Here is a 144,179-nt window from a genome sequence, read left to right as displayed (position 1 = left end):
AAAATAATCACACAGAAACTGTATTAATAAAATCGCTACTTAACCCATTAGCTCTAGCTTCTTATTGGCTAACTATTACATCTTAATTTAATCTCTATTAATCTGTGTATCACCACGTGGCATGCCTACCAGTTAAAGTTCCATCTGGCTCCGGCACGGCTACCTGGTTTCTCTCTGACTCTGCCTCCTTTCTCCTAGCATTCAGTTTAGTTTTTCCCACCTATCTCCATTCCCCTATAGTTCTGCTATAGCCCAAAGCAGTTCCTTTATTAACCAATGATGTTCTCAGCATACAGAGGGGAATCCCACATCACTGTCCAGTATACCACAGCACACTCTACCTTCAAAGCTCAATATTTCCTGAACTACCTGTCAAAGAAATGGTCATTTGTTGATTAAAACTTCTCTATAATGTATTAAATCTCCGGCCAGAACAGCACATTAGAGATTTAGACCTCTTCTATGACAGAACCACCAGGTAAACTCATTTTCCAATAGAGCTATTAGCATGCTGGGAAAAACTGTCATCCTGATCCAGGACTAGATTTTGTTAGCTTGATATGCTGTGTTATGGGTCAAGTTGAATTAAATGATTAACATGATTCATTTACTAACTGTCCATGTAGAATATAGTAAGTTGGTAGTATTTTGAAGTTGTAAAGGAGAGAAGGCTCTTTGATCTACCACTTACACATTGCTGGTTGGCAGAACAAAGAGTTCTTTCAACCATGAATACCTGAAACAAAACAGCTTTGATAGAATGGTCTTACCCTGCATTTATGTTACCAGATTGCTATTTTACTTGATGAGATGTATAAGAATCAAGCTATACATGAGGAACCCTCAGACTGGCAATGTGGCTGCACAGATATATCTGCACACACAGCATGGAAATACATGCTCAGACCTGACACAGAGGCTCTACTTTTCTTCTGCAGAGAACATTGTTGAATTGCTTGAATTGGCACCTTTGCTAGGATTTTGAGCAGTTAATATCACTTTCCAGGAAGACATACGAATTCAGATTAGGGTCTTTGCCCTTTCAAACAGACTGACTTGCCTCAGATTTTTTTTACTAATCCTAAGGTCATGTGTGGTCCTCACCTCTGATCAAGGTGGCCTGATTGATCTCAAAACAGAGTTGTACTTGCCTGTGCTGGTCCTCTTCCTAGATTGATCATAAATGAACCCAAATATATTCATCAAAGGAGTTCTTCCTGTAGATCTTCTTAAATCGCTTGCTTTAGAAGCTTAGTATTGTCATTTTTATTCGTCCCTCGAGATTCAGTTTCTCTTTTTAAAAACTTTCACACCTGTTTTATAACCCAGAACTTCTTTACAAAGACATGTAAGTCAGCAACTCCACATTTAACAATTTAGAAAAATAGATTTCTGCCTCTTCATCTTTTTTGAAAGTTAGGGATCTGACTTCTGTGAACAGGTTACTAAAGTTGTAAAACTACTTCTTATCATGATGTAAGACAGAGTTCAGCTTTCATTTGGCAAAGGTCAATTTAAAAACACAAATGGCCTAGAAATTCTTCCCCCCCAACTTTTAAACAGTTTCCCCTTGCTACAGAAAATTGATACAAAATACTCTGTTTCTTCCTTTTGCTTTAATCCCATCCGATACAGTACTTCTTACTTTAAATCTTTTCAATTGTGTAATAGATGTTAGTGAGATAACCAAATATCATACAAGTGTTGGATTGTAAGAAAAGGACAAATATGATTGACAACTCTCCAGACATCATTTCAAAGATAAAGAATAAACCTAACCATCCAAACTGAATAGAGCACCATCAGATATCAAAGAAGCCATACTGGAGACTTGTCAGTACAAGTGGTTTCATTACCCAACCTACCTTTTCATTATGAGGAACAGTATTTCCTTTCTAGGAATAACAAAGTCAGACTTCATTTTAGTGAGTAAAGTCAGGGGACATCAAAACTAACATTTTAGGTTAAGATTCAACAAGAAATTGTCTTCAAAAAGAATCATTTAACTTGTTTTTTACAACTTTTGAGAGTGACATCTTTCACATAATTGAACATTGAACAAAAACAATTGGTAATTAAAACTATGATGAAATTGAACAAATAAATTCTTGAGTAAAATACATTTGAAGTAACACCCATGTGCATTTCTACACACACACACACACACACACACACACACACACAGTACACAATATGTCAAAATTTATCTTCCTGTTGCTCTGATAAACTATCCTGCAAAGCAGCTGCTTAAGGGATAAAAGGTAATTTCTCAATGATATTCACAAAATTTACTACTGCAGACCTACTATCTATTGACCTTACAACTCTTTCACAAACATATTGTTCATCAACAAAAAATGAAACCATTGTAAGATCATATTTATAAATCTCATTCACTTGATCCAGATCCCAAATGCATAAGTAAAATTAGTGGAACACTTATTTTTTAAGTATATTGTTTTTTAATTGGCTTCCTAGATCAGCCAACAGACAAACATAAAAATTAACAAGAAAGTTAGAAGGATTTTTCTCTATCTCTCTCCTTTTTTCTATCCCTCCCTCCCTTCTCCCCTCTCACTATAATATAAACTAATTATTTTTGTGGTGGTAGAGGATTGATTCCACTTTCGAGATTCAAGAATCAAAGCACAAAAATAGTTGATTCAAGCTGGCACAATAGAGGTAACTGCACCATTTCGACATTACTTTATATTCCTATTAACATTCTACTCAAGAGTAACATGAGGTATCAGAAGTTGCTTGCTTACAGACTCAGCAAGTTCATTTAAATAAAGCAGTGGGAGTTAGGTATCATTGGGATATTTGCCTGAAAGCAGGAATTTGTCAAAAGAGAGATGGGTCTAATTTTGAGAATTTCTTTTGGGTCTTTTACATTTCTGTGTGACCTCAAAACAGGATGCATTATACAATCTGCAGTATATTTGCATAGCAAACAAAGATAATATCTTCATCAGAAGCAACAATTGAGGATGCTTCCTTTCAAATGTGATCAGAAGGGGAATGAAATCGGAAGATGTGCTTGGAGTCACTGAATGGGAGTTTTGGGTTCCCAGGCTCATAACTCAATTTCGTTACACATCTCACTGGTGTGCTAGTATTGTCCATGCCTAGTGTCATCACCCTATGGGAGCAGCCTTGAAGAATTAGTATTAATGTTATGAGTGGTAAGCTGTCACCTCTGACCTAGGAACCAGGTGTTTTCTGTCAGCAAACTTTAAACAAGGACAGCCTAATTTAATAGCCTACAAATGTAATTAAAAGACACACACTTCACATTGCTTAAAAGTGAAGGTTAAATAAATCAACCCATTTAAAACTACTTCATGTCTGTATTGAAATAATTAATTTTCAAGGCAGAATATTTTAAAGAAAACATTTACTACTCAATATTATTGTCATTTTCTGGCCTTGAAAATTGCACTTCTGGGGATCTGACACGTGTTAAGAAAAGTACTATTATACTGAACTTTATTCCTGACCCTCTTTTCAATTTTTTTAAAAATTTGAAACAAGATCCTGTTAAATTGCCCACGCCCTACTTGAACTTATAGTCATCCTGCTACCGACTCCCAAGGAGCAATGATTAGAGGCCTGTGGCGACATGCTTGGCTGTTTTGTGTTTCTCACCTTTGGTTTGCTTGCTTTAACCCTGTATCCTTGACTGGCCTGAAACGCACAGAGAGCTACCAGCTTCGCCATCCCAAATGTTTGCCACCCCTCTAGCTTCAGTACTTTTTTTTAAAAAAATCACAAATATGCTATTTTTTTTATTACCCAATCCTAATTATCTAAAACACACATTGCAAACATACAAATATCTATTCTCTCCACATGTCAGCGCCCATTTACCATGGTTTTGGAAATGGGGAGAATAGATTCCCCTTAAATTGCAAGTCAGTAGGTGTTTCTTTACAGTTAACTTTAGCAAAATTCATACAAAATAGTAATTAACAATGATCTTCTTTACTTGTTAACTCACAAGGAAACACCTTCAAAACTGCGTATTTTTTGTTAAAGTTTCTGTACTAAAATGTGGAAAAACTGAACTACACAAATATCGAAAAGTTAAAAATTCCTTAATTTTTTATTCCTGGTACCACTACCACAATTTACAGGACAATATACCTGATGTAATGAAAAGAAAAAGAAAGACAAATCTACAACAGAAAAAAAGACCTCAGGAATGGGCATCTAATTGACACTACATTGCATTAATCAATAGCTGCACTTTTTGCAAACTGTGGCTCTGACAGTCCTGAACAAGAAGGGCCTCCTGTTTCAGCTGCAGTAACTTTTCTGACTATGGATCATTGCTCCTTCTGTGGCAGATTCTTACAGTTCCTCTAATGCATTTAGGACGACTGTCTCAAAGGAACCTGCAGCTTTCCTGACAACTCCTCGCTCTCTCTCCTGCTAAGAACCGCAGCCCTTTTCTGCTGTTTCTTTAAAACCTTCTGCTACCATATCCACCACTTCCACCACCTGATCCATAGCCACCACCATAGGGACTGCCTGGGCTTCTTCCACCAAAACTGCCCCCTTTCATAGGTCCATAATTTGATTGCTGTTGTCCACTATAATTTCCAGAGTCATTATAGTTCCCACCACCGTAGCTACCTCCACCAAAATTTCCTCCTCCATTGATTGTAACCGTCATATCCCCCCCCCCCCACCATATCCACCACCTTGGTTTCCACAGCCTGGTCCACCACTACCATAGCCTCCTCTCCTGCTGTAACCAGGACCACCACAGTCGCCACCATCACCTCCAAATCCATTACCTCCACCATCACCACCTCCAGAACTACCTCTGCTGCCACCACCTCCACCACTATAGCCTCCTCTTCCACCAGAGTTTCCACCATGACCAAAATTACCTCCATCACCTCCAAAGTTCCCTCCACGACCCATAAAATTGCCAGATCCACCTCCACGGCCTCTCTGTGATCCAGCAGACTGCATCTCTTGTATAGAAAGGGCCTTTTTCACTTCACAGTTATGCCCATTAATAGTGTGGTATTTCCAAACAACAATTTTATCATCTGTGTCATGGTCATCAAAAGTCACAAAAGCAAATCCTCTCTTTTTCCCACTCTGCCTGTCTTCCAGAACTTCTATGGTTTCAATCTTGCCATACTTTTCAAAGTAGTCTCCCAGGTTATACTCTTCTGTATCCTCTTTAATACCACCAACAAAGATTTTCTTCACTGTTAAATGGGCACCAGGCTTTACAGAATCCTCTCTAGAAACGGCTCTCTTTGGTTCCACCACACGCCCATCAACTTCGTGTGGCCGAGCACACACTGCAGCATCCACCTCTTCAACACAAGAGTAGGTCACAAAACCAAAGCCCCTGGAACGTTTTGTTTGGGGATCTCTCATTACCACACAGTCTGTAAGTGTGCCCCATTTCTCAAAATGTTCTCTTAAGCCATCATCTGTTGTTTCAAAGCTCAGACCACCAATAAACAGTTTCCTCAACTGTTCTGGTTCCTTTGTATCATGGCCCTCCATTTTGAGACCGGACTCACCTCTTCCAACTCGAATTCAATATGGGACCGAGAGGAGCTTCAGTACTTTTTAATTGAAAATTTGTATTGGCTTATAGAGATATATCAAGGGAAACCAAGTATTCAATTTTTAGCAATTAATACATCATTTAAATATTTATTATTCTATTATTTATGTATTTACTTGTCTGTTTATTATAATTTTGTGGAATAATCTTCTTGTGCACTGTAATTGCCACTCAAACTGGTTTAATAGAACACTGGCCAGTAGCCAGGCATAAAGAATAGGTGGGGTGAACCAACTAAGTATGATGGGAAGGAGAAGGGTGGAGTCAGGAAATTCCAGCTAGCCACTGAGAGAACAGGGCATGTAGAAATAAGGTAATAAGCCATGAGCCATGTGATAATACATAGATTAATAGAAATGGGTTAGTTAAATGTAAGAGTTAGCTAGTAACAATCCTGATCTATCAGCTAAACATTTATCAGTAATATTAAACATCTGAGTGATTATTTGAGAGTGACTGCAGGATATAGGAAAACTTCCGATTACGCACATAAACTATATAGAATATGCAATTAGTCAAATACTTATTCAATACTTTTATTTTTGTTTTTCATAATTATTTATTATTTTATTATTTATGCAATTTACTTGTCTTACTAAAACCTAAGTCACAACTTATAATCCACTGTTGTCTTCTATGATATGGCATTGCTTAGAAGACATATTTATTATTTTTGTTCAGCTTTCATTATTTGTCCTTTAGACTGATTCTGCTCTGTCTTGTGGTTATTTCAGTAATCCTTGACATGCCTTTTTCAGGCACCATTATTCTATAGTGCACCATAAGTTTTTATAAGTCCAATTGAACTATTTGATGAGTTTAAAGTGAACTTCCCCATCCTGTAAGCTCTATGTTATTTTACTCTGTTAACATATAGCAGTAGGCAAAAAGTTATATGACAATGGTAAGGTGTGTGTGTGTGTGTGTGTGTGTGTGTATGTATGTATGTATGTATATATTAAGAAGCCACTTGCTTGTTCCCAGTTGCTCAGCCCAAAAAAACTCACACAGAAACTTTATTAATTAAATCATTGCTTGACATATTAGCTCTAGCTTCTTATTGGCTAGCTCTTAATTTAACCGATTTCTATTAATTTGTGTATAATTTAACTGATTTTTATTAATCTGTGTATTGTATATGGCTGTGGCTTACCAGCAAGGTTTCAGTGCGTCTGTCCATTGCAAAAGCTACATGGCTTCTCTAGACTCTGCCTTCATCCTTCCATAATTCAGTTTAGTTTTCCATGCCTAGCTCTCTTCTGGCCTGCTATAGATCCAAAGCAGTTTTTTATTAATCTTTGGTAATCAAAGCATACAGAAGGGAATCCCACATCATCTCCTTTTTTTCTGTTTAAATGAAAAGGAAGGTTTTAATTTTAATGCAGCACGGTTACATACAATAAAACAGCTATCAAGCTAGAATTATAGTTACAATATTTATATCTACTTTATTTTTTATCAGAACTCAGAAAAACTATAATTGTAACTATCTATTTTTCAACTTCATCAGAGAGTCCATAATAATAAAATATTACCAAAGTAAATAGAAAGTGAATTGTAAGCAACTTCCAAAACTCTAGAATTGGCAGAGACATCTCGCTGCCTGCATAGTTGCCCAAAGTTCTTTTTTACCATTGGGACATCTTTAGCCTACAGGCCCATAGTATCTAGCAGACTTTTCCATGAAGCAGGAAATTTCAGAGGGGAATCCCACATCATGAATGTGTGTGTGTGTGTGTGTGTGTGTGTGTGTGTATGTGTGTGTGTCTGCATACATACACTCATACACGACTTGGTGATCCCATTTCTGTTGTTTCAGTCCATAGGGATTCAGGGCTGACCACTTTGCACTGAACAACCACAAAGAGTATTCATCCCTAGTAGAGTTTAATACTTTTTTTCCTGCAGAAGTCAATAGTTATCTGTAGGGATTTTTTTTTTGCGTATTACAAGACCGCCCAAAGTTTCTCTCATCATGGTATTCAATTTTATTTGAAAACAATTTTCGAGAGAGAATTATATATTTCAAAATAGTATTGAAACATCATTTCACTATATTTTAGCATGGGTGATAATTGCCAAATTAAGAGCAGACATCTATAGAGGCAATGAATGCTCAAACCTGGATATTTCTAAATTGGTCAGCTTAACTGCAGTGTTAACTCTGTGACATACTATAGCCAAATGACAAACGATAGTTGAAGGTAATGGCAAAAATTACTGGCTTAATCAATATTTAAATTCTCATTTAATTGAATCTGCTTTAGCCAATTTTGTTTTGCTGACAGTTAAAATCACACCATGGAGAGATCCAGTGGAATTTGAAGTGAGTTTATGAACTTCTGGTCCTGTCTTTCTGTCTTTGTATACTGGCTGAAAGCAACTAAGTGCACTTGGATATTCATAAAACAGCAACCTCACACTACTCTGAGTATCTTAAAGAAAACATGAAATGGGTATGTGGTATAGAAAGTCCTTCTGTATGTGTGCTATTTTTATTGGTTAATAAATAACGTCATTTCAGCCAGTTGCTTGGCAGAATAGAGAAAGGCAGGAATTCCAAGCAGATAGAGGAGGAAAGAAGGTGGAGTCAGAGAGATGCTATTTAGCTGCCTAGAGGAGACAGATGTCTGGAGCCTTACTGGTAAACCACAAGCCTCATGTAAATGATTTTAAATTAAAAGATATTACAAATCTCTCTAATTTTAGTGTCATACTGCTTTCTATGCACATCTGGTGTACAGTCCTTACCTAGTGACAGTCTAGGTAACTGTCAGCTGTCCTTGTTTTTCACCATATTTTGCTTCTCACTTTCCTTATTTATCTTGACTAACACAAAGACCAGAAGGACAATAGTACCACAGGTTAAACCAGAGTGTGAGATACAACCGAATCACTGAAATAATTTTTTATAATGTACATAACAAAACATGTTACTCTATTAGGAGCTACACATCATTTTAGACTAATTTTAAAATGTAGAAGACATAGAAAAACACAAATACCACATTGCAGTCCTTTTTAGCTCATCAATTTTTTTTTTAAATTGAAAAGAAACCTAATCCCTCCATGCAAATTTTCTTCTTTCCCTTCACTTTCATCTTCGCTTGCACCAGTCAACAGTTTCAGGTTCACTGACCTCGGAAGAGAAATGTCATGTTTAATTCACTAGTATTTTTTAAAGAAAATAAAAAGCAATTGCTTTTGAGCACAGATCCATTGCACTTGCTTAAGTGGTTGCTTTTGTGACCTATGCAATAGTGCTAAGTTGAATAAATGTATTGAAATGGGATTTTTTTGTATAATTGTAAATTTCTCTGACGCAGTTTGTTCCCTTCTCCCAGTGGATGTAATATTCTATTGAAGATGAAAATCATAAAGCACTGAAAAAAGAAATTGAACATCACAAAACAGACAGGAAGACTTTCATCTTCATGGATCAACAGAGTTAGTAGTATGAATATGGCTCTGACTGCAAGCAAATTGCAGATCCAATAAGCTGTTACTAAAATTGTAGTTAAATTATCCTTATAAGTTGGAAAGAATACAAATGTAGAATTCATATGAAAGCCCAAACAACTGTGGAAAGCCACAGACTCCCAATGCAAAACAACAATACTTTAATTATCACAATACCTGACTCCAAGTTATATGACAAAGCTACAGTAACATAAGCTACATGGTACTGACACAGAAATGGATATACTGAAAACAGAATGGAATAGGGGACCCAGAAATCAGCTCATAAAACTATAGGCATTTGGTTCTCAACATGAGGCCTAAAACATAAGGCAAAAAAAAATAAAGTTTTCAATAAATATATTGTCTGGGAAAAAAAAGCATCCACTTCCAAAAAACTACTGAGCAATGCTGGTGCTTTATATATTTGTATAGTGATTCGTGTCTGTTAGCCACTGTCGTGATCACAGACTTTTAAATGTTTTGTTTTCATCAGTTTGACTATACTTAATTTAGTTTATAATGTTCTGTGGAAATTCTAATGAGCCTGGCTTCAGGAGAAAATATATTAAAAAGCCCCTGACTGTAAGTAATGTATTTCCCACCATATGTGGCTGATAACACAATCAACGTCTCTTCCCCAGATGTTCTTCCATGGTGTGTCAGGCTGCTGAGCTCACAATCACAGTTCTCTGTATTCCAGGTCACTTAACGAAGCCCTGATGATCTGTTGAACACATCCTCAAGTATGTTGCTATAACACTGCCTTTGTTTTCCTATGGCTTTACTGGTATCTATAGCTTATGCTGGAAAACTAAGGTTTTCAGGGCAACAGTTCATTGTACCATAAATTTAATCACATACATGGCCATCACGGACAGGTGGCAGGGCATCAATAAATATAACAGCTCTGGCACCATCAAGCAGCTTCTGTATGATGTTTGGTCTTTGCCTCTTTTTGCTTACCAAACTGTCAGTCATAAAGTTGTTTCTAATAGGAATAATGAATACAGATGCCCATTTGCAAATATCAATTTATTTAACAGAATTTCCCTTTCTCATTTTTAAAAATAATTTGATTTCTAGAGCCTTCAAATTGCTTTTATTTTGAAATTTCATTTTATCCATTAAGAAACATGTATAGAATAGTTAGTTCTATTGTTCAATAGTACAGGCAGTGCATGCATAAAACACTAGCTGGCTCAACTAAGCATCTTGTGATTTCCAAACTCAAGACAAAGCAGTGAGTTAATGTGAGAATCTGACACTAACAAACACAATATGATCCTAATTAAATCTCAAATGTCATTTTCTCAGTAATGCATTATGCTAATATGAGAACTGCTGATGTTCTGTCATGTAGAAAATGAAGAAGCTAAAATCTCCATCTCATCCTTCAGAAAGTGGTAAAGAAATAATAATAGTTATTCTTAGCACAGTTAAATCAAGAAATTTAGAATTCCCAATAGAATATAATGCAGATCATAAAACAGTTTTCTCATCTAGCTACAACTGAGGTAACAAACCATTTGGCAAACAGTGGCCAATTATAACAAATAGAGTGTCAGGACCATTTTCTATTGTCCTAATACAATGATGATTTTCCTTATGAATACTATCAGTTTCCTTAGCTTAACAATAGTTTCATGAATCTATGTGCTTGTTGGTTTATGTAATGAATTAAAACTATACATTACTTACAGTTATTGTTTGTCTTAAAATGACAATGTTTTCAAATTGCTAAGAACATGTTGGAAAGGCCAGTTTTGTGGAGTACAGCACCTTACTTGGCTTCTAAGATTTATGAGAACTCCATTGTTTAATGGTCTTTTCTCTGGTATAATCTGTGTCAGGTACAAAGAGACAATATCACATGAGCTTGTCAATGCTTGTGTCCTCAACAAAGTTTATGTATAAAAGATTTTTGCCTTGAGTTATGTTACCAAAAATGGTATGTTTGAGAATAACTAGTCAATGGGAAATACTATTAGTACATTATTATTAAAAAAGAAAAGAAGAAGAAGAAGAAGAAGAAGAAGAAGAAGAAGAAGAAGAAGAAGAAGAAGAAAAACAACAACAACAACAACAACTCAGGAGATTTATTTCTTACCTCTTACCTTTTGGCATATGAGAATAAAGTAAAAAAGTGTAAAATGTGCTCCCCAATAGCCATAGATTGGAAATTTATCTAATACACTCTCAAGACTTAGGACCATCAGAGGGATTGGAACCTGTAAGTACCAGATATGGAGGGAGATCAGGGTGAAGGGTGAAGAAATGCCTCTCTGACATTATAGAAAAGCTATATCACAGCATCTCTGATCCTGCCAAATACAGGAAAATATTCAAGCCAGTCAGAATGGAGAGAACAATATTGATATGCCTCCAATTCTTGCTGAGGAGCTACTGATAGCTTTAGCAAAAAAAGTCAGTTTTCTGTAGGAGTGTGGACAGAAATTGGAAAGGGATTTAAGGGAGTATATGTGGAATCTTGGAGGAGATGAGAGGAGTGGGCAGTAAACGATCAACTTGCAATGGGTGCACATACAAGGTTCACAAAGACAATAATATATCATATATTGTAAAAGGGATAGCTCATAAAAACTGTATTTGCCTGGGTGGTGGACTTTTTGGCCAGAAGAAAATAATGAAGCTATTTAGATAGTTTCTGAAAGGAAAAAAATATTAAATTCTCCATGCCAAAAGATGTGGGATATTTGAAAACGAGATCCCAAGAAATAAAGTTTGAATTTTGAATTTAATTTAAAAAATTTTAAAGTTTATTTTAAAAGCCCAAGAAATTAAGTTGAATTAAATATGACAGACGTTGAGTGGAAAATCAGTGGAATCACAACCTTACTATGTTTGGAGCATTGATGTGCCATATACATTTTAGTGGTATCAGATTGGAATACATTCCTTACTGTGTATATTACAAAAAATTAAGTAATATTTTCAAAATGCATCGTTTGTTGCATAATGTGTAAGTAGGCACAAACACTTAAGTAGGTAGTTATTTTGTTATTCGTGGGATTAATAATAACCTTGATGTGATTTCTAGGAAGGTTTGTTATTTTATAATACATATCTTCTACCTCAGAAACTTTTGTCCTACAAAGTGTAGCAAATATTTCATTTTCCAAGAAAGAACAAGGTAAACCACGTAAACACTATTCATAAATCACGAGGGTGAAGGTTCATTGAAGACATTGCTGTTAAAATAAACTGTATTGGAAACAGAAGGTACAGTCCCTGATTTCCTAGCCATTTTCTACAATTATAAGATGTGTATGATGCCATTTATCTTCTCATAATGTCATACATTAAATTTAATCTATTTCTTTTCTTATTTTTATATCATTTTATAAATCATTGCATTGCTTACTACACAAGACTGCTTACACATTTCTAAGAGACATTATTGTTATATGACTGCATCCCTCTCCCTGCACATGGTTATCCACTTGCTACACTGTTCATGGTCACTCAGTCACGTGCTTTCCTCTACAAGCCTGTTCTTTCATTTTATCTAAATACCCTTTATCCTAAAGCTCATTATGTTGGCCAAAATGATGTGAGGCTCTAAAACCTCCCACCCAGTACTAGGTAATTAAGAAAGAAACTAGTCCCATCCCTAAGCCAAAATTCTCAAACCTTCTTATAAACTTTATAACCAAGGAATACATAATTTCTCACATAAGCTGATTCGATATTTAAATTATGTGCATAGAAGTCATGAAACTAGAAAGAGTCTCATAAGGAGCATTTGCAAAGAAAGGGGAAAACAGAAGAGAAAGGATGCATAAGATGTGAAGGTAGAAGTAGGGAATTTTGGGAGAAGAAAGAGAGCTGTCAAGAGTGGTCAAGATACAGGAGGGGGAATAACCAAGGACAAAATATATGGACATATATGTATCAAAAATAGTAAATATGTTAATTATTTTATAGACTAACATAAAATAATTAATTATGGAGGAAGCATAAGAGGAACTAGAAGAAGGAAAGCGAAAGGAAGAAAATATATAGTTATATTTTAATGAAAATTAAGATTAAAATCTCTATATCCAGGACCTCTGGTTTGTATACACACATGTGAAGAACATTCCTGCTCCCCTGGCCATAGCAAAGACTCATTGGAGCTAACACTGTATAGATACTCTACTATAAAGTGTCTTGAGCTGATCACCCTGATCCCTTCTTTGGAATCCTAGCAGGCCACATCCAAGACCAATTTGTGCTTACCATTAACCCCATACTTGTACTTTTGTGCGGCTCCACCACTACTTTAGCTCACCGAATATTTTGTATCAGTTCAAATGTTACAGGGTAGGCCAATTCTGACAGGTACGTCATAGAGCTTTAGGATTCTGGATTTTACAGTCTGACTCCAGACCAGTAGTAGTATGTTTTATACCCTCTGTTCTATCAGTCTTTCACATCAAAGCTAAGCAACAATCCATTTGCTTCGTATCTGTTTTTCCAAAGCCTCAGTCACTCTCTGCTTACTTGTCTTATCCCATGCAGTATCCTTTGACTATCCTTTCTATATGTGTCTGTAAATAGCCTTGCCTATAACTCATTATGTAGATTACAATGACCTTCAGGTAAGAGATTTCTTCCAACCTTAGCCGCCAAGTACTGGTGTTAAAGATCTGTACACCACTCGTGCTTATGACTACCATGCCCTCTCATGTCCATTTTTGCTCCTTTCACTCTTTGCCATATTAATTCTGTATTTGTACATGGGCTATAATAACACTAAAGTAGGAACAAGATTTATAGTCTTTCAATGAACACTAACCTTATTCTACTTAGATCATCCTTCACCCAGTTGCCCAGTGCTTTCTAGAATTCACAAATATTTCAGTAAGAAGCAATAACATACTTTTGCACATCTTGCAATTTTTATAGTTTCTCCCCATGTTGTAGCTTCTATCAAAGCTTCCTTCCTTCGCTCTTTTCCCAAATGTCCACCTCTTATTATAAATTCCCTCTACATGGCTAAAAGGCTATACAATCACATATTCAAACTACAATATTTGTCTATATACTCAATATAGGCCTGGTACTTGGTATTTCACCAAAAACATACTACATCTATTGTGGATCTATGAACTCATTCTGATAAGTGGAGAACCTAAAACACCTAGTTTTGAGTTAGAAACAGTAATAGACAGAAAAAGGTCATCCAAACCTAAGAAGAAAGGATTTAACCTAATAAATAATGTCTACAAAAGCAAGAAGGGGAAAGCATAGATGGATGAAACAGAAAGTCAACCACTCACGTGGAGCACAAAATAATATTGGCCTGCTTCTTACAATTTCTATATCCAATTGCTTAAAAGCAGCTTTACAATATGAACCTTCAGCAAATTTAGTGTCTTTAAGAAATCAAACAGTTGCTTCCTAGGATTCCTAGAGATTCCATTAGAATGAGTTTATAAATTACTCCTTTAAATAAAATTCCATTTGTGTGTTTGAAGATAAACCACTTTAACAACATAATCATCATCCTACAAGGCATATTATATCCATAACTCACACTTATTATGCAAAAGCATAATTAAGTATAAATGTTTCAGCGATTAGATAGCTGTGTGTAGCTATTTTCTCTAGGTTTTTAAACAAATAATGTGTGGAAAAACATATACATGCATTATCTACCTTTTAAATGCTGAAGTCAACAGATGCTAAAATCAACACCATTTTTAGAACTTGCTTAACACTTACACTTTTCAAAACATTTCATGAGCATTTCAAATGAAGTTAAAACTGTGTTCTAATATAAAAATATCAGTAAAATTAATTTTCAAACTGAAGAAAATTATAAAAACAGTGTTTTCATGTCTATATGTAATTTTAGGATATACTAAATGAAAAAATATAGTATAGAAATATCGTTAAGTCTCTCACAGAAGAGGGAGGGAGATAATTTTATAGCAAAATTGCCTGGGGTTAGAGGAGATTGTTCCCTCATTCAGTAAGGACTATACTGGCAGCAATATTGGAAAATTTACTCTTTAAGACAGACAGAGGAAATTTTATAAGTAGTAGGGAAAATTGGAGTGAAATCTTATTTGGTGATAGTTTCCAAGTACAGCCTATACATAACTAAGTTAGAACAGAGAACAAAGGAAGGTAAAACCCACTTTGTAATAGCTTATACATAGATGGTAAGAAAGATCTTTTTCACAGTGCCTCTTTCAAAATGATACAATATTCTAAACCACCTTGCCAAGATCATGAAATATGGTATTATCTTCAGGAGTTGTGGACACATAATGTGCAACGTGTTCAGTCATTGAAATTAGATCCCATTGCTGTAAATATATCACAAATGGCCACACAACATATGCAAGGTGGATGTCTATAGCAAAATACCAAGGTCAAACTGGAGATTTTACAGTTGATTATGCAACCATAAGTTAAACTCCATGTTATTTGTTAGTTAATAATTACACAAAATTATTACTTAACAAACAGGATTCACTTCCTATTTAGCATTAATGTGTTTAAATATATCCTTGGCTTGCAAACTTTTTATCCAGTGGTAAAGTATTTTTCTCTGAATATAAATAACTGGTTAACTTAAAAAAACCTCCTAAAAGAAACACCCTAAGGAGATTTTATATGTTAACAATTTGTTACCTAAGAGAATATAGATATTTCAAGACAATGATAAAGAGAATTTTCCCTGGGGTCACTTCATTTGTTCTAAGTCCTGACACTCAGAGAACAAATACAGTGTCTTGAGCACACATTTATATATGTGTATTGTTTCATTTAAAATTGTATGGAAGTGTCCCTGCTTTCTTGAATTATTTATTCCTAAATTGATTTCATTGAAATCCAAAAATAAATGCTAAAATGATTTCAATGATTTCATTGACTTTTTAAAGGCTAGTATTTATTTTAATATGTATATACTTACTTCGTCTGTGTTTGATAAAAATTTGGTTTTTATGCTGTTGGAGGCAGAGTTCAATGACTGGATTTGAGACATTTAGTTGGTGGTGTTGAGGTTTCTATTACACTCTGTATAATATTTTGCATATGTTATCAACTTAATGGGAGGTATGGGGTATCCAAGAGTGGAGACCTATCTTTCTCTGGGGCTCTATAGCTTTTGTCTCACGTGTTTTCCAAAACAGTGAATTTAGGGTTGCTAATGGTCGATAATGAATCAGCATTGTTATCTTTATGACATAATCTAACCCATCGCTTATATTTCCTTTCTTAAATGTCTTTCTCCTTTGGTAATAGCATAGTACTTACAGGAAATGTGTTAACTAAGCATAGAAATCCCATTTCTTAAACTGGTTTCCACTGACACAATAGGTCTTGGTAGTATAGTCAAATTAAAGTCCTAAGTCCCTAATTCACTTTACTCTTTGTAAATATTTATGTAAGTGAGGATGTATGATGTTACAATTTTGGTTTTAGTTGATCAATATTAATTTATATGAATTTGTAGCACATAATGGCCTAATTAAAAATGGTTACTTTGGAGACTGTTAAATAATACTAATTAAAAAAACCATCATGCCACACAAAAATTCTTCTTGTAAAAACATTTTAATATGGTATTGTATTATTTCAAATATAGAGTGTTTTATTATTTATTGCAGTCCCTTTCTATGCAGCAGACCCTAGAACACATTGCTGCTGCTGCATAACTGAAAAGCTCCATCCTTTGATCAACATCACACATAGTTTTAAATATATTCTTCCCCAGCCTCTGCTAGTCATCGTTCTATTAGCTAACCTTGTTACATCAATTATTTCACAGTTTCCTGTGACTGAGACCATGAAGGAAAGGAAGATATGTGGTTTTCTGCTTTTGGATTAATTAATTTATCACAGAGCTCCACAGATTCACCAGGTGTTGTAATGAGGAAATTTCCTTATATTTAAATGGAATAGTATCCTAAAATATATGTGTGCATGTATACATACACACACACACACACACACACACACACACACACACACACACAGTTTTACTAGTAAATGTGGCCATTAATTTTCTATAAAGAGGTTGCTGTTTCCATATCTTGAGTATTGAAAAAAGTTATGCAATAAAAATGTTAATATAAACATTTACTTGCCATGCTGACTTCAGTCATTTGTATATATGGACCAAAATAAGGTTGCTGAATTACATAGCTGTTCTGTTTTTGGTTTTCGGAGAAACTCCCAAACTGTTTATGCAACAGTAATATTCCTTTGCATTCTCTGGGCTTAGCTTTTCTTGATATCCCTAGTGTTGTGCCCCGATTACGACCCCCAGAGAGAGACCACCAGAGAGGCCCAGACTGTAATAAGCAAGGTTTAATCAGCATAATACAAGCATGTTTGGAACTCATCTCCATCCCTGTTACAACAAGGTAGAGAGGAGTTGTATCTCCTCTGTGGGGTAAGCTTTTAAAGGCATAACTACAAAGAGAATCTTTGAAGATGCTTTGGCACAGGTACAAGGACTTTTGCTCCTTCTCATTTTGTTAAGTTAGCTTTTTCCTTGTTTTTAGAGCAAGGCCACTGTTCTTGAGTTAAACCTTCTTTATCAGCCTGTACCAGGTGGCTGGCTGGGCTGAGCTAAGTGACCTTGTGCTCAGAATCTCCTGGGTGGGAGAAGGGAAGGCCACTATCTTCCTGGGAAAACACTCTTTCTTCTTGCCCCTCTCAGAATAAGGGGTGAGGGTCCCACACCTAGTAACATTCTTATCTGTCTTCTTGTTAGTACTCAGGGTTCTAGGCCAATCAGGCCAGGTTCTATATGCAAAACAAACCTGGTGAGGGGAGAAGACTTGGTTTCCATTTAGACTTTTCTGGCAAAGGAGAAGGAACAGTATTTTGGGGTTTTGGGATTTTGCTTGCTTGATTGTTTTGTTTTTCCCTATGGTATTTGGTTGAAGTTGCACAATTATTGCCCGAAGGTTCTCTGTTTTGTGGATCTCCTTTTCACTTACCTGAAGCTGGAGGGAGCAGCTATAGCTTCATGTTTGCCACCGTATGTGAGTCTGAGCTTTTACATTTTCCCAGCAATAAATTTAGAATCCAGAGGATAAAGGGAGGGCAGGATAAACTGGAAAGCTAAACAGGAGAAGAACAAAAAGAGGAAATACCTATTCTGTTCCTCAGGCTGTGAGGCATCCAACAAGTTAAATTTCCCTTTTTGTATTTCCATGTCTAGTTACAAACCTTTTGGATGACAATTTTAAAGTTTTCAAGTTTAATGAGCAGAAAAATATCAAGAAAAATACTTTTATTTCATATATTTGGAAGCCTAAGACTTCAGGGAGTATTATGTACATTCTTATGCCCAGAAGCTATTCCAGACTATATAATCTGGCACACTGCACAATTTCAAAACACCACATGGTCAATTAACTGAAGAGTTACTCCCAGCTCTCATTACTTCCACCTTGAGGGCTGAGTGCATCTGGGAAAGACTAGATTTATGTCTTGGTAGTTACAGCTGCAGGACCTGAAACCAGTGGGCCACTCTGGGTAGTATCTATACAGTGATATAACTTTTTATCAGCCCCTGTCCTCAGAAATAATTTTTTATGCCATTCATGCCATACATATACCATGAATTTCTCAGTTTTGGCATCTTTATCAGAAAGATGTATTCTCACTATTGCCTCTCTCACCTTGTAAACTCAGCTTCAGAATTTAGTTGCTTTTGAGTTGTTCATTACTCATGTGTGTGTGTCTGGAAAGTAAGTGAATATAAATATTTAATTGCATACAGACATTATAGACAGTATCAGAGAAAACAAACAAGTGCATACTGGTTTACAAGCATAAAATCATCTATATGTAGCAAAGAAAATTGACCTGTTCAATAAAAAATACAATTATGACTTTATGGGGTTCATCTTCTATTTATAAGATATTACTATGTGCATATGCTATTATCTGCATCATTAATGTATGCCAGATTAATTTTTCTTAAACCCTATTTAATTGCAACACTAAATTTCATTTATATATTCTTTATTATCCATGGTCATCTGCTTATAGTTTTGGAAGGAATCCAGAGTGCCTAGAAGTTTTGCAACATTGTGTTTCTACAACATTATGACACACTGTCATTATTTTAAACAATTTTTAGGGTGCAAGACTTTAATTAAATTTAAATTTAAAATAACAGTTATTTAAAATAAAATGTGATATAATTTAAAAGTAATAAAATACTGTGGGAAGTCCTTCTGTATATATTTTGCTTCTATTGGTTAACAAATACAGCAGCTTAGGCCAATGGCTTAGCAGAGTAAAGCCAGGTAGGAAATTCGAACAGAGATATAGAAAGAAGGTAGGTGGAGTCAAGGAAATGCCATGTAGCTGCTGAAGGAGAAAGACACCACTGTCAGAAACTTTCCAGTAAGTCACAGCTTCTTGACAACACACAGATTAATAGAAATTAATTTAAGATATAAAAGATAGATAGAAATAAACCTAAGATATTCACTAAGCATCGTTGTAATTAATATCATTTCTGTGTGATTATTCAGGTATTGGGGGCCGGGAAATGAACAAGCAGTCTCCTTCCTGTATAAAATTCACTTATTTTATCCACAGAATGTTTTATTCATATTTTCTGTGAATTTTGATGAATAAATACAAGATAGACTTACATGAGAGATAAGTTACAGAATTTCTCACTCCTGTAACTTCTGTCTCATTATGTTTCTATAGCCAATCATTCACTACATGTCCTAGCATGACCTTCCACCCAATTTGGAGATTTCTTTATCATGAGGCAAAACACAAATTCCAATTGACCCTAAGGATAAGAACCTCATTTGTTCCTATTTTTCCCCCAACCTTGGTCCTTCCGGAAGTTTGAAAATCAGCTTTCTGTTGGTCTTTGGTGGCTTATTGCATTTCTTATATAAGGATGCATTATTTCTGGCAGTTTATCTCTGCTCTGCATGCCAGTTTCTTTCCTATTAAGCTCTATACACAAACCTGGCTCCCTCCTTTTTCCAGCCCTGAGATTCGGGGAGTCTGATATGACATACAAACTTAGTGTGTCTGCAACTCTCAGAGGCTCGAGACCAGTGGTTCTCAACCTCAAGTTCATGACCCCTTTTTGACTCAAAAATCCTTTACCCAGGGAAGGCCTAACAGCATCTGAATTATCAGATATTTTGATCATAATATGTAACAGTAACAAAATTACAGTTATGAATTAGCAGCAAATACAATTTTATGGTTAGGGTTACCACTGCATGCACTGTCTTAAACAGTTGCAGCACATTAAGAAGGTTGAGAACTGTTCTAGACTGATAGATGCTCCTATTGTCTCTGTAATAATTCAGTGTGTGTTCTAGCTAAATTACAATCCTGAGATTGTGTGGCAGCCATGTACTTATCTCTGAGACTCCATTCTATGTACATTTGTGCTTATTATTTGTCTTTGCTCAAATGCATTTGCATTAGGTATTCTAAGCTCTATCCTACTTTTCTCATTTCAGTAAATTAAATCTTAATAAATAATCTTGCTTTTTCTTATAAGGATGATCACTTTGTTAAGATATGACAGTACTTCCAGGACTGAGAACCAGGACTGAGTTTTCCCACCACAACATATTCCTTACCTATGAACTGCTGCTAGAGTATGTGAAGGGACCTGACCTTCAGATCTAAATATCTCCATGACACAGGACAACAAGATATGTATTGAAGGGTACATGTATTGAAGGGTAACAGAAACCAGAGGCCTTGAAACAGACAAGTGATTTATTGCAGCAAACAGAGGAAAAGAAGTATGGACTAACGAGTATACTGTGGTACTCGCTGGGCCACACTATAGCTTCCATGTCAAGATTTTTGTTTGTTTGTCTTTTGTTTTATTGTTAAATTTTTATTTGTCTTGTGGGAGAGGTTGCAAGGGCAGAGGGTAGAAGTAAGGGTTCTGGGAGAGGAGTGGGATTTGGATGCATGGTGTAAAATCCGTACAGAATCTTTAAAAAGTTTGAAAATAACAGAAAAATAAGGAAGTCATTTTTCTTCTTATCATTTTTAATTAGTCCTTTGAGCGTTTCATCCTTCAGACCTCAGCAGAGAAGCTTCTATTTGCAGTACACAAAAGTAACTTCTATTTAAAATTGAAAACTTATACAGATATTGAAGGATTATGTGGGCTTTAAGAGCAAGAAACAACTTTGTTAGCTTCCATAAGCCAAAATTATTATGATCTATGAAAGTCAATGTAATAATTACTGAGTTTTGTTCTGTTGCACAATAGTTAGAAATGTAAGGTTGCAATGACTGTCAAGATTAGTTATATATCTCTTATTTTTTGTCTTTTTTAAAATTTTCAAGAACTTCATTTGTTTTGGTTTTTAACCATTTATTACAGACTCTCTTCTTCAATGCGGAACCCCAAACATCTAACATTCAAGATATTTTACCAGATATTTGATTGTAATATGATGCATGTTATTCATTGTTTTACAAGTAATTATTATACCTTTTTCTGAAACAATGGGGTTCTTTAAAATATGCATGTTAGCTCTCCACTTATAACATGCTGGCACCGATATAACTAGCTGCTATATACTAAAGCATGGGCATTTAAAAGTACTTGTTCATTTTTTTAATCTAAACTTGATTTACTTTAGGTTTGTCCTCATCTAACGAGAACCTTTGCAAATGTGACCAGTATTTCCTTTGTGAATGAACTGCTGATATTATATAAGTATTCCCATAAATTCTCAAGTGTTGGAATTGACCATGGAATGCCATATTTACCAAACTTCTTTCTTGGCAAATATGATAACTAGACATAGAGTTATTAGAAAGATTCTTGGTCATTATATTTCATCATGCCATTTTCAAATCATGATTGCTAACTAATCTATAATTTATGGCTGAAATCTTGCTTAATGCTCAAGGCATCAAAGATGGAGAAATCGTAAAACCCAAGGATGGCTGTGTGCGCCTGTAACCCGAGCCCTGAAAGACTGAAAGAAGTGGGTCCCAAAAGCTTGCTGGAAATTCAGACAAATATAAAAGGTGAGCTTCTAGTTTAGGAAGAGACCTTGACTAACTTGAAGAAGGGAAGAGGAATACATGGACACTTATATTCATGAAACACACAAATGCACATAGAATACAAATAGCACATTACACACAAAGAAGAAAATTATATTGACCTGTGATATGGTGGGGGAGATGAAAATGTCACTGTAGTAGAATTAAATATTTGAATACTTCTTAAACTATCCTGGGTCCTTCTGTGTTACAACTTTAAGCCAAGCACATCACCCTACTTTGTCAAAGTAATTTTATTTCTTTCTCTATTGCTTCTGCTCTTTGGCCATGGTAGAGTAGCCATGTTTATTTAATGCTTAATAGCTTGTGCTGTACAGTGCACACAATTATATTGAGCATTCAAGAGTAAAGTTTCCAAATTAACTTCTAATTACTTCTTCTGTATTTTTGTCTTCTCAGTATTCTCTCTCCTTTCACTTGTCTCCAGATATTTCTTTTTCAAAACACTATTTCATTGTTTGCTTCAGAGTTATAGAATTGTTCATCAATAGTAATTCTGTGTCATAATTTGAATTTTACAATATTATGCAAACAGCCTTAGAGACTATTCAATCTAGTTACATACACACACAAATACACATACACAAATGCACACATATGTATAATATATGTATTGTTCAAGCATTTCTTTCATTATTTTTCTCTAAATAATTTTACTAAATAATTTATTATTGGATTGACATAATTATTTTAGCTCTGATTCCATTTACTCAATGATAAATGAATTTTTACACCTATCAGAAAGAAAGAGAGGGGCACCGATGACAGAACAGGAAACAAGAGGGAAATCTTCTGTTAATAATTTCAAATTTCATAGGAGGATATATACACAAACCATATTAAAAACTAAATAAAAGCTCTCAGAGTTGAAAAACACTGATTTAAATCAAACCATTAATCAGTGCCTTAGCTAGGGCTTCTGTTGCTGTGAAGAGACACCATGACAATGGCAACTTTAACAAGGAAAACTTTAAATTGGGAAGCTGAGTTATAATTTCAAAGGTTTAGCCCATTATCATCATGATGCTGAGAATGGAAGCATTCGGGCTGATATGTGGCTGGCTGTATCTTGATATGTAGCCCATGAGAAGACAACTGATGTTGGGGGAGGCTGTTACTTTATTTCCGGCTGCTCAACCCCAAAATAATCACACAGAAACTGTATTATTTAAATTATTGTTTGGCCAGTCACTTAAGTGTTTTGAGAGCTAGCTCTTTCATCGAGAATGAACACATTTCTATTGTTTTATATTTTATTACAAGGCTCATGGCATGCTGGCAAGGTTCTAGCTGGCAACTTGCATCTTTTTATTCTGGTGGCTCCATAGCTTCTCCCTGACTCCAGCTTCTTCTGCCCACCATTCAGTTTCGTCTTCCCCACCTAGCTCTATTCTACCCTATCACAGGAAAAACAGCCTTTTTATTCATTAACCAATAAAAGCAACACATATTCAGAAGGACTTCCCATATCAAACTGAGATATTGGGCAGTGTCTTGAGCATAAGAAACCTTAAAGGCTACCTCCACAGTGACATACTTCCTCCAACAAGGCCATAACCATTCCAAGAAAACCACACCATGAACTAGTGCCCATCACTATGAGAGTATAGGAACCAATTACATTTAAATTACCATATTCCAATCTCTGGCCCCCATAAACTTGTGACAATATTATAATGCAAAATTCATCTATTCCAACTTCAAAAGTCCACATGGTCAATCACAGTCTCAACAATGGTGAATATCCAAAGTTAACAGTCTCTTATGGGATTCATACAATATCTTAAATGTAATCCCTTATAAAATCAAAATAAAACCTGTTTCTAACATATAGTGGAACACAATATATATACAATTCCAAAACATAGGGAAGGGAGCATAGTGAAGGACTACTGAATCAAAGCAAGACTGAAAACCAGCTGGGAAAGCACCCAACAGTATATCTCCATGTCTGATGTCAAACGCTTTTCAAATCTCCAACTCCATTCATCTTTGTTGGCTCCAACACACTTCTTTCTCTTTGTTTAGTTCCACTTCCTGTTTGAAGCTCTCCTCATCAGACATCCCACAAATCTGGAATTTCTAACATCTTGGGTTCTCCAATGTGATTCAGGTTTCAACTTCACAGTTTCATGCAATGGCTTCTCTAGTAGGCCTCCATTGAGGAACACTCCTGACACATGTCTAGCCTCAGCAGTTCAGTCCATTATCATCATGGTGGGGAGCATGTTTGCATATTTGGTAATAATTTTTTTTTAATTTAATGTGACAGTCATTGAAAAACTATATGGTGGTGTAGCAGAACATATTTGGAAGTTCCAACACATTTTACCTATCTTGACTTCATTTAGACTACCAGGATATATGGCATGCAATAAAAGTACAAAATATATTGAATAGAATATCCCTTCCAAAACTTCTTGGGAAAAAAATTTTAGAATATATATATATATATATATATATATATATATATATATATGATTTCCTTTGAATGACAATTCTATTAAAGATAAAATTTAATGAAAACGTATTTTGAAATTGTTTTATAGCCACTATACATTTTATTTGAGTGAAGTTTTAAGAAAATATAGGTATAAAAGTTACAAAATTAAGAGAATGTAATGGAGAAACAAGTCTTAGTTAGTAGCCTTATTATGTTTAAAATGAAGGGTTCAATATGTGGTAGTTCCAGGAAGATCTTATGAGGATGCTCATCCTGGAACAGGGAAATTTTTAAAGAAATCAAGTGCATTCTGAGACCAGATCTGTAAATGAGTGGGTATGTGTTAGGAGACCAGAACTACTTCCAACAGTGTAAAGAAGACCCAAGTCACAGAAGCCGGTTCATTTCATTCTGATTCACTCATCAACCAAGAAATGCCATCCTGTCTGGACAGAACAGTAGATAATTACAAATACAACTTACCTCCAAGATACAGAGAGTAAGTTAAATACTGTTTGCATCATGTTAACTTAGCTAACTGTGAATTTTAAAACAATTTGTTAGAATTTTATTAAAGTCATCAAGATAGCAATTTTATCATTTGTTCTAGCTATTTCTTTAAAGTTTTGTGCTTTCTCTGAATGATTTTTATTTAATATTTAGTCATTAGGATAAAACAATTATGTTAGCAAATAAGATATTCATGTAACTTGAAAGAATGACTTACAATTATGGACTTAGATTTATTTCTGAATCTACCTATTTCATTTTTTTACCATAAATATTAATGAATTTTTCCTTTTAAAAATATACTAAGTTATTAGAGTCTAGACTTCAGAGAATACACTCAAAGAGCCTTTATAATTTCTGCATGACAAGATCACACATGTAGTGTTCTATTCCTATATTATCATTTTCTTCTTCGTGTTAGTAAAAGTTGCCTGATGAAAATGAATGCTTTCTTATGATTCATTGAATGCCACAAAAATAATACACTTCCAACTTACTTTTAGAAAATGCCTTGAAATACAGTTATCTTTTATAATGTAAAGCATATCATGATAGAATTATGACTCAACGTAAGTTTAAATTGCTAAGTTTTCTCATTAATAATAAATTTGAATGTGTAAATTTTACTTTATAATCTATTTGAGATGAATTAATAAGTACAGCATTTTAACTGTAAAGGTAATTTTGGTACCAATATACATAAAATTGTAGTAAGCATCATAATTACTATTATTATACATAATTTTTACTTAAGAATTTTCTCAGATATTCATGGTGGTAAATAACAAAAATTCTTCCTATTTTTACAAAGTTCATGATTATTTGATATACTAAATGCATTAATAGTAACAATATATGACACCAGCTGAAATTTTATAAAGTACCTTAGCAAAAGCATTGTTTAATACCTATAATTAATCAACATTCATAGAAGTACTGGTTATCTGATGGACATTCTTATAAACTAGATGACATAAATAAGACAAGAAACTCAAGTAGATGAAAACACATCCTGGAACTCACCCAGCACATCACAATGAGTACACGGGCATATTCAGTTAAGTATGTGTACTAAATAGATATATATATCAAACAAAGAACCTTTAATTTAGAAATATTTGTTCTTGCTATAACATGAGAATTTAGGGGAAGCATTTTAAGGACATCACAAGGTAAACACTTACCCGTGCACACTTTATTCTCTGCTTAGCAAGGAGAGAAATCATTACTGAGAAAAGGTTTTTTTTCTCCTGAGAATACCCTGAGTCCAAATTCCACTTATTAGTGTTATTAATTTTTGAAAAACTATTATTGAAAGATTATTTGAAGCTTATATGAAGTAATTAATTGAAAATTGTTCTAGGCCTGGATATTATGGACTGTATGATAGATGAATATCCTCATTGGTAAAAGAATTTTACTTTGAGTCCTGCATGACTTCATCTTAAGAAATTGTAGCAATAATCCTGATAGTGGAAATTATATGCAACTATACATGATATGGAATGACAAGTAATAGAATGGAATTTTAACATTAAGTAATTAGAATTGAATTTTCATTTTTCCATTTGGCAGAGAATGTGGTTATCTTAGGTAGGAAACACAGTGCTGCCATCCTCAAATGAAAGGTAATAATTAGTATGTTTAAGGTAAATAAAATAGTCCCTAATACATAACAATCATTCAGTTGTTATCTAGGGTTACTATTTGAAACAGTGAATCCCATTTGTACCATAGCATTAGCTCTTACTTTGTAAGTGCTATGTTTAAAGAAATTAAAGACACAAAAGTTGATTAATTCTTTTAGTGCAGAAATCCATTAAATCAATTACCCATCTAATTGCCTGGATAGTAGCTTATCCTTAAAGAATGAAATGTCTAATGGTCAATGCACTTTATAAGTATCCAATAATATTGAAAATATGAAGATAATTAGAGTCTAATTAAGAGTAGATTTAGTTTATAAGAACAATGAATAAAAGTTAAATGATATATTTCACATATTTAAAAACTCTAACTCATATTTGGAGTAAAAACTACACAAAGGAATGTTGAGATAATTCTGTTAAACTAAACATACAAATGTATAAATGTATGACTACATAGTAAAATATAATTAGTTATTTCTTTCTTCTGATTACTAAAGAGACAGAAATATTTTAAAACTTTATTTTTTAGAAAAAAAATCATTGCAGGAGAGTTGTGTTTACATCATTTCTCCAACCTCGTAACTCCCCAACTCATCCTTGACTCTCTCTCAATATTATTGAATACATTTAGTATTGCTAGTATGTGCATGTGTTGATAGATGACCACTTAAGTCTGCACACAAAACCACAGTGTTCTAACCCTGCAGAGAGCTGATTCTTCCTCTCTCAGAATCCATTTTTTGAAGATATCTATTCATCTAAAAGTGGGGCCTTGAGAAATTTCCCATCCCATGTTGGCATGTCAACTATTGTTGTCATTATAGAGCTTTTATTTAGACAACCACATAGTGGAAATTTACTGTATGTAGCTCCTTTGCCATGTTTGGTAGACACTATCTGCTATCAAGTTATCATCAATTGTCCCATTTCTTTGATTCTTATAATCTATCCACCTGCTTCGTGGTTTCACATGAGACATACATGCAGGGTTTGGACTTTAGAAATATCAGTCAGGATTTAGTACTGTGTGGCCACTTATTGTCCTCATTTTGACAGTTTGTGGATATTTGTAATAGCCTCCTTATGTGTACAAGAAGCTCCTTGGATTAGAGGTGAGAGATGTATGTATCTGTATATTTAGAGATAAATGCTGATTATGCACTTAAGACTACACTGGTTCCTAAAGTTGAGGTAGTAGGTTCCTCTCTAAGATCCATGACCACACCATCCATGTGTGTTTACCTAAGTTTACAGTAACAGGCATGAATTACTCCTTAGTTACAGACTCCAAAAGGAGCTAGCTTTTGGTTACTCCCAAGTTAAAAGTGCCACTCTTGAACCATTAAGGTTCTCATGCTCTGCTGGTCATTGTTGCTGGGTATGCCTTGCAGTCAGGAATGAATATGAACTGCTTTTACTTCTTGGCAGCTTGCACAGAACCTTCTACATTATGAGAAATAGTCCTGGTGTGGAGGGGGGACTCTAGGTCACTTCAACTTAGATTCCTCTTCTATGTCTAAAATTTGTTTGTTTTTTGACATCTCAGTCAAGTATCATGTCGATAATGTTATATGCATTCAAGTTTGGGATTTATATTTAGATCCTTTGATATACATGTCTGTTTTGGTGTCAGTACCATGTTGTTGATTTATTACTATGACTTCATAATATAGATTGAAATCCTATATAGTAATTCTTCTAACATTTTTTTCCCTCAGAATCACTGTGACTCCCTAGATTCCTGTGTGGTTCTATAAGGATTTTAGGATATTTTGTTTTCTAGTTCTGTGAAGAATGTCATGAGGACTTTGATTGGGATTGCATTGGATATCTAAATTGATTTATTTGGATTGTCGAAGAGCACAAACCCTCGCTTCTTTGTGAGTCCTAGCTATGAATCTTTAGATTTCAATGTATAGCCTGTACTACCATAAAGGAATCCTATTGCTGAAAAATATACAAACTACAAACTGGAGAAAGATATCTTCATCAAAGTATCATGGAGAAACTGAATGTCTACATGTAGAAGAACGAAATCAGACCCATATCTATCACTTTGCACACAAATATATCTCCAAATGAATCAAAGATTTCAAAGAGAAACACTGAATTTTATAGGAGAGAACAGGCATTTATTTTGAAGTTATAGTTTCACAGAAGAACTTTCTAAATAGGACTATATTTACTCAGGAAGCAAGAGATAGCATTTTTTAAAACAATATGGATCAACTCGAAAGTGAAGACATTCTAATGTAATTCGATTATTTAAAAGATATTTGATAAGAAAAGACGTAACTCAGTTACACATTGTTATCAGAGACTGAGAAGCTTATGGGAAAGGCAGCAATAAGAATGTTGATATGATGGTGCTGAGCTGTGTTCAGATGAAACAGAGCATCATTGTTGAGCCACTGTACAGAACGGTGAGCACAGGTGATGATAATGTACTATTTATAACTAGTAAGTAGCATAAACGATTTGGAGATTTTTCATATACAAAATAACCAATATTTGAGGACTATACATACACATTACCCCATTCATATATGCATTTTATGTATTTTGTAAAGCAAACAATAATTGAACATTTTCTTTTTTTGAACATTTTCAAATAGAGAAACATTTGAAACATTCTTTCTATAAAACATTCTTTGAAAATTGGCCATTTATAGCAACTGAGTGGTCAATGTAATTCATATAGTAAATGAAACTTTGCTCTTTGAGTAAAAAGATCAATATACTTTCATGCTTTTGGTAACATTCTTTAAATTTGAGAGACATTTTTAATTCTCCTTCACTATTTCACTTCTGTAATATAGGTATGAAGACTTTATATATGTGCATCCATATCAGTTAGGTATAATACTTCATATTCAGAAAAATTGTATCCTTATTCTCCAAACTCTACAACACAGTAGATGACAGCATACTTTCCTAATTAACAGTGATATGTTATAGACACTAAGGAAGCATTTGATAGCCTTCTAATATAAATTACCACATTTAAGGATCCTGTAAATTATCATCAAAGAGCTAAAACCAATGTCAACCTTCAAAGGGGTGATTGCCATGATCATTAGTGACTATGTAGCGGTTAGTGTGGTTCACTCCAACAGAAAACTGACTACACAGAACAAACGGAGACAGAAGAGTTTAAGATGAGGAAATGACACTGTTATTCAGATGTTGCCTCTATTTAGGGTCTGGAGGAAATCCACACACCTTGGCCTTTGGAACATCTCTCCATCACTGAACTTGTAGCAAACACAAAGTCTAAAGGTACAAACATCTATCAGTTATTTGACTTTTCTTTTTCCCAGGAAAATGAAAGAGCAGACTGAAGTCAAGTCAGTAGAAGTGCACTTTATAGAGCAGGGAAATGAATTGCTTTCATAATATATATCTTAGGAGACCCACATACACACAAACCATGGCCGTCCACGTCAAGCTCTATCGGATTCATCCAATAGAACTTAATTTTGTCTTCTGTTTTCTGTTTTTATTTTATTTTCTCAGACTTTAGGGATGAAATTACACTGAAATAATTGTTGGAAAATGTCTTAGGGCCCTCCAAAGATTTAAAAGTAACAGGGTGTTGTGACCGTTCTTGTTGTTGGGAGGGACGTGGAGTAAGAATCCAGTACAGATGGATGGAGAGATTATATAGATTGTTATTTACACAGAAATAGATTAAATTGTCAGAAGGTGTTATTAATCCCCCAGGTACATTTTCTGCACCAGTAAATTCAATTACAACATTGTTCTGGGTCACAGAATATGATTTTATTTTTATTCTTATTATTTAAGTGATATTCTAATAGTCATTTTAGCTCCCATGGTTTGTTTGCCTTTTGTACTCTGACTACAGATTAAAGAGAATGCGGTGGGGAAGAAACATGAGAAAAAAATTTCCAACGATCTGACTATTGCTTTTCTTTGTAAATGAGCAGGCTTTCATTGGTCACAGTGGAAAAATTTTAAAAACCTTTTATACAGCTATAGTAAGCTGTTTATTTTTAAGATAATGTTTTCCCACTTTAAAAAGTAAGATTGAATGAGTAATGTGTTTGTGGCACAAGTCTGACAGCATGAGTTTCTGTCTTAGAATTAACTACATGGAAATAAAGGATACCACAAGTTATCCTCTGACCTCCACATATGCTATGGCATATACATGGCCTCTGCACACACACACGTCTCACATGCACACAGTAATAACAAATTCAAAAATTTTGAAGTGGGTAGCATTATATGACATGCATCTTCATATTTTTCAGTAGAACACAAACAAAGCTGTAATAAAAATACAAAATATTATTCACTAATTTGCCTTACACTATGAACTTCTTCCTTTAACTAATTTTCCTAAAAGCTATATATATTTCCAAAAAGTATATGTGTTTGTATCTATGTGTGTGAATACAATAAGAAATATATATATAGTTTTTAGAAAAAATTGTACAAATGTAATATATATATAAACTTATGTATATACATATATATCTTTACTTTAGAATGCTTAAATATATACACACTCGTGTATATATATATGCATATATATACATATATACATATGCATATATATATACATGTAATAATCTTTTGCCATTTTCTCTTTCTCCTGAACAGCACAATTAGGACAGCTATTCTGTTGCTATAAACAAGTTTCCTAAATTATGGAGCAGCATAAAGACAGGGAGAGCAGAGGAAACACATCTGCTTTCTGCAGTACTTATTTTTAGCCATGAATAATAATAATATTCCTCAAGTTTCTCTTTTATTGCCAAGAATCCCATTCAACCACCAAGTGATGGTGGACTCATATTTTTTGTTTTCAGTTTTTATAGTTATATCCACCGTTTCCAGGTCTGAATGACTTAGGGCCTGCCCAACTCCAGGGGTTTCATATCTGAATAGAAGAAAGAATGTTGGTTCCTTTGGTTTACCGCCCAGGATAAGCCACAAAAGGATGAAATGTTGATCTTCTTACTCTCATCTCATCTGCACTGGCACCCCAAAGAGTCAGCTCAAGTCTCTGGTCTTCAATATCTAGACGTGACTCACATAGGGACATCGTTTCTCCCTCAAATCCTGCACATTACAAACATATTATTTTACAGAATACAGAATCTTCTCCTTGAACAGATACATAAAGCTAATTGTTGGATTCATATTTGTAATCAAAACTTGTTGTTTTTGTGTATTAGATCTTGACATTTCAAAAATGACTCATGACTTTAAAGACTAGCAGATAAAGGGAGCCTATCAACATTGTCCACACAGAGAAGTCCTCATTACTTGAGAAAACAAAGTCAGGAAGGGACGTGGTACCAAACTCTTGGGAAAAGTTGATTCAAATGAATTCCATCCCTGACATTAGATGAGAATTAGCAACAGAGGCATAAAAATAAGGAATTAAGAGCTAGAAACCTGAACTGGTTTGGAAGCAACTACTAATGTGCTGTCTAAATTCAAAAGAAAAACTTCGACCAATGCAGGCCAAAGACAGCATATGAACTGGATATTATGTTTGAGCAATACATGAAGAAAAATAAAGTATAGCATTAAATGGATAATGGGAAATACATATTGGAAACAAGAAGAGGTAACGAAGATAAAAACTCATAGATAAATGCACCACTGTAAATTAATTCGAATCAAATGCAGACTTGACTTTGTTATCAAAGTTGTACTTTTCCCAATAAAAGAAAGCTATGGAGACAGAGTTGGCAGGGAGAATAAGTACTGAATTAAGTGGTAAGAAGGTGAGATAAGAGATTATGCTGGGTAAAATAAAGATAAAAAGTGAACATGAGTAAACCAAATTAGAGATATTGAAGATAAAATTAAAAATTAATCAAAACGACAACAGGAGGAAGTAAAACCACAAAGACTAAATAACTTGGAAGAAAGTATTTTACTATTCCTCTGAGGTTATTGTGAAGTTAGAGTATAGATTTCTTTTCTACTTTTCTATTTAAATAGAGAGAGATTATTACTTATCTAAATAGAGTTCGAAGTCTCACTTTTCAAATCTATACCTTCTTTGCAGGCTAGTGCACACAAGTACACACACACGTACACTCATATACTTCTAATAATTACTCTCATAAAGTTACATTTTGGGTTATTTTTCTTATTATCAGTGAATAGTTATATTTAAAAGCTGTCCAGTGAATATTACTAACTCTTAAATATCTCTGTCTTGAGTTTTTTAGCTTCATCCAAGAGTGAGACAGTAAGTTACAATGGAGATTTTTTTAAAAGATTAAATTCTAGAGAAATTCATAATCCAGGAAATAGGAATTTGATGAAGACTAAAATAAAGACATTCTAGGATGAAAAATCAAGAGTTTCCTTATGTCTGAACTTGGGTCTTTGTTATTCTCCTTTGGAAGATTATACATTATTAAATTTTATCACAGCCGTCTTAAAATGCCATATGAACATGTTTTAAACTCTAACTTTGAAAAAGTACAGATTTAAGACTTGCATATTTTTAAGCCATAATCTTTCCGGTTTCCTCTGTTTCTTGAAGATCCTCTGCAGACAGCTTTCTCTTCTTCCTCCTGAATTCATTTACCAGACTGTGATACATTACAGACTCCCTAGATGAGTACATCAACAGGCAGGGCTTTGAATAACTGTTGACTGATAGTAACTTGCATTTGCCTTTTATACTTTCTTCATGGTCAATAATATTTCTGACTAACTGCCTCACATACAGTTGAGATCCAACATGTCAAAAGTTAACCTGTGCCTCATAAGATCTGTTTTCCTTTGATTACTTCTAATTCAATTATTGACACAGAAATCTAGAAAACTCCTAAAATTAGTGGTATTAGATTAAAATGATCTCTGTTTTGTCATAATTCATTTGAACTTGACCTAAAATCACTTGAAAATATTTGATAATATGTGACTAGTTTATTTTAATGAATATTAGGTTCAAGGACATCAGTGTTGTGGCGTGTGTCAGAATTCCCGTTGCAGTGAACTTAAAAACTCTTCATATCACCAGTGCCATTATGCAATTGCATACTTTAATCAGCAATAATGGCATTTAGATGGTGTTTGGAACATTGAAAGTAGAAGTAAGCAGAAGATAATAACAAAAACAAACAGCAATGAATCACCCGCAAGACATTATAAAATCATTTCAGGGGGCTGGAGAGATGGCTCAGCGGTTAAGAGCATTGTCTGCTCTTCCAAAGGTCCTGAGTTCAATTCCCAGGAACCACATGGTGGCTCACAACCATCTATAATGGGGTCTGGTGCCCTCTTCTGGCGTGCAGGCATACACACATGACAAAATATTGTATACATACATACATACATACATACATACATACATACAAAAATAAATAAATAAATAAATATTTTTTTAAAAAAAGAAAAAAAATAAAATCATTTCAGAAATACCCACACTTAGTCAAGGACCTGGCTCAGTTGGCAAGGCACTAAGCAGCAGAGTCAAGTACATGAGTTCAATCTGGGACCCTCATATTGGAAGGAGAAAACCAGCTTCCAGAAGTTTTCTGCCATACATGTGCCATTATGCAGTTGCCGCTTCCCAAACACACATTGCAACAATAAATAAGAAAAGAAATAAAGCTGTAAATGCTACAAAGAAGAACACATTTTTCAGAAATAATTTAGTGATAGAGTCAGTGTTATTCAAGGTGTGTTTTTTTTTTCTACAAAGTGGAAATTGGTATCTTGCTATGGCAACTCCACTGTCCCTACAGCAGATCCTATTTCCAGATTGCCTTTGTCCTCAATTCATGGAGGACTCTATGCTCTGCTATAATATTATAGTCATATATATATATATATATATATACACACACACAAAAAAAAATAAAGGACATTTTCTTCAGAAACTTCTGATAATTCCTAAAGAAATAATGAATATTGCCCTGAGCTTGTAACTATGTGGTATAGAAGTCAAACTTCCTTTAACTTCACCATGTTAACTAATTGTAAGATCAAAGCAGAAGTATTAGCTGACTATTTGAAAGTTATATTCATATGTAATATTCCCGATAGTTCAGTATGCATACAGTAACAGTGTTAACACCATAGTAGCTTCTTGTGAGAGATAGAAGCAGCAGGCTCCTCCTATCCATAGCTCCTGGAGGTTTCCACATAGAGTTCTTATCACACTGGGTCAGCATAACTGAGTCACAGTGTGAGGTTCCCCATATCATCCTTTGATTTCTAAAGCTCTTTCAAAATATTTCATGTCTGTATTTTTATGATATTGTCATTTCTATTTTTATTATATTCTCTGAAGAAGTGTTTTACAATCTCTGTGCAAAGTTCTCACTGTAGTTTCTTAGGAAATATCTGCCCAGATCTTCCAAAATAAGTGTATTTTACTAAAATGTAGTAAAGTTCTAGGATGTTTTTAGTAAAAGATATATCAGTAAATTCACATAGAATATTTTTGAAATTTGAATAAATCAAATCAGATTCCTCCTTTCGTTTGTTCCTTAATGTCTAAAATTATAGTAATGATTATCAAGGAAAAAAGGCAACAAGAAAAGAAACTTGCTAATTATCATGAATCATGTGAACCTTATGCTTTACTGGAAAAACTGGGCAAGACAGTTATTCTTAGAATGAATCAATTCTTGACTTCCACCCTTTTGAATATGAGCTTGTTGAGTACTCTTAATTCAAGAATTTTGGGAGCAAATATAAATTCAATTTTCCACAACACAGACAAAAATCAGGCATCTAAGCACACATTTTCACACAAAAAAACTTACTAGTCTTGGTGAATTATGATAAGCTGGTTTTTAGGCCATATTACTTTTACTTACACAGAGTTTTCGAAGTTATTAAATAATCTAATAAATATAGATGGATTGCAACACATGACCTAGACTAACATGTCAGGCTAGCTGAGTGAAAACTACTTGATAAATTTGCATGAGCCTTCCCTGGGGACCCTGCTTAATTCTTTCATCACTGTGACTATCACATGATCAAGTTCTCCAGGATATAGTGTGACTCCTTCACTCTGATGTTAAGGTAGAAAAGACAGAGAAAGGGGAATAATTTGCCTTTGTGTAATCCATAATCATGAAAGGACATTCCTGAGCAAACATTGTATGGTACCTGATACATCACTACTGCTGGGTCCAGAGGAATGGCTATGGATTCTTTTAGTAAATAAAATCTGATAACAGTCATTCTCTCTCTCTCTCTCTCTCTCTCTCTCTCTCTCTCTCACACACACACACACACACACACAGATACATACACAGACACAAATACAAACACTACTGTCTACCTTTTTCCCTTTTTATCTATCTTGTTGATCAATATGATGTGTATATGTATTTCTGGATTAATCTTCCTTCCGTTTCTTCTGTTGCAGTCATTGTACATGCTTTGATCTCTCAATATGCCTAATCCTGAGATCAATATCTAAATATCCATCCTGGGTTAATGAGGTGCCATAGGAAAATCAAGGAGTATATGCATCTGCCCCATGGCGTTTTTAGGATCAATCATAAGAAGAAAGCTGGTACTTTTACTATAGCAACAAGTTTGGTTTATTTTCTTCCTTCTCTAAGTATTTCTTATAAGGTAAATATTATCAGTTTGTGTTCAAGTAAATATTAGAAGAAAAACCAGATAATGAACTATTAATCCTGAGAAGATAGGAGCCACACTGATTTTGACTTAGTGATCAGTTGGGGCATCAGAAGTTCTATTTCAGGTAATAACAGTATATTTATGTAATTTATTACAGTCCTTGATTTTTGTGCATCTACAAAAGTGCCTTTTTAATCTGTTCTTAGTTTAACTTGTTGCAGAAGTGTCCAATTTTTCAACAGATTGACATAGTATCATCATCTGCAAGGTTCACACTTGATAACCTACAATTGAGCTTCAGGGAAAAAATCACAGAAATGTAAAATAATGTTTCTAGTAAGTTTATGATGTAATGTTGAGCTGCATTATAAATACCACGTGTCTCTTGTGGAATACAAACGTTGGACTGGTCATTTGTGGCAATAAGATGATCCAGTCAAACATCCTTCTTTCCCTTTTCAGTGTAAATAGCTATCTAATAAACTGCATTCACGAAATGTATTTGGACATGTGCAACCAATAATGTGTGTTGAATCTGAAAAGTAATAACTTATGTACGGCTAAAACCTGACTCAAAATGTTTATATTTACTGACAACTGAAGCACAGTTGATGGTTTCCTATTGTTGAGATAGTCACATGCAAAATCTACTTGGCCATGTCTGGGAGGCGTCCACAAAAGACAAATGAATATTTCTAATCCCAAAGCTCCATTTTACAGCATTGACTACCGAAATAAATATTTTTTAAAAATTTACTGGATATAATAGTTTGTAAGCCTCTCTATAAGAAAGGACTATGGCTATTTAATGAATGCAGTGGGTAGGCATAAATACCTTGCAGAGAACCGCTAACCTTTAATTCTCACAAATCTTGAAATACTATAGTGTAATACAGTTTATAAGTGCAAACTCCTAGGTACTTATTGAAAATATTTCAAGTTTCAAAGGCACTTGAACATCAACATTTCCTGCAGAACTAGTGACAGTCAGTAAGCTACGGGACCAATTTTGGTATGCAACAATAGATGAAAAAAAACAATAGCAAAATGTACATATACTATCAAAGGAAACTGAAATTACATGGTTTTCAAGACAAGGCACATGACTAAAGATAACAATATTAGCCAAATTAAATCAATCCCAGGTAGATAAATATCACATTTTTTTTATCATCTATGGGCCCTATCTTTATACACACAAAGCAATTATTTATAATGTATAGATAACATGAAATAGAAGCAAAACTGTCTGGGAAGCAAAGTGGACTAATAGGAAGATTAGGAGAAAAGGGAAAAGGGGAAAGGGAAAGATGGACACATGGAGAGAATATACTCAATGAAGATCACATATTTAACCACAACTCACAGAAATAAGATAAATCAGGAGAAGATAATCACATTCACATAAAAATGCTTAGGCATCTCTCTCTAGTTTAAGTTAGTCTCTGTGTATGGAATTTACTAGTTAAGCAACTGGAAAATTTGCACACGTCACTCTGTGGCTGCCTCATTTGAAGTTATAGTTACACAATAAACAACTTCCTCTAAGTCACTGAGAATTTTAATGGGACATCACTGTAAACGTCTTTAAATCTGTCCTCTCATTATTATCTGACTTAGAATGTTTTCCAGATATTCACAGCAGTCTTGGAATGTCATTGGTTTTTATCTCTATCCTGAGGGATGTCACAAGTTTTCTCTTCTCCTCATTGTTTTTAATGTTTCTTTTTCTTGTAAGAAAGCTTTTTGGGAGAATGCACTTTCTAATCAAATAAATGTAACTTCTGTATTTTAACTTTCCTTCTAAATGTCATGAAGACGTTATAGGGTACTCATAAGATGAACCAGTCCATACAAATGTCAGCACTTGTCGTAGGGGACAAAAAAGAGTATCTAAAATTGCTCCACAAACCACAAAATCCTTTTACTGTGTAGCAATTTGATTTATGTAACACATTTTCATTGGGTTTAATGGATAATTAATAATAAGTTTTAAATATTTATAATGATTTCAATTCATTAAAAGACCAATGTTCCTCTCCATTGAATCATTTAAAAGAGATGAACTCATATTATTGCAGATGCCACAAGGATCTAAAAAGATTTCCAACATTTCAACATATCAGAAGTGATGCGACTGTTAAAGATCTATTCATTTTGAGTAGATAAGCTCTACTTTTAAAGAATATGACTAGAAATAAAATCCTATCAAACAAGAAGTGGGACGAAGTGAAGAAAGACATCTGCCTGGAAAACAGAAAATGAGATAAATCAGTCACACTGACCAGAAACTGAGGATTTCCTTTGTTACCAATCCCATTTCTTTCTAAAGATGAGCTATTCCCTGGCAGTAAGGACTTGTGCATGTGCCAGTCCCTGGCTGTGGGTTTTAGGCAATTTTCAGCCAGTCATCTATTCATTGCCAAGCATGAAGTTATTGATTGGTTGTTTTTTTTTTTCTCTTCTCCCCAATGAACTATATCAGAACCATTAAGAGAACTATCATCATTTTGTGGTAGTATTTGGAAAGAAGACAAATGAAAAAACTTAGATGTGTGTATTAGTTAATTTTCTCTTGCCGTGACCAACACCTGACCAGATGCAACCAAGAGGAAACTGTGTCTTTTAGTCCTCCATTTTACGGAGATACAGCCCACCATGTTGGGCAAGGCGTGGCAGCAGGAGACTGATGCAGCTGATAACACCGCATCGTCAAAGTTTGCAAGCGGAGATGAATATTGGTATCAGCTCACTTTCTCCTTTTTATTCAGTTTGGCCACCAAGACCTTGGGACAATGTCATTCACATTCTGGGTAGGTCTTCTATTTTCAGTTAAATCTCTCTGGAGGCTAACATGTGCAGATGATTCTAAATGACATCAAGAAGAACCATCACATGAGGGCCAGGAAGGTGACTGTATCCAGGGAACAGTAGCCTTTACACTACTGACAGGATTAGAGCTACTATCTAGTAGGAATTTTGTGAAATTTAACGCTGTCCTTGCAGGCATTAACTGTAATCGTTAAGCCTTATCAGCTGAGGTAAATGGGGTTAATCTGAGAGACTGCTGTTATTGCTAGACACAGTTCTCAGGGGAAGGGTAATTTTGATTGACATACAATAACTGTTTGTGTGAAAATTATTGGTTGTGGAGATAATTTTTAACTCATATTATGAAAGTAGGTATTTTTTAATGAACCATTAAATTTAAACACCAATAGATAATCATGGTTATATCCTTGTGTTCACCTCTAATTTTGTACATACACTTCCAATTAGAATTTAAATTTAAGAGTAGCACTTCCTTCACAAAAAAGGAGTCAAATATATAGAATGCTCTATAATTATCATATAAATTTTTACCTAAAAGTGTTTTAGCATCATTTTCAGGAAACTTTAGTGTGAGGCAGTTTTAAACAAAATGTGATGATTTCAACTAACTTGACCACAGTATCTCCTATTATTATAAATTATTATTATTACTATTATTAATTTTACCCACCATATTTGATGGTATATTATTGCTGAATTATTATTAATTTCTATGTATACTAACACAATTGCAATCCTAGGATCTAAACCACATCTTACATTAAATTGATGTCTTTTTAGCTTTAGATGGGATGGTCTCAGTATTTTTGTTATTGTTCATTTGGTAACATGAGCTTTCAAGACATTGGTCAGCTTTTTTGCTGCTTGTCTTTTTAGAATGGTCCTTAATTGGTATGTGTCTTTGTTTTCTTTCCTGATTATGTTGAGTTTATGAAATTAAGAAAAGAAAATCAGAAAACTGCCCCCAAGGTCAGTTGAAGAGCAGAAGGAGGGAGAAGATGAGCAAAGAAGTCTGGACAGCGAGGGGTTGATCCACCCACTGAGACAGTGTGCCTGTTCTAATGGAAGCTCTTGAAATCCAGCTGGACCGGTACTGAATGAGCATGCAATCAAACCAGATTCTCTGAATGTGGCTGACAATGGGGGCTGACTGAAAAACCATTGATAAAGGCACTGGGACTTGTTTTACTTCATGTACTGGCTTTTTGGGACCCTAGTCTATTTGGATGCACAGCTCCCTAGGCCTGGATGGAGAGGGAAGGGCCTTGGACTTCCCACGGGGCAGGGTCTCCTGCCCTCTCTTAAGGAAGGAGGGGGAGGGAGGAGGAGGAGTGGGGAAGCAGGAGGGGAATGGGAGGAGGGGAAGAAGTATAAATTTTTGAAAGGAAAAATAAAATAAAAAACAAATAATAGAAAATTGAAATAAAGAAAAGAAAATTAGAAAGCTGCATAAGTAGAAGACTTTTATTACCTGAAATCTGCAACATGGGCTATCAAGGTGACTTTGGTTACTAGTGATGTGGCCCTGACTACCTGGCTGAGGCAGAGTCTGCTCTTTCTTTACTATTCCTCCTTTCTTTTGTAGAACCCATACCATATGGTTTGAAAAACAGTCACTTCTTGAAATCTACATGTAAAGATTTTGGATCTAGGTCCCATATCCTTAAGAAAAATCATTTACATGAATTCCTTCGAAACCGCCTGCAAAAGAGGTTTCCATTTTCTATTTTATTTAGTAATAAAATATTAATATTACTATAGATTTGCAAATATTCATTTTCTATCTTGACTCATAGTTATGTATTATTACACTTAATTATGTTACATAAATGGTTGTAAATTTTGTCATTGAATTTTATTTGGCCCCTATAGATTATCAATCGTTGGTTTCATTATCATTCTTACTATTTTAAACTCTTGCATCATAGCACCAGAAAATGTTCCAATCTCATTTTGTTTCCAATGTTGTTCATATGCCAGCAATTTCTTCTAAGAGCTCTGAGTCTTATACTGTAACTGTGGATCCACCTTAATTTTCTTTGCTGATGCTATGATTTTAAAAACTTACAAAAAGCAACTTACAAGAGAAAGGGTTTCTTTCTGTAGATGCTTCAAGCCTACAACCCATCATGCTGGGGAAGCCACACTGGCAAGAGCTTTAAGGATCTTATCTTATGGCACTGGGCTGCCCTTCAAGAGTGAGAGACAGATGAAAACCTGCTGCTCACTTCCCTTTCTCCACTTACAGAGCCAGGGGTCCTTGCCAAGGAATGTTGCCACTCACAGTGGATGGTTGTTCCAACCTTTATGAATTCAATGACTTTAATCTTCCATTAGTATAACCAAAGGTCTGCCTTTCAGGTGTCTCTAGATTCTATCAAGCTTACAATTAGCACAAACCACATAATCTAAGATCTAAGCGTTAAGTGTTCTCAAAAATCTGTTTCATCCTTTGCTGTCTGTTTCCTTAACAGCTGGCTTAGGTTTAGTGTGCATATAGAGCAGTCAAAGAACTATTATTCTGTAGACCTAGTTAACAGAAGTAATATATAGCTACTTTCACTCTTAGCCCTAAAGGATCCACTATTTACAAAAGTCCTGAGGCCAGCAGATCTCCACAATTAATTTGTTCAGTTACAATATGACTAGAGTGTTCTTGTGCATTCTGTATTGGTTTTTGGACACTCCAATATTTGCTTTAATTGAAATGCATTGAATTTGCATCAGTATGTATAAAATTTCATAATTGTATACAATTTATGTATAGTTTCGATGAATAGTTTCACAGTTTCATTAATAATCTTGAATAAAATTATACTCTTTCCTCAGAAGAAAAATTCCTGACACTGTACCTGAGTCACAAAATCATTTTGTCACTTTTATTTTCAATTCATCCTGTCTTTATAGGGATGCACTTATACTTTACTTATTTCATATTTCAATTTTTTAATTAATAATGATGATGATAAAAACTTTTGAAATGTTATTTCTTTCTTAAATATTTCCCACTATTTTATTTTTATTTTAAAATTGTATTCATTTTACATAACAACCACAGTTTCCCTTCCCCACCCTCCTCCGACTCCCCTCAAAAGTTCCCATCACCCAACTCCCCATCCACTCCCAAGAAAGTGGAAGGCCTCCTATGGGGAGTCAACAAAGCCTGGTACATCAAGTTGAGTCAGGACCAAGTCCCTTCCACCTGCATCAAGGCTGAGCAAGGCAAACTACTGTTGCAAGGAGGGCCAGCTTATTGGGTTCCGGCTGCCCAACTAGCTTACACCTGAAATAACCACACAGAAACTATTAATTAAATCACTACTTGGCCCATTAGCTCTAGTTTCTTTTTGGCTAATTCTTACATATTAATTTAACCAATTTCTATTAGTCTGTGTATCGCCAAGTGGCAATGGTTTACCGGGTAAAATTCTAACTGGTATCTGTCTCAGGCAGAGTATCCTTGGTGTATCTCTGACTCTGCTTTCTTCTCCCAGAATTCAGTTCTGTGTTCTCCGCCTGCCCAAATTCTGTTCTACCCTATCAGGACGAACCAGTTTCTTTAATCATTAGCCAATGAAAGCAACATATAGACAGAAGGACTTCCTACAGCATACTACCATAGGAAATGGGCTCCAAAAAACCAGCTCACACACCAGTAATAGATCCTGGTTCCACTGCACGGGGCCCCACAAACATGCCAAGCTACACACACTGCATGTGAAGGAGCTAGTTCCATCCAGTTAAGACTCCCCAGCTGTCAGCCCAGAGTCCACAGCTGCCACTAGCATCTGCTTAGTTGTCTCACTGGGTTTCCCCATAATAATCTTGAGCCCCCTTGCTCATGCAATCCCTCCTGTCTCTCTTCAACTGTACTGAGGTCAGTTTGGTGCTAGGCTTGAATCTCTGTATCTGCTTCTACAGTTACTGGATAGAGATGCTATGATAACAATTAGGGTAGTGATTAGAGGATCTGATCAGAGGAGAACATCAGTTCAGGCTCCCTCTGCACTTTTGCTAGGAGTCTTAGCTCGTGTTACCCTTGTGAATTTCTGAGAATTTTCCTAGCCCCACAGTGGCTCCCTCTATAAAGATATCGTTCATTGTTCTTACTCTCCATGCCTTCCCCTAGTGTTCCCATCCCCCATCCCCTCTCCTATAAATCTCTGCCCCCAGTTTAACCAGGAGATCCCATCTATTTCTCTTTCCTAGGGCACAATTCATGTGTCTGTCTTAGGGATGTCCTTGTTAACCTAACTTCTCTAGGGCTGTGGATTGTAGCCTGGCTATCCTTTGCTTTATATCAAATATTCACTTATGCATGAGTACATACCACGTTTGTCTTTTTGAGTTTGGGTTTCCTCACTCGGGATGATTTTTCTAGTTCAATCAATTTGCCTGCAAATTTCAAGTCATTGTTGCTTGCAGCAGAGTAGTACTCCTTTGTATAAATGTGTCACATTTTCTCTATTCATTCTTTGGTTGAGAGTCATCTAGATTATTTCCAAGCTCTGGCTATAATGAATAGTGCTGCTATGAACATAGTTGAGCAAGTATCCTTGTGATGTGATTGGATATCTTTTGGGTAAATGCCCAAGATTGGTATAGCTAGGTTTTGAGGTAGATTGATTTCCAATTTCTGAGAAACCACCATACTGATTTCCAAAGTGACTATAAGTTTACACTCTGATCAGTGGTGGAGGAGTGTTACCCTTACTCTATATCCTTTTCCAACATTATCTGCCTTCACTGTTTTTAATCTTAGCTATTCTATCAGGTGTAAGATGGTATCTCAGGGTAATTTTGATTTGCATTTCCCTGATGACTAAGGATGTTGAACAATTCCGTAAATGTTTTTCAGCCATTTAATATTTGTCTGTTGTGAAATTAAAAAGATATCAGAAAATAGAAAGATATCCCATGCTTTTGAATAGGTGGGATCAACATGGTAAAAATGGCAATCTTACCAAAAGCAATCTACAGACTCAATGCAATGCCCCATTAAAATCCCAACACAATTCTTCCCAGATCTTAAAAGAACCACTTCCAAGAACTCAACTTTATATGGAGAAACAAAAAAACACAGGGTATCTAAAAACAATCCTGTACAATAAGGGAACTTCCAGAGGCATTGCCATCCTGACTTCAAGCTTTAATATAGAGTGATAGTAAAAAGAAAAAAAAAACAGCTTGGTGTTAACATTAAAAAAAAGGAAAGTGGATTAATAGAGTTGAATTTAAGACCCTGACATTAATACACACAAGTATGAACACCCGATTTTGCAAAAAAGAAGCCAACAATATAAAATGGAAAAAAGAAAGCACCTCAACAAATGTTGTTGAAATGTTATTTCTGTCTTTTTATTTTGACTATGTTATTGTGAGATCTTTTGCATAGTTTATAAGGTTTACCTCTTTATTAAAATTTTAAATTAAATTATAATTATCTTATTCTACTTGTCATCCCTCCTTCTATTTTCCATCCCTTGTTCCTTTTCTTCAACCCCGTCCTTCCTTCCTCCTCCGTTCCTCTCAATTTGATGGTCTCTTTTTCTTGTATTATGATTGAGAAATTGCTTGTGTCTATATATGCATGTGTGTATGTAAATATATAAATACAACCACCTGTTTCGATTTAGTTTGGCTTGGGTCTATAAGATTTCATGATAAATTAATTGGAAAAACAAGAGAAGGTGTTCTCCCTTAAAAAAGAGTAATTCAACTTCTCTCAGCATTGATTAACTGCCCCTAGGTCTTTGTCTAGAGATGGGATCCTGTATGATTTTCACCTTTCACATTAGCCTGTCCATTCGCACTGTCTTTTTTCAGACCCTATTTAGGAAGCTGTACTATTGAAGCATCATGGACATACCTTCCCTGTATTTTCTCGGGGACACCTTTTTACAGCAGATTTCCTTGTCCTCTGGCTCTCATCTTTTCACACCTTCTTCCACAATAGAGTCTGAGTTTTAGATGGCAGAGCAGTGTTGTAGATGAACTCTGGAGGCTGGGCTAAGTGGAGTTCTGCCACTTGTTCTGACAAAGCTATCCAACAAAAACCCACCACCAAGCCCAAGAAATATTTGCTGAAGATTTTGGTTAGAGTACTTCAAGTTACTCTCAAAGCAGCATAGGCTATTGTTGTTATCTTTGATTGCCTTTCAGAGGTTGATGGTAAGGCCCAGTAACTGAAGACACCGCTCACTTTGAACAAAACAAACAAAATAATCAGAAAATCATCTCTGGATCTAACTTGAAAGGCTCCTTCTGCAGGACTACCTTTCATAATGCCAGAAAGTATTTTGTAAACTTCCAAGGGAAGGAAGCAATCTAAAATCCTATTCAACTTTGATGCCTCTTAACTATAGCAATGACCCACATGCCAAGACATATTGAAAGGTGCAGGAATAACCCTCATCTACTACTAGCAACAGCCCTCTGAATCGATGGCCCACTCAATAGAAGGGAAATCATACCTGACCCTAGAAACCTAACTAACTACCCCGAGCTAGTGAGGAAATGGATTTAGAAGAGAATCTACTACTGTCACTTCATAAGACTCTTCTTTTATTGTGTTTATTTCTGTTCAATATTTCTACTTTGACCACTTAATACATTTGTATACTAAAATAATTATTAATAACATTCTGCTACATTAGTAGATCACTGTCTTGTTCAACCATCATTATAGAAGCTTTTTCCTGCATTCAAAGGTAAAAAATACAGAGACCCCCCTCCCCCAGCTGAACAAGTAGCAGAGTAAAAGAATTTGGAATTCTCAATTTCCAATGGAATGTCTCCATCAGATCTCTCACCAAAGCACCCAGGGAACTTTGTAGAAGGGGAAGCAGAAAATAATTAAGAGCCAGTAGAAAGAGAGAGCACCAAGGAAACCAGACTTTACAAATGCATCAAGATAGATACATCTATGAATTGAGAGAGGCAACACACACACACACACACACACACACACACACACAGCCTCCACAGGTCTAAGTCAGATGGGTTCCCAACACTGAGAAAAGAAGTGGACAAAATCTATCATTTCTAAACCAAAACCTATTTCCAATTAACAACTATTCACAGAGGAAAATTTAGCTTTTCTCAGTGTGTCTCACTGGGTATCCAAACTACACATAAGATCATGTCCCTCAGTGTTTGTGCTACTGGGGTTATATTTATAAAGTGGTTTTCTGTGACATTGCATTCAAGTGTACCTCACTTTCTCTTCTATGAGATTCAGTGTGACTGGCTTTATGTTGAGGTCATTTTTTTATTGAAATTCAAAGCTTTAATTACAAATATTAATAATAGCAATAGCATTAGTGTACCTTAAGCCCTTTGCTTCCAAAAATAAAAGAGATATTAAAATCAACATAAAAGCATATATAAAGATCATCTGTTTGCATTTTGATATTACTTACAGAATCACTACAGAACAGATACTATTTAGAGGTGTGCTTTTCTATATGTTGAGGTCTTTAATCCATTTGGACTTGAGTTTTGTGTATCGTGATAGACATAGATGTATTTTAATTCTTCTACATGTTGATAAATTGGACCTTCTGAAACTAAAATTCTTCTGTAAAACAAAGGACACGGTCAACAAGACAAAATGGCAGCCTGTAGAATGGGAAAAGATCTTCACCAACCCCATATCAGACAAAGGTCTGACCTCCAAAACATACAAAGAACTCAAGAAATTAGTCATCAAAAGAACAAACAATCCAATAAAAATGTAGTACAGACCTAAAAAGATAACTCTCAACAGAGGAATCTAAAATGACAGAAAGACACTTAAGGAAATGCTCAACATCCTTAGCCATCAGAGCAATGCAAATCAAAACAACTCTGAGATTCCATCTTACACCTGTAAGAATGACCAAGATCAAAAACACTGATGACAGCTTATGCTGGAAAGATTGTGGGGTAAAGGAAACACTTCTGCTTTTTCTGGTGGGAGTGCAAACTGGTACAGTCACTTTGGGAATCAGTATGGGAATTTCTCAGAAATTGGAAAACAACATTCCTCAAGACCCAACAATACCAACTTGGGGTATATACCCAAAGGATATTCAATTGTACCACAAGAACATGTGCTCAACTATTCACAGCAGCATTGCTTGTCATAGCCAGAAAGTGGAAACAGCCTAAATGTCCCTCAGTCAAAAAATGAATAAGGAAAATGTGATACATTTACATAATGAAATACTCCACAGCAGAGAAAAATAATGACATCTTGAGACTTGCAGGCAAACGGATGGATCTAGAAAACATCATATTGAGTGAGGTAATATAGATCCAGAAAAACAAATATTATATGTGCTCATTCATAAGTGGTTTTTAGTAATAAAGCAAAGAAAACCTGCCTACAATTCACAATCCCTAAAAACCTAGAGAACAACGAGGATCCTAAGAGAAACATACATATATCTAATCTACATGAGAAGTAGAAAAATGCAAGATCACCTGAGTGAATTGGCAGCATGGTGACCATGGGTGAGGGTTGAAGGGGAGGGGTGAGGAAGGAAGGGGAGCACAGAAAAATGTATTCCTCCATAAAATCAATAAAATAAAAAAGAACAAATCCCATATCTAGCACTAGATGGCCAACACAAAAGGAACTCAGACCCAATGGTATTATTGGAGGTTTTTGTCTCATAATGTTTTATGTGAGCATTTATTTAACCTTAAGTATCTTTTGCACATATATGATTTTTGATTTTATGTTTTTATGGGATTATGTGTGTTCATATGTGTGTCTCCACATATGTATGTATGTATTTTGTGCTTTTTTCTTGCCTCTATGATTCTCTTTGCATATTTATTTTGTTTTATTACATTCTCCTCCCTGCCCTCTCTCTCTATCTCTCTGTGTGTGGAAGGGGTTGTGTGTGTGTGTGTGTGTGTGTGTGTGTTGTTTCCTAATGAAAGGGAAAAAAATCTGTATATTTCTGAGTGGGAGGTAGGGAGAAGTTGGGAAAACAACTTGGTATAGGGGAATCACTGATCAGAATATATTGTATGAAAAATTTATTTTCAATAAAAATTAAAATCATTTTTGAAAAGAATAAGAAAAGAAAATAGCATGAGACAAAATGAAATGTTTCAAGTTAATGAACAGAGATAAGACTTCCATGAAAGTCTTCCACTTATCTTCAGTTCCCGTAAAGGGATCACAGAGACCTTTGCTTTGAACGTAAAATGACTCTTACTCAACTCTCTTCTATAGCTACTAGTTGCCATATGGTTTATATAGCTCTCTGTAACTCTGTATTCCTTTCTGTTTTGAACCAGCAATGAGTTATGTCCTTTTTAATCACTGTAACATTTCTGTCCAGAAAATGTAAGTAAAAATAATTTGATCTCATCTCCTAATGTGATGAAATACTGAATTCTCTTGTCCATTTGAAAAATCTAGTCTAAGTCAAGATTTCCTAGGGAAAACAAACAAACAAACAAGGTTGGCTTCCCCCAAACCAGACGTGTATAAATTGGGCACAGATGATAAAAGCTGCTGGAATGGCTAGCAGTTTAAACGTGATTTCCATTGAGAGATACCCTGGGCCACTGTTGAGCTAATTGACAATGCACTGGTCTGAGTGCCAGGCAATAGAACTATCCTGTGAAAGACTCATTGTAGACGCTTTGTCTGGCAAACCTGCGTCTCCTGTATAGTCAGGATTGAAAGAACATTTTAGCACTGAACCGTAGTATAAATTGGGTTTCATAAAATGTCTTAACTATTCCCATGTCATAAGAACCAAGTGTAAATGTATCTAAGAATGAATAATATATCTGGGATGACTAAATTCACTAAATTATGAGGATCAATCCTAACAAGACTAGATTGAATTCTAGCACAGCATTCTCAAACGAAATACTTCCTATTCACTTGTTAGACCCAGGATTTCAATCCTTTCTTTATCATGAAAAATTCTGTCAGTATGTAGGGTTTTGGCAAAAATACGGTACCCTCTAACATATTTTTGGAGGACAGATTAATAAGTAGATCAATCATAAAATGTAAGCAAGGTTTAGGCAAAGTGACAGCATTTGGTACTAGGGACAGGGGAATGATTATCACTTCTAGGTGTGGAGTTCAAAGGGGATCGATGTTGAGACCCGCAGTAGAACTCCAAGGAAGCAAGAACTTAAGAAGTGGTGCAGACCTGCACAGAGGGTACTATCGCCTGCAAAAGAAGAAAGCCAGGAGACTAAACCCTCTAAGCACACTTTGTGTATTCTGGAAGCCTTTCTATGCCTAACCACACCCAAAGAAAACCAGAGGCAGAAAGCTGATATGATAAATAAAAGGATATCTTCGCTTTTCTAACTATAGAGAAGGGTAGAAAAGTTAGTAAGGGAAAAAGTTTTAGGTTACTTGGAAAGAGTAGTTTGAGTCCCTGTTACTGGGACCACACTGCAAAGAAGTTTGGTAAGCAGAGAAATCAACAGGGTCAATGTTTCAGAGAAGCATGATATGTAGGGGGTTAAATAGGAGCACACACATAGCAACGTCCAAAATATATACCCAAACAATGTGGCCAATGCACTCCTGGGAAGTGTTGGTGAAGATGCACGTTCTTCCCTGAGACACTATGACACGTTATTCTTGATTCCCACTGGAGAGAGGATGGCATCTGGGGTTTGATGGACTTCTGTGACCTCTTCCTTGCTGGTTCAGCACACATAACTATTTTTGAGTTATGATGGGAAAACAGTTGGTGTACAGAAATGTTTAAAGATAAGTTTACAGTGTGCATTAAATGGATTCATTCATGGACTGAGGGAAGCAGTGAACGGTGTTAGTACACTCTGGAAATCAATATGCAGCAATAGTTTAATATGCTTATGGTCTTTGACTGAAAATAACAAGTTTTATTAGATATTTTATCATCGTATTTATTTTTAATAAAATGTATTTAGTGAATAACACTGCTGCAAACAATTAAAGATGAACTTGAGAAAGGAGATCTTTAATAATCACTCCTGCAGCTTGATTAAATTGGGATTACACTGGCTGGGCTGGCACACTGTCTCAGAGAGAAAACCAGAGCCTCCAGCAAAGACACCAGATTTTGCCCATGAAGAAAATAACCCAGGGGAGAGAACTGATGCTGACATATAACAGTTGTTTATTTTAGTAAAGAAAGAAGTCTTCAGAGATGTACTAGCAGCCAAGATCTTTAACTAAAAGAATAGTCAGGAAAGACACACAAATTAAGAATCATATCAAATGGACAGTGAAGACATGTTAGCCCCAAACCACAATAGATAGTTGTTAAGAGCCGAAACGTGTGTTAGCAACTTGTGAAAATAAGATTGCTTAATTGGCAAGAGCCAAGGATCAGTAAGACGTTCTGTCATCTATCAGCAAGCAAAGGACTTGTAACAACATTTCAGTTTCACAGGAGGTTTGAAAAGTTACATGGGGCAGCATAGATTCCGGGGATCCTGGAGAAATGATCTTATTAATTAAAAACAAATTCAGGTCTGGAGAGATTACTCAATGGGTAGGAGTGTTAGCTGTGGAGAAACAAGAGGATCTGGGTGTGGATTTGCCTGTCCTGGTAATTTCAGCATTTAGAGGATAGAATCCTGAGGATCACTGGGGCATGCTGGCCACCAGTCTATCACCAAGATCCTTGAGAATTCCAGTCTCAGAAGAAAAAGACACAGTATTAGAGTATAACCCCCAGATTCCTCTGGCTTCCATAAACATGGGCAGAAGCATGAACCAACACACACTCATAAGCACAAATACATCTACAGACATCTCACACATAGGTATACAAGCCCAACACCAGAATGAAGTTGAAAGCAACTTGTCAAAAGATGTAAAATTAATGCCGGTAGTCATATGTAGAATATGTAAAAGGATAAAACTTTCTGTAAGTCTGATATATTTCTAATCGTTGACTTTATGAGTTTCATGAAAAAGTAAAGCATCTACCATCTGACACATCAAGTCACAGAAAGCTCTGAAAAAACAAAGCCATTTCCTTCCAGGGAAAGACTAGGAAGATGTAGTCAGGTATAAGCACTGCCTTGTCTGCAGCAGAATGCAACAGCGTTGCACTTTAAGTTTATGGGAGCTTCGGAGATAGAAAGATCTGAGGTCACATCCCTATTACATGTCAATGAGTTTCTCTGTGATAGTGTTATAACAACCACCATAATAACTGCAACTGTGCAAGCTGCTGTGAGAAGCATGCAATCGATATGAGACTGAGCTGTATGGACCACAACCCATGTGCCATCTCTCTGCCGTAACTGCTTATGATCTATGTGTATGCATCAAGTCAGAAGGAGTAACTGATACGATTAAGTCTCTGCATGATTCTATCATTATTTATAATGTACTTAGTTAATGAGAAAATCCACCAATTCCGAGTAAGGGAAAATTGTGTAAACTTTCTATTTACATTTGCCGAGACTAAGGACTTTGAAAAATATGGCTGCTACCACACTTTAAATGGTCATTGATGGATATGAGGACTCTGTGTCATTTGTCCACTGTTGAACTAAAAGGGAGGAAGGATATCTACTTTTTTCTCCATGCTGTATTTTAATAATGAAAAAGAAAACAATGTCTTACGTGGAATTCAAACAACCAAAGAGTAGAGAGTGGCCAGAATCTCAAAGGAGCATAGAGTACAAAGTTCAGGGATAAAAGTTCAAAGCGTTTTTCATTAACCAGCAGAAGTCCAGATTAGTGAATTGACACCTACTACTATCCAAGTGTCAAGACAACATATGAAGGAAAAATTCTGCTTATTTCACATGAGCGGTAAAATTTCTGCAATTTGTTATAAAGGCTGTCGTTTAGTCAATATAAGCATGATTTAGTCGATATAAATGAATAAGCTTTTGTTTCTAGTTATGGTACTTGTAATATTTATGTATGAAACTAAAATTAGAGAACTTTCAAAGGCATATTAATTCTGTGCTAACTCTATATGTTTAAAATTATTCCAAAAATGTTTTTAAAAGAGTAGTTTTAACTTGCTATTGAAATTGTACAATATGTAAATTCAGGATCCATTTTTTTAATCATAGTAAAGAGGATCTTGTATAACCATGAGCTATCAAGTAACCTCTGATAGAAGTATTCAAAATAAATACTCAAGATAAGCAGAAATGAGTGAAAAGGTTTTTTAACCTGGGTATTAATTATTTTCTTCATCATTCTGACCAAAACCTGACAAAGGAGCAACTTCTGAGAGGAAGGACTTGCTTAGATTCCTGACTTTGTCCACCATGGTGGCAAGAATATGTAGTAAGAACCAGAGTGCCTCACATCTCCCAGGACAAGGAAGCAGAGAAGGGTGAACACTTGGGTTCAGCTGGCCTTACTGTTGCTCCCATTTTATTTATCCAAGGACACCAACCCATGGGATGGTAACACCCACATTCAGTGTGGATCTTTCAACGTTCATAAACCTCTTTTGAGCATTCTCGTATTCTCACCCAAAAGTGAGATTAATGACCTAGATGTTTCTTAATATAATTGAGGTGACCATGGAGATTAACCTTGACAACTTGTGAAATGTTTATTTCAGAAAAGAAAGTAGTCGATTTTACTCAAAAGATGTAGACAGGCGAAAGCAAAAGCCATAACCTAAGCAAACGAAATACTAAGTAACCAATATTTAGCATTAAAGAAATTTTCTAATGTTACTCAGTTTTTCTCTGGGTCATTATTTTTCGATGGATTGATTTTTTTTTTGGTTTTTCGAGACAGAGTTTCTCTGTGGCTTTGGAGCCTGTCCTGGAACTAGCTCTTGTAGACCAGGCTGGCCTCGAACTCACAGAGATCCGTCTGCCTCTGCCTCCCGAGTGCTGGGATTAAAGGCGTGAGCCACCACCGCCCAGCGTGATGGATTGATTTTTAAATTTGTGGTTGTCTTTGGAAAAAAAGGAATTGCTATGTGGCCCAGGTGGCCTCAAACTTGTAATCTTCCCGAGTGTTTTGATTGCCAACTTTCTGCACCAGGAGTGCCTTTCCAACATCTCTCATTTTGTATCTTCAGTGAATCTACAATGCACAGTCATGAAACATATTCACAATTAACATCTACATTAAGAAAATATGCAAAATAATGCAAATGGTGTGTTGACAGCATGGTGGCAGAATATTTTAGTTTGTTCCCTCTATGCTGTATAGAAAGACACACTGGCATTTTACAGGGATATGATTAATAAAAGAAGTAAGTGTATTCCTGTTAGAGGATGATATCATTCTATAATGAGAGACCTTAAAAAGACCTCACCAAACTCTCCCAGAACTGATAAGTACTTTTAGAAATTAAAGGGGCACTTTGTAAATATATTCAAAATCCATGATTAGAAATCATAGGCCCTAGAGAAGGACCTATTGATGTTGTTGTTCTTAATAGTCATGTAGTCAAACTGCCTTCTAAATAGATTTATATTTTTTCTTGAGAGTGCTGACAGAAAATTTTATGTTTTTACTGCTTGTCATTTTATAAAAAGTCCAGAAGTAGAATAGTTTTTCTCATTGTTTAGAAGGATGTATTTTCCTTATGTTTATTTCTGTCCCTTGTCAAAGCTCAGGAATACATTTGTTGGCTTCCTGGTTTTGACATCAGGAGAAGAAAAAAGAACAGAATGTTTTGAGAACAAATTTCCTGCAATTTTACTAAGATTGCTTCAACTTAATTTTCCTATGTTACAAATGGCTATATTTCCATTATTAAATTCTATCACATATATCTATGATCTTATGTATCAGACCATATGTTGAGTTTCTATTGTTCAGTATTATATTTTCTACTAACAACAATATACATCTTAGCAATGTCTTTTTTACACATTTTAAAGTATTTTGTTATTCATTCTATGGAAAACTTTGACTATTTTATGCATTTGATAATTTATAATGTGGATCTGATATTTTACTTTTATGTCTTCATTGATTTATCCTTTACATGAAATTTTGGCTTGTTTGAAAGTTTTTTTTTCCTCATTTTTTTATTAAAGATTTCCATTTCCTTCCCTTCTCCTCCCCCTTCCCTCCCCTCCCTTCCACCCATACCCCCACTCCACCCCTCTCCAAGACAAAGAGCCATCAGGGTTCCCTTCACTATGTTAAGTCCACGGTCCTCCCAGCTCCCCCTAAGTCCAGGAAGGTGAGCAACCAAACTGACAAGGCTCACAGTGAGCCCGTCCATGCTGTAGAGTTCACGTTCATTGCCATTGTCCTTGGTTTCTCAGTCCTCCTCCACCGTCAGCCACATTCAGAGAGTCCGGTTTGGTCCCCTGTTCCATCAGTCCCATTCCAACTGGACGTAGACAAGATTGCCGGACAAAAAATGGGAACATAGGGGTGGGATGGGGGGAGCGGGGATGGGGCGAGAAAAGTGTGAAGTGGAGGATGGGAATAGCTTGGGGGAATAGGATGGTTGGGATATAGGAAGGGTGGATATGGGAAAAAGGAACTATATATCTTACTTAAGGGAGCCATTCTAGGGTTGGCAGAGACTTGTTTGAAAGTTTTTATACCTTGCATTGCACTTTATAAAAATTACACATTCACCTGAGAGCTGTACTCCAAACACACATGTGGGGTTCTCTTGATTTTATATATATAACATTCAGGTGTTTTGCTCTGTCTCTATTCAGATGTTTCTCCACTCCCTACAAGTATCCCACAGGCTCCGGTTGAGTTTGGCAACATTTGTGTATAAGTCTTATCTGCTTCATAGTGTCTGTTCTCTGGAGACTTTCTCTTCTGATTCCTGAGTAATAAATCAGTCTTTGGAATATGTGATATTACTCAACTGTCTCTACCACCCAACTGACCCTTGGACCCAATGTAATCCTACAAACGTTCCTAAGGTATTCTTTTTTAAAAAAATTGTTTCCTAATACTACTGCTGCTAATGTTATCTGAGTTCAAAGGAGTAGACAGAAAAGTTGGTCTTGTTTGCAACAGGAAATTATTCTTGACAGTTAAAGCAATGCCACTTTGTTAGGTACAATGTCACTTTGTTGGTTTGTGTTATGAAGCAATGACATCTACATGTAAATGTGTATCTCATAGTATTGCTATGATTATTGTGCTTATAAGGAATCCTGGCTAGAGTTTGACTCATAATAAACGCTGAAGGATTGTTGAATGAGAGAAAAAAAATTGTTTCCGTGTGGGTTTCTCATCATGCATCCCAATTCCATTTATGTTCCCATTCCCTTGAATCTGCCCCAAAACTAGACCAAACCAACCTAACAACCCCTCCCCATCAAAAAAGAAAAAAAGTCTCATCGTGGAAGTTGTGGTGTGGCCCTGTGAATCATTCATTTTTATTTGTAAGTGTTCATTGCTATGAATCATTGGTCTGGTTCCTGCTACACTATTGACAATGGGCTCTCACGGGTCCTTTTAGATATATTATTGCTGTAAAATATCATGAAGATCATGCAGTTTGGAGTTTTACAAACTCCAACAGATCATAGATAAAGTAGATTTTGGAGTCAGCTAATTCATAGCCCTGGTTCTGAGCCTGGATTTTATCTGGTTTGGTCAGCCTGCCAGCTTTCCTTGTCTTCATTAGCTAGATGAGCTCTCCTGTACCACCTACATTGGCTAGCTCAGCCAATGAGGCCTGCAGGAAGTAAGACCACTTTTCCTGCCTCCTGCCCTCAGGTCTCTGGGTCCAGCTCACCCACATTCACGTTACCAAGGCCAACCCTACTGTCTTGCCAAGACAAGGAGCAGGGTTCTGGGTAAGAGAAAGATGCCTTTGTAAAAGCACTCTTTACAGAAATAGAAAACAAAACTTCCTAAAATTTATATGGAGCCACAGATATACAAACAACTATGGCTATATTAAGCAGGAAAAGGTAAATTTTATGCATAACATTTCCTGACTTCAATATAAACAACAAAGGAATAATTATCAAATATTGTATTCATATAAAATGAAGAACACAGAACAAGCAAAGAGAACAGTACAGAAATTAGTGCAGATAATCTTCAGAAAGGATGCCAAGGTCCACAGGATAGAGAAAGTCTTTTTTATTGTAATAAATTGGGAAAATTGAATATCTACATATCAAAGAAAGAAGTTGAAAAAAACTTATCTTACATAATCTTAGAAAGAAATTCAAAGTAGTTCAAAAGTGTAAACATAAGACCAAATACTACTAAAGTCCAAAGAAAAAACCCTCTTGAAAGTAATTTGTTTTTATTTTTAATACATCACAAAAACAATGGTAACAAAAATATTAAATGATGCTGAATTATAATATGTAATCTTTCACTATAAAAGGAAACCATGAAGTAGGTAAAAACGGAACATAATTTGTAGAAAGCATTTGCAAGCCATCTCTGTTATAAAAGGTTGATATTTCAGTATAAAAATAATTCTACCTCTCAGTCTTAAAACTAACTCCACTGTAAACCGACCAAAGATCTGAATGTGCAAATCTTCCAAAAAAGATAGATTAATGTCCAGTAATTATATTAAAATTTGCCCAATATTATTAATCATCAAAGAAATGCAACTGAAAACCACAGGGAGATAGATAGCTTTTACACACCTGGGGATGACTAACAGACCAAATATAAGAGCTGTTCTCCAGGTATAGAGAAAACAGGACCCTCTGGCATTATTGGTGGAAAAACAAACTGTGAAACCATTATGAAACACAGCATGAAATTTCTTAAAACTGGAAACTAACTGTTCATATATGATAAAACCAAGGTGTTTCTGGGTAACCCGTAGGTCATAAAGTATTTCTAGAAGAGGTGTCAGAAGCCACGCGCCTAAAGACAGCATTGTTTCCAAAAGCTAAGACAAGCAATCATCCGAAAATTCAATCCACAAACAAAGAGAACAGATGTTGCATGCAAGTACAAGGGAATACTAACCGCTCTTCAGAAACAAAGAAATCTTGACATCTGTCTCATCATGGATGACCCTACAAACATTATGCTGGGTGAGAACAATCCAGACTCAGAGCAAGCCGAGCTCAGTCTCACTTTTATGTGGAACCTAAAACAGTCAAATGCCTTTACAAGGAGTGGAGAGAAGTACTTGACAGGGACTGGAAGATCAACAGTGAAATGCTGACCGAGAGCCACATTTCAGTCGAGCGATATGAAGATGTTCTGGAGGCTTACATTCCAGCGAGAGAAAGTGAAAGTGCTTAAACTTGAAATTTTCCCCCAACTGTAGAGCTTAAGTATTCTCAGCACAGGCTGTGGTGGAGTAAAAAAAAGGAAGAAAGACCAAAAACAGGAAGAATCAAAGGACAAGAGTGACAGAGGAAGAAAAGGCTACTCAGATAAAGCGAGGTCTATTTAAAACTGGTCTGTCTGTTTAAATGTCATGGGACTATCATTTCAGAGTGGTCCGTGGAGGCATCTCTGAGGCTGTGATGTTAGAGCATCATTGGTATTGGCTCTTCCTACACAGAAACTGATTTTTGAGTCTTAGCTTTTAAATAATTCTTTCCAAAATCTTGTAAGTGTCCTTGGGTGTGCTGTCTCTCTGATTTATAATCTAATTAGAAACTTCTCCTCTTCTGTCTAGGAAACTGCAGGGCCCTTTCATGCACCCAAGTATCCTAGGAAGTTGGAAATCATTATTTCTCCCACGATGTCAAAGGAGCTCTGTTTTAGTTGTTTTATCCCATGAGGGTTGTAGCCAAAATCTTTCATCAAATTGTTCTCATCAGGAAAAGAAAAGAAAATTTTAATTTTACCCTCTACTCTGACATTTCCAAGACTTTTTCCAAAAAGAATAGAGTTCTTTGCCTGTCTTTTGTGAAGGATATCATCTACACTACTCTTACCAGACTTGTACACTACAGGGAGAATGAGGCAAAGAGCTTACTGCACGAGCAGGAGCAAGGGCCTGTTTTAATTCCCCGCCCCAGGCTTAAGCGGTGTAGCAGTGTGTACTCAGTGTGGAAGAGGCAGAGACAGGTAGATGCCATGGTCCATGGAAAAACTCCAGGTACAGAAGGAAAAACTGCCGGAAAGAGAGGGAGGTAGGGAGAGAGAGAGGAGAGAGAGAGAGAGAGAGAGAGAGAGAGAGAGAGAGAGAGAGAGAGAGAGAGACAGATCAGAAATAGGGTATATGCTAAGTCATATGTGTCCTACACACATGAATACAGGCTAATACACACACAGACACATACACACACATATACTCATAATTTGATCATATTCATTCCTTGCTCTTTCCCACAACTCTTCCCAGATAAATCCCTACTTCTCTTCCTCCTAACTTCTTATCTTCTTATTATTTATAATGACCACATACAGTGGTGTTCAGTTGACAAACCCGGGTCTTCTTCCCAAAGAAAACTGATTCTCTGACCCCTAAGAGTTACCAGTTGTCAATAACCCCTCAGCTCTGAGTTGAGGCCCAAGATCCCCTACCCAACTCCATGCTGGAATGCTGATTGGCTTGTTAATTTGCAGGTCTTGTTCAGGCAGTCACAGCTGCAGTGAGTTCACAAAGGATTGGTCCTGTGATATCGGATTTGTATGGTTAACTTTGAAGGTAAACTATTCTTACGCATGTTTGAATTCACCAAATTCTTTGTTGGAGTTCAATAGTTTTCCCTACTGAGAACTTTAATCACATAGGGAGTGTTTTAGGCATGGTGTCAAATACCCTGTATAATTTTGTATACTTGAGCATCCATCCTCACTTCACAGAAAAGATGTCAAGGGACTCTTGACATCTGCGCTATAAATATGTTTTAATACCAGTCTTTACTAAAGAAAGTGCTTTGGCCTGTGGCAGGGTAGAATATAGCGATGCAGGAAAACTAAACTGGATTCAGGTAGAGAGAATGCCGAGTCTGGTGGATGTCATGTAGCTACACAAGAAGCAAGATCTGAGGTAACAAACTATGAGGCTCTCAGTAAAATATAAAGTAATAGAAATGAGTTAATTTAAAATATAAGAGCTACCTAGGAGTATGCCTGAACCGTTGACCATTGTTGTAATTAATATAGTTTTTGTGTGATTATTTGGGTCTGGGAGGCTGGGAAAAGAAAGCTCAATCTTCATTTCACAGCAGATGGTGAAATAACTTAGTTGAGATAAAAAATAAGCAAAAATTTTAATTTGATTGTAGAATATGTACTTTTTAACAATTATCTTGATTTTAATATTCAAACAATAGTATACCACTTGACATTGGGAGACTGAAAGCTTTGGAAGGCAGCAATGCCCATCACAATACAATGAACTTAAAGCTGGGATTGGGTGCAAATATTTACTATCATGAAGATATACACAAAGCTTACTTCTCCTCATATAGCATTTGCCTAATTTAAAAAAACATTGCTATAAAATATACAGTTTAATTACAGACTGAAAATAACTTAAGAAGTTGACGTTATAAAACTGTGGATTGTTAGGAATAAGAATTAATACATTGGTTTCATATCTTAAATGGAAAGAAAATTTTTAATGCTGCAGTCATTGCTGTTAAATTGTCATGTGTATCGTGAGCACAAAACACTTAAATGCAGAAGAGAGTTGTATATACTTATTAAATACTGTCACTGCAATAGTGAAGATCATAACGGAGAAACTGCAGGAAAAGGACATTATTGATGCTAGAATGACTTCCAAATGATAAAGAAGATTCTTTGAGTGTAGAACTGCTTAATAGCTGATAATTTAACTTAAATTAAAGCAAGTGTGAAGCAATAAAACATATTGAATTAATTGAGTCAAGGTCATGAATCTTTTATATAAAATCACTTTTCAGTTGAAGTTTAGGATTTAGAGCAATCTTTGCAATTTTAATAGAGTAGATTCTTTATTTCTCATAGTGTGAAGTCATTGCTTCACATTCAGACTTTATTATTTGCTTTATTGCAGAACTTTGAAAAATTGTGGTAAAATTTGTCACTGATTTTTAAATGGTTTCTAGATTTTTGTATTCTTTTATGTTACATAGGAAATAGGTACATCTAAATTCAATTCAATATAAGCATAAGCCATTATCTCTTATCAGTGAGTTTGCTGGTGTGTTTAGAATCATTTAATTTTACTAACCTGACTGCATTAAAGGATAGTTATCAAGTCTTTACTACTATGTCAGATTTTCTTTTTAAGTGATATTACACTAAAGACAAATTACACATTCCCACATGGTGTTTCCTCTTCTTTTAAGATAATATGGAAGTTAAAATACAGATAACAGTGTGATACATACAGAAATCTTTGAGCAATTCTCTGGGCACCAACATAAAGAATGACTACAATTTTTGCCTAGAAAATAAGTGTGAGTGTGTGTGTGCACATGTGCACACATGTACATGCGTGTACACAAGTGCATGTGTGTGCCCATATGCATGTATGCATGTGCATCTGTATAGTATTTATTTTAGCACATATGTTAATATAATTTAAAAAAGGAATTCTTGTAATTTCCTTTTTAGACTAATCTTCTGAGAATTGAAGTGCCAGGCTAAATAAAATCCATAGGATGTAACTACCACCTATGTAACTTTTAAGACTATGAATTATTTAAGACAGTGTTAGTAAAGTTTCTGCTGAGATTAGCCCAAGGTTGACAGGTGGTGTTTAGAACTCAAAGTCAATCAGCACCAGCTGATTAATGAAACCTTCCTCAACACAGATGTTGTATGTTGGCTCTTGTTGTTGCAGTAGTTTAGTTGATGGGCAGGTTTTGGCTTTGTGACTCACTGGGTTTACCAGCCATCATGTGGGCATAACTATGAAGTTACCCACTTTTTGATCACTTGTCCTCACTTCTGTATCATTTGTGTATTTTTCTATAATATAGATCATTACTCTCTTAAATATATGTGTGTGTGTGTGTGTGTGTGTGTGTGTGTGTGTGTGTGTGTGATACAGTTACTAGCTAAGTGACAAATAAATAACCTTCCCTTTATGTTTAAGCTATCTTGGGTTTGCTTTCTTTCATTAAAATATAAAATCTCTGAAAATAGAAAAACAAACCATCCATTTAAAAGACCCAAAACTGTCAAAAACTAATAAAAGTAGTAAAAAGTGAAAATTTCCCATTTTTGATTCTGAGTGATCACCCTATAAATAGCAGAGCTCCCAGAAACATTTGCCTTATGAAATTTTGGATACTCCCCATCTCTGTCTCCTGAGACAGGTAACTTAGAAGTTAGGATATTGGTGATATAAACTGCTTATGCTTTCTTCTATAATCTATAGAGAAAACCAAGCTGTGATTCAGTCTGCTTATGGAAGAGACATGAAGAAGAGGAAGAAAAAAAAGCTTGGTTTGCAAAATGTTTTCTGCTTAAAGTTGGCAGTTCAAATAGCAGGAAGCCAAATTGTTAAGTAATTGTTCTGACAGAAAAGTCAACTATTTAACCTCAAAGTATCATTAGTACTACATGAAAGGATGGGCAATTAGAGACAACAATGGCTATAAAATATTCCAATTTAAGACAAGCCAGATTGAATAAAAGTGTGTAACTGAACACTCTAGGCTCTTTTTAAAGACTTCCCATCACATAATAACAAAGAGTATATTTATGTGCTAGGATGTTGTGTGGGATTGGGGTCAAAAGCTAGGTCTCATGACTGTACTCTAATGTTTCAGAGGAAATGGTTTCTATGAAGTAATAAAAGAGCTTCCCCAAAGGATTTTTGAAAAAAGTCTTACACCAGAGTCCAGAATCTATATTTAAAGACTAACTAATTTACTGCCTCAAGATTAATTATTAACAAATAGAATTTCAAAACCAAGAATTGGGACTGGTTAATAAGATGGATAAGTAGGTCAAAAGACATGCTGCCAAATCTGGCAACTTAGTTTAAATTTCCAAGACAAACATTATACAAAGACAGACCTGATCTTCTGATGTCCACACATATTCTGTAATATACATCCACATCTGTGCACACAGACACAGACACACACACACACACACACACACAGAGAGAGAGAGAGAGAGAGAGAGAGAGAGAGAGAGAGAGAGAGAGAGAGAGAGAGAGAGAGAGAGAGAGAGAGAGAGAGAATGTGAATAGTCAACGTCCAAGCTCTTGGTCTTTGTAGCCAAAGCAAATAAGAATAAAAGGGATATGCACAATATATATAAGTAGATTCTGCTGGTTCCATTTCTGTTGTTTATACATATGTGGTTTCAATTCTGACCACTCTGCAGAGGAAATCTTATCCCTGAGAGAGCCTACTTCTCCTATTTCCAGAAATGAGGAGCGGCAAGCAGTTCTTTGCATAGGTGCAGGACATCCCCTTCCATTCTACTGATAACTGCTATTGTTATTTAATACTGTATTTTTCCCTGTCTTGTTTATGCTACCATTTCTAGGAAAGACTATTTCACAGTGGAATTCCTGATATTTTGCCTTTTACAATCCTTCTACCCCTGCACCTACAACACCATAAATTCTGGAGCTGTCATATGTCTTAAAAATACATCTAAAGAAAAAGAAGTTATCAGCTTGAGAGTGTGGGACTCACTGGGATGGGTTCAAAGCAAATTAACTGGAGAGAGGCTTAGAGAAGGAGAGAGAAGAGTAAAAGTACTATAATTCTATTCCAATTAAAACATTAAAAATAAATTGTAAAAAAACAAAAATGAACAAAGTGTCAAAGTACATTGAATAGAAGATTCTTTACTGTGATCAATGTAAACAAAATTAAAGAAAAGAAGAAGTGAGATGACATGTCTTGGATCTGGTAACATGTGTAACCATCACACAATATCAAGTCCCTGATCCAAAATGAACTATTTACATTTAAATATATTAACTCTCAGTAAACATTTACATGCACACAGGAAATGAGTTTTCTGCCATATGAAAGGGGCAAAGTTTATTTGTAAGTAATAGATCTAATGTATTAGAAGGAAGAGATTTAAAAGCCTACTTCTAGACTGTCTACATCTTCATTCTTTTTTTCTCATTATTTAAAGAGTTACTATACTACACTCATTCATTCTGGCAGTAAGATATTTTCTTTCTTAAAATCTTTTCCATCTAATGAAATTATCTGTTGCATTAACATAATTTCCACTCTATGGGTTGCATTATAAGAGGTGAAAATAATGAAGTTATGGTTAATAGAAATATTAAATGCACCAAGACCCCATTTAACAGACTGAAGAATTGAGCCATTTCTGTCATCTTGTAGAGAGAAGGGCAGAGCTCTGATTGTAGTTTTGGGCAACCTTTTCCTGTAGTTTGGTATATATCTTTCATACAATTTCCACTTGTCTCAATTCTTCATCTACTTTGCAAACCTTCATAAACACAGAACGAGATAAATACAAAAATTATTGTAGAAATTAAATTTCCTTGTTTTCAGAGAAAAATATCAGCAAAGAAAGATATTTTAAGGTGGTAATAATGAAAAATCAAAAGTAAAAATTGGAATTATACTTTAAAAGCACTTCCAAATACACTAAAATAATGCTGATATATGCACTCAAGAATTTTGTAAAGCCGAGAGAAGCTGTTGCCAGAGAATTTTCTAGACAAGGCATGGTGAAGATCTTTAATGAGAGATGCACCAGTCAGAAGTGTGAAATGAGTTTTTTTTCAAAAAGTAAGGATTTTTGGAAATATGCATACAAAGATTTTATCTGGTACTCTGAATGTCTGTTGGAAGAGATGATGGTAGTAACATTATATAACGTGCTTAATTCAGACATGAAAAAGTCGCAATCCATTTTCCACAGACTCTGTTTTTTTCAAGTCTTAGAGGAGGTATTTTAAAATGGTGGGAGCACAACACACAGCCAAACCCTTTACATTGCATACAATAAACAAAAGAATAAAGCCCACACCCCACTCCAGGACTTGCTTCATAGAGCTTTCAAGTTTCAACCAAACTCTTTATCTTAAAGTAGGAACCAACTGTCCACAAGTTTTATCTTAGAGATCACATTTTAACACCCTGTCACTTGGGGACAATTAAGATCAGAGTTATTGCAGACAATCACAAGCAAAATTGAAACATAAGATAAAGTATAAATTAATTAATGCTTGATTGTGCCCCAAAGAGCAACATATAATAAAATGGGATAAGGAGGAAATGCGACAAAGGGTGAATACTCACTGGGTTATAAATAAACTTGGTCATGTTAGAAAACACAACAACATAAGAGGATTAAAAATTCAAACTAGAAAGCTGGTCTTATCAAACTGCATTGCAAAGCAAGATAAATATATATCATCTATAAGGCATAACTTTTCATTATCCAAAGCCATGCAAACATTTGCTGTATTAAAATGAGACACATAAGCAATTAAAAATGCACTGAAATTGATTAAAATTACGTGAAGAGTGGCCTGAAAAAAATGGCTCAGAGGTTAAGAGCACTGACTGCTCTTCTAGAGGTCCTGAGTTCAATTCCCAGCAACCACATGGTGGCTCACAACCATCTGTAATGAGATCTGGTGCCCTCTTCTGGCATGCAAGCATACATGGAAGGAATGCTGTATACATAATAAATACATAAATAAATAAATCTTTAAAAAAATTACATGAAGATAAAAACTACAGAAACTTAAGAAAAATAGTAAGAACCCCTTAGTTGGATACCTTAGCATGAATACCTAATAACTGATTAAAACCCTAACCAAAGCACCATTAAAAAATAAAAGCACTTGGAAGACAGATGCAAGGGTATTGCTTCAAGTCCATCCTGATATACACAGCAATAACATGTCTGTTTCAAAACCCAAGAAAGAAAAAGATAGAATTTTAAAATCACTATTCATATAGGTTTAATTTGTGTTAGTAGGACTCTTTTACAACAAAGGCCTAATACAGGAATGTTGGTGTGAAACTCATTTCCTCATGTTTGTACTGCAGGTTAAGCAAAAAGTTTACTGGCTGGTTCAACTTCTCAGCCTGTTAGGCTCTTCAGAAGGTCCTTTCCTGGGTTACTTGTTTGTGTGTTTGCTTGGTAGTATTTTTAGGCAGGGTCTTACGTAATCTGGGGTCATATCCAGCTTGCTTTGGAACCTATGATGATTTTGAATCCCTGAGCTTCTTGACTCTGTCTTGAACGTACTGATATTGCAGGTGACCATCACCATACTAATCTCTTTTGCTCAAGTTCTGCATGTAAAAAGTACCAAAACACATACAAAGCAACTACTAGGAAATAACAGCATTCAATATAGCAGTTTCAGGTTAAATGTATATAAGCAAGTTAGTACTATTTGGATTAGAAATGATTGCATTTGGAAAATAAAAGTCTTTAAAACCTTTGGGCTGAGGCTTAATTTCATTTCAATATGCTGAGTTGGGAATCAGTCTTTCCCATTTTCACCACAATAAAAAATTGAACATAATCAATACTAAGACAGGGTTAACCAAACTTAGCAGAAAGAGAAGCCCAGGACCAGTCTATACAAAGGGACTCATTGTCTGAAAGAACAGTTAAATCTATTTTTTAATTGATTTTATTGAGCTATACATTTTTCTCTGCTCCCCTCCTCTTTATCTCTCTCCCATGCTCCCAATTTACTCAGGAGATCTTGTCTTTTGCTACCTCCCATACAGATTAGATTCATATATGTTTTTCTTAGAGTTCTCTTTGTTGTCTAGGTCCTCTGGGATTATGATTTGTGGGATGGTTTCCTTTGCTTTATATCTAAACGTCACTCTTTGGTGAGTACATATAATATTTTTTTCTGTGTCTGGGTTACCTCACTCAATTTGATGTTTTCTAGATCTAACCATTTACTGCAATTTTCAAGATGTTAATAATTTTTTTTCTCCTGTGTAGTACTCCATTGTGTAAATGTAACACAATTTCTTTATCCATACTTTGGTTGAGGGGCATGTAGGTTGCTTTCACATTCTTCCTTTGAAAAAACAATGCTGTTCTAAACATAGTTGAGCACATGTCCTTGTGGTATGATTGAGCATTCTTTGGGTATATACCCAAAAGTGGTATTGCTGGGTCTTGAGGAATATTGTTTCCTAATTTTCTGAGAAATCACCATACTGATATCCAAAGGGGCTGTACCAATTTACACTCCCACCAGCAATACATGTGTGTTCTCTTTACCCCACAACCTCTCCAGCATAAGTTGTCATCAGTGTTTTTAATCTTGGCCATTATTGCAGGTGTAAGATAGAATCTCAGAGTTGTTTTGATTTGCATTTTAATTGCTAGTATGTTGAGCATTTCCTTGAGTGTCTTTTAGATTTCTCTCTTAAGAGTTATTTGTTTAGGACTGTAATCCATTTTTTATTACATTATTTGTTCTTTTGCAAACCAATTTCTTGAGTTCTTTGTATATTTTGAAGATCAGTCCTCTGTCTGATGTGGGATTGGTAAAGATCTTTTCCCATTCTGTAGGCTCTTCTTTTATCTTGTTGACCATGTCCTTTGACTTACAGAAGCTTTTCAGTTTCAGGAGGTCTCATTTATTGATATATAAACAGACAAGAGGACCAATGGAACCAAATCAAAGACCCAAATATTAATCCATACACCGACGAACACCTGATTTTTGTCAAAAGAGCAAAAAATATACAATGGAAAAAAGAAAGCATATTTAATAAATGGTGCTGGCATAGCTGGATATAAACATGTAGAAGAATGAAAATAGATCCATATATGTCACCATGAACAAAACTCAAGTCCAAATGAATAAAGACCTCAACAAAAAGCCAACCACACTGAACCTCATATAAGAGAAAGTGGGAAGTATTTTTGAATGCATTGGCACAGGAGATCACTTACTAAATATAAACCCAGAACCACACTTAAGCCTATTTTTAGCAGAAAGTTGGTAGCCCAGTATGAATAAAGTGGACTATTAAAAACAAAACAACTTATACATATTTGATTTTCAATTTAACTTGTTTACAAAGATGGCAAACTCAAAATATACAAAATATTCAGAGACAGTAACATGGTACAATACTGGGAAACCACAAGTCATGGTGTTAAATATGAGTAAACATCAAGGAAATGTTTAATTGTACAGTGAGGTATTGCTTTGCATCTTTTGACAAGACTAAAATATGTGAACATTTAAATATGTGCAAGAATGTAGACACCTGACTCACAAAACTGAAATGATAACACATTTATGGAGCAATTTTTAGGATGTACAGCCACACAGCTAATAGACGAATGGTGGATAGATAGAAAGATAGAGATAGGTATGTAGGCAGATAATGACACATTAATTTCAACCTGTCATCTATAGTAAAAAAAAAAGATATACTTACACAAAATACTACTGGTATATTCATAATGACATTTTGAATCACTAAATGTTGAAAGCAACCTGAGTATCTATAGGTTACTGGCATGTTCTGCTACTGATATAAATAAGAAGGAAGCATTGATAAGTGCATGCTGAGACTTAGGGAAAATTATGCTAAGTCAAAGAAATCAGAACCAAATGCTTTGTTTTCTAAGAAGTTTAGAACAGGCAAGTAATAATTTGCTAAAAAAATTAGACGAGTAATAACGTTTGTTGAAGCACCTGTACTATGTGACAGTTCGTGAATCAGGCAAGGGGCTGGAGACTGAGAAACACACAGAGACACAGGTCACTCTTGAAACAAGAATGAGTTTTATTGTTTTCCAGGGCAGCTTATATAGAGCTCTCCTTACTAATGGCCACGCCCCAGCTCTTGGGATTTTCAGCTGTAAACCCACCAGAAACCACTCCTCTGCCATCAGGAACTCATGAGGCTCTTGTGCTCCAGCTGCACTCCAGCAGGCAAAGGGTCATAGAAAGTTCAGGATCTGAGAGTATGCAGTTCCCCAAACTCTACTTTTAATGGAGCATAGAGAAACAATCTGAAGTTATAGGAGTATTCTACATCTTTATCAAGGTGCTGTTTTTAATTATTGTATTCATTTGCAGATTACTACAGGAAGATTATGTTCTATATAATAGTAGGAAAAATTCCAGATAAAAATATTTTAATATTTGTTATGTTAATTCATATTAAATATTTAATCTATCTTTCAAAATTGTTATATTACATTTTATTTTATGCATCTAGTTTATGTATACCATATGTGTAAATACATTTTTTATTTGATGGAAGTGACTATTAAAATCTCATGCAAAATAAAGTTCAGATTTAGCATTGTAATATAAAGCTCTTTTACATTGGATGTGTCATATATTTATTCATGATAAAATCTTTTCACTCTTACACATAATTTTAGTAGGAAACTTGAGAATTATTTCTATCATATACATTACAATATACTAGGATAAATATTACTAAGAGAGTTACAATTAATCTAAAATGAGTTACGTTGTCTATAAAACCTGTAGGTGCTCATTGAATCGGCTCTGTGACTTGGGCATTTTTATATGAACACTTTTGATGGAGATTAAAAGCCAATACTTTTTTTTTTTATTTTTTTTTCCTCTCATGGTTTATTTTTTTTTATATATTTAAAAATTTCCATCTCCTTCCCTCCTCCTACCCCTTCCCTCCGCTCCTCCTCCCCCTTCCCTCCTCTCCTTCTCCCCCTTCCCTCCCCTTCCCTCCATCCATACCTCCCCTCCCTCCCTCTCAAGGCCAAGGAGCTGGGGGGAGTTGGGAGGACCTTGGACTTAGCATAGAGTGGGGAACCCTAAAAGCCAATACTTTTAAGAGTGATTGGGATCCAACAAAAATATATGGTATGTTGCTGTCTTGACTCTGTAGGAGAAAGCTATTATGTATAGGAAAATATTGAGAAAGGAAATTAAAGTAAAATATATTGAGTTTGTTTTTAAATTAAAATAACAACAAAGCATATTTAGGGATTAAGAAGGGGACTTTTGTCAAAGGAGAAATGAACTGTATAGAAACTAAGAGAATATTTTCTAAAACAAGGAAACAAAAAGGAAAGAAATACAGATTGTAATCAAAACTCGACACATATTCACCAAAAAAAAAAAAAAAAAAAAAAAAATGACGGGGACCCCATCCATTTTACTGCAGGGAACAAGAAAAGCATGCTGTATTCATTTTTTTTTTTTGTAATAGTCAAACATTCTGATAAAGGTGTACTGTGAATTATTGGAGAGAGACAGACAGATCAAAACAGTGTAGAGCAGTCAGTAAGCATTGGTGCATGTTTAGAATGCATGGTCACTGGCTCTGTGTAGTGTGATGCTGTAGGAATTCTTACAGCATGTAGCCTTTAAGTTACCTGCCCACTTTGGCGTGGCCTCTTTTACTGTAAATGTCGATATAAAGCATGAGTTCGCCCTCTCTTCTGGTTGTGGGATTCGCTTGCTGTTCCCCATTTACTCACAGTGATCTGTGAGTCTAGCCCTACATAAATAACTTATTAGTGTCTGTCTTCAGTGCGATGCTTCTTAACACTCCTCAATTTCTGTCATTTAGTGGTGACCAATTTAAGCTGTTAGAATGCTCTAGTGCTTGGGTTTTAGCACAGAGTTGTCAAAGTTGGTTTGGAGAAAGATGATTAAGAGAGATAAAGGCATAGGTGATTTAAAAATAATTACTAACGTGATAAATACAACTCAAAACAAGTAAGGAAATATCAATTCATTTTATTTTCTTTCCGGTAAATAAACTCAAAGTCACGATTTTCCACCTCAACAACCAGCATCTTCCGTATACCAGCAAATTAACATCACGAAATTGTAAAAAGAACAGCTGGCCCAGCACTGTGCATGCTTTTCCTGAAGCAGATGATGGCCTCCCAAAGGACACACTAAGTTACGAGTAATGGCAGAGTGTGCATTGGGGCTTAGTGAGCCCATGGTAGGATCCACCGCACTGCCACAGCAAGTCGAGAGGTTTGCAAAACACTTCTTGCCATATGGGAATAGCTAACTTTAGGAGAAATCAAATATTGTTTTAATTCTCCTAGACTGCTCAGATTGATTTATAGAAAGCTTTCACTTGAGTAAATCTCAGGAACAAAATGAAAGAAGAAAAAAATGGTATTTTTTTTTTTAACAGTTCAGCGCTTCCCTTGTTCTTCCCTTGACTTGGCACAGTAATGACTGAGTGTCACATTTCAAATGTAATCTCTCTAGCCTGGGTCACACAATACACATTATGACACATATTCAGGCAGCAAAGACCCTTTGTTTTGCCATTCTGAGTGGTCAAATCCCCAAAGTGACTCTTTTTCTTCTATTATTCTTCTGACTGGGAGGGATAGACTGATGCGTTTGTATCTAAGCACAGACAATTGTTGATTTGCAAAGTGTCTTCAGAAAATAATCCAAGGGGCATTATTTATTTCGTTTAGCTTTTTTTTTAGTAATAGAGTGAAATTATGTTTAAAAGAATCTTTTCGTTGATTACTTGTTTATAAAAACAATAGATGCTTCAGGAGAGGTCTTCGGTATGAATAATACAAGACAATATTGAGTAAAATTTAATCACAAACTACTAAAATATGTACATTAAATTAACTTAATTTGTCCATAGTTCCTTTGTAATTTTATTAAAATGTAACACTTATATTGGGTAAGAAAATGTTTTCTCAAAATCATATAAACACAGGATAGAATTTTAAAATGTTTAGAAGTTTAGAAATGTAGAAAAATGTGAACTCAGGAAGTCCATAGGCTGTTAAATGTTATTGTAATATTTGATTTCTTTAGACTGCTTTACACTGTTTTGCCTCAAAGGATCCTGGGATCTCACAGAGGAAACAAACTGCAGCAAAATTATGATAAAGTATGAAGGCAAACAATATCAATTATTTAAAACACACATAAGACACAAGACAGATGCACCTGCAGAATGCAAACACACTGCAAACTTTCCAGCAGACAACAGGAAACAGAAAATTAAGCAAACAAAATTGTTCCTGGAATTAAAATAAAGACAAAAGTTTATTTTTAAAGTTTCACACCTGGGTCAATGCACTGTACATGTCTGTGATGATATTTCTACAATAAGGGCAGTAGTAAAGTGAACACTCCAGTATTCTTTAGATACATGTGTGTGCCTTTGTGAGAAGTATGTAGGTATATGTGTGCATGTGTATGTGTGTATGTGTGTGTAAATGTGTGTAGATTGATATAGATGTATGCAGATGAGTGTGGAAACCAGAGGTGGTTTCCAGGTGTTCTTTATTGTTTTCCATCCCATTTTGAGACAGAGACTTTTACTGATCTTGCAGCTCAGTAACTGTTTATACTGTTTGGCCATCGAGCCAGTATATGCCCTCCCTGCCCAGCCCTGGTGTTAGAGGGGGGTGTTGCCTTTCCCTGTTTTTTTTTTTTTTTCGTTTTTGTTTTTTTTGTTTTTTTTTTTTTCCCCATGGGTGTAGGGAATCCGATCTCAGGTCTTTCTGTGTATGAAGCAAGTATTTAACTCACTGAGTCAACACCGCAGCTCATAGCTCCAGTCTTGAATCAGTCTATTATAAGACACTAGTAACTCGCATTAAATTACAACTTAATAAAGAAACTTACACAAAGCATTATGTAAAGTCTGAGCAAACACAAGCTTCCAATCACCTGTAACAGTGTGGGTAGGTATGTGTGTGCATGTATTTCTGGATGTTAATTTAATTTGTCTAGCTTTATAAATCAATTGCACTGAAATTAATGTCATTTGTCTATTTTATGTGGCATTTATTATCTAATAATCCATGTCGTTAATATACCCTGTTCTTTTACAAAACTCTTTTAGCTTTTAAGCTATTCTTCAGAAAGCAATTCAAACACTATTTCTTCTTTGATTTTTCAGCAGAAATCAGCATCTTGTTTCTCTGTGGCTTCAAATGATATTATTTGTTTAATAAAACTCTCTACATCATCCTGAAATTATTTTTGAGTTTGTCTTTTTTAATTTAAATATGGGTTCTACGAAGCAATACAATTACACTTGTCTTGAGTAAAAAAATCAAAAAAATATTTGAATAAAATCTATTTAGGAGAAAATATGTTTCAATAAGGTAAGAAATGCTTTCAATGTTTCTTGTTAATTTCATCACATCCTTTTAAGATATTTTATTTGTTTCTTTGTTTCTTGAAAGCTGCCTGCCTCCTCCAGGTACAGGGATTAAAGGTTAGTGCCGAGCTTGGGAGATTTTTATAATTTCCTTCAATATAGGTCTGTAACTTTGCTCTGTCTTGTCGGACTATATGTATATGCATTCATGGGGTAGGAAAATGTGAAAATATTTACAGTCATTCTCTGGATGATTGAATGAATGTTCCAAATGACAAGTTGTAGATTAAATTTTCCAACTTCTCAAATAGAAGGCTTTCCATACAGAACTCATAAATGTCTTAAGTGAATTAAGTAATTAATTTCTATTTTTACTTATTAGTGTAGAAAGTGTTCACTCTCAGCGTAACCTAAGAAACAACTATGTATGCTCCACCAGGCCTTTGGTTTTTGTTGTTTCGTTGTTGTTGTTGTTGCTATGAATTCAATGGCTTAAACGAAGAGAGAGAACAAGGAACCAATTGTATATTGATGGAAGATGGAGAGGACATTGACTCCTAGGGACAATTATTAAATTACTACATGGTTTATAAAAGTAAGAAAACAAGTAAATATAACAATTTATATATTGTCTATATATTGACATTGAAATGGAAAATACTCTTTCTAATGGTAAAGGCCATTTAGAAATCCTTGTTTCCCTGAATTTTGTACCAGGTTACATGTCAGTTTAGACAAGAGCATTGAGTTAATTTGAACTGTGGACTTCACTGTCATTATTCGATAACTGAGATAGTCATCATCTGAGTAGAAAACCAAAATTAAAGTAAATAGATATATCTAAATATCTTAATCTCATAAATGATTCTCCTAAGACACAGACATTCAAATGTATAGATTTTCACAGTCCAAATTAACCACACACCTCAGCAGTAGTTTATGGGCAGGATTAGATGCACTATCATTCTTCCTGAGAATTCAGATAGGACAGACATAAGACATTATTATGAGAAACATACCAAGTTGTATTTGGTGAATTTGCATGCTAATGAGATTCCTCAATAGGAAGATAAAGACCCCTTCACCCCAAAGCAGCTAGACCCCACTGGTTTATATATTAGAGTGTAAAGCTTAGCAACTCAGAAAATCTAAAATTTGTGAGAACAGTACAAGAAGATAAACCATCATGCTGACAAGAGAATCACAGATGTTCTCAGCTTCAGTTGCAAGTCTCTGGTGACGGGGATGTCTCTATGCTGCTCGCATAACGAGAACATCTTTTCCAACAGTTTCCCCTTCCTTCTCCAGAGGGAAAGGAAGGTCAGTGTGTTCTTACTAAATCTGCTACTTTCCAGGGAATGACTGTCAAAAAAGCAGCGTATTTAGCCATGGCACACCCTGAATTCCTTCCATTTATAAGGACTCATGAAGAACATTTTAGCATGTGTATGAACTGAGACAGAAGCTGAGAACTAATTGCTGCATCTTTATTTCATCCTGTGGCCACCTTTCTTACTTAAAATAGAAAAATATGTGTTTTATATCTTGCTGTCAAAACTTGATAACATAATACCTTAGCCAAAATAAATGTTCTCAGATAATTTCTCTCCTCTCCTTTCTTTGTCTGAGACCAATTTGTATATTTTAAATATTTCACGGTGCATATGCTAACACACAAGATGCATTTTATTTGTTTATTAGTTGGTTTATTGGTGTGGATATATGTCTGGGTGAGCGTGAACACACTTGAGGTGCAGAATCATGCACCTGCCTGAATGTATAGCTGACTGGAAAAGATGTTCAGATCCCTTGGAGCTGGAATAGAGGCATTATTAGGTTGGCGGTCTATTACAAGAGTTCTGGGTCCTCTGTGCAGCAAGCATGAGTCATATGTCTAGGCCTAATTGTTAATCAGTGTTTCTCAACCTTTTATGTTTATATTACACTTTAAAAACCTGAAACTTCCACAAATACCACCCCCAAAAAATATTTTAAAAAACTATTCCCTTAATGTCTAGTCAATGCATGGAAAGTTTTAGCTGTCTATTCCATTGCTTCAGATGAAAAGCAACGTTTCTGATTCAAGATATGCCTGTGAGATGAAACTAGTAAAGGTTTTTGTTTAGTTCTTTTGTTTTGGTTTTGGTTTTTTGTTTATTTGAGACAGGGTTTCTCTGTGCAGCCCTAGCTGTTCTTTAATTCATTTTGTAGACCAGGCTGACCTCGAATTCACAGAGATTTTCCTGCTTCTACCTCTTGAGTGCTGGAATACAGATTTGTGCCACCACCACCTGCCTAAACTAGTAAAGCTTTAAAATAAACATACTGATAAGAAACTATCTATGGAAAATGTCATACATCCAAACTCTAGGTTCTTTTTATTTTTTATTTATATTCTCTTGTATATATGTGTGTGCATGCATACATGTGTGTGCATGCATGTGTGTGCACGTGAGAATTTGTATGTGTAAATGTGTGACATGTGAATGCACTGCCAGTGGAGGGCAGAAGAGGACATCAGATGCTTTGCAACTGCAGTTAGTGAAGTTGTGAGACATCTGTTATAAGGGGTGGGGTGGGATGGGGGGATGGGGGGACGGGGAGAGAAAAGTGTGAAGTGGAGGATGGGAAGAGCTTGGGGGAATAGGATGGTTGGGATATAGGAAGGGTGGATATGGGAACAAGGAATTATATATCTTAGTTAAGGGAGCCATTCTAGGGTTGGCAGAGACTTGACTCTAGAGGGGTTCCCAGGTGTCCAGGAAGACACCCCCAGCTAGTTCCTTGGGCAGCTGAGGAGAGGGTGCCAGATATATCCAGATCCTATTGCCATACTCATGAATATCTTGCATATCACCATAGAACCTTCACCTGGCATTGGATGGAGAAAATGACAGAGCCCCACATAGGAGCACCGGACTGAGCTCCCAAGGTCCTGATGAGGAGCAAAAGGAGGGAGATCATGAGCAAGGAAGTCAGTACCATGAGGAGTGCGTTTACCCATTGAGACAGTGGGACAGATCTAACGGGAGACCACCAAGTCCAGTTGGAATGGGACTGATGGAACAGGGGACCAAACCGGACTCTCTGAATGTGGCTGACGGTGGAGGAGGACTGAGAAACCAAGGACAACGGCAATGAGCATGAACTCTAGAGCATGGACGGGCTCACTGTGAGCCTTGTCAGTTTGGTTGCTCACCTTCCTGAACTTAGGGGGAGCTGGGAGGACCTTGGACTTAACATAGTGAAGGGAACCCTGATGGCTCTTTGTCTTGGAGAGGGGAGAAGTTGGGGTATGGGTGGAAGGGAGGGGAGGGAAGGGGGAGGAGGAGGGGAGAAGATGGAAATTTTTAATAAAAAAATGAGAAAAATAAATAAATAATTAGATTCAAAACGCAGTCCTCTAAAAGAACAGTATGTACTTTATTCATTCATCTGTCTTTCAAGCCCAAGTGTATAGATTCTTTTGTTAAATTTATTTTTATGTATACAGTGCTCTACCTGCATGCCAGAAGAGGGCGTCAGATCTCATTACAGACATTCGCGAGCCACCTGTGGGTGCTGGGAACTGAATCCAGGTTTTCTGGAGGAGCAGCTAGTGCTCTAATCTCTAAACCATCTTTCCAGCCCTTAGTGTATAGATTCTTACAATGGGAATTTCTTCTGACTTATAAGGTCCAATTATTTTTATATATAATTAGAATTTTTAGAACTCCATACTCAATTACTTTATTGACATCATTGCCACTCTCCACAGCTTCTCCAGTGTTGCTTGTATGCGTGTGTTTAGTGCTGACACTTTGATAGATAACTTATCAGGAAGTGAGTTTATCCCTAAAGAAGATTGTTTTTACTTATCAATAACCATTGACTGTCCATCGTTCTTCACCTGTGGGTGAAACCTTGTGAAATTCCTCCTGTTTATTTATCATGGCAGCTTGTGTTGTCATTAAGCTGGACAGATTTAACAACCATATGGCTGAAATTTCTTGTTAAATGATTCAGAACAGAGACCCCCAAACTCTATCTTAAACTGATCTCCCCTTTTTTCTCACATTCTAATTTCTAACCCTCTTTTGACATGGACATCTAGGTTTACCTTCATCAGCCTACTAAATTATTTCAGTTTTTCCATCACATATGTTATTAATCAGTGTTATATATGTCAGAATTGCAAATTGAAATTAAAAACAAGAGAAAGTATCGAAAAGCTGAAGGGAAACCAATAAGCTACAAATAATCACAATGTAAAGATAATGTTCTAAGAAAGTTACAATGGATTTAAAAAGTGCAAAGTGTACAAAAGTGCAGAATTATTTTGAAATGATAATTTTTATTTTAAAGAAAGTGTAAGACCTGGTTAAATATAGAATTTCCTGGCCTTAGTTTCCTGGTGCCTTAATTATTTATGCTGATGTCAGGAAGGAGTTAGATTTTGATTTCCTTATAGAAAACATTATCCTCTGGCGTATGGGGGTTATGGAAATTATTAAAATAGAATTATGCAATTACATTGAATTTGATTTTTTTTTTTTTTTTTGGTTTTTCGAGACAGGGTTTCTCTGCAGCTTTAGAGCCTGTCCTGGATCTAGCTCTTGTAGACCAGGCTGGTCTCGAACTCACAGAGATCCGCCTGCCTCGCCTCCCGAGTGCTGGGATTAAAGGCGTGCGCCACCACAGCCCGGCTGAATTTGATTTTTTTTTTTTTAAAAAAAATGAGGATTATAGATGATAATTGGTAAAAGGAGTAGAGACCAGGAGTCGACTGAAAAGAAGACTGCAAACTTTCAGCAGAACGCAGAGAAGATTTTTCTTACCACAGTTGAAACAGAAAAGGAAATATCTCAAGAATTCCATGTCTGGAAGGAAGCCTAGTGTGAATTTATTGACTAAAGTCTATGTTTCTGCTCTGAGAGGGAAATTAAGCATGTTGTGACACTTCTTACTGTGAGTAGGATAGAAAGAAAAGTCCTGGGTTTTCGGGAGAATTGAAAGAACTCTGCATCATGAATTTGCATAGTGTGCATAATAAATTCACACTAGGCTTCCTTCCAGGTAAACAAACTAGATAAATTAGAATTTCGCTTAACCATTTCAAAACTGCAGTGGGTTCAGGATTTGTAAGTAGAGGAATTAGGAGTTCAGACTATAGCTCAAAGGGAGACTTCTGTGTATATGTCTGAGACCCTAGGTTCAATCTGCAGTAGGAAATGAAGGGGAGAAATAAGAAGGCATCACTTCAATCAGTGAGGCAGTTAAAAATGTAATCTTCAAACATCTTAACATATATCTACAAGGAAGAGTCACAGCTGGGAACAAGCATGAAAGGTCTGCTGACCAGACATGGTACCTGTTAAAGGCAGCTGATACATTTTTTTTTTTTCGAGACAGGGTTTCTCTGCAGCCTTTTAGAGCCTGTCCTGGAACTAGCTCTTGTAGACCAAGCTGGTCTCGAACTCACAGAGATCCGCCTGCCTCTGCCTCCCGAGTGCTGGGATTAAAGGCGTGCACCACCACCACCCGGCCAGCTGATACATTTATAGGCTCTCTGGTGTCGCTATTGTGGCTGCTCTAAGTTCATAGTGGGTTGTCACAAGCTCCTGCGTTTAGCTGTGCCAATTTTTACTATCCTTTTTATTTTAACTTGTAGTTATTAAATTAGAAGAATTCCTGAAACCTCTCCTCTGTTAAAATATCTATAATTATTTAGATGTTTTTTTCTCCTTTAACTATCAACATACAAAACTGAATGCTGTCTCCTTATCCCATATTTATAACTTACCATTTATATATTTTTACTCTCGGTTTATTCTCCCGTTTCTCTCTTTTTTTTTAAATTTTCTCCCTATGGCTCTTTTTAAATTCATATTATTTCTGCCTTAGCTTTGTTCTTGTTGTTGTGATAAAACACCATGACTCTTACCGGAGAATTCTTATTTTAACTAGCAATTCCAGGATACAGTCCCTACTTTCAGGGAAGTCAAGGGAGTAGGAGCATGAAGCAGGTAATCATACCAACAGTACAAACACAGAAAGGGTATATGACCATGCTTGCTAGTGTTCACTTCCCTCTTTCCTTTGATACATAGTCCAGGGCCAAAGTTCTATGTACGAACTGCCCACTTTCACGCTGAATCTTCCCACACCAATTAGCACAGCCAAGGCAATCACCACAGGCATTTCCATTGACCACTCTAGCAGGTAAACAGTTGCTCATTGAGACTGTCTTTTGAGGTGGTTCTATGCTGTTATGATAACCAAGCTATGATAACCAAGCATCACACCGTCTGAAAAATTTGAGTCCAACTCCTTTCAGAACATTGCTCACACTCTGCTCTGTAGAAGTGGTATACAGGTTTCTGAGAATTCACTGCTAGAAGGTTGAACATAACACTTCTTTTTTATTTTTTATTTTTTGGTTTTTTGAGACAAGATTTCTTTCTTTGTAACTTTGGTGCCCGTCCCGGAACTATCTCTAGTTCTAGACTAGGCCGGCCTCGAACTCACAGAGATCTGCCTACCTCTGCCTCCTGAGTGCTGGGATTCAATGTGTGCGCCACCACAGCCTGGCAAATAAACACTTCTTGATCACAAACTTGTATACTGTTATTTACTAATTAAATTTAATTGGATACTTTACTAAGCAATGAATTCTATAAACTATCTTATATTTTATCTGTTTTATTATTCACTGGTGAATTATTTAACCATCTTATCTGCCTTCACTTTTGTATTATTAATTTGCAAAAGTATGAAATCATGTGGCTCTTTTGTAAAGGTAATACATGTAAGTACAAATAGTAATTTTATAGGAACACAAAGAAGAGTTAATATTAACTTAGCATATTGTTCTAGTTTCATGTAAACACCAGATATGGTGAAAAATGGAAAACTGTTGAAAATATGAATTTACTATCACTATTAAAATTTCCACAAACCTATAGTATGTAAGATTTTCTTTATTTTTGCCTTTAAAATTATATCCTGCCTTCCAACTTTGTCTACTGAGTCTCTTATAACATGACATATGACTGAAATATTCGGAAAATATGTGGGTTTTTAAAAGTCCTATTATTTTGTTCATACAAGTGTTTTATTTGCATGTATATCTGTGCACAACTTGCGTGTCTTCTAGCTGTGACAAATGGTAAAGTGTAGCTGCTCCTCTGGAATTGTAGTTACAGATGGCTGGGAGACACTATGTAGGTTCTGGGAATTAAAGGAACCTCTAGAAGGACAGCTGTTCCTCTTCACCAAGAAGTCATTGTTCCAGACCTAAAAGTGGTCTTTGAAGTCTTCTAGTGTGAGGTTTAGGCACAATGTCCTCTGCCTCCCCTTCCTCTGGGCACTGTGTTCCTAATCCACTTTTCTCTGATCTCAGCCTCCATAACATACATTGGATCTAAGACATGGTCAATTTCCAGGGACCAGCATTTCCTGAGCTCTAGCTGCACTATTTTACTCTCTTGGGAATTCTCTGCTGTTCTTACTATGAAGACAGACTCTAATAACTGGGTTGATATCTCTGTGAACTACCCAAAGTAGTCTGATCAATCATTTTGTAAATCTTGTTTCCATTTTCATTTTTACAAAACCAAGAAGCACTTTCGAGAACACTGATGCCAGTTAAAAGTATCTGTGCATTTCTCCATGCTATTAAAGTTTGTGAATCAATCAAAATGTTCTGTTTGTCAATGTAAAACAGATCCAATATGGTATCATCATTCTATCTACAAAGCCACCTTGCCTAAAAGATAGATGAGATGACTATTGTTTTTGCTTCCTTGTTGCTCATTTCTTGGAAATAAAGAAAATGAATTTTTACATTGAGCCACTGGTCCTGAATCTTTCCCATGCCCTCCTTGTACTTTAGCCTCCTACTAGTTACCCTGCCTGCTCTTAGTATCCTCCAATGCCACTCCCTTCACTGTGCCCCCCTCCCCCTCTCTCTCCTCTCCTCCTCCTCCTCCTCCTCTTCCTCCTCCTCCTCATCTTCCTCCTCAACCTCCTTCTTCTTCTTCCCTATTTCCTCCATCACCCTTTCTCCTATATTTCTTTAAAGGCAATGTTGAGGCTGCTTATCATATCTGGAACTTGATATTCTACACATGAAAACAAAGGGGCATAAGAAGCTATATACTTCCTTCCTACATTTATTCTCATCTACATTTCATGTTGTGATACCAGTCATAAACCAACAAGTACATAAACCAAGTTATTCCAGATAAAAATATTATATAAAATTCAAAAGAAAATTAATAATTTAATGTTTTTATGTGTCTAGTACATATTTCTCATAGCAAAATATGTGATGGTTTTCTTAACTATAGTGGTAAAATCCCTAATTATTAATCATTAAGAAGAAACAACAAAAAAGTTTTAATCTTTTAATATAAATCTTAGATCCAAATTGATGTCAAAGTATATACCAGAAGTTCATTTAGTATTTAGACTTCACAAAGCAGTATATTAAACTCAAAATAATTTGTGCATGCCTTTTTTGTTTTAAGTTCTTGAATAATCTTAAGAATATCTAGAATAATAATAATTCTTTAATAATGTGTATTGTACTTATCATTGAATGCTGTTTACTAAGGAGTTTAAATTCTCAGATTGAAAGCTTTCTGTGATTGAAAAGAGAAAATAAAAAGCTAATTCTTTTTGTGACTACAAAAAGCTTATGGTCCAGTTTGTGACAGGCTGAAATCTGAGGATCATGAATTTGAGATCAACTTGGGTTGGGTAAAGATAGCATATTTCACTTTCAGATGATGATCTTAAGTCATGAGAGAGAGAAGAAAAATCAATTGTTTGTCTAGTTCTAATTTTATCCTGGAATTTTCATTTTTGGTAGTGAATAAATGCAAGGAAGGAAACTATACTTGAAGAATAAAATATTCAAAGCTACAGAAAGGGTAAAATACTTGAAACTCCACATCCTCTGTTACAAATAAGTACTCTAACTATGTAGAAATTCATGAAATTATATGCTCTTTTCTTTGGTAGATTTTGGTCAGTTAATTCTTTTTTATATTTGAAACATTTTTATAGTAAGATTTAAATTTAAAAGTAATAAATAAAACTTAAATATAAAACCTCTCAAATTAGTTTGACAGTAATGCTAAGTTTTAAAAACTTACATGAGCCAGACGGTGGTGGCGCACACCTTTAATCCCAGCACTCGGGAGGCAGAGGCAGGTAGATCTCTGTGAGTTTGAGACCAGCCTAGTCTACAAGAGCTACAAGAGCTAGTTCCAGGACAGCCTCTAAAGCTGCAGAGAAACCCTGTCTCGAAAAACCAAAAAAAAAAAAAAAAAAAAAAAACAGACTACATGAGCAGGGAGACATTAGCTGAATTTCCCCATACTAGAGGACACAGTATCTAAATATTTGAGTTGCTCCTGCACATACTCATGAATCCTTGGGATCTTAGTCTTAGTGCTGTCTACTTGCATCCTACTCACTGGACCCTCCATATCACTTGAATAATATTCCTATGTGGATGGATCCTTCTATGCTTCCCCATGTATACAGTCTTTACAACTTGCTCAAAATTAATGTTCTGAATACCTCTTTTCAGAAAGTAGAAAAATTCTGGAGGGTCTTTTTGGCTATCTGATAAATAAAAAACACCTAGGGATAAGAGCTTACTCATGAATGATAAATTTTGGTATCTCCATGGTGATGACAGAGTGTAGGGAGTCAGAGGTAAAAACAAGTAGAAAGTAAATGATTTAATATATTTGTTCATAATTTATTATGTAAGGAGACAGAATCATTAAATAATGTCCTTATAACTTGGACTTTGAATCAGAATTTAAATATTTCCAATAATTTTATTATCAGTTTCTCTGTACTTACATGGAAATATGACAGAGAGAAAAACAGAGTTTATTTTAAATATTTGACAAATAATCATGATTCATATCAACAATGCATGGGCAGGAAGCATTCTTAAACTGTGCCATGTTCTGTTTTATCAAGACCTGTGAGCATGGCATGACAGTGATATCAATAAACTGCATGACAGCAAACTTCAAAGGGAATGCAGTGCTGGGAATATTAGCTTTGATATGACATACAGCCTTTCTCTGCAAAATGGGAACAAGGAAAAAGAAAGAAGTCAATTAGTTTCCACTTTCTCCAATGCTGTACAAAGTTCACATATACTGAACACTCAAAACTATAGAATTCCATTTCAGTAATCAAAGATTTGGTGTCTAAAATTAAGTAATTTGCCAGAAAATATTGAAAAGAAAGAAAGGGAGGAAGAAGAAAAGGAGGAAGAGAGACATGGAGAGAATAGAAATTTCAACTCAATAACTGTGACCATGACTTTATGACTACAATTGTAGTTAATTAATAAAACATTCTGGAACCATTAGGGAGTCAAAATTGAAATAATAATTTTATACCTTGCTTTCCCACTGATAGACAAACATTAGAAAATTTCCAAAAGCTAAAAACAGACTGAACCTTAACTCAGACTTCACTACTTTAATTACATTAATTTAACTAGTAGATAGTAGTATATAGTGTATAGAACTTTTTCAAATTAACTCCCAATAGATGGTTGATTGAAGAAAATATCAGAAGATGGAAAGGTCTTATACTCATGGATTGGTAGGATTAAGATAGTTAAAATGACTATCTTACCAAAAGTAAACTACAGATTCGATGCCATTCCCATTAAAATCTCAACACAATTTTTTACAAACCTTGAAAAAGCAGTACTCAACTTCATATAGAAAAGGAAAAATCTAAGGATACCTAAAGCAATCCTGCCCAATAAAAGAATGTTCTGAGGTATCATATTCCCTAATTTAAAGCTCTACTAGAGAGCTATAGCAATAAAAGCTTTATGCTATTGTGATAAAGACAGACAGGTAGATAAATTGAATTGAATCAAAGTTCCATATGTAAATCCATATACCTATGAACATCTGATATTCAACAAAGAAGCCAAAATTATACAATGGAAAAACAGAAAGCTTTTTCAACAAATAATACTGATCTATCTGAATGTCAGAATGTAGGAGAATGTGAACAAATCCTTATCTATCATCCTGCACAAAATTCTAGTACAAGTGGATTAAAGACCTCAACATAAATCCAGATATATTGAACTTGAAAGAAGAGAATGTGAGAAATCATAATGAATGCATTGGCATTCACTATAGTTTTCCTTTTTACCAATATGGAAAAATAACTTATATAAGAGATATAAAATGTATAAGGTTGAGAGACACGAAAGCTTAAATTATTTATCCAGAAAATGTTTTGTGGTCTAAATAGATAGTTTTAGGTTTTATGATAAAAATTTTAAATATAAAACTTTGGATTCATCAAGGTAGGATAGATAATAGAGTATTGAAGTGTGATCCTAATTAGTCTTAGCAATATAACACCATGAGTCAAATACTGGGAAAAAACCTGAATGATTAGAGAACCAAGATCAGCTACCAGGTGCTTCCTACCTGTCTCATTTCTCAAGCTGAAAGGGCCAAGATCCTGTCTACACCACACCATATCACTTCCTCTCTCTACCGTCTCGTAGAGAGAGGTGTGCCACCTCTCTCCAGCTTCTATGGTTAACTAGTGGCTAGCTATACCTAAGGAATGTGCTGGGGTAAATGTAGTCTAGAGATTTGGAGAGTGGTCAACCACTCATGCCTAGCCTAACCCCATATCAGGAGAGTAAGCCTACCCCTGATACTGCCAAGAGAACATTGGACCACAGGCTGGTTGACCCAAAGACCTATGATTAAATAAAACATGACTGGAGGAAAAAGAAATGTCATGTAGCATGCTTAATGATATTCTGTTATATACACAGATTGGTACCTAGACATAATGTGATCTGAGAGGCTTCATCCTATAACTGATGAAAACATATAGACCCGCAGCCAAACATTAGGCTGAGATTGGGGAATCTGGCAGAAAAGGGTGAGAAAGGATTATATGAGCTAAAGGGGTAAAATATTACAAAAACTCTCACAGAATCAGCTAACCTTCCCTTCATAGTGCCTACAGAGATTGAACTAACAATGGAGCCTGCAACTTGACTAACATAGGCACTCTGTGTAAATACTAAAGTTATATAGCTTCTGTGACTTCTAATGGTGGGAAAAGGGGATGTCTCCTATGCTATAGATAAATGATACTGTCAATCTTAATGAGAAAAGCCATTCTTTGTAATGAACAATAGTGAATGCAGAAATTCCAGTCCACACAAGGAAGTGAGAAGAGCTTAACCCTAAATATAACATTTATAGTACTTTGTCTGTTGGTAGGGGAACATTACAATAGAGGAAATAGAAAGAAGGCAAAAGACCACAGGTAGAATTATGTAATGTTTTCTTCTGAGCATGATGCAGTCATTGCATTATTGAACTCACAGCAGCTTCCATTACTTGACCTGAACCCATACAAGAGCCACCGTGTCATGTCAACATTCAGTTATGGATAGGAAAAGGGCTTGTGGGGCCTTACTTCTCCCTGTTGAACTACTTGATAGTTAAAAATTCTGTGACTAGGGGGTTATTGTTTTCAGTTGTTCACCTACTGCTGAACCTACTGATCCAATGGACTGTTCCAAATCCATGATCACATAGACGGTCTTGGTGAACTAGAAGACAACACAAAAGTCAAAGATTCTATGGAAAAATAGGAGGTGACAGAAATGGGAGCTGGGAGTAATTCGAGTATATCTTATATGTGCATGAAAATGCCTAAGAATAAATTTAATTTAAAAAAAAAGATACAAAAGTGAGGTATCACAAAGCAAAAATATCTTAAATGAGACAAACTCTCCATGTCTGTTGTGTGGTTTGAATGAGAAATGCACCTCAGCGGTTCACGTATTTGAACACATTTCCTTTATCCGATGGCAGTATTTGAAAGAATCATAACTGGGGGAACCTATAGGAAGCAGAGCCTTCCATGAGGAGGTGGGTTACTGGAGGCCTCACTTCCTGGTTGCAAAGGCTGTGTTACCAGAAAGCTTTTCTTTCCTGACAGGAGACCTCCTGTCACATGACCGACTGTATCTTCTGGAGCTGTAACCAGAATAAACCCTCCCACTCTTACATTGCATCTCGTCAGGTATTTGTCACAAGCAAAGTGGCTAAGGCATCAAAGGAAATAGAACACGCAAGAAAATATTGAAGCAAGATGAGGAGTCTTTCTCACCAATATTTCCCTTTAATGCCAACTTCAATCAGCTGGGAGAAACTTTCAATATGTCTTCTCAAAGAGCCCCATCCATTTAAGATTTTAATCAGGCAGTTACTGTCTGAGTAATAAAATGACATTTAATGTTATAATGATGGGCCTTTCAAAGAACTCTCATCAATGATTGAGTTGATGTTCAGTAATGAGCTGATCTACATTTAACACACAGCGCTATGTTTAATGAACTTAATTTTTTTTTTCTAGAACTCAGAGGCTTAAATCGAAGCCACACCATTGTGTTCCTACTAGAAAGTCATCTACAGTACATATTGCAGAATTGTCCCTTGGAGAATACTTGGAGAATATTGCTGATGTTTCTTAAGTATAATGATTGGTTTATTTATTCATTGTTTACATCTTCAGTGCTTCATCAAACTAGAAGAAAAAAATATAATATCCCCAAATCTCTAGGATCACAGAATGACTTATAAAAGTAATGCAGAGAGGTTGTAATTATACAGAGTTTGACTTATGTCATTTAAATATACACATAATAGTATTTGTTTGCATAAAATTCAATGAAAAACATATTTGAATAAATTAAATGATTCTAGGATTTTTGAAGGCTGTATGATAGCATCTACTTGTAATCTAGCACTAGAAAGGCTAAGTTGGGAGAACTAGGCACATTCAAGGCCAGCTTGGTCACAATAGAAAGCTCCACTCTAGCAAAAGCAATATATTAAAAACCAATTTCAATGAAAAAGGATATTTGAAAGGTTATATACTATTGTCTTCCTAGGTTTCTCTCTCTCGTTCTATCTCTCTCTCTCTCATTAGCTAGCCCTCTATCTCTATATATCTTTGTCTACAGATATATCAATGGGAGCTGTGTCTTTTCTTATAAAGGAAGAAACATATGGATAATTTAGATAGAATGTATATGTACTTGAAAATCAAAAATTTCAAAAAGTCCTTCCCTTTTATTTTATTAGTCATCATTAAAACGTGCCTCTCAAAAAATAATAAAAATAATTGCACTTAAATTTTATATCATCATACACATTTATTTTTTTCTGTTTTAGAAAATAGGATTATGCAAAAAGTGAATTCATCAATAAAACCCCTCTGGAGGAAATGAAGTAATTTATCTGCCATTCAAATAGCTTAGGTCATTTTTTTGTAATTTACATTGCTACATAACTTTTAGTTATAATTTTAGTGTAAATATAATTTTGACATCACATTTTAGTGTTTCCTCCATGTATATTATATTCCAATGCAATATAAATATAGACTTTTATTTATTATATATTTAGTATAAATTTTTGTTATATCACCCTGCACTTAATTTATACATATTTAAGATATATAGATAAGTAGAAACATACATATGTATTAAAAATTTGGAAATTCTATTAAGGATATCTTTATGCATGGGTACCTTTCTTTTCATCTGGAGTTATTTTAATAAATAATAAGTAGCATGATATTATATAGATCTAATTTATTCAGTATATTAGTGAAGTTATTCTCATTCTTGTTATTGAGACATAAATCTAGATGCATGTTTCTTAAACAGTTTCTGAATGAGTTATAAGACAGAGACCTTCCGCTTGGGTAAAACAGTGCCTAGTTGTCATAAATAAAAACTGTTAGAAAAATATTCTACCAGGTTAACTAACCTTTGGATTAAGAACTTTAAGTCCCTAGAAACGCTTCTTACTGACCTGAGGACTTAAGGCAGTCTGCTTTGTCTGGGCAAATGAAGATTTTAATAAAGAACCACAAAATAAAAATATGGCCTCATTTCTTTTGGCATTCGAAGTGACACACTGTGAATAAATGAGAGGTTTAACCATGAAATATGTTTCGGTGAGAATGCAGCCACTACTTTTCATGAACATAATGTGACATTTTCAAAGCAGTTCAATAGACAGACTGCAGAAAGAAATGTCCCAACGGAAACTTTGTGATCATCATGTAAATTAACTATTTCCTAAATGTAACCCTTTTCTCGTTCCTCAAATAAACATAGGAATTGTTTTAAAATATATTTTATATTATACATTTATAAATATATTCAAATTATAAATCATAAATTACAGCAACTTATGGATTGTTTTGTAATCCACTGAATCTAAAATAATCTAAAAATTATTTCGGTTTGATGGAATTACAGATCTAACAACATAAAGACGAAAGGCAGAACATATTTGCATTATTTTAACAAAACTGACTGCTTTTATGATCAGATGTACGTCAAAGATGATGCTTGGATTCAACAAGCTATTTATCCTTTTTAACACTATAAATTAACTGCCTGGCAACTTTTCCCTCTCCTGATGGAGGGGGTCACCATCTATTTTCCATTTGTCTTCATGGACTTCCAAATTTGGTTTCTATTTTTGGATCTATTCTCCAAGGACTCATTGCAGTCATTGAGAATACAGTTATTTCTTTCTTCTTCACTGCTTGCTGGCTGAGATTCAACTGGTAGCATCATCTTGCTCACTCGCATGAGTGTGAAAGTTACTTGTTGGTTAATTACAGAATTAAAATTTAACTGTAAAGCACATCTAAGTACCAAACCAAGTTTTCATGCATATCAGCAATGTGTTTAAATAGAGCTTCCCAAAATAAATGGCGGATTTATACTACCAGGCATTTGTTACTGTACAGACTCTCTTTAACATTAAAATGAGTTGGAGATCAGTGACTTCTGCTTTTCCAGATTAGGGCCCAGCCTCTAACAATAATTTGGTAGACTGCAAAAAGAAGGTGGAAATATTGCAAGAGTCAGAGGAATAAGAAGTATTCTGCTAAACTATGTCTTCTAGATATTACAAGGAAGCCACAGCTATGAAATTTCAAGCTGCTTAAGACCTGAAGGTGACAATCCCCAAATAGATAAAAGACATTTTATAGGGCTCTACCCCTAAATAAAAGCTGCAGGCAATTAACAACTACTGAGGAAAGAAAAAAAATTGTCTTTCCCAGGAATACGCCCACTATAGTTAATCAATACTAAGTCATCTGTCCCAAAATCTTATACACATAAATAATACTAACTAGAATCATCAGGTTGTATTTTTATATCTCCCCCCCTCTCTCTCTGTGTTTGACTATAACTAGCAAAGACTCAGAGGTCATTAATTTGAGAGGTAATGAGGAGATGTGGGAAGGATTGGAGAGAGGATAGAGATTATGTAGATGCGTGTGTGTGTGTGTTCTTATGAGTTCTTCCAATGGAAACCTGTATGAAACAGTAGCAGCAAGAATAAAACATGCAACTGGAGGAATCTTTCCTGCCCACCAGTTCCCAAATAACCACTCTGAGACTTAATATTAATTACAAAAGGTTTGCCTGAAGACTCAGGCTTACTATTAACAAGCTTTTACAATTTAAATTAACCCATTTCTAATTATTTATGTATTGCTGTGCTGTTACCACACACCTTGCTTCTCAAGTGGCTGCTGGTGTCTCCCTGACTCCACCTTTTTTTTCCTTGTATCTATATTTGGATTTTTCACTTGGCTCTATTCTGCCTGACTGTTGACTAAATGAGCTTTTTTGTTAACCAGTGGTAATGAAACATATTCGCAGGTGGCATCCGACATCAGAAACATAAAAAGAACCACAAAGAAATTCTTTCTTCATTTTTTCTCCTCCTTCTTTCTTATTTTTTTCCTTCATTCTCTATGTATGTTTTCTTATAAAGCCAAACAGGAAGAGTATGAATCCTTAATGTCTGGCTTCCTGATCTTTAGGTGATTAAGTAAATCACCTGTACCTGAATTTCCCCATCTGATAATAGATATAATAAACAAACAGACCTCACAGGGCCATTATGAATCTTAAATGAGTTAATATACATAAGTATCTTAAAACAATATCTAGGCCCTAACATGTGTAATAAATGCTATTACAAACATTTTCAGTCAAGATTTTGTTTTACTTTCCTTTTATTTATCATTGTGCAGTATATTAAAAAGTAATTTAGGGAGGCTGGGAAGATGGCTCAGTGGGTAAGAAAGTTGACTGTGTATATATGGGTTCTGAATTTGAATCCCCAAACCACTACACAAAGCTGGCATAGTTTCAATGCATGTGAGAACAGAGATGGAGGTCAGTGCAGAGACTCAGAGACTGGATGGTCTCTTGGGCTTCAGGTTAAGATATAAGTTCAGTGACAAACAGAAAATAATCACTGTCCTCTGGCCTATGTGTGTACATATTAGTATGAACACCAGCTTATAATGCTTTGTACATATCACAGGCAAGTACAACAGAAAGAGAGAGACAGAGAGACAGACAGAGAGACAGAGAGAAAGAGAGAGAGAGAGAGAGAGAGAGAGAGAGAGAGAGAGAGAGAGAGAGAGAGAGAGAGTGTTTACAGCGATATGCAACACTGAAACAGGCCAGAAGAGACTATCAGATACTCTGGAAATGGAATTACAGAGGTTGTGTATTGCCATGTGGCTTTGGGAATCAAACCCTGGTTCTCTGGAAGGCCAGTGATCTTAACCATTGAACCATCTATCCAACTCCCAGACACAGGGGTTTTAATTTCTATCCCTATATGAAGGTAATGCCACAGGTCTTTCTGTGTCAATATACTAAGTGCTTATCAACACATCAAATATTAGAGAGGTTAAGAGAATAACAAAGTGCGTGCGTGCGTGTGTGTGTGTATGTGTGTGTGTGTGTGTGTGTGTGTGTGCGTGTGTGATAGAAATGGCACCAAGTAGAGAAAGTTATACTTTGCTTGCAATATGGGTTGTGGGAGTGCTAAAATAGTAAGCCTTTTACAAAAACTGCATTTTTATAGCAGGCAAGAAAATTGTCTTATGAATATATGCAGGCAGTTAGTGGTTATACTGTGGTACTGGAAGGCCACAGAGTGAACACTAAGGAAATACTGATGCTTGTGAAGACAATGTGAAAGGCTGCTTCACTCTGGTCATTATCTGTTGGCAATTATGCTGTCTTGTTTTGTGTTGGTTTCAGTAATTTTATAAATCTCTTGTGGTGTGCAGAATAATGGTTAGGTGTTTAGAGTCCTGCCTACACAAATGGTCTAAGGAATATTTGCAGCATACACAGAGCACAACACACACACACACACACACACACATACACACACACACCCTAAATTTTGAATCAGAAAGATAGCATTCCTGCCTATACAAATGTGTCTTGAATATCTGCAGCATACACAGAGCACAACACACATGCACACGCACATGCACACGCACACACACACACACACACAGACACACATACACTAAATTTTGAATCAGAAAGGTAGCCTTCTAATGGTTGAATCACCACTTTTTACTTCTGCTTCTTTCCGAAACTAGGACACGATGATCTGTAATATTCAATGCCTCCCAGAAGGCAGGATCCTTGTAAAATAAGATAAATGAGGCCTCGCACATGAGTAAACCTTGTAAATATATAAAGTTTAAAAAGATTCACAAAGATAGTAACACAGAAAAAAATCCTGAAGAATAGTTATTGAAGAATACAGAGATTTTAAAAGACTAGGAAACCCCGAATTCAGGAATCCACTCAGTTATTATGTTAAAATCAAACAGGAATTGTCAGTCTCAGAAGTCAAGGATATAGATTGGTATGAACTTCAACTTCCACCAAAGTATTCTGAGTTTGTGGCGATCACTAGAAATGTTTGTATCACCCAAAATTACTCATGGTTTCTTGTGTTCCCAGGTGAAGCAAAACCAAGCACATTGCCCAGGCTATGAAGCCAATGTCCTATTTAAAGCTTATTTATTAGATATGAATGGAAAAGATAAACTACAACAGACAGAAGATTGATGATTTAAATAAAATTCATAAGAAATTGGGCCACGAACAAAAAAACTCTATATACCAATGTTTATACTGTTCCTTAATGTATTATACATCTATAAGCAAAATATATTAAAGAGAAATGGGGTTGATACATTTCAGCTTCTCTAATGGACTCTACAAATAAAATAATGCCTACACCATGAAGATAGCAAAACCTACAGAAATATAAGTGCAATATTTATTATTTTTATTATGTTTTCAGTCATTTTGGATGGTTACTATAAACCATTAGCAACAGGAATAAAAGCAAAGAAAGAAACAAAAATACTGAGAAAGTAAGAAGTGTGCTGTTTTGTGAAAGATAATTTGATTCATTAAGCATAGTCTGTAGAACTTTAAATATTATAAGGAATATTTGTGGTATAAAATATTTTATACTTTTTATTGTAGATAATTCAGGAAAATGAATATCAGAGAAAAATTAAAATTAAATCTTTATCAAAATATCCACATTTCTGCTAGAATACTATGTGCTGATGGTATACATAATTATCACTGGGCAACTCATAATCTTGTTACCCAGCATCCAAAAGCATAATTATGAATGTACTGATAATGACTAGTTTATCAGGCTGAATTATAGCATATTAATTAACCAATTAAAGGCAGTTATTTTAAATGCTTTGGAAATAACAGAGTAAGCACTCCAAAATCCATTTTGCCACAAAAGCAATAGAACTAGGAAAAAATATTAAAAACTTAAAAACAACATTTCAGAACTCTGGAAATTAGCCAAAGTACTGCAACAGTGGAAGAAAGTGGTTGGTTTATTCAGAAAGCCATCTGACTCTCAGCAAGAGAAGCACGCTCTGAGCCAATTCAGCCTCCCTGTACACATCCCACTCATCATAGCGTGGGGGAAGTCTCCAGCCTAACATGGGAGGACGTTTGAACATCAGTTACCTGGCAGTCACCTTAGAACAGACTTGGAGCAAACTCAAAGGCATCAGCTATAATGAACAGCTTCTCCTAGAAGCAGTATGTAGAACTTTAAGTATTCTTGCCCTCTCTCTACCAGACACACTCTTTGACCAAGGGACAAGCCTCAAACACCACAGAGGTGCTCAAGAGCACCCACTTCTAGAAACTGATCAGTTCTAAGCATTTTCAAATGCTTTAATAGGCATTGGGTTAAACAAGACTCTAATCCAATGATTTAAGAGGAATCTAAATGGCTAATATCTTTATAAGGAGCTTTGGAAAACTGACGCTATTCCTATAGACCTAGAAAGATATGGACTCGTGGAGATGTGAACATTCCCGAGAAAGAGCTCAGAAGATTCTTGCCTTCCATTTGTGTTTATTTTCATTTTTTATGATCACTAAGATGTAATAAGACACAGTGGTAAAATTTTGGAGCTCTGAAGATCTATCCCCACATGCTCACACAGGAGCATGCTGGCTAAGTCATTTTAGGAACATGCTGCCTAATTTTTATCTAAATGAATAACTTAATATTTGTTTCCACAGAGAAATGATCCATATGGGACAAGAAGGAAACATTGTTCAATGTGGCCAGTTTAGTTAAGATATATTTAAATCCAGTACAATTTGGGGGGAAATTTTTTTTCTGGTATCCATTATCCCAAACCCATGTGTACAATAAAGTCTGAGGCATGACTGCACAGAAACTCTTTGGCAAAGTGCCTCTACAATGAAGAAGAGTCCTACAGCTTAAGGGCCAAGGATCTGGTGTGATCTCTTATGAAGACAGTGCAAAGTAAGCAGGCTATGCAGTATATGTGACATCTCACTTAAAAATGGGTTCTACTGACTGAAAAACAAAGCTAAATAAAAAGGTCTAGGGAAGGACAGTCTTGGATAAACGTTCTGAGCAATTTGGTAGAGACTTGACTATACAGAGAGCAAATGATATCTTCTCATGAACAACATCCACCCCCAGCCTTCTGAGTGGAAAACTGGTATCCATTTCCTCAATGGAGGGGACAACCCTTCACGATTAATATTACTGTTTTCTCCAATACTTTTCTCTAACACTCATGTTCTCTATGAATATAAACATCAGTGAACACAGGTCCTCCAAATATTTATCAGTAGTTTTCCTAAAGAATTAAAACCTTTCTAAAAATCTTACAAATAACAAGAATGAGAGTATCATATGTCACTTCACAGACATTTTTATAAGCACACCTTTGTTTTTGTTTTTCTTGCAAACTGTTTAGCAGTGCCTACTCCTGAGGACTACCATCTGCCTCCTCTGTCATAGTGGATCCCCATCCTCTTTCTTCCAGGACTCCGTTCCCATTCCCTCCAAAAATTACAAATCTTCTCACTGTCTTGTAAAAAGTAACATGGCTTTCCCTATTTCCAACAATGATATGTGTCTAATGTTATCTTTGGGAGGTAGAAAATAATCATACCAGTTAGGAAAGAATTGGCAGTTACATATCACAAAAACAAAACCAAAATGACGAATAAAGTGCAGAAAAATATAACAAATTGCAAAGAAAAAGATTTATTTTTCTCTTTAATCACATCAAATGGTATTCCATTAATAAAGAATTCTTTCCACCAAAACATATTTTCTTATTTAGTATTGAAATCTTTACTGACTTCTCAATAATTTCAAAAAATATATATCTTTGATGATGGATAATTATATATCTAATATTAAATTTATGTGCATCAATTTAACAGTTTGAGGCAGACTTGTAAGAGCTTTTAAAGGAATTTAATGGCGAAGTTAAGCATTGTACAAATTACTTCATTTTACCCAGGTCTGCTGAATCGAAAGAGCTTAACTTTGATTCAAGGGATCTCATTCTTTCCCGCTAAAAAGAGAGGGTGCATCAGAACTGGCAGGTTCTTTATTTCCCTACTTTCTCCTTCATTAAGACCTTCTATGCTATCTTTATACCCAAAGGAATTATACATCTAGTCTTAGCCTTCTTTTTTCAGTACTTAGAGTTAAATGGAATTCTATTGTCCATCCACAGCAATTGTGCATCCACAAATCTTTGTATGTGTGGAAATCCACATGACAATTCAAATTGCTATTAACTGACAAGAAGTAAACTAAAGGACCACAAACAAAATTCATCCACAGATAGTCTAATGTAAATACAAAACAAGGAGTTAGTATTTCCTTCAAAGGTGACAAGCTATCTCTATGCATGTTTGATAGTTTTATCTTTAAAAAACTATAAATCTCATTGATATTAAAATCTAATTTGTATACTATTAATAAGTAATTTAAGAAGGCTCAGTCCTCAGAAATGATCACCAAGAATAAATTAGGGCTAACAGTTTCTCAATTACAGCTCAAATATATTCTGCCTTCTTGATAGCAGGCAGTTCAACCATCTTTCATTTATTATATCAGACCACAGTTCAGGAATTCTAATATGTGTGTATGTGTGTCTGTGTGTGTACCTACATATACATGCATAAATACATATATATGTATATCAGAGACTAATAATATACAGTTGAATAATTAAATTTATTGGGATAGCCTATAAATCATAAATATGCATTAAGCATAAACATTTCTTTGTGATTTTTAAGTCAAATACCTTTAAATAATTAATAAATAATTGTCTGCCCATAAATAATTGTCTGTCATTCAATAACTTTGATATTGCCTTCTGAAAGCATAAAAGTAGCAGATAATTTTAATATGCACATACATATATTTTTCTAAGACACCTTGCTGAATTATGAATACACTCAGTATAATTTATTCTAGAAATTGTTACGATATGAAAATAATGCTTGCAGACCAATATTTTAAGTGTATTATAGATAATGTCAAACTGATTTTCTCACTCCATCTGTTAGTTAGATGAGAAACCACATCTCTGTTCATCTTCCTGTGCCATACACTCACTGCAACTGACTATGTATATCATGGCATGAAGATTATTACAAAATAACTCATAGATAACCTCATTTAATTCTAAAGAGCAATCAGTCCACATGTGTTATCTAAGTGTAATATCCCATTTCTGAATTTTGAGCCATGCATCTTTTCACACATTAAATTTTCTGAAGTTTACTAAACACTTTCGATATCCTAGGTAACTGATTTCCACACAGAGGGCCAAATTATAATGCCATGATTACTTTCAGTGACTCTGCGAATCACACAAAGTTTTAATATAATCCTTAATATAGCTGTCTCTTCAATTTAGGTAGTTATAATAATATAATAGAAAGATAAAATGTGACTCTTTATCTCAGTTTCAATTATGTCTCCAAAAAAATAAAAATGAGCACACTTCTCTCAGAAGTTCAAAGAAACATGCACGGTCATTGAAGCAAGACCTTACAATAAAAGTCCTGAAACCTAATCTGTTGAGTCTTAATTAAGTTTATCAAATCCATAGAGAAGGTGAGAGGGGAAATTTTTAAATAACTGTAAAAGTGCCCAGAATTCCTGTGAGCTGGGTTATGGGAATTCTTTTAAAGTAAATGCTCAGAGATCTTTCTAAAAGTTTGACGCACTCACCATGCAAACTCAGTTATAGGAAACTCCGTGAGTAGAAAGCTACCTGGACTCAGAGATTGAAAGTGTTGGTGAGTATATTGAATGAGATCTTCTGATAACACAACAGGTGAAAGTCTATTCTGAAATAATAAAATTTTGAATCAAAGTCTGAATCAAAATTATGTTGGAACATGAATATTTCTCATTGGACAGAGGCATGTAAGAAAAAATAATTCTGGGGTCATTTTAGATGATGTATATGGAGTTTTTTTGAAATAATGAGTATGTCTCAATAGAAAGAAGCTAGAAGTGTGCTGGAATTCCCAACGGTTATGTGATAATTGCTTAGGTAACCAATTGTAAAGGTGTAGTTTACTTCATAGAAACCAGAAGGAAGGGCAAACAACAATATCTTCATCCAACCTACAATGAATCAAATCTACGTTTGCTAGAACACTATGATGGGAATATGACTATGAAATCCAGTAATCTTCGTTAGGGTCCCTATTGCTGTGACAAGACACCATGACCATGGCAGCTCTTACAAAGGAAAACATTAAACAGAAGATAACTCCCAGTTTGTAGGTTAATTCATTATCATCATGGTGGGTGTCAAGCAGGCTGACATGGAACTGAAGGAGTCACTGAGAGTTCTATTTCTTGATCCAAAGGCAATAGGAAGTGAACTGTGTGTCACACTGAGCATAGCTTAAGCAAAGAACACTTCAAAGCCCACCCCCAGTGACACATTCCCTCCAAGGAGGATACATACACCTCCTAAGAGAGCCACTCCCTATGGGAACTATTTTCTTTCAAACTACTACACCTATCCATGTACAGCTTCTCCTGTTTGGTCAGTTTTAACTCAAACTGAGCAAGAAAAGTACTAGAGTATAGAATGAAAGTCAGTGAAATCTCCTTCACTTCACAGTATCTATTTTGAGAAAACATAAGAAGGCAGAGGAAGAAAATTTCAAATGTATCATAAATTAGGTCTATAATTTTGTATTAGCAATTTTTGTAACTGGAGGCTTTTACTAACTGGAAAAAAAAAGAATAAACTACATAAAATAGAGCACAAACACTTGAGATGTAACCTGCATTTCCTGCAGGAGGAAGGCTACAAACATCACCTGGAAAATGATTTGAACTTATAAAAATGAATGTCCCTGAGTAAAGTTAGTTTGATTATATCCTTTATGTTGATAAATCCCTTGAACAGAAAGTCAAGAATACCACTTTGAATTGTTTGAAATCAGCAATAATAACAAAAATAAATATCGGATCAGGAGGGCTATAGTTTAGGAGAAGAAAGGAGAGGGAAATAACAAGTTTCAACCAAAGCTTAGAAAAAACTGAAAAGGAAAATAAAACAAGCAAGAAACCAGAGAAAACAGGACAGCCTTCTTGGCAGGTTGATGAACACTCTTAGCTCTGCTCATCTTGGCATAACAATCATTGCACTTTACTGCATAGGACACAATGTGAAGATTATAAGAAAATAATGCATAAGAATTGCAGTAAGTTCACAAAATAGTAATTGTTTCAGTAAAATGCCCTAAGAATTCTATCTCATACAAAAAAGATTAAAACAGACAAATCTCTAGGCTTTTTAATTAATCAAAATAAGCTAGATATAAAAACATGTAAGCAATTTTTTTTTTTGGTTTTTTTTTTTTTTTTTTTTTTTTTTTTGTTTTTTCGAGACAGGGTTTCTCTGTGGCTTTGGAGCCTGTCCTGGAACTAGCTCTTGTAGACCAGGCTGGTCTCTAACTCACAGAGATCCGCCTGCCTCTGCCTCCCGAGTGCTGGGATTAAAGGCGTGCGCCACCACCGCCCGGCACACGTAAGCAATTTTTAAAAAGCCATACTACTAGACCATTGGTATAAACTTATTCAAAGACAAACTTTGAAAAAGTTTTTGATTTCAGGTCAAACATAACTTTGAGATACAGAAGCAAAACTTTCGAAGTCCATGAAAGAATTTGAATACCAAATTATGTTCCTGGTAAGAATAAAGCATATTTGACCATGAACTTAGTTGCTTGAGTCATTTCTACAGTACAGTAACAGTATAGTTCTTAGAACAAATATCTACAAGTGTAGGAAACAACAAAATTGAATTTACACAAATCACTTCCAAGCTATATTTGCTTTTAGCTAGTTTTTAAATAAGTCACTAATTTTGGAAATTCCACATCTGGGCAATGCACTCCTCATTTCTTGCCAAATTTATTGTAGATGATACATTTGCTAGAGGCCACAAAATCCTTTGAAAACTATTCTCTGGTGAATATCATCTCTTTATTCTTTTGAAGAAAGTGTCTTTTCTCATCTCCCCAATAATTCTAGAATAAAGATACTTCTACCTTTCCTGTCTTCTGTAAAAACAAAGCCCCTTTTTATCCTAAAAAAAAAAAAATAACTTCACAGTTAACTTTTTCTTGAAAAAGGAACTAAAAATTAATGAGCCATAAAACTTTGGAGTAAGAGATTTTTTTCTTTCAGCTAGAAGATGAGGATATCCAAAAACTCACAGATAATATTCTGGTAAATGCCTTTCTGATCTATGTTTACATGTAAGCCTGGTGCTAGCAAAACCCATTGAAGGTAGTTTTATCAGTGATGGTCTTACATTTGCCAGCTATCCTGATAAATCTCTCTCCTTGTAGTTAAAACTTCTCTTTGTGCCCTTGGATTTCTTGAGTGATTGGCAGTGAACATATTTATAGGCTCACCTTTAGGAATAAGCCTGACCTAGAGTATCGTCAAATGGAAGCAAAGGGGAGCTTGCACTTCCCTGAACTGGAAAAACACATTCAAAACTTGGTGGCATTTGAATAACTTCAATACACTGTGGCCACAGAAATAATCTCTAGTCCTCTAGTGTCTAGATGTTGGGAGATTAAAGACAGTGAAGAGTACTTCTAAAATTGTGTACTCTTGCTGTCAAAAAAAACTATGAATCACCTCTTTTTCAGTGTTAGAAAGTGGTTCTCAACCACTCAACCCCCTTGGGGGTCACATATCAGATATCGTGGATATCAGATATTTACACTATGATTCATAATAGTAGAAGATAGCTCTTATGTTGTAGCCACAAAATATTTTGTGGTTAGAGTCACCGCAGCATGAGGACCTATATTAAAGAGCTGTAGCGTTAGAATGACGACGGCAAGGCTATGGTGTAAACACAGCGGTTGCAAAACCAAGAACCAGAAAAGACAGAGCTACTTGGGTAGAAGAGAGGTAAAGTGAAGGTACACAAATAAATGGTCAGGACATTTTCCCAGAAGTTTTCATCTATGAGAAACTTAAATGCAAGAGAGAAATTGACACCATCCATGGGTGGAGATAATCATTTCAACAAATGGCATAGAAACAGCTAAATAAGGTTGAAAAAATACTTACCCATCATATCGACAACAAAGGACTGACTTGCACCTAAAAAAAAAAAAAAAAAAAAAAAAAAACTGTAGTTAGAATTTTCTTTAGGCCAACAACAAGCTCTCAAATACTGATGCAGATACTTTTTATTAGCTATGAAGACGTAGCCTTAGCTTAGGTTTGTCCCATCTGTAGTATAAAAGGGCCAGCCAAAAAAATCCAACCTGACCCTGAAACCAGAGCCAGCTGGAGAAACACTCCCTAGCCCTGAACACACAGCCAGTGAAAGAAATGCTTTAGCCCTGAAACCTGAAACCAGGACCAAAAAAACACACTTTAGCCCTGGAACTAGAGGGAATAAAAGAAATACACTCTTATGCTGAAACAAGAGCCAAAGAAACACACTTTGGCTCCCGGAACCAGAGCCAGTGAGAGAAATCACCCAGACCCTGAAACTAGAGCCAAAATCTTCAAAAGGGCCAATGAAAAAACACATTTTGCCTTCAACCCAGAACCTGTGAAAGAAAAACTTTGGCCCTGAAACCAGAACCAAACAAACACACTCTGGCCTTGAAACCAGAACCATTACATAATTCACAAAATTATACAATCTTATTTCTCAGTCTTAAAGTATGAGCTTATTTTGCTTATAAGTTTTTATTTTAATTTTTAATTTTTCATTTAATTTTCTTAACTTAAAAACACACTTTTTTCACTTTACATACAAATATCCGTTCACCCTTCCCATCCTACATCTTTTTCATGTTTCTACCACACCACACCCCATCCACTCCTCAAAGAGGGTAAGGCGTCTCATGGGGTAACAAGAAAGTCTGACATACCAAGTTGAGGCAAGACCAAGACTCTGCCCACTGTATCAAGGCTGATCAAGGTATCCCTCTATAGGGAAAGAACTCCAAAAAGTCAGTTCATGCACAAGGAATAAATTCTGCCTGATCCCACTGTCAGTGGCTTCACAAGCTGCATATAGTTTTAGAAGAAGACAACCCAAAGAAAATACAAGTTTTTATTCTTTTATTTTGTGAAAAAAATAAGATATTTTATGGAGAAGAGTTTCTTTTAGAAATAACAAAATAATGTCATGAAAAATATTTTAATAGCGATAAACAAGATAACTACACTGGTAGATGATGAGAAGGTATTTTAAAAATGAAACTTCTGCTAATAATTTTAGAATATATCCTCAGGGAAAGCAAGTTCCCATCTTCAACAAACACTCCAACACTTGTTTAATGTCAAAATTACTAGAGCCATTCACTTTATAGATAATAATAAAACAAAGTCATAAATTATTAGCTCATATGTTTCTATAATTTCTCATCACTGCAATAATATTAAAAATTTTAATATGAATAATTTATAAGGAAAAATGAAATTATAACATTGCCATATTTACTAAGATTTATTTTTTTTATCTTATGGTACTTTGTTTTAAAGTTATTTTACTAGGGATTTTACACATATATTCAATCTATTTTTATAATAATTCACTCCCTCTTCTATTCTCTCCTGACTTCCTATATTACACTTCCCTCTCCAAGCTTCTTATACTCTTCATATTTCTAAAACTTTATTAGTTCTTGAGAATTATTTACAATGTGTTTTGAATATATCCTCTGTCCCCCAACTACTCTGAGATCCAGCCCCCTTCCCTCCATATCCAAGTTTATTTTTTTCACCAGTCAAATGTCTGCTTCCTATGAGCCCAGATATATGGCAGTAGATCTTCTGTCTAGATTCCTAAGGAATCTCCATGCTGATGCTCACAGTGAGTGTCCCTCCTCCTCACATCACTCCATCCTCTGTTGTCAGTATTTTTAAGGTGGATCTTACCCATTATTTCTGTGGTAAGGTAGAAAATCAATGTATTTTTAATTATAATTTCCTATTACCCTGAATTCTGCTATGATAGATCTAAAACTCAAACTCTGAATGGATCAAGACCTCAACATATCACCTGATACCTTGAATCTGACAGAAGAGAAAGCAACCATTAATCTGGAACTCATTGTCATAGAAAGGTCTTTCTGAACAGGACCTAGATAACACAGGCAGTAATACCAAAAATAAATAAAAGCTCATAAAACTAAAAAGCTTCTGTATAGCAATTCTCTAGTGGCTGTGCACATGAGAGAAGGTTAGCATAAAACAGACAGCAAACCCAAAGAGCTAAATTTCAAAAACAGAAACAGACCAATTAAAATTTAACCCAATTAAAAACTAAGTGATAATTCTCAAATGATTAAATATCAATGGTTGAGAACCATTTTTAAATCCACTGAGCCTATGCATGTTGCCTATATACACATAAGTATCAGATCATCCACTGGTACATTGGCTACGTACCAATAGCTACAGTACTGAAGAATAGTAACTGTCCATGATATATTATCAACTACCAATAGTCATAAAGACTGCATTCTCATGAGTGTCTCCCCACCCATGCTACAGAGTTAACTAGCTTGATCTTTTGTAGGGTTTGGGCAGACAACACAGCTGTTGTGGGTTCATAGGTACAGTGGCCCTGACATTTCAAGAAGATACTAATTGATAACCGTCATTCCTCTCATTATTTATCTGACTACTAACAAAAATGTTCTCTGAGCCTTTGAGGGAGAAATTTGATTTTTATCATCCCATTTCTGGATAAAATCTCTATAAGCATGTAATCACTGCACTTTGACCAGTTATGGAGTCTCTCTATTATCCTCTCTTCAATAAAAGAAAATCTTATGAGAGGTAACTAGATTTTTTTTCTTTTATTTTTGAGACTATAATATAATAACATTTCTCCTTTTCCTTTCCTCCCTAAACCCTTCCATTTAACCCTCCTTGATGTTTAAAACTCATGACCTTTGTTCACCATAGTAGTTACATTTCCAAATATAAACTACTCGGCATGTTTAGTGTTACCCTCAGCATGCTTTCACGGTGGACCATTTACTATTAGGAAACTAATCGGCGTGCTCATCTCTGGCAGAGACTATTTCTCACACCCTTAGCATTCCTTCCTTGTCTGTAGCACTTGGTTGTTGTCTTGGTTAAGCTCATGTTTAGGCAGTTATACTGATGAGATTTAATGGAGTTTTGGATATCACTAGAAGACATAGTCTCACAGCAAACTTCCTGATTCTTTGGATTAAGTAGTCTTTTGGCCCCCTCTTCTGTAATATTTCCTGAGCATCAGGCGTTTTGTTCATGTATTCATTAATACTGGACAACACAATTTCGCATTTTGATTGTTTTGATTTTCTGTAATAATCTCTTTTTTATTGCATATGAATGTTTCCTTGATGAGAGGTTCAGCTACATTTATATATGTAGTAGTGAGGTGGTGGGCTGCTTCCCACCACCCTGCTAGCTTTACCCGAAATAATTACACGGAAACTGTATTCTTTTAAATACTGCCTGGCCTATTAGTTTCAGCCTCTTATTAGCTAACTCTCACATCTTGACTAACCCATATTTAGTAATCTGTGTAGCACCACGAGGTGGTGGCTTACCAGGAGAGATCTTAACCTGCATCCAACTCAGAAAGGAGAGGAATGGCGACTGCCTGAGGCATCTGCCAGACTCTGCTTTCTTTCTCCCACAATTCTGTTCTGTCTACTCCACCTACCTCATTTTCTGTCCTATTAAAGGGCCAAGGCAGTTTCTTTATTAACCAATGAAAGTAACACATATACAGATGATCTTCCTCCATCATATATATCAGTATAATGAAAAATATTTAGAGTACAGTTAGAGAGTATAGTTAGAGAGTAAAGTGATAGCTTTAAATTATTCTTCAAGATCCACAATTCTGCCAGTTTGATAGCTGACTAAGTTTCCAGTACCAGGAATGGTTTCCTCCTCTTTGGGGTTTTAAACTCAAATAGAGAACTCGTGGTTACCACCAAGGTACATTTATTATGCAGCCACAACCATAGGTTGTGTGCCATGCTAGTCTTCACGCGGCTCATAGAATTCATCGCTGCATGTAGCCACTACTTGTTTGCCTAGTTTACTAGCACAGTCCATTCTGATACCAGGAATGTTCGCCTTCAGGAAGGAGGCACTCACGTCATTTCTATCTCAGCGGCCTCTAGACTCTGTGTCTAAAGAGTGTGGTGTCTTTAGCAAGGGGTGATTGCCTTCCACCTCTCGCAAGCATCAAAACAATAGCAATAGCTCTAATGTTTTGGAAGACTCTTTGACAATCTTTACCAAGAACTCAAAGAAAGGGCTTCTCACGTCTAGCCTTGGGGTTTTCCTTGGGTGGTTTATTGCTCTCAGAGAGAGCATTGTTTTGTCAATAAAAATTTTCGTTTAAAGTATGTCTGTATATGCATAGACTTTTTTTCATATTAAATGTTAGGTTTTCCATATTTATTCATTGTTTTCTTTATTTCTAGTTATAGGAATGTTCCTTTAGGTTAGTGCTCACCTTGCTTTGGGACATTGTTCCTCCCTGGGATAAGGTGGCCTTGGGTTGTTCAGGACTGTGGTTCCTGCTTAGGCCTGTCAATGTCTTTGCACAAGAAGATCAGAGCTTCCTTTTTCCTGAGTAAATAAATACTGGGCTGTGGAGTTGCTAGGTCACATTAAGCTTGGGTTTAAATGCTATGTGAGACATTTTCATGCCATACTTCCAAAGCAAGCCACTGCAGGTAGAGCTGGTTTACTTCCAGCTCGCTTAAGGACTAGAGAACTTATCAATGCATAGACTTTTTTTATTTATGTGGGTCTTTTGTAGATTGTTAATAGTATGATTCCTAATGTTTTTCAGACACCTTACTGGTATTTCATTCTCCTCCTTTCTCCTTCTGTACGTACCTTCCTTCCCCTTCCTAATTAAAGCTCCCCTTTCCTATTCCTTCAGTCAGATTCATTCCTACCCACTGTTCAGAATTGTTATTTTTAAAGAAAGTTAATCCAATTGCATTTCTTTAGAAGTAAAATATTTAATGATGTAGTTGCAAAAATTTATATTAATAGCTTATGGTTATTTTCATCTTATAAGAAATACACTAATGACACTAAAACTTCTACCAGAACAAGTATAAAATTGAGTCGACTATGTACAAATGATGTGTAGACATTGCAACAGGATTAGGAGTTAATAAGAAACAAAAGAAGCCTTTACGATCATCGTCTTTTTTTTTTCTGAAATAATTTTTTTTATTTTTCTCATTTTTTTATTCAAGATTTCCATCTCCTCCCCTCCAATAATTTTTTTTTGTTTTTTTTTTTATTAAAAATTGCCATCTCCTCCCCTCCACCCACACCCCCACTCCCTCCCTCTTGAGGCCAAACAGCCATCAGGGTTCTCTACACTATGTTGAGACCAAGGTCATGGTCTTTGTATGGAGGGGTAGCATCCAGACATCACAAAATGAACTTAGAGCTGCTATCATGTTGTTCTGCAGAAGACAGGGTCCAGAGGAGTTTTGAGAGTACAGAGCAGTAAACAGTGAAGACAGGGGTCTCTGAGGTTAGGAAGTGTTCTTTTTGCTAATGAGCTCAGCACAAGTGCAGTTTTATAAAGCAAGTTCAGACTCAATAAAGTCCATTTTAAAAATTTGAAACTTTCTTGCATGTCTGAGACAGTCTTTCAAAATACCTAATTGATAATTTGTAACAAAAATTTAAAAAAATGAAGAATAAATTGTAGATGAATGAGAGGATCCATTTGAACAAGACTCCAAATATTTTAATTAAATATTTTATTTATTAATAATACATGCATTCAGAAAAAGTGTTTGGGGGTCAATTCCTCCCACATTCCTTCTCTTAAAATTCCTTTTCAACCCTTTTTTTTCAATTTTCAACTTCATGTGTGTGTTCTCTGTCTCTGATTGTCTACCTTTCTGCTCCCTCTCCCTATCACTCTCAAGTTAATACCCACTGAGTTCATTCATTGCTGCATACATGTACATGGGTGTTATACTACTACTTCAGCACTGATAGCCTCCTAGGGTCAGCATCCCAAACAGAAAGTAATCACCTCTCCTCTCTCTCTCTCTCTCTCTCTCTCTCTCTCTCTCTCTCTCTCTCTCTCTCTCTCTCTCTCTCTCTCTCTCTCTCTTTCTCCCACACACACACTCTCTCTCCCACACACACACTCACACACACACACACACACACACACACACACACACACACACACACACACACACACACACACACACATTGTTCATTGACTTTCTAACACCCTCAGTCCTCCATGGTGTGAATTTGCTTGGCACAGCAATCCTCAGATTTTGTGTGTAGCTCATCTGCCATGAGATCATTTGTACAAGTGCAGTCATGACTGACAAGTACCGTTTTGCCAGGGAAACTCACTACCTCTGACCCTTACATTCTTTATGTCTGTTCTCTCATCATGATCCCTGATCTTGTTGGGATAGGCTACAACATAGATGGTCCACTGGGAGCTGAGTCCTTGATACTCTCTTATTCTTTACATGTTAACTGGTTGTGGCTCTCTGTATCAGTCACCATCTATTCCAAAAAGAAACTTCACTGGTGGGGGTGGAGATATTTTCCAATCTATTTTTATTAAATATATAAGATTATTTTTATAAAAGAAAAAAGTGAGAACATATGTTGTGTGTTTTTAATGACAATGTGTGAAACCAGTAGAAGTGATGCCAAAAATAAAATTGTCACTTTAAGCAAGCGCCATTGATTCATGGAAAGTATTCCTTTTCTTTATTACTTTAACTATTATGTACTAAAGTACACATTATTTTCAAATGTACACCTAAAAAGGCTAATTATCAAGGTTTGTCTCTTTTGTAATTAGATGTTAAAATGTTGGCAGATCATTTTGTTCTAACTCAAAATAACAGTTAATAAAGGGTTGGCACACTGGAGAAAATATAAGATGATCATTTAAAAGAACTTTACATTTGAACTGTTATATAGATAATTATTTTTGCAAAGTTATTTAGTGAAAAATATAAAAATACAATTTTGAAACATGGAATAACAGATGCCACAGAAATTCTTTAAAATATGCTAATCATGCATACTTGTACATTATTTTATTAATAGGCATCAATTTCTTTTCTTTATGGCAGTGATGTCTGGGGCATATGGTTCAGCTCTACACACATTGTAAAATGTATCGACCTAATAAGAACAGTGTAGGCTGCAAAATATCTCCGTCTTTATCTATTAAGTGTATTTCTAATTTAGAACTTCAAGCAGAAGACAGAACTATATACATTTTTAAATCTTGGACTATATTCAAAGGATTATCAGGTGAGAATATGTATACAAAAGTTACTCAATATTTTGTTATTTAAATCAAAGTGAAATTTTATGCTAGTCTGTAGAGCGCCACTGGTGTCCATTCTTATCATACATTAAACAAGTATCTGTTTGAAATGCTTACTCTAAAAAAGGTATTATTTTTAAGATGTAAGCAATGAGTTAAAATTTATTATGAGGACTTTAATTGGTAGGACAAATGAAGATTAAAATCTCATCAAGAAGAAGAAAAACTATATAGTTTAGAGATTTAAGAACATGTATACCTTAGAACAAATACAGTGGTACTTGTGATCAAAACATACCTATTCTAGAAAAAGTGTTCCAATGGAATGTTTTAAATATGTCAATTATACTTAATTTTATAATACTGAAAGTTTCAGCATGTCCCTTTCACTCACTCTACCATATATACATAAGCCATCAATTGAAAGAGCCGTCTAAAAAGTTGGTAACCTACTTACGTATGTGTCTCCTGTTGGGATATCATAAATGTTAAGCTAGTAAAAAGGTTAGCTCAATTTAAACTCAGACATCTGTTTCTATGGCTGTTAATCTTGGCTCATTAACAGAGTGCAAGAACAAAATGATGTGATACATACAAAGGTGAAATTAGAAAATAATAATATTCATAAACTGCAATAGACACTTCCAGGCGCAGCTAAATGCTCCTCATATGAGCAGACATCACAGTGTTATTACTGGGCAAGGAAGTAACATCAATGGGGCAATGCAAGTGTGGGAAAGAGAAAGTGGTGCTATGGGATAAGATATGTATTTGCATTCTTGCCATATGTACTAGACTTAAGCCTTTCAACAGACAGCAAAAAACCATTGTTGAAACAACTCAAAATTCCTACTTGATGAAATTTTAACTTTAAATACGCCTATCACATTATTCAAGGCTCAAAATGTAATATCATTTTTGAACAGATCTCACTGGCTCTTTCTCTCAATCCCTCTCTCTTCCTTTCCTCCCTTTTCTCCTTCCCTTCTTCTCCTGCTTTTTCTTTTTTTTTTAACTATTTCCCACCTGTGTTTCCCTTCGAATCTAGTTAGTAACCAGAGAAAAGAAAAAAAAATCATTAATAATAAAGAAAGAGGGTGAAAATTCTATGAATTTAATTCAAGAAATTACATTTACAAAATCGGGATTAAAGTGGGAGGAAATAATAAACACTGGTGTGAGATCAGAGAAGGGGAATGAATATACATACATACATACATACATGCAAATATATATATATATATATATATATATATATATATATTCTGTGTCATTATGCAGTGCTTTGTGTATGTTGAGTGTAGAGGCCATGTATGAACCCAAAGCAATCTCAGTAAAGACACTGTTGGAATCTTGGTATTATTTTCTTATAATTCTAAATTCAAAGTTACCAATTTAAAATAAAGTAAGGAAAGGAAATCAAAATGGAAGTAAAAAGATAAGGTGGGGATAGTAAAGAATGGAGAGATCTATAAATACAGCACAATAATTGTTCCCCTCATTCTTCCTCTCTGGGTAGGTAGGTAAAAGGTAGACAAATGTAGATAGAGAATAGATGAATGGATAACATATATACATGCATGCATATGATCTTAAAAGCCGTGAGTGAAAGAGAAAGAGAGAGAGAGAGAGAGAGAGAGAGAGAGAGAGAGAGAGAGAGAGAGAGAGAGAGAGAGAGAGAAAGACAAACACACTTCTTAAGTAGAAGCAAATCACAATCACAATTTGTGTTTGGGCTTATAAAAGGTGTCAATATACGTAGAAACTATTATTTTAAAAAAGATTAAGGAAACATGAACGTATCATATATTACATAACATATCCTAGCAATAGAGATGTAAACATAGCCTAGTGTCTTGAAGTAGCAATTACCAGTTATAGAAAGTGCAACTACATTTTGCCATGATTATTTTTGAGACTGGAAGATTTTATTCTTTTTTTCTTATTTTTATTATGCTATATATTTTTTCCACTCCCCTCCCTCCTTCCCCTTCCTCTTCTACCCTCTCACATAATCCCCACACTCCCAATTTACTCTGGAGATCTTATCTTTTTCTACTTCCCAAGTAGATTAGATTCATGTCTGTCTCTCTAATGGTCCTCTTTATTGTCTACATTATCTGGGATTGTGAATTCTAGGCTGGTTTTTCTTTGCTTCATGTCTAAAAGCCACTTATGAGTGAATACATATAATAGTTTTCTTTTGGGGTGTGGGTTACCTCACTCAATATGATGTTTTCTAGATCCATCGATTTGCCTGCAAATTCAAGATGTCATTTTTTTCCTGCTATGTAGTACTCCATTGTGTAAATGTACCACATTTTCTTTATTTATTTATTCTTCAGTTGAGGGGCATTAGGTTGTTTCCAGGTTCTGGCTATGACAAACAATGGTGCTATGAACACAGCCAAGCACACGATGTTGTGGTATAATTGAGCCTCCTTTTGGTTATACCCAAAAGTGGCATTACTGGGTCTTGAGGTAGTTTGTTTCCATTATTTATTTTTGCTTCTTTGTCAAAGATTAGGTGTTCAGAGGTGTGTGAATTGATATTTGGGTCTTTTATTCAGTTCCATTGGTCCTCCTGTTTGTTTTTATGCCAATACCAGTCTGTTTTCAGTACTGTAGCTCTGTAGTAGAGTTTAAAGTCAGGGACTGTGATGCCTCCAGAAGTTCTTTTATTGTATAGGATTTTTTGGCTATCCTGGGCTTTTTGCTTTTCCATATGAAGTTGAGTATTTTTCTTTTGAGGTCTGTGAACAATTTTGCTGCAATTTTGCAGGGCAATGTATTGAATCTATAGATTGCTTTTGGTAATATTGCAAGTTTTACTATATTAATTCTACCTACCCAAGATCATGGAAGACCTTTCCATTTTATGATGTCTTCGTCAATTTCTTTCTTCAAAGATTTAAAGTTCTTGTCAAACAGGTCTCCCACTTGTTTGGTCAGAGTTATTTGTGGCTCTTGTGAAGGGTGATGTTTCTCTGATTTCTTTCTCAGCCCATTTATCATCTGTGTAAAGGAGGGCTACTGCTTTTTTAAAGTTAATCTTGTATCCTGATACATTACTGATGGTGTTTATCCACTGCAGGATTCCCTGGTAAAATTTTGGGGGTCATTTATGTAAACTATCATATCACCAGTAAATGGTGAGAGTTTGATTTCTTCTTACCTATTCATATTCCCTTGATCTCATTTTGTTGCCTTATTGTTTTAGCTAGAACCTCAGGTGTTATATTGAATAGATATGGAGAGAGGGCACAAAGCTGACCCTAGGCAGCTACCTCTACAGAAGCAGGCCCAGGTCAACAAACCCTGTGGGAGCAACCCCAAGAAGATTTTGTTCTCCAAACTACCTGAAATGGTGACTAATTACATACGGATTATAATTATATATCCTAGCTCTCTTAGAGTACCTATGGTGAAGACAATTTCCTTAAACATTTATAGATTATCACTGAGCTAAGCTACTGGTTATGACATTATATTATGCTTTCTTCAGGGATAACAGAAATTTGGCAGCCATCCCAAAATTCCTGCATGGAAGATATGAAGCTTTAATTTGAAATAGCAGAAAGAAACTGCAAGGAAAGTAGAAGGCTTGAACATTTTTAAGAATCACAGAGAAAGTCAGACAAGGACAGTTGGGCCGACCGATTCAGAAACCAAATACTCCCTTCTTGGGAAAAAAGATTGTGTAAACTGCATGGTAAGGTCAAGGAAGCTATTCCCTGATACAGCAGTGCTCCAAGACTAAGATTTATAGGAGTTAAGTCCCTGCCATTCACACTCCTTTCAATCTCTGAACATTACATTTCTCTGGAACAGCTTCACCCACCTTGAAGCATTTCCAGGGCCTCTTCTGTATCCTGTTCTGTAAAATAATTTTCCTTAATTCAGCTCACACAGCTTGCTGCCTCGTCTTGCTTCAACTTTACAGAAGTTAGAGTCACTTTAGAAAAAGAAGTCTCAATTGAGAAAATGTCTGCACCTGGCTGGCCTGTGGGATGTTTTCTTGATCAATGATTGATTTGGGAGAGCACACCTAACTGTAAGAGGTTTTACTCTTGGGATGTTGGTCTTGGGTCTTAAAAGAAAGTAGGCTTGCTGAGCAAGCCATGAAATGGCAAGCTGGTAAGAACCACTCCTTCATGGCCTCTGGATCAGCTCCTGCCCCCAGTTTCCTGCCTGGAGTTCCTGCCCAAACTTCCTAGATGATGGAATAAACGCTGTAAAATAAAATATACACTCTCATTTCAAGGTTGCTTTTGGTAAGGTAACTTTATCATAGCAATTGTTGTGAGGAGCGGTGGGCAGGCCTGCTTTTCATCCCGCCTGGCTCCTGCATAGCTAGCTTATGCCCCGAAATAACAACACACAAACTGTATTCTTTTAAACACTGCTTGGCCCATTAACTTCAGCTTCTTACTCACATCTTGACTAACCCATATCTAATAATCTGTGTAACACCACGAGTGGTGTCTTACCGGGAAAGATTCAGCATGTCTGACCTGGTGGCTGGCTCCATCACAGCTGTCCCAGAGAGGAGAGGCATGGCGACTGCCCGAGGCATCTGCCTCACTCCCAGCATCCTGTTCTGTCTACTCCACCCACCTAAATCCTGCCCTATCAAAAAGCCAAGGCAGTTGCTTTATTAACCAATGAGAGTCCTCCAATCAAGCAATAGCAACCCTAACAGAGATGCCAGGCACATTAAAGGGTCATTCAATTTAGATTATTGAATTATCAGTAGATATCAGTGGTGCAATCCAATCAACAATGAGCATGGAAAAGTAAAGCCATAAGCATGGCTCCAGGCCTGCCTCTCACAAAAGATGCAGCAAAACTTCTTTTAAAGTGCAATATAATCATAGAATTGAAGAGGCAGGAAATATTATAAATACCCCAGAGGGTGGATGTCTGTGGCGAAGCAGTTTTTAGCAGACCTGATAGCATCTTTGCATAAAAGAATTTGCAGGCTGTAACTGTGTGGCTAAGGCCTGTACAAAATCAAGCAAGCAAAACAGAATGAAACATAGATGGTTTAGGTTCTCCTGAAGTACCACTTCATGGCAATTGATGACTACTCCATCTGGTTTCTTCAGCTGTAAAGGCACCTGTCAAACCACCTACACTCCAGTAGAAGGACCTTCACACATGCAATTATATACAGCACTGATTGGACACACTGGTTTTTTTGTTGTTTTGAAGAATGATTTCTTTGTTTTTTTTTCCTTTTTTTTTAAAAAGAAAATCAAACAAACAGGATTGTAACAATAACAATCTTACATATACTGAATCCCCAACTCCTCACTAATTCATGGCTCTGCATATCATGTTTTTTTTTTTGTCTAAACTGGTGCAAAATCACATAGAAAATAAATTAATAGAAATAAACAATGTTTTTAACTCACACTAGTCTGTAAAGCATGACGACATTGCCTGCTTGTCTCCTACCAGACATATAAATCTTACGTTTGTATGATGTAACTGTGTTATATAAGATACCATTAATCAATTAGTATTTTCTTGGTTATTCACCAAACTGTCTATTATCATGCATGTGCTGAAGAAATATTTATTTTAACTAATGACATCCCCTTCATTAGGCAGAGTTTTCTGTGAGAACAGAATTAGTAGGAAACAAAATGAAAAAGAAAATAATAAATAGAGATAGATTTGTAAAGCAAAGAATACATAAAAAGATGATGAACAAGTGACAGAATAACTTGGGGAGACTTGGAGGATCAGGAATGGACTGAAATATATATGTAGTATATTTATATGATTTCACATGAATATATCTCATATATATGAAATTTCAGACATTTAAAAATACATGGTATAGAGAGAGTCAGAACAGAAGTTTAATCAATAAATAGAAATACCTCATTTTCTTAAGAATCTCAGAATCACAGCTATTGAAGAGAAAAAAAATGCTGTCAGTGGGTTCTTGGGGTGGTGTTGAGTGATTTTGTTGTTGTGGTGGTTTTGTTTTTGTTTTATTTCTCTTTCCAGTATAATGATGGTCTAAAAATTACATTATGTACATAGCAATATCCCTATAGCATTCACGGCTTCTCAAAACATAGACAGAATCTGCTGTGGAGCTAACTCATTATTCTCTCTAAGACTTAATGTAGCTACTGAAAGGTGAGAAAATTCTCAACATGCAACAGCGGGGTAGGCGGAGGAGCAGTTGAACTCTGTCATGGATGCTGCACTCTGTGGCGGGGTAGGTGGAGGAGCAGTTGAACTCTGTCATGGATGTTACACTCTACTCCAGCCACAGTGCTGAAATATAATGGCAGGCTTGATCAAATGGCAGAGAAAAATGAGCATCCTTTCAAGAAAAAAAAAAAAACCCTGGGAGCAGTGAAGTGATTTAACGTCATGGCAGGCTTGTGCCTTATCACACATAGCACACTCACCTGACAGTAAACAGGGTTGAGGGGAAAAGGAAAGACTCTGACTGTTTCTCAGAAGGCACTTTGAGTGTGATTTTGTACCTCGTCCAATGAGACACCCTCATGGAAGCTAATGTGGGCAAACATTGTCTACATATAGGTAACTGGGGGAGGAAATGCTAAGCTCTAGGGGAATTCTCACCTGACTTACTTGTATCTCATGTTTCTCAATATACAGAAGAAAGCTAAGGGGCTCTGTGGTCACAGATGTTTATTCACATGTTCTGGCCTATTTTGCTGCGGAATGATATTCCTGCATCTGATTGTGTCACCAAAGCAGCAAGCCCAGTTACAGTTATATCATGATGTCTGTAAAATAAATAAATAAATACATAAAAAATACATAATACATAATACATAAATAAATAAATAAAACTAAAGAAGTTCATTTACAGAACAACTCTTCTGTTTGGTGCTTAGGAGTCCTTTCCTATTGATCTGGGTACCACTAAGTGTGGTCCATAATTTGCTTACAAAATTGTGACCTTACTTCTAAATGACTTAAGGAAAATATTCACACAAGAAAAATAAGGAATGGCCATTTTGAAGTAATATTCAATGAGTGCTTTTTCTGATAATTAAATAATGCAAAGAGGAGGGCATAAAACCTACATAACCAGCAAGCAGGTTGCAACAGCAATGATATATATGGAAATATGGAAATTCGGTGAGAGTAAAGTGGTTAGGATCACATACATCTAGTTAAACACAACATTGGTCTGAGGTGCTGATGATTTAAAAACTAGAAGTGTGGCTATGGGGAGGCTCAGTGCGTAAAAGTGCTTGCCCCACAAAAATTAAGAGTTGAGCTCAAATTCCCAGAAACCATGTAAGGCTAAGCAAAGTAGGAATTGACAATCCTAGTGCTCCAGGACGAGATGAGAGGCTGAGACAGGAGAATCTCGGGATGATCGCAGACAAGCCAGACAGGTGTGAATAGCAAAGTGGAAAACAGCAATATACCCTCAACGTATATGCAACATGAGGATGTCAGTAACAAGCATATGTCATCACATACAAGCTTGAACAGATATCCTAACACACACATGCGCGCACGTGCACACACACACACACACACACACACACACACACACACAAATATCAAACAGATTTTACAAAATGATAGTGAAAAAATAGTATAGGCAAAACATGCAGGTTCTTTTAGAGTGAGATTTACTTCCAAAAGAAATCTAATTTGTTAAAGCAAAGGGAAGAGTATATTTTTACCCCTAACATTATATGTAAATACAGTAGCAAATCTATGCTTTGCCAGTCATTCTATCATCTTAGCAGGTATTCTAAGAGTTTGTAATTTCTTAGTTAAATTCAATCTATTACATTTGCCTTACGTAAGACAATTACCCAATAACATATAATATATATAATATGTCATACATATGATGTTAATTATTAATGTAAGTATAATTTTATCATCCTGAAATCTCAAACTTTCACATTAACCACTATCAAATACTATCATCCCTTTACAATCATTCAATTTCAGTGGTTGTGTTTTCTTATTTAATAAGCCATATAGAAATTTGTTTCCTAATTATACACTTCACCTAACTCAGGAGTGCACATCCTACAAGTGTTCATTCAATAGTCAGGCAATTACTAACTAGAGTCTTGAGTTTATATCCAAAGATCTACAATTTAGGGAAAGCAGTTCTTCACAGGTCAAGGTACTAATGGAGCATGACAGTGCTTACAAAAAAAAACCTAATAAAACCCACTACCTATCAGCCCATTAAATAAATGTGTTTCCTTAAAACTGGCAAGCCAAGCAACGAATGGGAATGAGAAAATAAAAAAAAATTAGAAAATAATTGCTGTTTCTTTAAAATGTCAACCTTTTGAACAATTAATTTCTATTACAGAGTTTGACTTTTATTGACTCATTTTCTTGAGCATTGTTTCTAATTTTGAATGAGTGTGTTTATATAGTGTGTTTTAAGTGGGACTTTTTAAGTTATTAATGTTTTTAATATGAGATATCTTGGGAAATATGAAAAAGGAAAGGTGACTTAACAGTGATAGGTTTGTGTGTCAGGTTGATTTGCTGAATGGTCTTATGCCACCTTGACAGAAACTAAAGTCATCTGAAAGGAGGCAACTTCAATTAAGAAAGTACTTCTATAAGATCTAGCTGCAGGCAAGCCTGTAGGGCATTTATTTTAAATCAGTGATTGATGGGTGATGGCCCTACCCTTTTTTGGTGGGGCCATCCCTGGGTTGGTGGTCCTTGGTTCTAGAAGATAGCAGACTTAGAAAGCCATGGGGAGCAAACCAGTAAGCAGTATCTTTTCATGACCATTGCATCATCTCCTGGCTCCAGGTTTCTACCCTGTTTAAGCTCCTGACTCTTTCACGTCTCTTAGTGGTAGACTGTCTTCTCTGGTGGTAGAAGTGTAAGCTGAAATAAATACATTCCTTTCCAAATGACCTTGGCCATGGTGGTTTCATCACAGCAATAGAAACCCTAAGACTAATGCCCACCCTACCCCTTTTTATAATTTATTGTATTAACTGAGAAGTAAAAGTAAATATTTTAGGGCACAACATAATACAAAGCATGGAATTGAAATTGGTAAGGAAAGTTTTTCCAAGGACCTAGGTATCCAAGCATTCCTAAGGAGTAAGCATCACTAGAATTGATACAGAGAAATGCCATGGTACCAGCAGTTTCTTAGTCTACCATCCCTTTACAGCCTGTTGTGATGTTAATTTTATTCCCTTAATGTCCTACCCACCCTGCTCAGATAGAAGCAAAACCACAAGATATTTCTGTGCCCAACTCACTATATATAAGTTAAATATAAGAGCTGCCTACATTTTAAAACAATGCCAGAACTCTGGTTATTTTATTTACTCACAGAGAAGGGCTTAAAAGTGGAATTTATACATGAATCAACTGCAAAGCTTTGGAGCAATTTTTATTATGAATTTTTGATATGCACTTTATAACAGGGGATTTGACAGTCTCATGGTTTTGGTATTTTGTTCATTTTTAAATCTGGCTGCCCTGCATTCTATTGTTCAAAGTTTCTCTCATATGAAGAATCACTAGAGCTATGAAATATCTTTTGGGTACAGTTCACAACTCCCACCTTTGTTTGCTTCTGCTTTTTCTGTGACTCCGATTGACTCTCACATGAAAACCATCTTTATTTTCAGTAAATCCTCTGACTTCTATAAAACTCCCGGAGCTTCATTTTGAAAAGAAAAAGAGTGAAATATTTAGTAATATCCTAAGCCATTCAGAATGCAGGTATAGGGGAGACCCCGGCATAGAGGAATGGCTCACACAGGGCCAATGAAAAATAGAGTTTTGGTCTCCAGGCTGGCACTTTGGAAAACTCCAAGCTTACTTTGTTCTTTGTACAGTATGCTCCTGAGAAGATGCCAACTAATTGTTCAAACCTTGCCTCAACATTTCATTGGCATTTATGTTAATATGGGGGGAAAAAGTAACAGGGCATAAAAGAAAGTAAAACCATCTGACCTTCCACATAGTGGTATATTCAGAATTTCTGGGCAAGAAGGGGTTATTTCCTGTCTGCTTTATTTGAAATAATTCAGGCATTTCCCAGTAGATAGAAGTAGAACTCTGAAGCACATAGACATTTTATTTTCTTTTTGTCAGCACTGCGTAGTAAGCATAAGGCCTTAATCATCTACAGAATTCTAAATCCTCAGCTCTTAATAATTTTGACTTTCAGTTTTTGAAATAAGGTCTTACTAAAATTTTCAGACTGGCCTTGAACCCATCCTATGACACAGATAATCCTCCTGCCTCAACCTCCAATAGCTGAGGTTACAGACCTATATCATCAGTCCTATTTTATTCATTTATTTTCAGTTTATGCATAGTTGTTCACTTATTGAGATTTTTAGCACTTTTTCAGGTTAATACAAGTCTAAGCTCTGGGATTTCAACCATTAGCATTAAATTTTCCCAGTCAATTTTTCTGAGTATTAGAATTTCTTTCCTTCCATTACGATTTTGCCTTTTGCATTATTTTCATAAGAACTTTATTTGGAAATTATGTTTCTTATTCTTAATTCATTGCAGTTGTTAATTCCTTAACAACTTTAAACCTTAAGAACTTTAAAGTATCTGCCTACTACTATGAGAATATCTGTTTCTCCTTTGATTTCTGATCCATGACACTTATTCTTGGAAGCAGGTGATATTAGAATTAGATTGTGGATAGGCATACTGGTTTCTAATTGGATTATGAGTATTGTGTGTGGTGTTTGCAAACACTGCGTTATGTCATATGATAGTTGATTCTGAACACAGTCCACACCACCAGCAATCCTCATCCACTCATGTTAAGCTGCAGCCAAAGCTTCAATGACCTGTTTTTAACTAGTACTGGATCCATTTCACCTAATATTCTCTTTTTCACAATGCATTTCCAATCAGCACATAGCCACAGAGATGGATACATTTGAAAGCAGAAATTTCTACAATTTTAACCACTATGTTCCATTTTCTGCATTTTCTGCTTCAGCAAGGATTAGTCTAGAATTAAAAAAAAAAATGTTAGAGTTTGTGGCTCTTCCTTTCCATAATACATCTGCATACTATTATTATGTTGGTAATATGTTTTCTGCCCATTTATACATTTTATTTGGTTTAGCTATAGTAAAACATCAGAAAATTATTACTTATTTAAAAGTTATAATGAGGCTTCTTTTTCTTTTGGTTTTCTGAGACCAAGAATCTCTGTGTAACCCTGGCTGTTCTAGAACTCACTCTGGTGTGAGAAGTCCTTCCTTTTATTGGTTAATAAATAAATAAACTTCTTTGGCCTCTCATAGGGCAGAGTAGAGCTAGGCAGGAAAACTAAACTGAATGCTGGGAGAAAGAAGGTGGAGTCAGGGAGAAGCCATGTAGCCCTGCCAGAGACAGACACTGGATGGAACTTTACCCAACAAGCCACAGCCACATGGATATATACAGATTAATAAAAATGAGTTAATTTAAGATACATGAATAATCTAGAAATATGCTTAAGCTACTGACCAAACAGTATTTCAAATAATACAGTTTCTGTGTGATTATTTCAAGTGTGGATGACTGGGGAGAAAAAAGCAGCCTCCCCCAACACTCTGTAGACCAGTCTGGCCTCTAAGTCACAGAAATCTGCCTGCCTCTATTACCAAGTGCTCGGATTAGAGGTGTTCACCACCACTACCCAACCTAATGAGACATTTTTTAAATTACTTGCAATTCAATAATTTAGTGTTTATAGCTATACAACCATCACCATGATACTTTTAAAATATCCTCACAATCCTATGATGTGCATTTGACAAGTCTGAACTGAAATTAAAAATAAACATTGATTGAAATTCTATCTCAAATATTGAGTTTTCCAACAATATCATTCAAATGAAGTTATAAATTATATAAGCATGGGTTTATGTTCTTTCTCTTGACAAGATGTTTCCAAGAATCACTTCTGAGTTTGTCCATTATCAGTAGCCTACTGCTTAGTATTGGTAGTTACTGTTCAATCCAATAGTTACAGCCCAGCTACTAGTTGCTTGGGTTTGGTTTTTTTTTTTTTTTTTTTTTTTTTTTGATAATTTTGTGTCGGTTGGCAAGTTATCAGGATTACACATCATTGTTTTAAATATTATACTTCTAAACTCGTCAGACAAAGCTATTATTGTCTTTATAGTCTAAGATTTCACTACTGTTCCAAAACTAAAAAGGCTTTTTACTAAATTTTAACTTAATTTCTCATCATTCTCAACTTTAATAAAAGTGACTAAGTAATTTGACAATATGAGCACTCCTAGCATGATCTGCTGTTGAAATTTAAGAAGTGTAAATAATTTATAGTCCTAGGGAAAAGTAGTGTAAGATGTTCTGCCTGTGTTTCTTTTTGCATTTTAATGTTTAAATTACTTGCAATCTGTATAAAAAGAAGAGCTAATGCTGCTGTTTCTTTAGAAATTTTTAACTTGATTTTCTCTCTAATTCCATGGGCAAAGTATGCTGTATTTTTTATCTAGATGTTCAGTTTATATAGTATGTAGTCCAATCTCACTTTAAAAATATTAAGTTAAAGTAATAAATTATTATCACTACCCAACCATGCCCCCAAATCCCCAATTTAACTGGTGACAATTTTCATCAAATAGAAATACATGTTTTTTTACCTCTGTCAAACATGAGTTTCCAGACAAATGTACATCATTGTAATTAACAAAATGAATCTTTGCACCCAAAATCAAGTTTTACTTAAAACAACTTTAGAAAGAATCCTTCTCTCAAATTTGTAATTTTTAATTCTCCAAGCCAAGAACAATCAAGTGCCACCCCAGATATAATTCACCAAACACCAATACAAGCAACACTATTAATTTCTGTTGGTAATAAAAATTAGCATCAATCACCTGCGGCATTTTACATGAGTGATTTACTATGCACTATAGGAAGTTTATATAATCTCAGAAATCATGGCCTTTTTACTGACACAAACTTTACCAATTTGTATATTTGCTTTATCTCTTAAATTATTACTCTTGGAGTATTCAAAGTTCTAGCCAACCCATAATTGTTGTTCGATGTTGTTATTGTGTCACAAAAATGTATAAAAGTAATAATGCTATATAAATTAGATATTGATGGAATTTTGTAGATAAAGTGGTATATTTTTTTAACTTACTCAAATTTTTCTCTAGAGAAGTATGCCATTAAAATGTTAATGGTGCCGGGTAGTGGTGGCACACACCTATAATCCCAGCTCTGAGGAAGCAGAGGCAGGAGGATCTTTTTGAGTTCAAGATCTACAAGAGCTAGTTCCATGACAGGCTCCAAAGCTACAGAGAAACCCTGATTCAAAAATAATAATAATAATGTTAATGTTAATGTTAATTAAGTCTTACTTTGTGTACTTTGTTTGTCCTGGTTGGATTTGATTTGACATACAGACTGAACATCACGTCTTTCTTTTTTGGTGCAATAACAACAACATAAAAGCCTGCCAGTACAGTTTTAAGGCTTTCTTATATTTAATAGCCATTTTGAGGCATAGATCTTTGTACTGTTGGTGTCTTTTAATGGAAAAACTAAATAATTATCAAATAAATTCTTATTATGGTATCATAGCATTTCAACTAAGATAAAACAAAATAAAATTCTGTTTACATTCAATTTCTTGCAGTAACATACTTACTTCTTTTCAAATTCCCCTTAGCTGAAAGCACAATAGAAAACAACTCAGAGTGCACAAATCATCCAGAATCTCTAATTTGTTCCATTCTGCCTGAGTGTAACCATTATTCCCCTCTAGGAAATAATTTCTAATGAATTTTCAGTCTCAAGTGTTTACTTGACCCTTAAGAAAGACGTGAGTCCAGCCAGGGGGGAACACATCAATCACACTGTTAAGGCATAAGTGAGAATGGATTTGGTGCTTGTCAGTACGGTTTGTTTCTTTCACTTACGCTGCAAGAGAAGTGATAAGTTAGAGAAAATAAAAGGAGCAAAATATTCTTGACAATACTCCAGTAGAATTTAAGATATGAAAAAAAATGTCTGTTTCACCTCAGCTTAACAAATTGTCTTCTCCTATATTGCAGCTTTCTTTTTTAATAGCCAAGGAAGCTACGGAAGAACAGTTTATCCATCTCACTTCTGCTACCACTGCTCCCTTTTCCCTAATGCTTTACCACAGCTCAAAAACTAAAAATAAAGATGCAAAAAAATGTTTCCCTCCTTACAGAAGTTTGCACTTACATGTAGCTGCTCATGCCCTTAATGAAAGTCTATCTTTCAATTTGCTTAGAGGTAAGGAAAGACTGGAAGATATCCACAAACTAATTCTTAGCAACATTTCTCAGAAGGCAGGCATCCCTTGCATTTCTGTTTTATTGTCCTTCATTTTATTCTTCACAAGGACCCACACACCTAGGGTTAGTTTCATTACACATGGAGGATGTGTCAGCTCATTTGTTGTTTCTGTTAAGAAGTATTAGAGCCTTGGCAATTTGAACAAGGAAGTGGTTGATTTACCTCTCAGATATGAGAAGCTAAACATTCAAACAGTATGGTGTTGGTTCTGGTGAGGGTGTCCCTGCTGTTCATGTCATACCTAAAGTCATGGTAAGACAGGAAACAAGAGGATAAAGAAGACCCCATTTTTGTGTTCTCTAACTAGACCCCATCTCTTGAAGGTCTTTTTAACATTGCTCCACTGAGGATAAAAATTTCAACCCGTGAACTCTAGGCTAATCCACTATGAAATGAACAAATTACTATGGAAAGGCACAGTAGTACTGAGACCAATGGTAGAGTGCTTTAAGAAGAATGGCTTCACAGATCTTGTTCCTCTTAGGAAATGGAGAGGAGTGGAAACCAAGGAGTGGTACTACTTAGATTATTCCCCAATTCTCCTGAAGATATGAATATAATTTTTACATAACACTTATATGTGGAAGGAATATAATGCATTTCATAGGTTCTGGTGACAGGACCAACATGATTGATTTGTTGAATAAACACTGATATTAAATAAAGGAATAATTTAAATTCAACTTTTAATTTTCTTAAGTTCATCAACTAAGATCACCATTATTTAATAAAACATAATTCAAGGCATGATTTTTCACTATTCTGCTTCAGTGTGGAATGAAATACACACTCACAAACCCAATAAAAGTCTTAGGAGAAGAGGCATCTATTTATTCCTTCCTATTCATTATGAAAAATAGTATTTTTCATAGTATTTTTGAAGGTCAAATACTAAATATTTCACAAAATATTATAACTCTGATAACAGAAACTGCAACACACACACGCAAAAACAAAATGGAAACAAAGAAGAAGAATCAGTACAAAAAAGAACACAAAATAAAAAAGAGAGAACAAATATAAAACAGTATTCATTTAAAGTATGAAAAATATTAATTTACACTAGCAAATCAAATTTCAAAAACAAAAATAATAATTTTGGAGCTAGAGAGATGGCACACCAGTGAAGAGCACTGGCTGTTCTTCAAGAAGATATAGGTTTTGTTCCCATCACCCACATGGAAACTTACAATTATCTGTAACTCTAGGTGTCCTCTTTTGTCTCCATGACCACCAAGACATCAGAAGATGAACAGACAGTAAAAACACTCATAAACCTAATTTTTAAATTTTAAGTAAAAATAAAAATCTGCCATATGAATCCATAGTGTAACTCCATATTTGATCATTGGGAATATGGTATAAATTAATATCACCTGTTATTTTAGGTTACTGATTCTTTACTTTAGGAACGTTTCCAAAGGCTTTGTCATAATAATTTGTTCCAGGAATATTTGCTTAGCAAGGCAACTAGAATAGCACAACAAAATTCAACTACTTTCTAGTTGGTTTTATCAAGTCTCTAGTGAGTAATTTATATCTCTGTCATCTTTAGTCTAATTGACTCTCAGTTTAATGGTCCTCACACTACCACATGCAGGATTAATTATGCTAGAGCACTTCCACACCCGAAGTAATAAGTGTTTTCGATTGTTTCATTAAAGTTGCCTGCTCCCCCTCACTTGTAGTTGAGGAAGCTGGAGCTAAATACATATTGTAAACACAGAAGGCAACAAAAGACTACTTACAAGTAATTGACTCTACTAATCTATTTTTACTTATTCATTCACATTTATTTAATCTCAAATGTTTCAGTGGTCCCAGTATGTTACAAACACTAATAGTTTACAGAATAATTTTTCTTTAAAAAAATTTTTTTTTTTCGAGACAGGGTTTCTCTGTGGCTTTGGAGCCTGTCCTGGAACTAGCTTTTGTAGACCAGGCTGGTCTCGAACTCACAGAGATCCGCCCGCCTCTGCCTCCCGAGTGCTGGGATTAAAGGCGTGCACCACCACCGCCCGGCCAAAAATATTTAAAATTTAGAAAACTACATCTCAACATAGGAAGATATACAAAAGGTACACTCATAAAGTCTCACCAGCATAGCTACCTATACATGAGTTGAACAAGACCAACAACACAAGCTATACTATCATATACAGAGGGAAGCCCGGGGGCTGAAGAATACACAAACAAATTGTAGACACACATGTAAAATTATACTGAGCTGGTTGTACTTATATATTTAGAAATTTATACAGATCTAGCTATTAGTATATATATTATATATACTATATAATATATATATTAGTATATATATAATGTGCAATATGTCTTAATTGTTACTTATTTATGTATATGTTACATATATGGTACACAGATATAGACATAAATATAGATAGATGATATAGACATAGATTTTGAAACAATGATTAAAGAAATAGAGGCCATGAATTTGAAAAGGAGCAAGGAGGTGTAATAAAAGGTTTTGGGGAGAAATATAGGAAGAATAACTATATAATAATCTCAAAAAATAAAAGAAATATGTTTAAAAAGGAGAAAAAATGAAAACTCAACTGAGCTTGAAACAAATGTGTGTAAGAATATCTAGAGATAAATGATATAGATGATACATAAACGAAATGAAAGACGGAATGTAATAATGTGACTAAACCCTTTATTAGTAATCTTAGGAAGTCATATAAGTCTTTTTCTCTCTTGGTTTATTTGCAGGTAGATAGATAGAATGATAGGTAGGTAGGTAGGTAGGTAGATAGATAGATAGATAGATAGATAGATTAGAGATATAGAGAAATGGTAAATATATATAAATATAAAAGTTTATTCACTCTGAATTTCTTGCAACAGCATGACTCTTTAAAAAAGTAGATAATTGTCATGTATAGCTTATAATATATGTAGAGGCAATACAAATAATAAATAAAATTAGATGTGGGATTAAGCATCTCTATAAATATGTAAGCATACTGCATTTTGCATGAAATAATAAGTCAGTTCTTATCACAATATGCAGTGTGGAAGATGAGTATATGATATCTCCATGCTTCCACCTCATGAGTGGCAAATTTCTCATGGACTAAAAACCTGTTTAGGGTAAATTAACCTTGAGTTACTTAGGAAGAGTATATGAAATATTAAATAACTAGCCCCAAGAGAGCAGAATACATAAATGTCAAAAAGCAATAAAATCCCTATTTGTTAGTATTAAGAGAATGAGTCCTAGCTAAATATCTAAATTAGTATATCCACTCAAATTAATATTATTCAGATTTTTTAAAAAGTCATAAATACAGAAGGATATCTAAATTTTTTAAAAATGAACAATTCTTCAACATTATAACTAGAATGTAAACTTACATCTCCAAATGGATTAAAGCTAGAAGGAAAAATGAAATATACTTAATTTATTAGGATTATGGGTTCTGTCTAAAATTACATCGGTTTTAGAAGTTTATAAATATTATAATATTGATTTTGCAATAAAAACATCTATCTTGAAAGTTTAGCTTTTATGAAATAAAAGCTTTTAGTGAATAAGATTCAATAAGTTAAAGTCTATCAAAATCTTAGATTTAAACATTAATGACAGCTATAAAGATATTTCTTTTAAATGATCACAACTGCTTAATTTGTAGAATCCAAATTAAGCATCATTCTCACCCATCTAAGAGTGAAGAGAAGAGGGTTCCATAATGGATTTGGAGAAAGGACTTCAGAAGAGGACAATAATGTTCCTGAAACTGTGAAATCAATTGCTGATTGTCTTGTGTTTCATGACTCATGAATTGGTGACTCACTGTGTTCTCACTTTGTACGTAGATCTGAGAGAGGTACCTGTAGAAATTAGCAGAGGTTGCGCATCTCTATGAGACTTAGACTGCAGAGAGGCAAACTCACAAAGGGAAATAAGCATTCCGGCAGAGGTTTTCCTCACAAGGAATGTATAGGTGATATCTCTTTATTGCCTCTGGAGAAAAAAACAGAATGGGTTCTTGTTCATACAGCTCACTTTGAAACTGATAGATTAGTGGAACCTTTATGAAACCATAAAATGAGTATATATGCAAAGGAGAAAAATCACAGCATAGTAGATAATCAGTGCATAACTAGCAACTGAACAGGTTAAATGGTGACTTCAATGGAGCATGTGAGCCTCTGTGTCAAACTTCTAGATTCACAGTCCAAAAATCTAAAAGAAGGGCATGACACCTCAGGATCTTAATGCCCACTGGTACAGATTTTTGAGATCGTTCACCAAAAAAGATCCTTAAGAGTTTATTCAAAGTGATTGCATTTTATAATAGAAATGATTTCTTTATCCCACCACTGAGCAGAGCAGTTGGGATCACTTTAGTTCAAAGGCTTTTACAATCGGAGAATTAGCACATCTCTCCAAATTTAACTAATCTAATATTTAGCTTTTAAATTAGGTTATATTATAGAGTCTTTTGTCTTAAATATTTGTTCATTAAAATAATGGCAACATTTTAAAATGCTAAAGATTGTAAGATGTGGTCTCAAACCACTCCAGATGGGCTCAATAATGATTTTATTTGCTGCAAAGAGAAAAATGTTAATACTCGCAATTGAAATTCTATGAGCCCAATCATTAATAAAATTCAGCAATCAGTAAAATTTGAATATATTTTCTTAATGATGCTGATTATTTTAGATTTATAACTAATGATAAGAATGATATTTATGCTCTTTCTAAAAAGCGACTACAAACGTGCTGGCATAATTGGTACTATTGTCTATTGAATGCCTCCTTGGTGCCAAGCCCAAGGACAAATGCTTTACATTCCCCTTTGTCTAATTCATACAATAATTAGATAGGACAGCTACTCCTAATAGTCATACTTCAACGGGGAAAAAAAAAAAAACTCTGAGACTTAGAGTGTGTAAACTGCCCCAAATTCTAACGCAATATTCATTACAGACAGGTTGCAAACTTACCAATCTCTTCTCAGAGGCCAACACAGTGAATGAATGATTGGTGATTGATTACCTCACTCTTCCTTGAATTCTAAAGTGATCTATTTCAGGTTTTCTAAAATAACAGAGTGTGCCCAGAAGTTGATAAAAACACAAAGTCAAGACCAAATCCTGTTCATGGGAAATTTGTTTTTCTCCCTGAACCAATCCATTTTTACTCTGAAGCATGAAAATTAATCAGGTTTGTCATGGTGAGCCTAACGGTGTGCTGTTATTAACAGTCGTAAAATTTTCAGGACACAGCATTTGACTTGATAACCTGGTGTGAACAAAATTCCAAAGGTTAATTTTGATGGTATACACAATGCATTTCTATTTCTGTTCCTGCATACTGATCCCCGTAGTGACTGGAGGGGTTCTTGTATTCCTCCATTATGGATTATGTGTGGTTATTTCTTTATATAAATGTCATATGTGGATGTGGTTTGGATTGAACAGGGTTTTTTTTTTTTCCCTAAAGATAAGGGGATAAGTCAGTGGTCTGTTTGAATTACATTGGGGAAGGGGGAAGTTGACCCTTTCTGTTAATGAAAATGATAAGTGTCTTCACAAATATAGCTTGTGTTTCTGTAAGTACAGTCTCAATAGTACTCATATAAATAAATACAAGCAAGTAAATAAAAGAGTAAATATATAGGATTCTAAAACTGGAAATCCTACTCATGTCTCATGAAAGAATAAAAGCTATGGAAATGCTTCTTTTTCACACTACAGAGAGAGTAAAATCATTACCGTCGAAGACACCACACATAAATAACAATCTCCTCTCTGTCACAAGCATGAGACTTATTTCATAAAACAGGTCTTGTTCTATGAGAATCCTAGCCTCTAATTCATAAGAATCCCTTTGCCTTTGCCTCTAAAATGATGGAATCACAGACATGAATCAATGATACTACACCAAGAATTTTAAAGTAAATGTTTCTTTCTGGTATGAATTGCTTGGGAGAGAAAACAAACAAAGAAAAAAAACTTTAAAAACAAAAACCTTAAAAATAAATACAGGTCATCATGATACAATAATCTTACATGTTTATTTTTTCTTGTTTTACAGGAAGGCTCAAGATGCCTAGTTTATGAAATAAGTTCTAAAACTCATAAATATAAAGGGCTATCTTTTGCAAGTGATCTTAATTTCGACTACCTATGTGCTGGTGGCTGTACACCTTTTTAGAACTTTTACAAAATTGATCAGTGAATTTCAGAAAATAATCAGGACTCTGACCTGAAAGCAGATTAGTGTATGGGTTACAAGCTTTCAAGATCTGGCAACAGTTTTAAGCAGTTGGCTGTCCTTCCCTTCCCACCTATCCATGCACCACAGCTCCTTACCTCAACTGTAAACCTGTTGGAAACCTCAGGTGCTTCCGCATACCCATCACATAAAACCAACAAATGCCCAGCATTCTTTGTTATGTTATTTTGATTCTCCTCCCATACATTATATCCCAACAACAGTTTCATTCCCTCTACTCATCCCAGTTCCTCCTCCCACCTCCCATTTCCTACAGATCCACTTCTCATTTGCCTATGAAAAAATAAATAATGAGCAGGACTCCCAAGGTTATCAACAGAACAGGGCCTAATAAATTACAATAAGACTATGTACAAACCTTCGAATCAAGGTTGGATTGCACAACACAGTAAGAGAGGAAGGTTCCCGAGTGCAGGCAAAAGAATCAGAGACATAGTACCTATCTCAAACTGACACAGAGTCTGTCACTCTAGTCTCTATGAGTCCCTTATGAGCCTTAACTTATTAACTTATTAATTAATGTTAACTGCTTCTGTGGGCTTTGTTGTCATGGTGTCCTTGGGCCATCTAACTCCTACAGTCCTCCCTCCCATCTTCTGTTGGGCTCCCCTGGCTCAGCCTCATTCTTGGTTGTGGATGTACAGGTAGATGCTACAAAATAATCTCACACTAGCTCAGAATTGAGTATAATAAAGGGTTATTTATTCAGGGGTAGATTCACAGATCACAGTCCTCTCCATGAAGAGTGAACAGGAACCGAATCCAGAAGCTGAGAGAGAGAGAGAGAGAGAGAGAGAGAGAGAGAGAGATTATGTGCTTTATGCTGACATTTATAAGAGGCAACACACAAGTGGGCTGGTATCTTAAAGGTTACTGGCTTAAGGTGTTCCCACAACACCTCCCACTTTTGTTTAGATAAAGAATTATAGGGCTGGAGAGATGGCTCAGCCTTTAAAGGCTAGACTCACAACCAAAAATATAAGAATTCTAAGCCTAATATAAAACTATATACAATAAGACCAAATACCAAGCATAAAAATTAGAATAAAAACAAGCATAAACAATATCAAGAAAGAAACACATGCTAAATTTTCAAAAATTATTCTATCCTAAAGAGTCTAAGTCTTGTATTAGAAATAGCTTGGCTAAGTCAAAAGAGGGAAGTAAGTGTAACTATCTAATCTTCAATCCCATCAAAAACCTGAAAAGAGAGATACTGTTACTTGAGTAGGTAGGAAGTGCAATCAAGCAGCTTCTAAATGTGCAATAAATGACAGAGCAATTACCTAAGGTCTCATTTGCAACATTGGAGCAAGCAACTTTGGCTAAGGCCTAGAGTAACTGAGAGACCATTTTCAGAGACAGGAAAATTTTCAAGAGTCTCACCCTGTCTTGGCAAGGTTTGGCAGTATTTTTTCTTGTATCCTGTTTGTTCTTTTCTGCATTTTGTCAGTGGTCAAAGCATTGGCAGTTGCTTGCCCCAAAGACAGTTTTCCCAAGAAGAAAACAAGCTCTCTAGTTCACAAGACTTTGAAGAAAGAAATTGAAGAAGATACCAGAAAAATGGAAAGATCTCCCATGCTCTTGGATAGGAAGGATCGACATAGTATAAATGGCAATCCTACCAAAAGCAATCTATAGATTCAGTGCAATCCCCATCAAAATCCCAACACAATTCTTCACAGACTTTAAAAGAACTATAATCAACATCATATGGAAAAACAAAAAATCCAGGATATCTAAAACAATCCTATACAATGAAGGAACTTCCAGAGGCATTACCATTCTTTACTTCAAACTCTATTACAGAGCTACAGTAATGAAAACAACTTGGTATTGGCATAAAAACAAAGACATTGACAAATGAAATTGAATTGAAAACCTGGATATAGATCCACACACCTATGATCAACTGATTTTTGACAAAGAAACGAAAATTATACAATGGAAAAAAAAGAAAGCATCTTCAACAAATGTTGCTGGCATAACTTGATGTCAACATGTAGAAGAATGAAAATGGATCCATATCTATCACAATGCACAAAACTCAAGTCCAAATGGATTAAAGACCTGAATATAAATCCATTCACACAGAACCTGATGGAGGAGAAAGTGAGAAGTAGCCTTCAATGCATGGACATAGGAGACCACTTCCTAAATATAACACTAGTATCACAGACACTAGGAGCAACAATAAATAAATGGGACCTCCTTTAACTGAGAAGCTTCTGTAAAGTAAAGGACACAGTTAATAAGACAAAAAGGCAGCCTACTGAATGAGAAAAGATCTTCATCAACCCACATCAGACAAAGGGCCAATCGTCAAAATATATAAAAAACTTAAGAAATTACACATTAAAATTCAAAATAACGCAATTAAAAAATGGAGTACTGAACTAAACAGAGAATTCTCAACAGAAGAATTTCAAATGGCCAAAAGATACTTCCTTAGCTATCAGAATGGCTAAGGTCAAAAGTACTAATGATAGCTTATGCTGGAGAGGATTTGGAGTAAAGCGAACACTCATCTATTGCTGGTGGGAATGCAAACTTGTACAACCACTTTGGAAATCAGCATGCTGTTTCCCAGAAAATTGGGAATCAACCTACCTCAGGATCCAGCAATACCACTCTTGGGAATATATCCAAAAGATGCTCAATCATATTACAAAAACATTTGTTCAACTGATCTACAAATGTAGCAAAATATCATTAGAAATTACTTAATTGAACCTTTTTTGTTTTGTTTTGTTTTGCTTTTTTGTCAGTCATATTTGATCTACCCTGGATCTCTTGACCCTCAGTCTCTGCTTCCTGGCATCTAGACTGTCAGGCAAGAATTCCCTCTAGAGGTGAGGGCCTGAAGTTGGGCCAGTCATGGAAAGGCCACTCCCACAAGTTCTGTGCTCTTATTGTGCCAGCACATCTTACAGACAGGATAGATTATAGGTTGAAGGTTTTGTGGCAGGGTTAAAGTCTCAGAAGTGCTGCTGGGAGACTTGCCTGGTTATAGAAGATACACGGTTCAGGATCCATATCTCCTATTATTAGATAAATTTACTAAGGTCCCTCTTGTAGATTTCAGTGACTTTACATGGCTCTAGGTTTCTACATCAACCCCTAAAGCTCCCCAATGACAGTCATCTCTCCTAGGACTCTCTCCCTCTTTCTCTCTCAACCCACACAATCGCTTCTGTTCCTCCACCTGCCCCAAGTCCACCCATAAAATCTATGTTATTTCCCCTTCCCAGGAAGATCCATGCATCTCCCTTTGAGCCCTCTTTGTGGGGGTCTGTGGATTGTAGCATGTCCACTTATAATTGAGCACATACATTGTTGTCTTTCTAGCCTGGGTTACCTAAATTGAATGATCTTCACTAGTTACAGCCATTTCTCTGTAAATTTCATTATGTCATTATTTTTAACAGCTGAGTACGGCTCCATTGTATAAATGTGACAGATTTTCTGTATCCTTCCTTCTTTCGAGAGACATCCTGTAGTTTCGAGAGTCTAGGTTGATTCCAGTTTCTGCCTAATATAAATAAACCTTCAAAAAGCAGGGTTGATTGGTTGTTCTTGTTGTAGGATGGAGTACACTTTGAGGATGTGTACAAGAGTTAGGTATAGCTGGGTCTTGAAGTATGTTGTTTTCTAATATCTGATAAATTGCCATACTGATTTCCAAAACAGCTGTAACAGTTTGCACTTCCACCAGCAATGGAGTGTTCCCTCTATCCCACATCTTCTCCAGCTTAAATTGTCATCAATGTTTTTGATCTTGGCCATTCTTACAGGTGTAAGATGGAATCTCAGAGTTGTTTTGATTTGCATTTCTCTGATGGTTAAGGATGTTGAGTATTTCCTTAAGTGTCTTGCAGCCATTTTAGATTCTTTTATATATGTCTATTGGCCCCTCAATAGCTGGCTGTTTTCCCTTTTCTCTCTGCCCACCAGCCCACCTATCCCTTCTCTGCTTAGCTATTGGCTGTACAACTTTTTATTCGATCAGTCAAGTGTATTAGGTGGGCAAGGTAAAACAGCAACACATCTTTACATAGTTACAAATGCAGCACATCCTTACATAAACAATTATTCTGCAACACAAACAAATGCAATACATCTTTACATAGTTAAATAAATATTCTATTCTACAACATATCAAAGACCCCATCATTAAACCAGATACACTGAACCTAATAGAAAAGAAAGTGAGGAATAGCCTTGAAAACGCTGACACAGAAGACACCTTCCTGAACAGAACACCAATAAGACAGAATCTAAGAACAGCAATCAACAAATGGGACCTCATGAAACTGAAAACCTTCTATAAACAGAATGGCATAGGACTAAATGGCAGCCTACAGAATATAGAAATATTTTCACCAATTCCTACTATTCTTTATAAATTTGGTTACTACATAGTTGTTTTTATACATATCTTTAAGAATTGTTAATTTTATGAACATGAGTGTTTTTCTGCATGAATGTTCATACACCATATGCATATCTAGTACCTGTGGAGTCCAGGAAATACATCTAATCTCCTGGGATTGGAGTTTTAAACAGTTTTTTAACACCATGTGGGTGCTGGGTAGTGCTTCTACAGAAGCAGCAATGCTCTTAATTATTGTCATTAATTTCCCCAGCCCTCAATGCATGTCATTAAATTCATGTCATTTGCTACTATCCCATAATATTCCCTTGAAAGCCTCTGTCTTTAGTTGTTCTTGATTTGTCAAGTTGCTATTTTCATATGATATATGTCATATCATAGCCTGTAACATAGCCTGTATGATGCCCTACCCTCTAGCTACAAAAACTGTTGACACAATCATATTTTTGTGTAGTTTTGCTCATCTGATCACTTTTGCCAATGCCTAAGATCATTTTTGTTGGCACACCTTTTAGGACTGGAGTGTTCATGTTTATTAATGGCTTCTACCTGGATAGATGGGATATATTTACAATAGAACAGAGTCGTGTATGTGATAAATGTTTCATGATGCAGCCCACTAATCGGCAGTAAAGGAAAAATAACAAATACACATACCATTGAGAAGCCCTAACACTGCCACCTCACCTGTATATCCTGTTTTTCCTTAACAGGGATTCCAGCAATTTCTGAAAATGTAAATCACACTCCACATTATTAAAATTAGCAGTTTTAGTACCACAAGAGGCACACAAATAACAGAAGCTTGTATCTAAGGAGTTTTGTTTTGATTGGCTTGCCCTTCACTTCCTGAATCACATTTTAACCCAAGGCTCCAAGGCAAAGATAAGTGAGTATCCCTAAAAACCATAAGTCCAGGTAATAGATTCTGAACAACAGTAATGAATTCTGAACACCCTCCAGGGTACATAGGAACCTGATATGTAGGAAAGAAATGAGATTGGTCCATGGGTAATAAAGCAGAGAACCACTATCATCAAGTGGAAAAACCTGGATTACAAAAATAAATTGCTACTAAAAAAATCTGAAAATTCTGGGCAGTGAGGCAGAAATTAAAAATAAAGAATTGAAGGAAAAATAACACATGTGAAACCAATCTTCAAAAGTTTTGTAATTAAGGGAATAGGAGGAGCCAGGTGATACTTCTTGCGATACTGAGTAAATACATGGGCCTATGCCTTTGCTTTCGAAAAACATCAGAGGAGATTCTTTGATCTTTCTGAAAGTAGAAACTTAATATGTTTTGTTTATTTTTAATCTTTAACAAAAATCTCATCAATATCTTAGATTGGTCATATTATCAGAACTGTTAGTGTCTTTTCTGATAATAAGTAAAGATTACTAGATAGTCCATGTTCTAATATTTAATTAAATTTCAACTGCAACATCAAGGTTAATCTAAAAATAAGGCTATTTTTGTTCCATATCAGTACAATTCATTACTGTAGGTATTAGGTTTGGTCCTCTGTGTAGGCCTTTAAGACCTGATCAGTTTGACTGGTTTATTTAAGGTATGAGACAATTTTGACAGTCTGACCTAAAATTGACATTTATTAAATCAGCAATGTTTTGGTTAGTAATTATTTATTGTGAGGCTTTGTCTATGCTCCGGATTATAAAGACAAGGAAGTTAGCCATAATTCAGCTGTGGGAAATGCACAGTCATCCTCATTCGCTTAGGTAGTCTATTGGTTGCAACGTTATTGCACTGACAGTTTCTGTTACAGCAACGGTGGGGGAGCATGTTCCCTCTTAGCTTTAGAAGTTTAACTTCATGATTGACTGGTCTCATTTCTAAGCAATGCTGAGGCAGAGCATCACCATGGCAGGGTGTGACTGAACAAAGTGTCTTACTACATCCAGGAATCAAAGAGGGTGAAGTGGAGGGAGTAGAAGACAGGATATACCCTTCAAAGACATTACCCCGGTGGCCACTGCCTTCAACCAGTCCTTGCTTTCTAATCCTTACATTGATTTTATTAATTATGTATACACCGATGGATTAATTCCTTCATGCAATCAAAGCCTTCATGAGCCAATCTTCTCTCAGGGCTACATCTCTGAACATAGTTAGGCTGGGAACGTGACCATTACCGGACCAGTCTTTTGGAGAGACACTTGCTAAATAAAACATAATAAGCACCTTTAGCAGTTTGCCACAGCTTGAGCATTATAAATTTACTTTCTTACAGTTTTAATGGTTGGGATCTGAGATAGTGTATCAGCAGGGCTTCCCCCCTGTTGAAGACCTGCTGATGGAATCTTCCTGTGATAGAACAAGGGAGAGAAAGGGGTCTCTGATGTCTGTTCTTATGAGGGCACTAATCTCATTATCAAAACGTATAGCATGATATCATCAAAGCTTCATTATCTCTAAAAGATTCCCTTTATATATACCTTCACCTTGGGATATTGTGCTTCATTATATGAATCTGGGCCACAATTCAGTCCAAAGTAAAGGACAAGGAGAATAGAGAGTTAACTGTGGTCAGTCTTCCTTTTCTACAGAGTATTCCAAAGTGAAAAGAATACAATGCAGGTTGAGAATCAGCGTAATGGCCGTAATACAGAATACAGAGTATTGGAATTTCTAGAAAAAAACTGTCACCTGGAGCGTGTGTGTGTGTGTGTGTGTATGTGTGTGTGTTTGTGTCTGCTTGTGTGTGCATGTGTGCTCTCAACTATAGATGTATGCATGACAGCCAGAAGTCTATACTACACTGGGTGCCTAATTCTATGGCCATTTAGCTTCTTTTCTTTTTTTTAAATTTTAATTAAAATATATTTAACTCAATTTTCCTTTCAACTTTTGTCCTTCCAAATCATTCCATGCTCTCTCCCTCCAACTCCTAGTACCACCCAACACTACTCAAATTGTTGGCATCTTTGATTATTACTGTTGCCCAGAGATGGGGGCATGTATACAAATCTAATAACTTCCACTGTACTTGGAGCTAACTGTGACTAGACAGGCCAAATAACAATCCCCTGGGATCCCTTGTAATGTAATACACATTATATTGGTAAATAGGTAGGTTCTGTTAAAGTTCACTGAGAAGCTGACTCTGCAAGTGGGACCCTCTCCTCACAACTAAAAAAAAAAAATTCAAAGACAAGCTATGTTGCATTCATTTATGCTGTGCAATAGTTTCATAATTCAAATATGAGTTGCATTCTTTCATGTTGCATTTGTTTAACTCTGTAAAGCTGTGTTACTGTGCTTGTCTGAAACATTTGCTTTGTCTAATAAAAAGCCGAATGACCAATGCAAAAGTGAGAAACAGGCAGGTTATCAGGCAGAGAGAGTAGATTGGAGGAGAAATCTAAATTGAGAGAAGAGGGAGGAGCTAGAAAAAGGACACACCAGTGGGCAGCCACACAGCTAGCCACAGAATGAGAGGGAAAGAAAGATAAATAGAATGAAAAAAGGTAAAAAGCCCAGAGGCACAATGTCGATAAAGAGAAATGGAATAATTTAAGTTAGAAAAGCTGGCTAGAAACAAGGTAAGCTAAACCCAGGCATTCAAAAGTAAGAATAAGTCTCCAGGTATTAATTTGGGAGCTAGGTAATGGGCCCCCAAAGAGGATAGATGATGAAGATAGATAGATAGATAGATAGATAGATAGATAGATAGATAGATAGATAGATAGATAGATAGAAAATCCAACAACAAACACCAAGCATGTAGCTCGTATTTTGGGTCATGCTGACCCTTTACCCTTAGTAACAGGAAAAGGGAAAAGCACTTAAGGATATTGAAAACAAGTCCTTCAGAAAATTCAGAAGGTAAATATTTTCAATAGTTGTAATTATAGTTGTAATTATTACTCTAAGTAGAAAATGCTTGCAGTAGGAATGAGTAGCTGGAAGTCCAGGTATGATAAGGTCATCCCCAGAAAGAATAATCAGGAACTCAACAACTACATTCAACTTCTGCTGGGTGTTTATAAGCTTCTCATTTGATGATATTATCAATGTTTACTGACTCAATCAGATTAATACAGTCATCTCCAACAAATGTTGTAAACTCTTGACCTAATGACGTTTGCAACCACTGTGCTGCTGCTACCTGTCTGATTCTTGCTGTGTTAATCTTTTTCTCCTACTTGCTAGCTAATTAATGGGCCCACTCTCTTGAAACTAAAAGTATAAATATCATAGATTGCTCTCCAGACCGTGAAGAACACTGCCAATCTGCCAGGAATGGAGTTCCAGGTGCCCACTTTGCTGTTCTTTGCACTGGTGCTGCGGACCTGAACTAAGGTCCTCCCGTGGCACACTACGGACTTCACACACTAAGTCATCTTCCAGACCCTTTTTATTTATTTATTTCCTAAGTTCTATTTTGTATTTTAGAAAAGTCTTTTCTTAAGAATTTTCTCTCTATGAATTTTCGTAGCTTTTGTTCTCACATCTTTTGTAGTAGCCTTACAAAATTTAAATTTTTTAAATTTTAAAATGATGCAAAATTTTAACTGCTCAAACACAATTCTCATTCTGAAACTATTTTCTATTTTCTAGATCCATGAAATAAGGAGATGATGAAATAAGAGTGATCCATGAATTCCCCAAATTCTCATTCTTTATTTTTCATATCCTCAAGTTCATCACCTAAAGAAATTTTTGATTCATTTATGCAGACTTAAGGATTCCATTGATGCTTTGAAAATGTGAATTAAGGTTAAAGGAATTAAATACTATGTTCTGTTCTTTTTTTCTTCAGGGGCTTAAGAAACATTTAGATAAAGATACAGGTTTATATGGATTCTTACACAACAAGCCTAATGATTAATGGTATCATTGAGATAAATATATTACCTGGACAATGCCAAGGAAACCCAAGCATAAAGGAATTGTTGCCAAGTTTTCTATGACTGGAAGTATCCTGGAGGAGGTAGCTAATGAGGGGAACAAGAAGGAGGCGACAACAATATCAGCAGTGACAGCAGCAGCAGAGCAAACCCACCCCCAAGAAAATGAAAACAGCAACTCATATTAATACGAATGTAACTTTTAAAATACAGATGCATAAACATGAAAGCTCATCATTATATTCAGTGTTGTTCTTAGGTTGCTCTGATGGTAGTACTGTCAACTTCACAGGTGAGTGGTTTTGCCTCTGTGTTCATGTGTGTGTGTGTGAGAGAGAGAGTGTGTGTGTGTTCAAAGCCTTTATGTCTGAAATGAGAAAGGAAATGGAAGCAAAGAAAATGTGACAACTAGTAGGTCAGCAGTCCATTCATTGAGACTATGACAGTTAAACTTGTTCCCAAATACTTTGGCTATGTGGACAAGGATAGCAGTAGAACTGTTTTCATGAGAAAACAAATATTTTAGAGTGAGCAGCAGACTTTACTAGGATAGTTATCCATTATCTGTCTGTCTATCCACCTATCTACTTACCTACCTACCTATCTATCTACCCATCTGTTACCTCAGCTTTATTTTACAGGAGAAAGGCTCTGATGAGTTTGACTTATAAATGAGCATGGAACATGGTTTATAAAAACTAGAAATTATAATCAAGAAGTTAGTCTGTTTGGAGCAGGATGGATATTGGTAAAATAATCTAGAAAAAGGATTTCTGCATAGATGGTTGATAGGCTAACATCAGAAGCAAGTATTTCAGGGGTCAGAGGTGGTTAACAGAAAATAAAGGAGCTCCCTGTGGTTGAATAGTTTTCTCTGTCCCTCTGGTTCTCTTGGACCAGTTTCTTTTCCACTCTCAGGTCTCCACAGTCGCTTATGAAGTTACACTCTTGATTGTTTGGCCAGTGACTCAGGCATATTACTTGATAACTCTCACAATTAAATTAACCCTTTTCTATTAATCTGTGCCTTGCCATGAGGTAGAGGCTTACCCGTGATACCCCAGCATGTTACTCCAGTGGCTACAAGGCATCTCCTGACTCTGCATTCATTCTCTCTGCATCTTTCTTTAGATTTCCCACCTTGATTTATTTTTCCTGGCCATTGGCTGAAACAGTTTTGTTCATCAACCAATGAAAGCAATGCATATTTGCAGCCTACAGAAGGACATTCCACATCAGCTCACTCCTCATAACTTGCTTCTTCTTGCTCTGACTATTGTCCTTGCCTGTTTGGAATGCCTGCTGCTTTTATATTTCTTTTTGTGATTAATTTTTTTTTCTATTTAATAATGCTTTTCAGTGTTTTCTAAATATAAATTTTACCAAGATGGAAGAGAATTAGCAAAATAAGAAATGTATCTGTCCTACAGCCCTGCTCTTTCATGTAGCTATTGTATAATACTCTCCATCTTTGTTGTTAACTAATATAGAATTTACAGAACTTAAATAATGTTTGTAAATGTGAATCTCAGGATTGGCAATGTAAAAAAATGCAAGAAGTTTTATGAGTTTAGAATTCCTCAAAAGGATGCAGATCAATTTATATAGTAAATAATGATTAAATAATTATTCATATAAACTAACATAGGAGAAGAGGTTACTTTAAATATAAGAAAGAAGAGTAACTACCTTCAAGGTATCCACTGTGTCTAATCAAGTCGATAGAAATTCCTTAGGCATTTGCAATGCTTCTTTATGTTTTCTTATATCTCATGTAGGCAGACATTTCTCAATTCTATCAATCTTCCACGGAGAGAGATGGCTTATTTCACAGATAAATTGTTATTATAACTCACAGTGGAATCCAGAATAATCTAAAACACAGTAGTAGGACAATCCCCTGGAGGATGTACTGCCAAATCAATCACACTTTGTAGCATTATTCACCTCACCACGGAAACATTTCTATCAGGTAAAATAAAGGTAAAATGTCTGAGGCAATTGTGAGGAATAAAGTCACTCAGAGGAGGGCAACACAGGACTAAGCAAGTACGTGCTAGAAAAGTGGATGCCTCAGTTGACCATACGGTATCCTCAAGGAAATTAAATTAAGAAAAAGTTTCTCCCAAGAGTCATATAAACTTTTGTGTGATCAATTATTACATAGGTTCTCAAGAGTGTCCTAACAGAGATATCCTGAAGAAATATTATAGCGAAGACAGGCATCATCCTCCCAAGTGTCACAAAATATATAAAACCTATCACAGAGCCCACGAGTCAGGTTTCAAAGAGAAAAGACATTCAGAGTGTTGAAGGAAGATAAATCCTGGAGAGTGGAGGCTCGAATGACCTTGGTGGCTTCCCGCTGAGGTTGTTAACACACCTGATTGTAAGAAGTTCTGAGTAGCAAGGTGGTTCTTTCTAATCTTGAACAATTCTCCTTGTACTATATTTATTCAAATGGGAAAAAAATCTTTCCTTTTCTGAGTTCTAATGAGTATAGAAAGGCATAAGACAAATAAAAATAAGAAAAAAGCATAGGAGTGAAAATACAAAATTGTGAAAATCTGTACCTAACTGGATTTTTTTCCTCATGAATTAAAAAGGAAAGGGTCTGTCAAAGTAAGATATGGAAGGCAAGAGAAAAGATGAGAAATACAAGCTTGGATTGGTTTACTAAGAGAGGTTATAAAAACAGCCAAACAGAAACATAGAGTAGCACTGTCTTGTCAACTTATAATGTGCTAAATTTCATGATTAGTCACATTTTCTCACCTCCTCTCTGCTATCTCAAATCATGCACTGGTTTGCACTCTTCTCTTTTGAGTTCAGCAAGGTGACTGGCCTTGGTCAGATGATAAAATATGAGTTGTACCAATGTACATAGAAATAATTTACGTTATTTCTTGCACTGTTAATTTTCTGCCACTATTGCCAGAGAATTCTTCAACTAGCCTACTTACTCAAAGATGTGAGATTCTATAGAACAAATTCACAAATATAAAACATTAAGTAGAGTCATTTTACTTAACACAAATTATGTCTAAAAATAAAAGAGTTATTGTTTTGCATCACAAGGTGGCTTGAGAGTCGGCACTTCACCTGTGTCCAATAGTTTAACACTATCATGGTCACTTCCATTGCTGGGAGAGAATAGCAGTGCATATTCTTGGCAGAGTTGCTCAGTATGATGATATTAATAAATAGTGGAACCACATGAAGTTTAGATGAGCACCCCACTATTCAGTTATTTATGTAACCTATTATTCCAGGCTGCAAACCAAGAAGTGATGGCTCTTTAACAGCCAGAGTCAAAAATTAGCAGAGCTAGGAATATCTTATTCCTAGCAAATCAATATAGCAAAGTGTTCCACTGCTTTCCAATGAAGTAATTAAAACATTTGTATTTCAGTGGATCCATAGGATATGATACATAAAATTCCGTCACCACCTACAACCATTTCTAGTATCCACTGTAGTCAGGCACTCAAATAATCTACATCCAAAGGGGACATGCATAACATAAAGCCAGATTTTGTATGTAGTCCTGCAGACAACGACTTAGTACTGCAGGTTTTCTTGGGGTATATTTTTGACCTGAAGTGTAGTAATCCATCAAATGTCCACAGGAAAGAACTACATGCAGTAAATCATGTGTTCATTGAAAATTACTTGAGCTCTTGCGGATTATAAGATCTACAATTTTAACAAAATGGGCTAAATAAATATTTTGCTGATTAAACTGTATTATTAATATTGAAATAATAGGACATAGCATTTAAAAAGAAAACAGGCATTTTATAATTAGAGACTGATTTGCAGCACTTTTAATGGCCCACAGTAGTTGGCAAAGAGCTCCATTAAACGTTTTACTCTGTTTTCCACTGCTTATTTCAGTCTTTTTAAATTGCACGTGTTTAAATGTCTCTATAGAGGCACTGACTTTACAAATTACATATTGATTATTAGTTTGGAATAATTAAGAATTTAGTTTTGTAGTACAATTTTATTATATTTCATTCATTTAAATTCTTAAATTATATGTAGTTAATATGAGGATGTTTTCCCTAAAATCTTTCATTAAAAGGAGTCACCGTATATCTTATCTGGTCTATAAAAGTGACCCTGTCTTAGAGGTTATTTTCCTCAATTGCTTGTTTTATACACAGTACTACTAAAGATACATACACTAAAACTTCAGTTGTCTGAAATGTTTAAAGAAATCTGGCGATACCAATAAAAACAGGAAGAAAAGAGTGGCAAGTGTCTATTCACTACCACTGAATAGATTACACTGATACCAGATTTGGTTACAAATATTACTTTTGTAGTTCTCTTCAAAAGGGAAACAAATTAGTACACTTTTTCATTAAAAAATACTTTAAAATTTTTGCATTGTTAAAAAATTATTATATTAATAACATAAATATATGATAGTAATTTGTAGAATGATAAGATTATATGTAAATTTATTCTTCAGAACACAGACCATTACAGAAGCAATATCTCGTAAACATGATGGGTTTACCTGTGCTAGATAATTGCAAAAGTTGTTCTAATGGTGGCAAAGACATGGATGCATACAAGACATGGGTTGCACTAAACTGTGTCTTTTAAGCTGACAGTAAAAGAAAACAATGATATTTATGTATCATTTACATGAGCAAGTTTAAATGGTATACATCATTAACTGCAAAATTAAATTATGATTAAATCACACCCAAAGACATTACAAAGAAGAATTTGGTCGATTCATTCATATAAATCTTCAAAAATGTTTTCTAGTGCAACTGGTCCTCATTCAGAAAACTGAGAGATACCTTAATACTTGGGTTTTCTTCTTATTGACACTTTCTCATTTTCTCAGTCTCTTTGCTCACACTTATCCAGGATGATACTTCCTAAAATTGCACCATTAGGAAATTTTATCAAGTGAGAAACTGACAAAGTGTATTTACACAGCCTCAGGTGACAATGGTGCCACTGACGTGCTCTGTTATTTAAGAATCTGTTGTTCTGCACAGCTTGTCTGTGCTTTTATGTATGTATATTCAGATAGATATATGTTCTCTTAGTTAAGGTTTCTATTGCTGTGACAATATACATGATAAAAGCAACTCTTATAAAAGAAAGAATCAATTAGGACTTATAGTTTCAAAGATTTAGGTCATTAGGATCATGACAGAGAGCATGATGACAGGTCGGTAGTCAGGTATTGGAGAAGCAGCTAAGAGCTACATTCTGATCAGTAGCGGAAGGAAGGAGAGAGTGAGATTGGTCCTAGAGTGTGTGCTTTTGAAACCTCAAAACTGATTTCTGGTGAACACCTCATAAGAAACCACACTTTTTAATCGTTCCAAACAGTCCTCCAACTGGGAACTAAGCATGCAAACATATAAGCCTATGAAGACTCTCATTCAAACCACTAGTGTGTGTGTGTGTGTGTGTGTGTGTGTGTGTGTGTGTGTGTGTATGTTTTTGTGTACTATACAACCATATCTAGATTACTGAGATGTAAAATTATTCAGTGTACACAAAATAGAGTCATGGTGTCATTATGACAAAAGGCAAGGAAAAGACAAAAGAAAGATCGGATATATTGCACAAGAGAAGTCAAGATGAATGTGGATAGAAAGATTTACAGATGTTGTCCCTGAGGACTAGAGTTATGGTATTGCTGTAAACCAATGATATACCAACATCCATGAACTGGAAGGAAATGGTATTATCTGCCCCCTATTCTCCAGAGGGTATATCTCATGTGATATATGGCCTTGAAAATTAGAGAGAACACAACTTCTCTTCCATTAAACCACACAGTCACAGTTAATTAATAGATCATGCTTCACTACACAGTGATTTGGCTATATATTTTCAAAATAGTAAATACAGTTTCATATAGATTAACCATGAAAATAATGCTTACAAAATCAGATCAAGAGAAAACACAATTTTTCAAAACTTATTTACATGTCACTAAGAGAAGCAGTCTTAGTGTGAGATTTAGTGTGTAAGGAGTGTGAGATTTCAGAGACAATAAAAGGATGTGTGCTCAATGCACTGCATACGCTCCAGGGATGCCACATATCAAAGTTACATCCAAAGTTATTTGCTCCTTTGAAAAATCTCAAAGCATCTTAAACATTTTATCATAGCATCATAAACAACCAATTGCAACACTCCTAGTAAATGTAAGATCCAGGAGACTCAGGTTTGGAGGCAAAAGGATTATCTCATAATAAGAGTTTTATTCAATAGTTATGTATTTTAGAAAAAGTATTCTAATCTTAATTTATTCATTTGTAACACAAAATAATCTTCAAAATCTCTGATTCATGTTGGGATTTATGTGGGAAGTCTTTAGAATTCACTAAACATAATAATATATAAGTTTAGTAATATTGCTGGTACCTGTTGAAAGGCAGGCTTTCCCATTAAAATTTTAATATTCAAGATCAACAGTTTCAGGTCATTTACTTTTTGTACCTCAAAAATACTCAATTATTTCATGTTTACTAGATAGTATCAAGATTTTAGACTAGAATAAATGACTGAGTTAGTGAACTAATGAGTGACATACTGTATAAGGTGTGTTATGAAATTCATCCATGAATATAGACTTGTAAATGATGATCAAGTAAACATAAAAGATTTTCAGCAACTAGCAATGCACAGTCATGTTTAGGTTCCTAACACAGGCTTCAAACTCTGCTTCTTCCTTTTTGCACTTTAGAAAAAATATTTTTTACAATGTAAAAGATATAATAGGATGGGAGAGAAGAAACTGGAAAGAGAAAGAAAAGAAGAAAAGGAGAGACATGTGGAAAAGGAGAATGGAGAACTTGAGAAGAACAGAAGGACAGAGGAAAGAAGAAAATGCAGATATCTACATAACTGCCTCCGAATGTAATCTCTCATCTTATTCCTTCTGCACGAGCTGAAGATGTACAAACTGAACCTACTGAAAGTTCACATAGATATATAATTATGCTACACAATCAAAAATAATTCATCCTCTATTCATTCCCTCAATTGCAAATTAGTGAGTAACTAGTATATTTTATTGATTGTCCTTAAATCCTTATATCTATCAACTTCTGTGAAGAAGGCTTCAAAGTTAAGGATAAAGTAGATGTTTGAATTTAAATTAAATGGGTTTATTTAACAATAGTTACCGAATGCTATGCACAAAACGAGACCTTTCTGGATGAATAAAGAAGCCAGACATCTGAAACAGTGCTGGAAAATCAAATAAAATGAAAACAAAAGTGTTAATTGGATTTTTCATTATAGGACACCTTACTGATCTCCATGGTAGCAATAGAGAGGTGAGATGCAATATGTGAAGTAAACAAAAAGTGAAGAAACAAAACTTAGAATATCTCAAAAGCATTTTGTTCAAGAGGTAGACAGAGTGAGTCAATAGGCCATTTTTACTTTAATTTTTATTCTTTGTCAATTATATGTATGTATAAAATGAAATATAATCATATTCACCCCCATAACCTTTCCAAAATTCCCTTGGTCAGTTTCATCTATTTATTTATTCACTTGCTTTATTTATTTATTTATTTATTGATTGATTGATTGATGAATAACCCAATAACTAAAATTAGTGCTGCTCATATGTCATAAATTAGGCCATCCATTGAAGCATTAGAAGTGTATAAATAGCCAAAACTAAAAGAAAAATGATTGCCCCTCCACAATCGCTATCATTTTCAAACAGTTCATGAGCCAAGGTATGGAGCTTGATCTTATAGGAGATGCTGTGATTTCTAGAAGGCGTTGACTTCTTCTTTTGGGAGCTGCAGTGAGTTCTTGTAGCTGTTCACTTGTTCTTGCCATGTTGAGTTCAGAAGTCTGCATTCCACAGCACTCCTGACCATCAACTGGCTCTTATAACCTGTCTGCCTTCTCTGCCATGATATTTCCTGAGACTTGGAGAGTAGTGGATTGATAATATGTTGCATTCGGGTATGAGCACCAAGTCCTAATTCTCAGTATTTTGGTCAGTTCTGCATCTTTGCATTGCGTGCTGCCCACTGTGAAATGGCACT

The 144,179-nt window shown here is 35.4% G+C and overlaps 1 pseudogene; it reads right to left on the bottom strand.

The window, feature by feature from the left end:
- Positions 1–4,465: 4,465 nt before the first annotated feature.
- On the bottom strand, positions 4,466–5,535 carry LOC119826731 (annotated as a pseudogene).
- Positions 5,536–144,179: the final 138,644 nt, after the last annotated feature.

This window comes from Arvicola amphibius, chromosome 11 (assembly GCF_903992535.2).
Source record: "Arvicola amphibius chromosome 11, mArvAmp1.2, whole genome shotgun sequence".
In the NCBI taxonomy this organism is placed as follows: Eukaryota; Metazoa; Chordata; class Mammalia; order Rodentia; family Cricetidae; genus Arvicola; species Arvicola amphibius.
Note: the sequence above shows the minus strand (reverse complement) of the source record. Positions and strands in the feature narration are given on the sequence as shown.